At 47.2% G+C, this 141,855-nt stretch overlaps 4 protein-coding genes across 19 annotated transcripts; 3 read left to right on the top strand and 1 right to left on the bottom strand.

The window, feature by feature from the left end:
- Positions 1-12,601: 12,601 nt before the first annotated feature.
- ZNF274 (zinc finger protein 274) lies at positions 12,602-45,361 on the bottom strand. 6 transcript variants are annotated; one of them, XM_054464943.2, is made up of 8 exons: positions 42,790-45,361; positions 42,234-42,311; positions 40,422-40,548; positions 39,208-39,303; positions 18,989-19,471; positions 16,120-16,235; positions 14,477-14,603; positions 12,602-14,003 (listed from the first exon to the last, which is right to left on the bottom strand). In XM_054464943.2, exons 2-8 carry the CDS (start codon positions 42,264-42,266, stop codon positions 13,021-13,023), a joined length of 1,965 nt encoding a protein of 654 aa, XP_054320918.1. In that variant the 5' UTR covers positions 42,267-42,311; positions 42,790-45,361; the 3' UTR covers positions 12,602-13,020. The 6 variants fall into 6 exon arrangements, with proteins under 6 accessions (XP_054320918.1, XP_054320917.1, XP_054320919.1 ...); XM_054464942.2 differs by lacking the exon at positions 42,790-45,361 and adding an exon at positions 42,512-42,786; XM_054464944.2 differs by lacking the exon at positions 42,790-45,361 and adding an exon at positions 42,636-42,760.
- A 26,744-nt stretch (positions 45,362-72,105) lies between these two features.
- On the top strand, positions 72,106-98,695 carry ZNF329 (zinc finger protein 329). 9 transcript variants are annotated; one of them, XM_063658575.1, is made up of 5 exons: positions 72,106-72,753; positions 75,633-75,823; positions 81,777-81,870; positions 82,314-82,418; positions 95,504-98,695. In XM_063658575.1, exon 5 carries the CDS (start codon positions 95,512-95,514, stop codon positions 97,135-97,137), a length of 1,626 nt encoding a protein of 541 aa, XP_063514645.1. In that variant the 5' UTR covers positions 72,106-72,753; positions 75,633-75,823; positions 81,777-81,870; positions 82,314-82,418; positions 95,504-95,511; the 3' UTR covers positions 97,138-98,695. The 9 variants fall into 9 exon arrangements, with proteins under 9 accessions (XP_063514645.1, XP_063514649.1, XP_054320910.1 ...); XM_063658576.1 differs by having other exon boundaries at positions 72,717-72,809; XM_063658579.1 differs by lacking the exon at positions 81,777-81,870.
- A 6,200-nt stretch (positions 98,696-104,895) lies between these two features.
- On the top strand, positions 104,896-119,925 carry LOC129021129 (uncharacterized). Its single transcript, XM_054466172.1, has 3 exons — positions 104,896-104,965; positions 106,483-106,914; positions 118,230-119,925. Exons 1-3 carry the CDS (start codon positions 104,896-104,898, stop codon positions 118,298-118,300), a joined length of 573 nt encoding a protein of 190 aa, XP_054322147.1. The 3' UTR covers positions 118,301-119,925.
- An 8,916-nt stretch (positions 119,926-128,841) lies between these two features.
- Positions 128,842-141,538, top strand: ZSCAN18 (zinc finger and SCAN domain containing 18). Of its 3 annotated transcripts, none has more exons than XM_063658583.1 (7): positions 128,842-128,939; positions 135,319-135,840; positions 136,537-136,686; positions 137,964-138,052; positions 138,362-138,464; positions 139,106-139,198; positions 139,996-141,538. In XM_063658583.1, the coding sequence occupies exons 2-7, from the start codon at positions 135,438-135,440 to the stop codon at positions 140,685-140,687; spliced, it is 1,530 nt and encodes a 509-aa protein (XP_063514653.1). In that variant the 5' UTR covers positions 128,842-128,939; positions 135,319-135,437; the 3' UTR covers positions 140,688-141,538. The 3 variants fall into 3 exon arrangements, with proteins under 3 accessions (XP_063514653.1, XP_054320439.1, XP_054320438.1); XM_054464464.2 differs by having other exon boundaries at positions 139,993-141,538; XM_054464463.2 differs by having other exon boundaries at positions 128,850-128,998; positions 139,993-141,538.
- The last annotated feature ends 317 nt before the right edge of the window (positions 141,539-141,855 follow it).

Here is a 141,855-nt window from a genome sequence, read left to right as displayed (position 1 = left end):
AGGCCGAGGCAGGCGGATCACGAGGTCAGGAGATCGAGACCATCCCGGCTAACATGGTGAAACCCTGTCTCTACTAAAAAATACAAAAAATTAGGCCGGGCACAGTGGCTCACACCTGTAATCCTAGCACTTTGGGAGGCCGAGGTGGGCGGATCACTTGAGGTCAGGAGTTCAAAACCAGCTTGGACATCATGGTGAAACCCCGTCTCTACTAAAAATACAAAAAAAATTAGCTGGGCATGGTGGTGTGTGTCTGTAATCCCTGCTACTCGGGAGGCTGAGGCAGGAGAATAGCTTGAACCCGAGAGGTGGAGGTTGCAGTGAGCCGAGATTGTGTCACCACACTCCAGCCTGGGCAACAGGGAGGCTCCATCTCAAAAAAAAAAAAAAAAAAAAAAAAAATTAGCCCGGCATGGTGGCAGGCACCTGTAGTCCCAGCTACTCGGGAGGCTGAGGCAGAAGAATGGCGTGAACCTGGGAGGCGGAGCTTGCAGTGAGCCGAGATCACGCCACTGCACTCCAGCCTGGGCAACAGAGCAAGACTCCATCTCAAAAATAAAATAAAATAAAATAAATAAAAAGTTCATTAACAGTTTGACTCAAGAATGAGTTATCCAGTGCCTGACATGACTAGAATGCTGCCTGAAAGGCCTTTCTGCACTGATTATATGCATACACTTTCTCTCTATTATGAATTATCTGGTGTTCCATAAGGTCAGGTAGTCTCCTGAAGGCTTTTTCACATTTAGACATTCATGTTGGTTTTTGCCCATATGAATTTTTTGGTGCACACACAATAAGAATTCTGTCTGAAAGTTTTTCCACGTTGACTACATTTATAGGCTTCTCTCCAGAATGAGTTCGCTGTTCAATAAGGTGAGAATTCTTGCTGCAGGATTTTCCACACTAGTGACATTCATGAGGTTTCTCTCTAGTGTGAAATCTCTGATGCCAAATAAGTAATTAGCTCCAGCTGATTTCCTACACTCAGGACACTCGCAGTTTCTCTCCAGTATGATTTATCTGGTGAGCAACAAGTGAGAACTCTAACTGAAGCATTTCCAACACTGATTACAGTCATGAAGCTTCTTTCCAGTATGAGTTATTTTATGTGCAACAAGGCCAGAGCTGTATAGAAAGACTTCCTACCTTGACTACATTCATAAGGCTTCTCTCTATTACGCTTTCCTTGATGCAAATTAAAATCAAGGATGTCACTGAAAGATTTCTCACATTGATTACATGGAATTGTTTTTCTTCAGTGTGAGTTTTCTATTGCCCAGTTAGATGAGATCTCCTGCTGAAAGCTCTCTGACTTTCCCGATGTTCCCAGAGTCTTCAGTATGAGTTATGTAATGTCTAACAAGGTGGGAGCACCAGGCTGAAAAACTTTCCACATTGATTACATTCATAAATTTTCTATCTGGTATAAGTTGTGACGTGCAACTAGGTGAGAGCTCCATCAAAAAGATTTACCGTGTTGAATACATCCATGGGGTTTCTCTCCAGGATGTGTCCTCCCCCTTTGAGAAAGGCAAGAGCTGTAAAAGTTTTTCTCACATTTATTATAATCACATGAATTATTTTATCTTTTTTTTTTTTTTTGAGGCAGAGTCTCGCTGTGTTGCCCAGGCTGTAGTGCAGTGGCGTGATCTCTGCTCACTGCAAGCTCCGCCTCCTGGGTTCACGCCACTCTCCTGCCTCAGCCTCTGGAGTAGCTGGGATTACAGGCACCTGCCACTATGCCTGGCTAATTTTGTTTTTGTATTTTTAGTAGAGACAGAATTTCACCGTGTTAGCCAGGATGGTCTCGATCTCCTGACGTCATGATCGATCTGCCCACCTCGGCCTCCCAAAGTGCTGAGATTACAAGCGTGAGGCACTGTGCCCGGCCAAATTATTTTATCTTTTAAGATTCTCTGGTGTACATTTAGGGATATACTGGGGGTTGTTTTTTGTTTTTTCCCTTTGGCCAGTAGAGATCTAGTGTTGTTAAAGTTGTCTATATTTACTATAGTTATAAAATTTTCCTCCTGTATGACTTTTCTTCTGAATATTAAAGGATAAAACATGGCAGAAATAAAGATTATTGTTGGCATGCTTATACAGTTTATCTTTTGTTTGCTTTCTTATTAGATGATTAAGGTGAAGCTCTGACAGAAAGTTGGTGCACACTCATTTTTGCACAATTTTTCAGTTCCATAATTTTTTTTTTTGAGACAGTCTCATTCTGTCGCCCAGGCTGGAGTGCAGTGGAGCAATCTTGGCTCACTGCAACCTCTGCCTCCCAAGTTCAAGCAATTCTCCTTCCTCAGCCTCCTGAGTAGCTGGGATTACAGGCGCGCACCACCACGCCCAGCTAATTTTTGTATTTTTAGTAGAGTCGGGGTTTCACTATGTTGATCAGGCTGGTCTCGAACCCCTGACCTGGTGATCCGCCAGCCTCGGCCTCCCAAAGTGCTGGGATTACCAGCATGAGCCACCGTGCCCGACTATAATTTTTCTAATGATTATTGAAATAAACTTATTTTTCAAACTTTTATTCTGTGAGCCAGGTTTATGGAAATATTATAGTATGAATTATCTGGAGTGGAAAAAAGTTGGAACTCAGGAAATAACAGAAAATTCAAAAAGAAGATGACATAGACTCCCATCTTGAAATTAAATCTATGTTTTCATTTTTGGATGACTCTCTTTCATTTTTGCCCAAGTGCATGCTCACTTTTACATGTCTAGAAAAACTTCATACCTTGTGGCTGGGCTCGGTGGCTCACGCCTGTAATCCCAGCACTTTGGGAGGCTGAAGTGGGCAGACCACAAGGTCAGAAGTTCAAGACCAGCCTGACCAACGTGGTGAAACCCTGTCTCTACTAAAAATACAACAGTTAGCCAGGCATGGTGGCGGAAGCCTGTAATCCCAGCTCCTCAGGAGGCTGAGGCAGGAGAATTGCTTGAATCCGGGAGGCAGAGGTTGCAGTGAGCCAAGATCATGCCATTGCGCTCCAGCCTGGGCAACAGGGCAAGACTGTCTCAAAAAAAAAGAGAAAAAAAGAAAAACTTCATACATTGAATCTTACATTCATATTTTCTCTTAACTAATTATAGCACACATTGCTTTCAATTTGCTCCAGCCTACTTCCTCCCCCCTCATTTGCACCTCTTCCAGTGTAAAATCCTAACATTCACCTCCCACACTCTTCTCTATTTCCAAACACAACATAAACAATACTGTAGTAAACAACCCCGGACACCCAGAATTACTGCCTTCATTTCTATAGGTCAGAGCCCCTCCAGTGGGACTGGACAAGTTGAAGGATAAGTGTATTTTTGATTCTCTTAGGTATTACCAAATTACTTTCCAAAGTGAGAATAATAATCCCTCTTCTTTCCAGCATTGGGTATTATCCTTTGTATTTTGCCAGTATTTTGGGTAAAAGTAACATTTCGTTTAATTTGTATTCCCTAGCTACTTGTGATTTCAGGATCTTTACATATTCTTACTGGTTATTTGAGGTTTTGTTTTCTGTGTTTTGTCTAATTAATATTTTTTTCTTTTTTGGCACTTTATAGGAGCTCATGATAGTTTATAAATGTTAATCTTGTCTGTCATTTGTGTAACAAATATTTTTCTCAATACACAGTTTATTCTCTTTTTTAAATTTATGGCATCTATTTTAGCATACAAAAAATTCTTTTTAGGCCAGATGCAGTGGCTCATGCTTGTAATCTCAGCACTTTGGGAAGCTCAGGCAAGAGAATCACTTGAGGCCAGGAGTTCAAGACAGCCTGGCCAACATGGCAAAACCTGTCTCTACTAAAAATACAATAATCAGCCAGGTGTGGCGGTGCATGCCTGTAATCCCAGCGACTCAGGAGGGTGAGGCATGAGAATTGCTTGAAGTCAGGAGGCGGAGGTTGCAGTGAGCCGAGATTGCACCACTGCACTCCAGCCTGGGTGACAGAACAAGACTTTGTCTTGAAAAAAAAAATTCTTTTTATGTAAAGTATGTATGTCTACTCTTCTTTATGAATAGATCTGAGTTTTTTGTCTTGCTTAAAAAAGTATTGCAAGCCATAGATTTTATGTTTATGTAGTCTTCTAAATTTTCTTTTGCACTTTTAAAAACATGCAAATCTGGCTAGGTGCGGTGGCTCAAGCCTGTAATCCCAGCACTTTAGGAAGCCAGGGCAGGTGGATAGCTTGAGGCCAGGAGTTTGAGAACAGCCTGGCCAACATGGTGAGACCTCCGTCTCTACTAAAAATACAAAAATTAGCCAGGGCATTATGGCACGCGCCTGTAATCCTCCAGCTACTGGTGGGGCTGAGCGGGGAGAATTGCTTGAACCTGGGAGGCAGAGGTTGCAGTGAGCCAAGATCTCGGCACTGCATTCCAGCCTGGGTGACAGAGCAAGACTCCATCTCAAAATATAAAAAATTTTTAAAAAACATACAAATCATTAGTCTATTAGGAATTACTTTTGTTTGAGGTCTGATGCAGGCATCAGCTTACTGGGAAAGCTAGAATTCTCCCAAAATCACTTTTCAAATAAGCTATCATTTTTCTTCCACACATCCATTTGTCAATTCTTATAATAATACCATTCTGTAGCCGGGCATGGTGGCGGACGCCTGTAATCCCAACTACTGGGGACGCTGAGGCAGGAGAATCGCTTGAATCCGGGAGGCGGAGGTTGTAGTGAGCTGAGATCGCGCCATTGCACTCCAGCCTGGGCAACGGAGTGAGACTCCTTGTCAAAAAAATAAATCAATAGGCCGGGCGCAGTGGCTCACGCCTGTAATCCCAGCACTTTGGGACGCCGAGGCGGGTGGATCATGAGATCAGGAGATTGAGACCATCCTGGCTAACATGGTGAAATCCCGTCTCTACTAAAAATACAAAAAATTAGCCGGGCGTGGTTGCGGGCACCTGTAGACCCAGCTCCTCGGGAGGCTGAGGCAGGAGAATGGCATGAACCCGGGAGGCAAAGCTTGCAGTGAGCCGAGATCGCGCCACTGCACTCCAGCCTGGGCGACAGAGCGAGACTCAGTCTCAAAAATAAATAAATAAATAAATAAACAAATAAATAATAATAATAATACCTTTCTGTTGAGATTATAATGACATTTTAATATCAAGCAAGGCCGGTTCCTTGACTATTATTTTGATTATAATTTTCTTGACTGTCATAAGCATTTATTTTTCCTTTTGATCTTTTAAATCATTTTCTTTTCTTTTTTTTTTTTTTCTCTGAGACGGAGTCTCGCTCTGTCACCCAGGCTGGAGTGCAGTGGCGCCATCTCGGCTCACTGCAAGCTCCGCCTGCTGGGTTCACACCATTCTCCTGTCTCAGCCTCCCGAGTAGCTGGGACTACAGGGGCCCACCACCACACCCGGCTAATTTTTTTGTATTTTCAGTAGAGACGGGGTTTCACCATGTTAGCCAGGATGGTCTCAATCTCCTGACCTCGTGATCCACCCGCCTCGGCCTCCCAAAATGCTGGGATTACAGGCGTGATGTAATTGTTGATAAATTGTTGAGTTTTTTTTTTTTTTTTTTTTGAGAGGGAGTCTCACTCTTGTCGCCCAGGCTGGAGTGCAGTGGCTCCATCCCGGCTCACTGCAACCTCCACCTCCCGGGTTCAAGCAATTCTCCTGCCTTAGCCTCCTGAGTAGCTGGGATTACAGGCGCCCACCAGCACGCGTGGCTAATTTTTGTACGTTTAGTAGAGATGGGGTTTTGCCATGTTGGCCAGGCTGGGCTCGAACTCTTGATCTCAGGTGATCAGCCCGCCTTGGCCTCCCAAAGTGCTGGGGTTACAGGTGTGAGCCACCACGCCTGGCTCTTTTTTTTTTTTTTTTTTTTTTAAAGACAGAGTGTTGCTCCATCACCTAGGCTGGACTGCAGTGGCGTGATCTTGGCTCACTGCAACCTCTGCCTCCCGGGTTCAAGCAATTCTCCTGTCTCAGCCTCCCGAGTAGCTGCGATTACAGGCGCCTGCCACCACACCCGGTTAATCTTTGTATTTTTAGTAGAGACGGCGTTTCACCATGTTGGCCAGGCTTATCTCGAACTCCTGACCTCAGGTGATCCGCCTGCACTTCGGCCTCCCAAAGTGCTGGGATTACAGGCATGAGCCACTGTGCCTGGCCCTATGTTTGTTCTTTCATCCCTCTGAAATTTAACTTTCTGTATGGTATGATGGAGGTCTGACTTAATTTTCTTCCGGACAACTATATACTCTCCCAGCACATTTTCTGAACATTCCCTCTTTTCTGGATAACTTAAAAATGGCTGCTTTATCATATGCCACAAATGCCATCTCTACATAGCTTTGTTGCATTGCTCTGTCTCTGTCTGCTCCAGGGACACAGTTTTAATTACTTCAGCTTAACAATACACACTTTCATTTTGGTAAGACATTCCGTACATTGTTCTTCCTGTTCAAAATTGTCTTAACTTCTGCCATTTTCCCTTGTAGATGATGATGATGATGATTTTGAGATGGAGTCTCATTCACTCTGTTGTCCAGCCTGGAGCGCAGTGGTGTGATCTCGGATCAGTGCAACCTCTGCCTCCTGTGTTCAAGGGATTCTCCTGCCTCAGGATTCTGAGTAGCTGGGACTACAGGCGTGCCTGGCTAATGTTTGTATTTTTGGTAGAGAACAGATTTCTCCAGGTTGCCCAGGCTGGTCTCGAACTCCTGACCTCAAGTGATCCACCCACCTCAGCCTCCCAAAGTTTTAGGATTACAGGTGTGAGCCACTGCGCTGGGCCTTTAACCAACTGTATTTAACTCACGTTTATTTTGGCAAGTAAATAACCAAAAGGCCCCACCCCCACCCCTCTTTTTTTGAGACAAGGTCTCCCTCTGCTGGCTAGGCTGGAGTGCAGCGGTACAACCATAGCTTACTGCAGCAGCCAACTCCTGGGCTCAAGCGATCTTCCCAAGTAGCTAGGACTACAGGTGTGTTCCACCATGCCCAGCTTTTTTTTTTTTTTTTCCCAGATATGCAGTCTTGCTGTGTTGCCCAGGCTGATCTCGAACTCCTGGGCTCAAGCGATTCACCCGTCTGGGCCTACCAAAGTGCTGGGATTACAGGCCTGACCCACAGGTCACAACCCAAATGATCCCTTTTAAATCAGTTTATAAATTTTGAATTTTAACGCATGGATTTAAAAAAATTATTCAGCAGGCCAGGCGCGGTGGCTCACACCTGTAATCCCAGCACTTTGGGAGGCTGAGGCGGGCAGATCACGAGGTCAGGAGATCCAGACCATCCTGGCTAACACGGTGAAACCCCGTCCCTACTAAAAATACACACACACACACACACCCACACACACAAAAAATAGCAGGGCGTGGTGGTGGGCCCCTGTAGTCCCAGCTACTCGGGAGGCTGAGGCAGGAGAATGGCGTGAACCCGGGAGGCGGCGCTTGCAGTGAGCCGAGATGGTGCCACTGCACTCCAGCCTGGGCGACAGAGTGAGACTCCTTATCAAAAATAAATAAATAAATAAATAAATAAATAAATAATAAAAATTATTATTCAGCAAATAAGACTGAGGATCCTGGATATGGCAAAACACAAACTGGTGTGGTAAGCATCTCGATATTCCCCCTGCCGGGCGTGCCTGCAGATGCCTGGTCCCGGCAGAGCTATTCACATTTCTTTCAACTTTCTGCTCAGGACACAGCTGGAGTCCCCCAGCACCCCTACCATCATCACCACTACCACAGCTGAGTGATGCGCAGCTCGACCCTTCACCAAGAGTCCGTGGCCAGGCCAGGCTGGGCATCTAGGACCGGCAGGCGCTGGGCCATTCCCAAGGTGGGAACGGGATGCTTCTCACCTGTAATTGAGGGCCAGGCCAGCACAGCGCTTGTGTGCCTGAGCCTAATGAGGAGACCCGGGCGGGGCCTGGCGGTTGCACAGACCAACCGCTCCCTAGGGCCCCAATCCCCTGGGAGCCTGTGACCACCCGGCTCCAGTCTGGGCGCTCACTGTTACTGGAAAGGGAGTCCCGATCCAGACCTCAAGAGAGGGTTTGTGGATCTTATGCAAGAAAGAATTCAAGTCCAGTCCATAAAGTGAAAGCAAGTTTATTAGGAAAGTAAAGGAATAAAGAATGGCTACTCCACAGACAGAGCAGCCCCGAGGACTGCTGGTTGCCCATTTTTATGGTTATTTCTTGATGATATGCTAAACAACGGGTGGATTATTCACACCTCCCCTTTTTAGACCATATAGGGTAACTTCCTGACGTTGCCATGGCATTTGTAGCTGTCATGGCCCTGGTGGGAATGTAGCAGTGAGGCGACCAGAGGTCACTCTCATCGCTATCTTGGTTTTGGTGGGTTTTGGGCGGCTTCTTTATTGCAAGCTGTTTTATCGGCAAGGTTTTTATTACCTGTATCTTGTACCGACCTCCTATCTTATCCTGTGACTAAGAATGCCTTAACTTACTGGGAATGTAGCCCAACCGGTCTTAGCCTTAGTTTTCCAAGCCCCTATTCAAGATGGAATTGCTCTCGTTCAAACACACCTGACATTATCCCCCAGGCCGAGGACGGGGTCCCCAGGGGGCAGGCGGGCCTCCACAGATCCGGGGCCATTCATCTCCGCAGCGGCCGCAGCCAGCCGCCAGGGCGCCCTGCTCCCAGGTGTAGCCAAAATGGCCCTGAGTCTGTTTCCACCAGGCCCGGGGGCGAGAAGAGGCGCAAGCCGCTGATTGGGCCAGGCACAGGCACAGGCACACGCAAGAAGCGGTATGGAGGAGGCAAGAATCTGGTTGGGCAAGACAAGGAACTAACCGGGCAGGCGAGACGCTGATTGGATGAGGCAGGTTGCTTATTTGCCAAAGCGTGACTCTTACCCGGCGACGTGTGTCGCCGCTTGGTCGGAGCGGTGCGATGATTAGTTAGGTCAGTTCTGGCGGGCCGCGCGCGCGGGCTTTGGGGACTTGTCGTTTCCGGCCTCCAGCGTGGAGCAGTGCGGTGATTGGGTAGGTCAGTTCTGGCGGGCCGCGCGCGCGGGCTTTGGGGACACGTCGTTTCCGGCCTCCAGCGTGAAGCCGACTGTGGGCTCTGGAATAGTCGGCGGTTGTGTGTACTGGTTCTCGAAGCTTAGCAGGGCGACGCTTCGGGAGAGAGGCAGAACCAGCCTCCCAGAGCTGTGGGCTAGGCTGGGTCGCGACTCCGCCATTAACCCCTCCGCCAACGTCCCCGCTTGTCGTCCGCCCTCGGGCCCTGGTCAGCCTCCCCGGGGCCTGCAGCCTTTGACGCACTTCGAGGTGGAGACCTGGCCTTGGAAAGTACCCAGGGAGCCACTCCGTAGCCTGTGCAACGAGGATGGACCCTCCTCGCTCGGACCCATGCTGGCCATGCTGAATGACCCCGCAAATTCTCACAGCAGTGACAGGGAATCGCGAGCTGCGAGGGAAGGTAAAATCATTTCGCACAGCATCAAATACCACAACCCCGAGTGTGGTTTTACACCTTAAGAAAGAAAGATCACACTATTGGAGGATAACTTTTGCGTGGTACAAATGTCAGTGATGTTGTTTTTGGATGCACTGTAGTCCACGGAGGCAATTTTTTTTTTGGTAAGCATTACACCCCTAGAAAAAGAATCCCAGGATTTTCCCTTTTGTTTTTGTCTTGCTGCCTCGTGGTCCATGATGCCGGCTGAAGTCAGTACAATGAAACCAAACTGGCAGGATGGAAGCAGATTATTCTGCCGTTTTTCTAGAACTTTGACTACATCAAATCTGGGGCTGATCATTCCACACTTGTTTAACATGCCTGTGAGGTTCACAACAATTTCCCCAGCTCTGTGATCATCAGTGATGTCAAATTTACCAACGTAACCGTGCTTCATCATCACAATTAGAAACCAGAGAATGTCTTTGGAGCACCGCCTAATAATAATCTGTCTTTTGCCTCTCTTCAGCATTGTTGATCCTCTTGAGAACATCAGACAGGATATTCATCCGCACCATGACGACGGCACCAAAGGATGGTGGAAAGAGAGATTTTTTAAAAATCAAATCTTCTGTTACTTTGTATTCAGAAGAAAACTATGTAAAGATCAGAAACATTAAAAGTATGGAAATCCAGATTTTAGTAAAACCTATTAAAATTAATCAGAGTTTGCTCAACTGGCTGGATCCAGGATACATAGTCTCTGTAGTAAAAATCAGCCACAAAGGAACAAAGAGAACAAAATTACTTTTTAATCCTTCTTGGTAAATGATAAAGACACTCTTGTTGAACAAATAAGTGGATGTGCTGGAATTAATTGGTCCCACTCTTTGGTTCATTCTTGAGAGGTGATATTGTAGAGTTCTGAATGGCTGAAGAGGCTGTTTTTACCAACTAACATCCCTGGGCAAGTTCTTCAGCTGCATGTGTTCTCAAAGAAGCTAACATCTTTGTAACCTCTTTTTACAAATTTTAAATTTATTTTTGAGACAAAGTCTCACTCTCACACAGGCTGGAGTGCAGAGGTGCTATCATAGCTCACTGCAGCCTCAAACTCCTAGGCTCGAGCATTCCTCCTACCTCAGCCTCCTGAGTAGCTGGGACTACAGGTGCGTCACCACACCTGGCCTTTTTTTTTTTTTTTCCCCCAGACAGGATCTTGCCACGTTCCCCAGGCTGATCTCTAACTCCTGGCCTCAAATGATCCTCCCAGAGTTCTGGGATTACAGGCGTGAGCCACTGTGCCCAGCGTCATGTACCTTTTCACTGGTGTACTGGATATACGGAACGTGGACCCTCCAGGCACTAATCCTCTTTCTGACAATCACAGACCCAGTGAGGAGCAGAGCCAGGATTTAAACCACATCTAATAATTGTGTCTCGTGTGACAGCTCCCACATGTGCAGCCTCTCTCCCTGCCTTCCTCTTCCTGTCTTGCAAGCACAGGTGGGGATACACAGTATTTAAAGGTAAATGCTGGCATACTTGTAGACCTTCTTATCCGGAGTTGGCCACTACACTCTCCTGCCTTTCTTAACCTTGGTACTCTCCCTTCAAGAGATGGAGTTTAACCCCCTTCCCACTGAATCTGGCTGGCCTTAGTGACTGGCTTGTGAAGGATAGACTGTCCTGGGGTGACACCATGTGACCTAGGCTGGGTCAGAAAAAGCCATGCTGTTTCTGCCTAATTCTGTTGGAACCCTGGCTCTCTGGATGAGAGAACCCAACACAACTGAACTCAGCCTTAGAGCCACCTCAAGCCCAGGTGCCAGCCATGAGATGAGCCATTCCATACCTTGGAATGGACCCACTGGCCTAGTACTTTGTAGTCCCAATTAGCTCTCCCATACCCTAGTATGTTCTCTCCCTCTTTCCTACTCCTGGGTCCCTTATTTTCCCAGATCCAGCTCAAACCATCAGCTCAGTTCCTGACGCCATCCCTAAAGCTTTGGACTCACCCCTCAGTCTAGGATTTGGAATCTGGGAATTTTGAGTTTACCAGGTTCTAATCTCAAGGGTTCCATTCTTTGGTTCATTCTTGAGAGGTGATATTGTAGAGTTCTGAACAGCTGAGGAGGCTATTTTTACCAACTAACATCCCTGGGCAAGTTCTTCAACTGCATATGTTCTCAAAGAAGCTAACGTGCCATATTAAAGTGCTGAGATGACTAGAAGCAGCATAGCAGCCACAAGCCCTGTGCCCAATGTGTGAATGGCAATGGGCTGCTGGTGTACCACCATCATTCTCCAGGCACATGGGCTCAAGGCATCTACTCTGGTCCTGTCTCCAAGAGTTTTTCATTTCTGCAGAGAAAGGAGGTACTTTCACCCTAGATGGCATGACTGCACCTCACCCTTATTGGCAAGACCTAAGGGTTCTAAAGAGGCTATGCAGAGTAGCACTCAACCAGTGTCTTCAACCTAAGTATTTTTGGTCCAGAGTTTTATATGTTTTTAAATGTTACACAGAACTCAAGAGCAAAGGTGAAGCCTAGAACAGGGAATGGAGCGGGTCATATACTGTGGGCTATGTGACCTGGAGAAAGAATGTGAACTGTGGGCAAATACATGCTCTAGTACTGCCAGTGTCTTTTTGCTTAACTTAGTGATGGGCTCCTGGCCAGAACAGTTGCCTTCCTTGTGATAGTCTCCCAGGAAAAACGGAAACACAAACCAAATGAAGCTAGGCATGGTGGTGCACGCCTGTAGTCCCAGCTACTTGAAAGGCTGAGCCAGGAGGATCCTTTGAGCCCAGGTGTTTGAGGCTACAGTAAGCTATGATTCTACCTCTGCACTCTAGCCTGGGTGACAGGGTGATTCTCTGTGAAAAAAACAAAAGAAACATGAATATTCCCAGGAAGCCCCAGACTTGCCTGGGGTTTCCAGCCCTTTGGGTTTAAGTTTTCCTTACCTCCACCTAACCATATCATGACAGCCCCCTAAGGAGCAGAAAGATCCAGTCATCCCAACTCACATAGTATCTTGTGCTCAAGGTGCTGCAGCCTTGCACAGAATCTTCTAGAACTATCTCATAATCCTTCCTTGTGTTTTAATGTTGCTTAAATATTAATCATTACTATAGAGATATTTAAAAGCAGGCAGGAAATACACAGGTTCTACACAGAAATAGATCAATAGTTTATTTATCCACATTATCTTTTAATCCTTAATTCATACACATAAATACTATGGTACTGTGGATGTAATATCAGTGCACATTATTAATTACCTGGCTTTTTAAAGTTATTATATAACATTTTCAGATTTTATTAATCTCACTTTTAATGACTAAATGAGTGAACAAACAATATCAAGTGAATGGGAAATCTTTTTTCCAACTGATGTTAATAACTCCTCACTCATTTTCTTATTCATTCATTATGTGCTGGGCAGTCTCCTCAGTTGTCCTTTGGTTTTGGGAATGTCCTCACTCAATGCTTCCCTTTCACATTCCGTCCTCATTCACAAGCAGGCCTGTGCACGTTATATTGCAGGTTCATGCTGAAAAGGCAAGGTTTCTTCAACTGGCTTGAGAGCTATGAGGTAGGCTGTTTCTTCTTTCGCTTTGTCCTATTGTGGGTTCTCTGGTGCCCGATAAGGTGTGAGCTCTGGGTGAAGGCCTTTCCACATTTGTTGCATGCATATGGGCGCTCCCCGGTGTGAGTCCTCTGATGTCTGATGAGGTGGGAGCTCTGGCGGAAGGCTTTTCCACAGTCTTGACACTTGTAGGGCTTAGCGCCAGTGTGAGTCCTCAGGTGCTGGGAGATGGCTGAGCGATCGTTGAAGGTCCTCCCACACTCCTGACATTCAAATGGTCTCTCTCCAGAATGAACTCTCTGATGCTGTGTGAGGGAAGAGCTCTGAACAAATCCTTTCCCACAGTCTTGACACACATAGGGCCTCTCTCCGGTATGGATTTTCTTATGCACAGAAAAGTATCTTGGGTTCCGGAATATTTTACCACATTCACTGCATCGGCAAACTTGGCTCCCCTTATGAATTCTTATGAACGTAATCTGTTTAGTACTCCGACTGAAGGTTTTCCTACAACCATTGCCTTCCTTGGCCTTTTGCCTTTCACAGCTCTTCTGATGAATTTTTACACGTGAATTATGTTTCATGCTTTTAACTTGTGAGTCACGTTTGCGCAATCGTTTTCTAGGAGGAATTTTCTGGAGCAAAACTTGGTTTGTGTCAAGAGCACCACTGTTTGCCTGGGACTCAGGGTTGTCAATTTTCTGGAGCGAAACTTGGTTTGTGTCAAGAGCACCACTGTTTGCCTGGGACTCACGGTTGTCAAAGTGCTTCTTCTGAGGAAGGTCTTTTTCCTGAGCAGACTCCATCTGCTTCAACACTGTGTCTTGGACTTCCTGGACCCCACCCTGCAACGTATCTTCTAATGTAGATGACAAGGCATAATCCCCTGAGGATTCTTGCACTTTCAGGCTGGGGGCTGGTTCTTCCTCAGGAATGTCAGAATTTGGAGCTAACTCTTTATTTTCCAATGTAGTCTCCCACCCTGAAAAAAATAAACAAAAGATGTGGATACCATAGAAAGATGTGCTGGGATGGGTCTGAGAGCATGAAATGCCTAATTAAGTTCAAAAGTCAGGATTTTTTTTTTTTCCAAATAGAGTCATGCAACCTGGAGAGAGACTGAAAAGCAATGAAGCAGCAGGGAGGGGAGCACTGACCTTGGTGAACAAGGGACAGGAAGGGCAGGGAGTGTCCTCCGAGCTCTTCGAGTTCCCGTTCTCTCATACTCCCTCAGGAGATAGATAGCAAATCACTCCTTCACTGGACCTAAGGCTGCTTCTGGCCACCCAGTGCCCCCACGCCTCTAGGTCTACAGTTCCACTTACAGGCCCTGGATGGAGCAAGGGCCCCTTGAGGGAATGCCCAGTGTGGAGTCCAGAGAAGGTGAACACCCCTGACTTGGGGCTCCTGTGGCCTACCAGCCCTGAGGTGGGTGAAGAGGGGGCACAGCCTTACCCACAGAGACCAGGTGCCCAAAGGTCTCCAGCATCACATCGCGGTACTCGGTCCTCTGTGTCGGGCCCAGCAGCCCCCACTCCTCCCGGCTGAAGTCCACAGCCACATCCTGGAAGGTCACTGGCTCCTGTAACATCACATTGTGTCTATGCTCAGCAAGAGGGTCAGAGGGTTGTCAACGAGGGCAGAAGAAAGGTCAGCTGGGAGGTTCTGACAGAGCTCACGGTGCTAGGGACTCTCCTGCCTTGGGGATTTGCTCAGAGACACCAACCCCGGGCCCACAAGAGTTCTACTGGGTCCAAACCAGGGTCTGGGTCTCAGGCTGGGAGGCAGAGCCCTTGCTTCATAAAGAGCTCCAAGTGCAACAAGCAAACAACTCCATCCTAACCACGGCTCTATCCAGCTTGCCCAGTGCTGAAATCTTCCCACTGCAGAGGATTCTCCATCTATTAATACTCTCTTCCCACTTGGTGGAAATGACAACCAAGCCCCTGCCTTTGTCAACAGGGCTGACCTGGGGGAGGGCAGTCACCCTGGCACAGCCATGACTGATCCTTTCTGGGGAACTGACCAGGACTTTGAGAAGAAGAGGTTCCCCCAACGCTGCTTTGCCAGGATCTGAGGCATTTTGCTTACATGGGGCAGAATCTGCCTAAGAAGAAAGGGGAGTGGCCAGGTGCAGTGGCTCACACCTGTAATCCCAGCACTTTGGGAGGCCAAGGCGGGTGGATCACCTGAGGTCAGGAGTTCGAGACCAGCCTGGCCAACATGGTGAAACCTCGTCTCTATTAAAAATACCAAAAATTAGCTGGGTGTAGTGGTGGCTGTCTGTAATCCCAGCTACTCAGGAGGCTGAGACAGGAGAATCACTTGAACCTGGGAGGCAGACGTTGCAGTGAGCTGAGATCGCACCATTGCACTCCAGCTGGGCAACAAGAATGAAACTCCATCTCAAAAAAAAAAAAAAAAAAAAAAAAAAAGAAGAAGAAGAAGAAAGGGGAGAAAGCAGAGCCATGAAACAGGTTGGCCAGAGACTCTTCCCATCACCTGGGAGCACCTGGATGCAGCCTTGCCTGAAGCCTACCAGAGAATACATGAGAGCCAATAAATTTACTTCTATGCTTGAGCCAGTATAAGCCACTTGCAGTGCAAACAGTTCTGACCAATGACACATACATACCACTACCCCAGGACCTGAGTATACAGCGCATCAGGACCAATCTTTTTCACCCACACCCCAGCTCTGGGTTATTCTGAAGCAAATCCCAGATACCAAAGATAAATACCTAAGTATGCATTTCTGAAGGCTGAGGGCTTTCTTGTTCTGACCTGGATACCGATGTGCCTGCCTGTGGTAGTTCCACCTCTCAAGTCTCTGTAAACACTTAGTCCCTTCCCTTTTGCCTCCTCCTTTCTCAGCTCCTGGGTCACCATGCCTTGTCTCCAATGATGCCACAGCGGCTGGAGGGCAGGGCTGCTCTTCATACTCAGATTGCTTCAGCACAGACCTAAGAGCTCAGAATCTCAGAATGCCCCAGCCTGTGGGAGGTCTTAGGAAAGCCCAGGGCAGAGTGGATACCTCAGGGGTGGGCCTGCCTCACAGGAGATGCTGTGACCAAAACAGGGTGATACTCCCCGCTTACCTCAGGGAGCACTGTCACTGGGCAGATGGCTGCATCCTCCTTCTGCTTCTCCTCCTGCTGGGCAGTGACCTCGAGGCAGCAGGTGGTATCCTCGGCAGGTTGTCCTGCAGGAAGTACTGGGAGGAGACACCAGCCAGAGGAGGTCAGCAGGTGTGGGGACCCTTGGGCAGGGCAAAGGTGGCCTCTCTGCAACCCATGGGGCCGCCGCACCTCTGCATCGTACTGTAGCTCCATGACAGCCTCTGCTCCTGTCCTCCCTTCTCACCAGCTCCGCTCCCCTCACAGCACGTGCCCGAGTGCCCACACCTGGATGGGCCCAGGATGGCTCACCCTCCAAGGGTCGCAGGGCACCAGTGTCCTCACTGCTGAGACTCTGGTCCCACTTCTTCCCTTTCTGGGGGCTGCTGAGGGCCCCAGCCCCTCCTGTGAGGCAGCTGACTGACGCCTCCTCCTTAGAGTCAAAGCCCCTGTTTCCAGCCTCCAAGCCCTGCACCCTGCCTATTCGGGCACCTCTTCCTTCTTCCCTCTCTCCTCCCACCTCATGGAAGGTGAGACTTTCCCTGGACTCATAAAAGGCAGCCATCTTGAGGTGAATGTCACCAAGTCTCCTCCACCTAAGAAAACAACAGCTCCACCTGGCCCAAGGGCCCCTGTAACCACGGCTCCTTCATTGTAACCTTCCTCACATGGCCCCACATGGTCCACAGGCTTCCACAATGCTAACCCACCCCACCATCAAGGTGGGCCACAAGATGACTTAGGCTGGCCCACTGGACCATCCCTTTCTCTTGGCCACAGTGATTAGATCTGGGACGGACACAGCCTATAGCCAGATGATTGGAGCCAACAAGGCTTTAGTTGGAACATTTGGGAAAGAGAAATCCCATGCAGAGAGACAGCCTGCCCATGAGTGAAGCCAGTGGAGGGCAGAAGAGGTAAAAATGAGGGACAGGACAAGTCTGGAGGACACTATTGGAGCTCCTGGGTCCAGCCCTGCCTGATGCTCGAGCACCGTGGAACTTTTCCAATAAATTCTCCTTCTCCCTTGAGCCATTCTGTGCAAGGCTTTGCAGCAGTCACACCCAAGTGTCCCAACTAACACACTGATCACATAATGTGAGATTCTCAGGGTTCTCTGGAAAGCCTCTTCCCATTGTCTTCTGTGGCACTAATTTATTTCATTCACCCCTGAGGTTAAACACGGTGAATTCACTGACTTTCACCTCATTAACCCCACAACTGTCTCCTTGGCACCTAACTAACTAGTTTCCTATTGCTGCTATAGTGAATTGCCACAATGCCAGCAGCTTAGATTAATGCAAATGTATTACCTTATGGTTCTGGAGATGAGAAGTCTGGTTTGTGCCTCACTGGGCTAAAATGAAGGTGTCAGTATGGCTATGTTCCTTTTGGAGGCTCCAAGGGAGAATCCATTCCTTGCCTTTTCCAGCTTCTAGAGACCGCCCCAAATACTTGGCTTATGGCTTCTTCCTCTATCAGCTACTTCTATCATTACATCTCCTCTGACCCTCCAGCCTCCTTCTCCTAAGGGCCCCTGTGGTTATGTTAGATCCACTCAAATAATCCAGTGCATCTCTCCCTCTCAAGATCCTTAATTGTTTCTGCAAAGTCCCCTTTGTCATGTGAGGCAACTTATTCACAGGGTCCAGGAGTCAGGACATGGACACCTTTGGGGCAATTATTCTGCCAAGTACAGCACCCCAGACTTGGTGCATCTGACACAACTCATGCAAGTGCCTGCCCTGCTGCCTCGAATACCCGATCTCCAGGATGCCCTGGCCTCTTAGAATCCCACCATCCCCCTGCAGGATACCTTCCCCTTTCCCGCAATCACAAACATCAACCAGTCAATCATTCGTTCACATCAGAAACATCTTCTGGGCACCCGTGAATGTGGAAAATGGAGGTGAGCAATGCAGAAGCACGCACACTCTGTGAAGCTCAGCCTGATGAAGAAACCAAGTCTTGGAGTCTTACTCCCAAATACACACTCCACACGTGTAGTCTCTCCCCAGTCAGCCATCACCATCACTCCTATCCAAGACACCACCCCATCAGAGGGCATGGCAATAGCTGCGGGTAGCCTGTGTCCAGCCTCACCCCCATCCTCTGTCCACCATCCACCACACATACAGCCTGGTGAATCTCTAAAGGTCAAATCAGTGGTGCCACCAGTTTCTGGAACTCAGGGATCGAGCCCTACAGTTTTAGAAGAACATTTTGCTTTGCTTTAGGACCAAAGTCCCCACTGGCTGTGCCAGCTCCAACCTCTGCTCCCTTCCATCACAAACATACCTGATTTTTCTGAGTTTTGCATTTACTGTGATCCGTTTCATCTTGGCCCTCACAGGCAGTGCTCCCCTCTGCATGGTACATGTTTCCTGCCCCCTTTCTTTACCCTGGCCAAGTTCCACTCCACACCAGGTGTCAGCTGCAGACCTTCATGAGCCTCACCATCACCTCGAGCTACTCGTAGTCCCAGCATTTTTCTATGCATTCTCATTTGTCAAATCCCTGTCTCTCCTGCTACTGCAGGCTCTGTGAGCTCAGTATTCTCGTCTATCTTATCAAGTGCTACAGGGCTTATGGTGCAGCAGGGATGCCAGAGGGATAAAAATGAAGCACTTCATCTGTGTGCTTCCATCAGAAGCCCACGAAGGGCTAAAGAATGCAAGGGTTTCAGTGGCTCTGACTCAGGAACATGTGGGCAACATGGATGTCCTTGGTCTGTATGGAATGGACACAATCCTTCCCATGACCTTCCCAGGAAGTCTGGAGTTCTTATCTCCCTGACAGGGTCCTCCAAGACACCCTCATTAAGCGTCCCTCTGCCCACGCTTCTACTTACCTTCCTCCTCAGACATCCAGGTCACACCCTCTACCAGGGCCACCACCTCTTGGCAGTTCTCTGGGTGCTGTGATTCCACCCATGTCCGGAGCTTCACAGGCAGTGCACCTAGGAACTGCTCCAGCACCAGCAGCTCCAGGATCTGCTCCTTGGAGCGTGCCTTAGGCTGTAGCCACTGGTGACACAGCTCTCGGAGCTGGTCCAGGGCCTCCCGGGGACCTGTCATGTCCTTATAACGGAACTGCCGGAACCTCTGGCGCGCAGCCTCAGGGTCACCTGGATGCTTGCCCTGCTGTTGGACCTGCTCACTGGGGGCATCTGCGCTCAGGCTTCCATCTTCAGCATATAGGGCCTGGATCTGGGCATTCCGGGGACCGGCCACCTCCTGGTTCAGTGTGAGGACCTCAACAACCTCAATGTTCATCAGGGGACTCTCAGCAGGAAGAGAATCCAATTTAGGGTCCAGCTGGAGCTCAGGATACTCTGCAGTGAAAAGCAGAGCAAGACAAATGAGAACAAGCACGTGAAAAGATGCTCCATGTCATTATTCACTAGGGAAATGCACATCAAAACCACAGTGGAATATACTTCAAACCCACTAGGATGGCTGTTACCAAAGACAGATGGTAACAGGAGAGGATGTGGAAAAACTAGAATGCTCATACACTGTTGATGGGAATATAAAATGCTGTACCACTCTGCAAAACAGGTTGGCAAATCCTCAGAAGTTAAACAATAGTTATCCATGACCCAGAAATTCCCCCCAAGTATATAGCTAAGAAAATTGAAAGCATATGTCCCCAAAAACTTCTATAAGAATGTTCACCAAAATGTTATCCATAATAGCCAACAAGTACAAATAACCCATTGTCTATCAACTGAGGGATGTATAAGCAAATTGTGATCTAGTCATATAATGAAATACTGGCAATAAAAAGGAATGAAGTACTACTAATATATGCTACAACACAGGTGAAACTTGAAAACATCATGCTAAGTAAAAGAAGCCAGACACAATCAAGGCCACATATTATATGAAATGTCCAGAATATAAAAATCCACAGACAGACAAGTAGATTAGTAATTGTTAGGAAATGGAGAAACTGAGAGGATTGGTGGGAGACTGCTACTGGGTATGGGGTTTCTTTCTTGGGTGAAGAAAATGTTCTGGAATTAATCAGTAGTGACAGCTGTACAACCTTGTGAATGTATTTAAAAACACTGAACTGTACACTTTACAAGAGTGAACTTTACAATGCGTGAATTATATCTCCATAGAGCTGTTACAAGGAAAAGAACAAAAGGCAATGAGGGTTGAGAAGGGATCTGTGACACTGTACATGTATGCACGGTCACAGGAAAAAGAACCTTCTCCAACCTCCACTGGGGACAAGAACGAGGATATCTGGGAAAGGCAGGGGCTCTGGGTCCTGGCACAGAGTCCACAAGAGCACACTGCTAAACTGAACTCCAGGACTGTCCTGAAATGCTGAGGAGGCAGCACAAAACAAGAGGAAACAAGAAAGCTCTCTAAAACTCCCCTCCAAAATGCTAATTCTAAATAATTTGGCCAGCGGGGTGGCTCACACCTGTGATCCTCGCACTTTGGGAGGCTGAGGCAGGAGATTTGCTTCACGCCAGGAGCTTGAGACCAGCCTGGGCAACATAGTGAGACCCTGTCTCTAAAACAGTTTAAATTAGTCAGGTGTGATGGCATACACCTGTGGTCCTAGCTACTTGGAGGCAGGAGGGCTGCTTGGGCCCAAGAATTTGATTTTACAGTTATCTATGATTGCACCACTGCACTCCAGCCTTGGCTACCAAGCCTGACATTGTCCCTAACAAATAAGGCCTTAAAAACAAATATAAAAGTATAAATAACTATAGATTATGACTTACTTCTGATATTTGTAATGTTTAGTGGCAACGACAAGAGCAAACCTGCAATTTCACCCTTGCTGTTGTGAATATAAATGGTTAGCACAATTCTACCAGGAAGTAGCTCAGCATGAACTAGCAAAGCCACAGCAAGGAACCACAGATACTTTCACTGTATGAATCTACTGGAGCTATTCGGAGATGAAGATAGGTATAGAGGCACCAAGGGAATGAATAAAAACACAACAGCCAAACCAAATATAGTTAACACAGCACTGACCCACAACCTCTGGCAACAAGCACAGGTCAGGACTTAGATGACTGCCAGTATACCCTTTTATTGCTCCCCGCCAAGCCAATAGGGTTCTCCACTCAGAACCCTCCCTTATGAATGCACGTCTTCCCACTCCCTACCTGCCTTTGACTCTCTCTACAGAACACAAGGTACCGTGGCTGGCTCCCTGCTATACCCGGCTCCAAGTCAACCTCTGCGTGTCCTCATCTGGACGGCCTGGTCTTTATTTCCACAACATACCTGGAATATTCCTGCCCCGCGCGGTGTGTGTTAGGACAAAATTGGAAGAACAGGTAGTGTTGTAACACGTTTTAAGAAAATTCTTAAAAACTCCCTTGTAAGCAGTAAAACCTGCACTAGTTTTAGCATGATTATTACAACGCAGAAAAACGGTCGCAGAGCAGAAAATTACTAGTGTGCAACAGCTGCAGCTACGTTAAAAATAAAAAAGCTCGAGCGGAAGCATCTTTCAGAGCCCGGCAGCCGCCTGCACAGGCCCTTCCTCGGCCCTGGTCTCTCAAACACCCGCCAAGTCCGTCACCACGCACTCAGGAATCCGAGGCCACAACCATAGGCTAACCCTTTCGCCCAGAATAGCACCGTCCACACAAGACCCAGTCTCTCTGCCTACGAAATGGGTCGACGCCTACAACGCCTCCAGGCCACGCCTCGAACCCCGCCCCCCTGGACCCGGAAAAGCGCCCAGAACTACGTCACCCGCGGGGACTACAGCTCCCAGTAGCCTCCGAGACACGGGCTTCCGGTGCCGTTCTCCCCAGTGCCAGCTGACAGAGACACGTCCTGGGCCTACATGGGGCAACGGGGCAGCGCGGCAGGAGCTTCCACGCCTGCCCCACCTGCAAGTATTTCTCCGGACCTCGCGGGCTGGGGTAGACTTTCCGCTGAGGCCACAGCAGACGGCTCCCAACCCCTCCCCTCTCCCGCTCCTCGAGTACAAACCCTGGTCTGTTTGGGCTTCCCGTTTGCGCGCTGCACAGGTGGGCTGGGCCCACCGCTGGCACGGGCCCAGGGAGTCAGCTCCGCGTTGGGATCTGCGCAGAGCCAGTGGCCGCGCCGCCCCCTTGCAGCCCAGGCCGTCCTTCCAGCGAGGTGGCGCAGTTGTAGATCAGGACCTGAGCCACGCTTTAAATTTTCGACCATTCCCAGTCTACGGTTGAAGTGATTTTTTTTCTTGATAAGATTAATCAGACACACTTGTGCACCTAATTCCAACCTCTTCCCCCAAATAAACTTTTGAGGTATTTTCATTTTGGGGGCTTGGCCTCTCCAACTCATTTATAACTGCTCTGATCTGTATTTAATTCTCTTTCTGTTTCTTAGGACTTCTGGGGACTTATTTCGCCCCAAGTAACTTTTCTTAATTTGAAAGCATACTTCATTTATTTTCTTTCAATTACAGCGTTTTTTGTTTTTGTTTTTGTTTTGTTTAATCGCCCAGGCTAGAATGCAGTGGAGGGATCTCGGCTCACTGCAACCTCCGCCTCCCGGGTTCAAGCAATTCTCCTGCCTCAGCCTCCCAAGCAGCTGGGATTACAGGCGCCCGCCGCCATGCCCAGCTAATTTTTGTATTTTTAGTAGAGACAGGGTTTCGCCATCTTGGCCAGGCTGGTCTCGAACTCCTGACCTCAGGTGATCCGTCCGTCTCGGCCTCCCAAGTGGTGGGATTACAGGTGTGAGCCACCGTGCCCGGCCCAATTACAGCTCTTAAGGTTTGAATGTTTCCTGAGAAGCAGCTGGGGATAAGATTTACTGGAGGTCCAGCAGCACTGGACTAAGTGCCTAGGACATGGGACATGCACCAACTGAATCTGTACTTCCTGGGTGGGGGGGCTAAGTGGCAGACCAGCACTGGGCCACCAGTACTATTTTAGGTAACCATGCATGACGCTTAAAAATCTTAACATGTTACTTCATAAATTTCTAAAATTTCATTTCTGTATTCCTTAATTGAGGGATTTTCGTGCCTTAGCCCCTAGGAAAACAACTGTTGGATTCTTTTACTCCACCCCACCCCTTTCTAATGTACTTACTTCTGCTTTAATCTTTATTATTAACCCATGAGGCCCCACACTCTTTTCTGTACACAGTTATCATAAAGCACTTTTGCGTGCTATGGAACCAAGGACACCACAGTGAACGGACAGACCACAAACCCAGAAACTGGTGAGGAAGTAATGGACTCATTCTGTGCACCTCAGTTCTCCAAATCTCAACCTATAGACTATCCCAAGACCTTTAGGGCAATCCTTACCACTGTCTATTCCAGGATATTAGCTGCTCCACTTCATGGAGGAGAAAATGGAAGCTCTTAAGTTCACCAGCAGGCAGAGGTAGAACTGGATTCTCATTCCACAGACATGACTGACCCAACCCACTCATGTGGAGCTGCATAATCCCTATCAGCTGGAGCTCCAAATGGCTTTCAGCCCAGCAACTGAATGAGCCCATAGCAATGTAGTCACCTCACCTACAACTGTCTATCTAATGGGTTGTGAAACAAATTAACTGAGGCTCAGAGCAAGGGGTTTAATCAAGAGAGATTAACTTCTTGAGCCTGAGTTTCTTCACCCAAAGTGATTAGATACCAAAGTCCAGGCACAGCATGTGGTTAAGGGCTGATGGGAGCTGCTGCTTTCTCCCTCTTGACACTATTTTCTTCTCTCAGGATATTTCTACCTCTCTGCTGCTTCCCTTCCAGGGTGACAAACAGGACTTAGGCAGCTGTCTTCCTCACAGTGCTGTTTCCTAGTGAATGCTGATTAGCCAGGTATACCAGTCCAAAATATAACGAAAAGCGATGATCTTTTTAGCAGCTTGTGGGGGAAAAGTCAGAAGAGTACTTACCCTCAGCTCCCCTAATCCCTGGGCACAGTACCCCATCACTTTTCCTCCTTGTCCGGAAAGCTCTCAGCTTTCCTGTTCTCTCTCATCATTCCCTCAGTGCCCCTAAGATCCCTGTTGGATTACCTTCTGCATCTGTCTCCTCCAGTGTACCACTGAGGCTGCCAACTGGGACTTCTGGATCTCACACCCCAAAGTAGAGGATCTGCCAAAGGCTGCTTATCATCTTTACATCACTCAGTTTTTGAATCAAAGACAGTACCATCATTTCACGAAGGCTGCCCACAGTCCCAGGAAGCAAATGTACAACCATACACAAAAGAAATATGCCTGGCACGGTGGCTCACGCCTGTAATCCCAGCACTTTGGGAGGCCGAGGTGGGCAGATCACAAGGTCAGGAGTTTGAGACCAGCTTGGCCAATATGGTGAAACCCCATCTCTACTAAAAATACAAAAATTAGCCAGGCGTGGTGGCGGGCACCTGTAGTCCCAGCTACCTGGGAGGCTGAGGCAGGAGAATCACTTGAACCCAGGAGGTGGAGGTTACAGTGAGCTGAGATCACACCACTGCACTCCAGCCTGGGCGACAGTGCAAGACTCCATCTCAGAAAGAAAAAAAAAAAAAATTCATGCGGGGATAGGCTAGGAACCCTGCCCAGGGTTGCAGAGTGGATGATATGGTTTGGTTCTGTGTCCCTACCAAATCTCAGGTTGAAAAGTGATGTTGTGTTGGAGGTGGGGCCTGATGAACCTTCAAGAATGGCTTAGCACCATCCTCCTGGTGATAAGTTAATTCACACGAGATCTGGTTGTTTAAAAAAGTGTGGCCGGGCAGAGCGGCTCATGCCTGTCATCCCAGCACCTTGGGAGGCTGAGGTAGGTGGATCGCTTGAGCCCAGGAGTTCTAGACTGGCCTGGGCAACATGGCAAAACCCCATCTCTACAAGAAAAAAAAAACAAAAAACAAAAACAAAAAAAATTAGCCAGGCGTAGCGGCATGCGCCTGTAGTCCTGGCTACTCAGGAGGCTGAGGTGGGAGAATCGCTTCAGCTCGGGAAGTCGAGGCTGCAGTGAGTCATGATCGCACCACTGTACTACCGCCTAGGTGAGAGAGAGACCCTGTCTCAAAAAAAAAAAAAAGTGTGTGGCACCTTCTTCCTCTCTCTGGCTCCTGCTTTTGCCATGATGTGCCTGCTCCCTGCCTTCCACCATGAGTAAAAAGCTCCCTGAGGCCTCCCCAGAAGCCAACCAGACGCCAGTACCGCCCTTGTACAGCCTGCAGAACTGTGAGCCAATTAAACCTCTTATCTTCATAAATAACCCAGTCTCAGGTATTTGTAGCAATTTAAGAATGGCCTAACATAGTGGGCAACAAAAGAGTTGGGTTTCAAACCCTGTTATTTCATGTCCTTGACACTAAAGGGGTCTCCCACAGCCACCATCTTACTTTTCCTAGAATATGGCCTTTCATCCAGAGATCCACATGTGCACCACCCTCCTGCCTGGTATAGTCTTCCCCAACATCTTCACCTAGTTCGCCTTTCCCATTCAGCTCTGAGCTCAAATGTCACCTCCTCAGAACCATCTTCCTACTTAGTTCTGAACTACTGCTGCCCACCCATACCTTGCTTGTCCCCCACCAACATATACCATTGTTTCCTTCTCTTTCCAACACTGATTACCATCCCAAATATCTGATTCATTAATTTATCATGTCTGTCACCCTATCTAGAGCAGTGCTGTCCAATGGAACTTTCTATAAATGAGATGTTCTAGATCTGTACTGTCCAACATAGTAGCATTAGCTGCAGGGCCAATGAGCAGTTGAAAGGTGCCCAGTGCAATTAAGGTACTGAATGGGCAAGTTCATTTTTGTTGATTCAATCAGCTATGGAATGGATGTAGGCCCAATGAAAGCAGGTGTAAGACCTGCCCCACTCATCGCTGTGATCCAGCCCTGGAACAGTATCTGGTATCCTGGCAAGTGCTCAAGTAATATTTGTTGATTCAACACAGCTTTTTTGTAACATGAAAGCACACATAGTTTGCACCCCACTTGCTTCTTTTCAGCCAAGCCCATGTCAGGGACTTGTATTTCTGGTCCCATGGTAAAATGGCCCCAGCAGCATTTCTCCAGAGGTTGATGGCTAGAATGACTTCAGGACTCAGGAAAAGGACATCAGTACTTCTAGCCTTTTTAAGCCCTCAAAATAAGTTAATACTTCTATTTATCAAGTCTTCCACATTCCAGCACTTACAAACTTTCTTCAAATGGGTCCTTCTCATTCTTTAATAATTTATTCTTTGGTATAACTTTTTAAAGGTATTAATATATTTTGTATATCCATGTCAAATTTGATATTCCTGGTGTAAACCAAAGCTTTTTCTTTCTTTTTGAGACGGAATCTCGCTCTATAGCCCAGGCTGGAGTGCAGTAGTGTGATCTCTGCTCATGGCTACATCCCACTCCCGGGTTCAAGCAATTCTCATGGCTCAGCCTCCCGAATTACAGGTGCATGCCACCACGCCAGGCTAATTTTTTGTATTTTTAGTAGAGACAGAGTTGCTAGTCTTGAACTCCTGGCCTCAAGTGATCCATTCACCTTGGCCTCCCAAAGTATCAGGATTGAGCCACCCCAGTACAGGTGTGAGCCACCATACCTGGCCAAGCCAAGCTATTACTATGAATTTATTTTATAATGTCATTTTGCTGAATCTTTTTTTTTAGACAGAGTCTTGCTCTGTCGCCCTGGCTGAAGTGTAATGGCACAATCTCGGCTCACTGCAACCTCCGCCTCCCAGGTTCAAGCAATTCTCCTGCCTCAACCTCCCAAGTAGCTGGGATTACAGGCGCCCACCACCACACCTGGCTATTTTTTTGTAGTTTTAGTAGAGACAGGGTTTCGACATGTTTGCCAGGCTGGTCTCAAACTCCTGACCTCAGGTGATCCACCTGCCTTGGCCTCCCAAAGTGCTGGGATTACAGGCCTGAGCCACCGTGCCCAGCCAAATAGTATTTTAATAGTATTTCAGAAGTGTGTACCCCAGCACGCAAGGCTAATTTTTAAATTTTTTGTAGAGACCAGGAATTGCTATGCTGCCCAGGGTGGTCTCCAATTCCTGGCTCCAGCAATTCTCCCACTTCAGCCTCCCAAGGTGCTAAATTATAAGTGTGAGCCACTGCACCCATCCCTGTCTTTAATGGGAAGTTAAAAAATCTCCACTGCTCAGGGCAGTACTCAGATGCAAGTGGTCAATTTGTTCTAAAAAAAAAAAAAAAAAAAAAGTCAAAGTTAATTTTACTATTTCTCATAGGACTAATTTTGGCAACTCTACACTTTTCCAAAAATCTTTCCATGTTTTGTTTGTTCATTCCTACACTCAACAAATAATTACTGAGCACCTATACTGTGTCAGGAACTGGACCAGGAAGCAGTGACACAACAGGAAGGAGCTATCATTTCCATATGATCACAGTTATGGGCAGCACCTCCAAAAATTAATATAAAATTCCAAAGAAGTCTCCATGTCTTTCAACTGATGATCAACTGACACACAACCATGTTTGTGTGTTTGTACTTGACTATGTATTTTGTTATTTTTAAATTTTTATCCTCATCTTCTCTGTACTGTTCCAACTTTAGTATATGTGAAGCCAAAGCAAGCACACTTGAATTTTAAGAAATAGTTTATGTATATTTATATATTAAAATGTCATATACTTTAAGTACACACATGTGGTTTCAAATCAATACATAAAGAGGTTGCTTATTCTTTGTAACAGCTGTGCAAAGTACTATAACTAAAAACTACATGTAAAATATCTGTACAGGTTCTTTTCCCCTGTATAGGTTTACTGGTTGGTTATTTATTCTCTACTTACTCAAAGTCATTTTGGCATTTTGTCTACCCAGAAAATGAGCTCTTGGAATATTTTTTTCTTCTCTATTTCTGACTCATTTCTTCTTCTTCTTCTTCTTTTTTCTTAAAGCCATTGTTCCTCTTTCTATAGGACTGTTGATGGTATTTTTCTTTCCCCCCAAAAATGTCTGCTTCAAACACTTCGTTCGTTTTCCTTCTTAATTACTAGTTAAGACATTTCAGACTTTGAAGTTATCCCTGAGTACAAGCCCTAGAACACAGGGAGAGTGATCCCCAGATAAGAGGATCACGATTTACACAGGTCTTAGAAATCAGATATGTGGGAGGTGGCAGAGAATGTAAAGTGTTCTTCAACAAAAGATCACAAAGCATGAGATGACTCTGCTTCACTGAATTCCAGCCAAAACATGTTTGACAGCCACCCAACATTACAGACTCAACCTAGTTGCCAAGAATGTGGGCCCCGCAGAGTTCTTTGTAGCACTCTCTCAAGAGTTTCCTTTACCCTCTCTTACCTACCCTTTCGTTTCAAAGCCTGGCCTTGTATTCAGTCTTCTCTTTGAAGACATATTCTTGTCTCCTGCAACTTCTTCAGACATCTATTCACTCAACAGTATGTACTGAGTTCCTAATAATTCAGTCATTGTGTTAGCAAATGGGGACATACAGAAGTAAAAGAACACCTGCTCTCATCCGTATTTTAAATATTTGTTCTAGATGTTCAGGTCAGATAATAAGCAAATTAGAAGAGACAAGACTAACTACATTTATATACTTATCAGTGTTTTATGTAGGGTTTGCTTTCTCTACGACATGATATAAAAATAGGATGAGACATTTTATTTTTATTATTCAATGGGGTTCTTTCCAGTGTACATTTTTTTCATTCTGTCACATAAGGTGAGAGTTAAGGCTGGTCATTTGTCTGCACAGATTACATTCACAGGATGTTTGCCCATATGAGTCCTCTGATGCTGAAAACAATGAGGACTCCTACTGAAGGGGTTCCCAAAATGCTGTGTTCAGAGAGGGATCCTTGCTAGTGAGTTCTGGGACACCCGAAGCCTTCCCAGTCCTATGTTCTTAGGTAATCTCTAGTACAACTTCTGTGATGCTGAATAAGGGAGCTATGCATGAAACCTTTCCCACAGCAATTATATTCTCATGGTTTCAGAAGCTCTTAGATGTAATATTCAATGTAAGAACTTTTCCAGTATGAATTCTCTCAAGATAAGACTGAGTTAGGCCAGAAGTCTTTCCTCACGTGATCATATTTCTGAGGTTTCTTCCCTGTGTGAGTTCTCAGATGGTGAAAAGTTCATGAAAAGGACTTACTTCATTTGGGGTGTTTGCTGGTTAATGTCCCATGAAAGATGGCAAAGACACTAAAGAGGGCAAAAACATTAAAGAGGGCAAAGACAGGCTGAAAGTGAATTTTTTCAAACTAAACACATTTACTCCATCTTATTCTTGGATAAAAGAATCGTATGCTGTTGATCACTCTATAGCCTATGTGACCCTCTCAAGCTATACAAAGGATGGAATCTCAAGAAGAATTTGGCTTTCTTCCTCCCAATAAAACACTCGCCTCATCAGACTTATTTTTCAGACTCATGTTTGGTCTATGTTTCAAAAAAGCTGCTAAGTTCTTATTTGTAGGACTCATTTCCTACTTAACTTTGTTTTCTTTTCTGCAGTGGCAGGATCCCAGCTCACTGCAACCTCCACCTTCCAGGCTCAAGCCAACCTCCCATCTCAGCCTCCCAAGTAGCTGGAACTATAGACACACGCCACCATGCCTGGCTAATTTTTGTATTTTATGTAGCAATAGGGTTTCGTCATGTTGCCCAGGTTGGTCTCAAACCCCTGAGCTCAAATGATCTGCCCACCTTGGCCTCTCAAAGTGCTGGGATTACAGGCATGAGCCGCCATGCCTGGCCTCTACTTAACTTCTTGACAAGTAAAAAATATAAAATGCCCTGCAGGGTTTCCTAAATCATGACCTTCATAATAGTCTCTTCCCTGCATTCCTTTCCTAATGACTAAATCTGTAATAGTTTACATCTCAAGTATTCCACCCAAGAGCCACATATATGGCAATGGTTCTTGAAGGGACATTAGTGAGAGCTGAAGATTCGAGTGCCACCTATTTTCCCTACATTGCTTACTGTCACAGCATCATTCCTCATTCAGTGATTTCCTGAGGATGAATGCCATTTGTCCTAGCATTTGTTTCCCTTCTACTTAAACCAGGGGTCCCCAACTGCCAGGCCATGAACTGGTACCAGGCTGCACAGCAGGAGGTGAGCGGCAGGCAAATGAGCATTACCACCTGAGCTCCGCCTCCTGTCAGATCAGCAGTGGCACTGGACTCTCACAGGAGCATGAACCCTATTGTAAACTGTGCATGTGAGGGATCTAGGCTGCATGCTCCTTATGAGAATCTAATGCCTCATGATCTGGGGTGGAACAGTTTCATCTCAAAACCATCCCTCCCCACCCCAAGGTCCATGGAAAAACTGTCTTCCACAAAACCGGTCCCTAGTGCCAAAAAGGTTGGGGACTGCTGACTTGACTGCCATTCTTGCTATCATGGGAAGCTGGAGAAGCACACAAAGTGAGTTGTCAAAATGGCCCAAGTCTAAACTCAATACCAGTTCTGTGCATTAATGAGAGGCACAGCTATGCCACTGTTGGGAGAAACTGACCACTTTAGAAGACAGTTCTCTCATCTCACACTCACAGTAAAGCATTCCATTCTAAACACCTGACTTCCACATGGATGTTTTTATGTGCTGTGTGGATCTCCTTCTTAGGTCTAAATAGGTGTATTCGACTGGCTTTGCAAACCTTTGAGTGTCTCTATGGTGCCTTCTCATTCATCTGTCATTACAAGAATCAGTTAAGACATGGGACAGTTCAAAAACTTCAATCAATGTGAAAGCTACTGAGTTATCCATACTATTAGTGTGTATATATATACACACACATATATGTATGTATATACACACATATGTATGGATGTGTATGTATATATACACACACATACATGTATGTATGTGTGTGTGTGTGTGTGTATATATATATATAATTTTTTTTTTTTTTGAGACGGAGTCTCACTCTGTCACCAGGCTGGAGTGCAGTGGTGCCATCTCGGCTCACTGTAACCTCCGCCTCCTGGGTTCAATCGATTCTCCTCCCTCAGCCTCCCGAGTAGCTGGGACTACAGGCGTACACCACCACGCTCAGTTAATTTTTGTATTTTTATTTATTTATTTATTATTATTATTATTATTTTTTGAGATGGAGTCTCACTCTGTCGCCCAGGCTGTAGTGCAGTGGTGCTATCTCGGCTCACTGCAAGCTCCGCCTCCCGGCTTCATGCCATTCTCCTGCCTCAGCCTCCTGAGTAGCTGGGACTACTCAGCCACCATGCCCAGCTATTTTTTTGTAATTTTTAGTAGAGACGGGGTTTCACCATGTTAGCCAGGATGGTCTCGAACTTCTCAGGTGATCCACCCACCTCAGCCTCCCAAAGTGCTGGCATTATAGACATGAGCCACTGCGCCCGGCCGAAAAAAAAGATTAAAAATTATTTCAACATAAAAAGTAAAAAACAGGCCAGGTGTGGTGGCTCACACCTGTAATCCCAGCATTTTGGGAGGCCCAGGTGGGAGGATCACTTGAGGTCAGGGATTTGAGACCAGCCTGGCCAACATGGTGAAACCCTGTCTCTACTAAAAAGTCCAAAATATCAGCTAGGTGTGGTGGCAGGTGCCTGTAGTCCCAGCTACACAGAAGGCTGAGGCAGGAGAATTGCTTGAACCTGGGAGGTGGAGGTTGCAGTGACGTGAGATGGGGCCACTGCACTTTAGCCTGGGTGACAAAGTGAGAGCTTGCCTCAAAAAAAAAAACAAAGGTAAAAAACAAAACACAAAAAAACACAGAAAACAGAAACCACTTATTTCCTCCCCTCAGCAAAGTCTAGGTCTTTACCAGACATCCCCACATCCTTGGCTAATGCCAAAAACTGAGAAATAATTTTTCTCCCTACACACACACACACACACACACACACTCTTTTGAAACAAAGGCTGGAGTGCAGTGGTGCTATCACAGCTTACTGCAATCTCAACACACACACACACACACACGCACACACACACACACACACACACACTCTTTTGAAACAAAGGCTGGAGTGCAGTGGTGCTATCACAGCTTACTGCAATCTCAACCTCCCAGGCTGAAGTGATCCTCCTGCCTCCACACCCAGCTAATTTTTGTTATTTTTTTGCAGAGACTTGTATTCACCATGTTTCCCAGGCTGATCTCAAACTTCTGGCCTCAAGCAATCCTCCTGCTTTGGCGTCCCAAAGTGTTGGGATTACAGGTGTGAGCCACCACACCTGGCCCTTTTGTCTCATATGTGATATATATACATATATATATACACATACACATATATATATACACATACACATATATATATACATATATATATATATATTTTTTTTGAGATGGTTTCTTGCTGTGTTGCCCAGGCTGAAGTGCAGTGGTACAATCACAGCTCAATGCAGCCTCAAACTCCCAAGCTCAAGCAATCCTCCTGCCTCAGCCTCCCAAGTAGCTGGGACTACAGGGATGCAACATCTGGCTTATTATTTTTATTTTTAGTAGAGATGACGTTTTGCTGTGTTTGTCAGGTGGTCTTCAACTCCTTAGTTCAAGTGATCCTCCCACCTTAGCTTCCCTAAGTGCTGGGGTTCCAGTCATAAGCCATTACACCTGGTCTCTTTATCATATTTTTAAAAGAAGCGACGGACACATACAGGCACAGTCCTGTAGTCCCAGCTACTCAAGAGGCTGAGGTAGGAGAATCACTTGAACCCAGGAGGCAGAGGTTGCAATAAGCCGAGATTGCACCACTGCACTACAGAAGCCTGGGTGACAGAGCAAGACTCTCCAAAAAAAAAAGAAAAAAAAAAGGCCGGGCGTGGTGGCTCACGCCTGTAATCCCAGCACTTTGGGAGGCCAAGGCAGGCGGATCACGAGGTCAGGAGATCGAAACCATCCTGGCTAACACGGTGAAACCCTGTCTCTACTAAAAATACAAAAATTTAGCCGGGCGTGGTGGCGGGCGCCTGTAGTCCCAGCTACTCGGGAGGCTGAGGCAGGAGAATGGCGTGAACCTGGGAGGCGGAGCTTGCAGTGAGCCGAGATTGTGCCACTGCACTCCAACCTGGGCAACAGAGCAAGACTCTGTCTCAAAAAAAAAAAAAAAAGAAAGAAAACAGATATTGACAAAAAGAATGTACAGTTGGACCTGTATATTCTGTGGGTTCCACATCTGGATTCAACAAACTCTGGATTGAAAATATTTGAGGGGAAAAAAAAAAAAAACCGAATGATGCGCCAAACATGGTGGCTAAAGACGGTAATCTCAGCACTTTGGGAAACTGACGCGGGGAGGAATGCTTGAGGCAAGGAGCTTGATACCAGCCTGGGCAATATGGTGACAAAAAAAATATAAAAATTAGCCAGGTGTAATGGCGCACAGATGTAGTCCAAGCTACTCGGGAAGCTGAGGCAGGAGGATCACTTGAGCCCAGGAGTTCAAGGCTGCAGTGAGCCATGATCATGCCACTACACGTCAACCTGGGTGATACATTGAGTAAGACCTCAACTCAAAAAAATATATAAAGGATGGTTGCAAATGTACTGAACATGTGCAAACTTTTTTCCTCATCACCATTCCCTAAACAGTATAACAACTACTTACACAGCATTTACATCATATTTGGTATTATAAGTAATCTAGAGATGACTTCAACTATATGGGAGGATGTGAGTAGGTCATATGCAAACACTATACCATTTTATATTGGGGACTTGAGCATCTGTACATTTTGTTATGGGCAGGAGGTCCGACTTTACGTATGAAATATGTTAGACACAGTCACCTATGAGAAATTCTTGGTGGCTTGTTCTTTCATCCCTCTCAATTACTCACCTAGTCCCACTGAGTCCACCTATGAATCATACACACCTGATTCTCCCAAATGTGCTGTTACTCTCAGGCCACTTATTACCACGTTAGCAGGTATTACCAGGTGTAACTGGGGGCCCTGCCTGCCTCCAATCTGTGACATACCACAATTCTTTCTTCACAAGCCACCCAGAGTGAGCTGTGAAAAGCAATGTCACATCCCTTCATTTTACCTGCTCCTAGTCCACTAGGCTCGAAGTGCCCCTCGAAATGCTAAGTTCTTTCCCATCTGACAGTCACCTCAAATGGTGCCTCCATGCCTAGAAGCTGTCTTCACCACCAATCCTATATGTCCACGGACTTATTTTCCTCCAGGAATTGGCTTAAATCTCACCCCTGCAGGGTCCACTGATCAGGTCTTCTAAAGTAACTCCCCACTGCTCCTCCTCTTTATACCAGGCTCTTTTCCTTCTCAGTACATTTATCACTGTATCTGTGTAACATGTTTGTAAAAGGCCATCATTGTTTAGACTACGAAGTCTAAGATGGTAGAGATTATCTAAGTGCTTTGGTTTATCACCTAAGTTGTTAGTAAGTATATTGCATGGGACAGAAAAGGCCCTCCATTAAGTATCTGTGAGGTGGGAGAAGAAGAGGAAGGACAGCATCTAGTTAAGGACTCTTTCTGTGACAGAGCAGAGATGAGTTGGACACCCATCACCTCAGGTCTAGGCTGCAACAGTACCTCCTGATGAGCCTCCCCTCATGTGGCCTCTGACTCTGGGACACCACCCTGAATCTGTCACCTGTGGAGTCAGCTCTCCCAAGATGTGTGGCACCCACAGTGCCCCAGACACCAGCCAGATTTAGATACTACCAGATCATCCAGAAGTGTATGGCCTGGAGGTCTGCCCATTCAGGACATGGGTCCTCAGCTCCAAGAAGGATGAAACGCAGACTTGTCACAGCCTGAGTAATCCAGAGACATAAAGACCAAAAGGAAGATCAGGAGGCTGGGCCGGGGGCAGTGGCTCACACCTGTAATACTAGCACTTTGGGAGGCCGAGGCGGGCAGATCACAAGGTCAAAAGATAAAGACCATCCTGGCCAACATGGTGAAACCCAGTCTCTACTAAAAAATACAAAAAATTAGCTGGGCGTGGTGGTGCGCACCTGTAGTCCCAGCTACTCTGGAGGCTGAGGCAGGAGAATCACTTGAACCTGGGAAGCAGAGGTTGCAGTAAGCCGAGATGGCGCCACTGCACTCCAGCCTGGCGACAGAGTGAGACTCCGTCTCAAAAACCAAGGGGCACAGAAACCACTGCAGGCAGATACAAAGTACTTGCATTACTGGAGACTTTGCAGGTGAAATAGTTTAGTGACCTCTTTTGCTAACAAAGATTTTCAGTGAAGGGAATGGAAGGAAAAACTTTGAATGTGGAAACGAAAAACAAAATATTAATGCTGAGCCAGGAAGCTGAAATACGAAGAAATCAGAAACAGGGCCCCCAGAAAGGTTTGGGGTTGAGGAGAGTCACAGAGAAAGACTCTAGCCCTCTATTCTGTGGCAAACAGGTCATCACCAAGGATGGGGGTTAGGTGCAGATGTCACAGCTCAATACTGCCAGAAGTGGGTAGTTCTGATGCCACTTGCATCACAGCACAGAAAACAAAGAGAAGGGAAAGCATCCAGTGTGCTCCGCATTCAGCACACTGATAGAAAAGCTGACCAAGCAAACACACAAAGAAAACCACCTCCCAACATAATTTATGAATACTGACACAAAAACCCTTTAAAAATTCAAAACTCCAGCAGCACGTTACAAAACTTCTATATCTATTATACTCCTATGTTAACTGCTCAAAGGAGAAGAATTGTGTGACCACTTTAGTATGCTCTAGAAGGGAAATAGGAGATACTACCGATTTTTATTCATTAGAAAAGACAACACGACTATTTGTTAATTCAGATAAAACCGATTTGAATCAAAGCAGAATCTAGCATCAAGCTCATCAAAACTAGAAACTTTTCCATTTAAGTCAGAGACTAGATACCAACTCTTTAAACTCTGAGCTTCACACGATTTTGGACATACTACCCATGATGAATACAACTACGTGATGTAACACAACTGTTACAGATGATAAAAAAATTGGCCAGGCATGGTGGCACATGCCTGTAGTCCCAGCTACTCAGGAGGCTGAGGCACGAGAATCACTTGAACCCAGAGGGTGGAGGTTGCAGTGAGCTGAGATTGCACTGCCCTCCAGCCTGGGTGGCAGAGGGAGACTCCGTCTCAAAAAAAAAAAAAAAAAAAAAAAAAAGACAGAGATAAAATTTTTTTTTTTTTTTTTTTTTTGAGACGGAGTCTCGCTCTGTCGCCCAGGCTGGAGTGCAGTGGCGCAATCTGGGTTCACTGCAACCTCTGCCTCCCAGGTTCAAGTGATTCTCAAGTGATTCTCCTGCCTCAGCCTCCCAAGCAGCCGGGACTACAGGTGGGAGCCACCACACCCAGCTAATTTTCACCATGTTGGCCAGAATGGTCTCGATTTCTTGACCTCATGATCTGCCCACCTCAGCCTCCCAAAGTGCTGGGATTACAGGTTTGAGCCACCATGCCCACCCAGCCAAAAAAGATCAAAGAATTTAAGAGCATGACAAGTTCATATGGACAGCTATGCAAGACCATGAGGCAGGATTAACCTGATCAGGTAATAGTAATAATGAAAACCTAATTAAATGTAATACACATCCCAACAGGATTTTCTCAATGAACACTGACAAGCTGAGAATAAGTGTTCATTTGGAGAAATAGATGGCTAAAGCCAGCTAAGACTTTTTCTTTTTTTTAAATAACAAGGGGAACTACTATATATCAAAGTACAGTAACATGGCATTTACTCAAGAGACAGAAAAGATCAAGGGAGAGTCCATAGAGGCCTGTATATAAAGACAGCTATTTAGTCCATGACAAATATGGTATTTCCAATAAGCAGAGGATGAACCCCACCCATATATGAAAGGAAATTCCAGATAAACCGAACTAAAAAGAAAAAAATTTAAGTGCTGTGATCCCAGCACTTTGGGAGTCTGAGTCAGGAGGATTGCTTAAGCACAGCAGTTCGAGGTATATCACAAATACCACAACACACTAAAGTGTTTGGATAATCTACCTATATATGATACAGAATCTAAAACAGAAACAAAGACATATTTGAAAAGAAAAAGAAATTATAAAACTTCTGTATAGAGACTACATAAAGGTAGACACTACATGGTCTGGGATATGATATTTCAATATTAACATCCAGAACATAGAGAATTCCCACAAATAAACAAGAAAAAAATGGGAAAATACATGAACTCACAAAAGAAAAACTACAAATAGGCCATAGATTTATAAAATATCTCCAACTTGGTCCATTGTGCAGAAAATGTGAACTAAATTGAACATATTGTATTTATCCCATCAGATCTGCAAACCTTAAAAAGACCATTACAAATTGCTGTTGATAAAGAAGAAAAAGAGTTGTCATTTACTTCAGCCAACTCTATGTATGCTGAAGGATTTTTAACTTTTTTTTTTTTTAGACAGGGTCTCACTGTCAACCAGGTTAGAGTGCAGTGGCATCATAGCTTACTATAATCTCAAACTCCTAGCCTCAAGTAATCCTCCTGCCTTGGACTCCCAAATTGCTGGGATTACAGGCATGAGCCCCTGTGCCTGGCCTATTTTTAAAGATTTTTATATATATATACACATATATATTTTTTACATACATATATATATATATTTTTTGAGATGGAGTCTCTCTCTGTCACACAGTGGCATGATCTCTGCTCACTGCAACCTCCGTCTCCTGGGTTTAAGCGATTCTCCTGCCTCAGCCTCCCAAGTAGCTGAGATTACAGGCGCCCACCACGCCCAGCTAATTTTTGTATTTTTAGTAGAGATGGGGTTTTACCATTTTGGCCAGGCTGGTCTCAAACTCCCGACTTCAAATGATCTACCTGCCTTGGCCTCCCAAAGTGCTGGGATTACAGCCATGAGCCACCGTGCCCGGCCTATTTTTTTTTTTTTATAGAGACAGGGTCTCAAACATCCTCCCACCTCAGCCTCCCAAAGTGCAGGGATTACAGGTGTGAGCCACTGTGCCTGGCCTTAAAGGATTTGAGATGGCAATCTGTCACTACCAGATTTTTAGTTTACAACATTGGTTGATCTTGTAGTTCCATTTTTAGAAATCCAACCCACAGAAAAACCAATTTGTTCGTGCAAAAAAAAAGTATGCAAGGAAGTTTTCTGCAGTAAATTTAATGTCCATCAAAAGAAGAAAAATCAAATGTGGACCACACTGAAGCTGTTAAGAATAAAGCAGAGATCGGGCACAATGGCTCATGCCTGTAATCCCAGCACTTTGGGAGGCCAAGGTGGGTGAATCACTTGAAGTCAGGAGTTCAAGAACAGCATGGCCAACATGGTGAAACCGTCTTTTACTAAAAATACAAAAATTAGTCTGGAGTCATGGTGCACACCTGTAATCCCAGCTACTGCAGAGGCTGAGGCTGGAAAATCACTTGAACCCGGGAGGCGGAGGCTGCAGGGAGCTGAGATCACACCACTGCACTCCAGCCTGAGCAACAGAGTGAGACTCCATCTCAAAAAATAAATTAAATAAAGCAGACCAGACAGACACGGTGGCTCATGCCTGTAATCCCAGCACTCTGGGAGGCTGAGGTGGATGGATCACTTGAGCTCAGGAGTTCAAGACCAGCCTGGGCAACATGCCTATAGATCCAGCTACTTGGAAGGCTGAGGTAGGAGGATAGCTTGAGTCCAGGATGCAGAGGGTGCACTGAGCTGAGATCATGCCACTGCACTCCAGCCTTGGTGACAGAGACCCTGTCTCCAAAACAAAAAGAAGCTGACCTGTCTGTATTATAACACCCCCAAAATGTGTATATATATTCACATACATTCACGTAAGCCTATGTAAGAAAGTCTGGCTGGAAATACACACCAGGGTTACCAGTGATTATGAGGGGAGGGCAGTAGACAATGCGTGTAACAGACTAAGGGAGCCCCTACTGTCAACACAAGTATCACCTGCCACCAGCAACAGGTTCACTTTCAACCAAGCAGGACACTGCTGATTCTGGAGCCAGAGAAAAACTTAGAGTTTGGTTCTGCAACTGCTCATCACAGCATCCCACCTGGGGTATCCCAATGTCTACTGCTTTTCCAAGATATTGGTCCCTCACTAATCAGTTGGCCCCTTCCCTGTGGGGGCTTCCCACGTCTGGTTCTCACCTGGAATGGTGTCTTGAGGAATTCCTCTCTCCACTGGCCAGAAATCTTCTGCCTCCTCTAACTGAGATACCACATCTGGTTTGGAAAGCTGATGTTCTGCTCAAAGGAAAAGAGACAGAGCTTGTGGGGGTCTGTGTTCAGGAGAAAATGCTATCCTACTGCAGCACAAGCCGTCTCCAGCTTCTCCCCTGCTAAGGCACGACATGACTTCTGGCCTAAAGCAGTGAACACAACTCCATCCATCCCTGTTGTTGGCTTTCCTAGACTCTTTTGCCAAGCAGCTAAGGGGCCCAGTTCTGGTCAGCCAGACACAAAGGGAGATCGGTCAGCTGGGAAAGCTTTTGCTTTCTGGTTAAACATGACAGCTGTGAAAGAGTTGGCTGGGGCTACCCCTTCTCCTTGTTTCTGCCTTGAACACAGATGCAATGCTTGGAACCACAGCTATGCAATGACTAGGGGGAACATGGAAAGGTTCACAATAACCAGAGTTTGAAGGGACAGGCTTTTTTGTTTTTTTGAGACGGAGTCTTGCTCAGTTGCCCAAGTTGGAGTGCTGTGATCCGATCTCAGCTCACTGCAACCTCCTCCACCTCCCAGGTTCAAGGAGTTCTCCTGGCTCAGCCTCCTGAGTAGCTGGGGTGCTCGGCTAATTTTTGTATTTTTAGTAAAGACAGGGTTTCATCATATTGGTCAGGCTGGTCTAGAACTCCTGACCTCAACTGATCTGCCTGCCTCACCCTCCCAAAGTGCCAGGATTACAGGCGTGAGCTACCGTGCCTGGCAGGGACAGGCTCTTTGATGCTACTCCTAAGCTGATGGGACACTGGCATCACATTGTCTGGAATTTCTGCGGAGTTTGTTTGTTTTTTTTTTTTAAATAGAGACACGGTCTATGTTGCCCATGCTGGTCTCAAACTCCTGGGCTCAAGCAATCCTCCTGCTTCAGTCTCCTAAAGTGAGCCACCATGCCTGGCCGGAACTCTTGTTACAAAAACAATAAGCATCCACTACTGCAGCTGAAAACATCCCTAACAGACCCATCTCCCTGGTATTCAGGGAGGGATGGACTAGGCAATGCTTCAGAAGTTGTACTGAAAAGCTGCCCTTTTCCTACTGTTGCCCCTGCAGTCTGAGCTCAAGCAGACACATACTTCAGAGGTGCTACATTTGTGCTACAAAGCACAGATCCTTCTTGACCTGGAGGCCAGCCTTACCCACTGAGACCAGGTTCCTGTAGTTCTCCAGCATCACTTCCCTGTACAGGGACTTCTGTTTGAGGTCCAGCAGTCCCCACTCTTCCGGGGTAAAACCCAGTGTTACATCTTCAAAGGTCACTGGTTCCTAAAAATCCAGATTCTTGTTCAGCCACGGGCCATCCGCATCCACGACAAAAGAAAGACAGGGGAGGCTGACCAGGCCAGTGAAAGCACAGAATGGTCTACAAGATGACCCAAGGGCATTTTGGGAGTCTCATCCTGAGTTCCTATCTTTGTCTGAAACCCCAAGCAAACCCAAGCTTGACTCTATTCAGGTTTCAATAAGGAGAGCAACACATGAGACCTCTGTAGCATATGAAAATCTGTCCATTTATTTTATTTTATTTTTTTTTTTTTTTGAGACAGAGTCTCACTCTGTCTCCTAGGCTGGAGTGCAATGGCGCAATCTTGGCTCACTGCAGCCTCTGCCTCCCAGGTTCAAGCGATTCTCCTGCCTCAGCCTCCTGAGTAGCTGGGATTACAGGCACACACCACCACGCCCGGCTAATTTTTGTATTTTTAGTAGAGATGGGGTTTCACCATGTTGGTCAGGCTGGTCTCGAACTCCTGACCTTGTGATCTGCCTGCCTCGGCCTCCCAAAGTGCTGGAATTACAGACGTGAGCCACCGCACCCGGCCCTACTTTTCTTTTCTTTTTTTTTTTTGAGACGGAGTCTCCCTCTGTCGCCCTGGCCGGAGTGCAGTGGCACGATCTCGGCTCTCTGCAAGCTCCGCCTCCCGGGTTCACGCCATTCTCCTGCCTCAGCCTCCTGAGTAGCTGGGACTACAGGCGCCCACCACCATGCCTGGTTAATTTTTTGTATTTTTTAGTAGAGACGGGGTTTCACCGTGTTAGCCAGGATGGTCTTGACTTCCTGACCTCGTGATCCACCTGCCTCGGCCTCCCAAAGTGCTGGGATTACAGGCATGAGCCACTGCGCCCGGCCCCCTATTTCTTATTCATTTGAAAATTCTGACTTTGAGAGTGGTGCGTATGCCTCCTAGGGAATTCTCTGAGCTGCACCATCACACCCAAGCCATCAGCCCCTACCCAGGGCCCTGATGCTTCTTTCTATCTCCTTCACCTGTCAGAGATCCAGCCTTACCTGTCTTTTCTACTTGTTATTGAATTCTGCTGCTGTCACCTCTTGCTTGATGCCAATTTATCTGCTGAAATCTAAACATAAGCCTGATCCCTGCATAGACCTTTGGGAGGCCGAGATGGGCGGATCACCTTAGGTCAAGAGTTCGAGACCAGCCTGGCCAACATGGTGAAACCCCGTCTCCACAAAAAATACAAAAAAAAAAAAAAAAATTAGCTGGGCATGCTGGCACACGCCTGTAGTCCCAGCTACTCAGGGAGACTGAGGCAGGAGAATCACTTGAACCCAGGAGGCGGAGGTTGAAGTGAGCCAAGATCGCGCCACTGCACTCCAGCCTGGGCGACAGAGGGAGACTCCATCTCAAAAAACAAAAAACAAACAAAAGACCTGTCAATTACTCTTCCCAGTATAAAGGATACAAAGAAGAGCCTTAACCTGGCCTTCAGAAGCCCCTACAATCTGGTGTCTATTCTAACTACACCCTTGGAAAATCAAGCAACCTGCGGTTCCACCATCACGCAGGATCTCTCATGCCCAACCAATCTCTACCCCCTCCCCGAGGTGCTCTGGAGGATGGGGGTATCTCAGGGAAGGTGGTATCTCACCACCATCCGCATCCCCCCAGGTGCAGCAGCGGACTCAAAAGCCGAAGGAAGCCTCTACTCACACAGGACCAGGCCGTCGGAAGCCTTGAGGCCATAGTTTCCTCCTTCTCACTGTGTCTTTGGTGGAAGTGGGCAGAGTCCTGAGAAAACCGAAGTTGGGAAGGGAGGGAGAGGCGTAAGGGGTCCGCTGGGGAGCTACCGCAGCCTCCGCCCAGGAACGGCTCCCTCAGCGGGAAATGACAAGTCCACCCAAACTGGAAAACGCCCAGAGTGAGTCATAGGACTCCCACAGGACTGGATAGGACCAGTTTTCCCCTCCCCGAGAAGACACCGAGCCTACTCTGTCCCGCGCATCGGAGGGGATCGCCTCCCTGGCCCAGACCCCACGCTCCCGGAGGCGATCTGTTCTCTCCACCCCGGCGCCCCGAAAGCACTGTCTCCCTTCGGGGTTCCGGGTCACCGACCCCATCCCACAGAGCGGCGGGAGGACTGCAGGCACGGCCGGCTCAGGGTACCCGAGCCCGGCGGGAAATGCAGAGGCCGCGCTCGCCCCCAACTAACGGTTCCGGACCCGCCCAGCACAGCCCCCGACGGACGCAGGTCTCGCGCGGCACTCACCCGGCGCGCGCCACACAATGGCGCCCGTCGGCCGGCGGCGAAGTGCGTCAGCCCGCCGTCCCGGACTACAACTCCCAGACGCCCCCGCGGCGCGCCAGCTCGCTTCACCCAGCGGCGGCCATCTTAACTGGCCGGTTAGGGGCGGCAGGCGAAGCCGGGGACAGCAGGAGGAGGGTACTCGTCGATGTCCCTTGGCGGTCCAGCTGGGCAAGGGGAGGCCTCTGGTGAGGGACGCTAGGCCGCAGGGCCCCACACTAATGTGGGCGGCGACCCGAGCTGGGAGAGAGTCGTGCCCTGCCACGAAGGCTACCACTCTTGGGGCAGAGAAGAAGCTGGAGAAAGGAAAGGAGCTGGACAGGGGTCAGGCCGGAAGTGCTGGAGTGGGTGATGCTTGGTTGGGTGGCGGTGGGGGCGGGATTAATTATGACGTCCCTTGAGAAGAGGAAGAGCGGGTAGGGCCGGAAGTGCAGGGGGCGGGCCTAACTGGCCGTCCATCTGGGTGGAGGGGCGGGGACAGGGAGGGCGGGGAGCATGTAGGAGGCGGGGCTAGAGTCCACGCAACTTTTGGGGAAGCGGGGGCGACTGGAAGACGGAAGTCGCGGGGGGAGTGGGGAGAGGTACTGAAGTTCCACCAGTTTCAAAGGCGAGAAAGAAGGGGAGGACTGGGAGAGCCGGAAGTGTGTAGGAGTTGGGACTGACGGCACCTGTTTCTGGGAGATGGGTCCTGCCTGGAAGTGAGGGTGGACAGGGCCAAGTGTCCACTCAAGGTCAGGGAGGGGAGGGAAACTCGGAGGACCGGAAGTGTGATGGGAACGTGGCCAAACGTCCACCCTAGTTCTGGGGATTAGAGGAAGGGAGTAGGAAGGTCAGGGGTGTGCAAGGGGTAGGAGGGAAGACTAGGTGGACCGCAAGTGTGATGGGAATGAGGCCAAACGTCCACCTTAGTTCTGGAGAGATGATCAGGGCTAACTGTACCCCAGGCATTGGGGAGGAGGAGCAGGATCCTCTGCCTAGTGTCCCCCTGTGGTCCAGTTTGCTCCTGGAAGCTGAGGTGCTCATGTCTAGGGAGAGGAAACCTAAGTCTGTAGCTGTCCAGGACCTGGTGTGTGCCACCCATCCTTGGGCCCAGGGTGTTCTCATCTTCCTTGGGAGCTCAGGACAAGGAGGTATTCTCTTGGCTTCCTCAAGGACGGACATCTGGTGTTTTCTTATCTTCCTTAGATCCCAGGTCCTGGTATGGTCTTGTCTTCTTGGGACCTGAGGGCCCTAATGATCTCCCTCGGTGCTCAGGGCCTTGTGTACTCTTTCTTGGTACTTCCTGGCAGGTCTCAGCAGCCCTCTGCCTCCCTGTGGTGGTCGTGTACACTGCCTGCTAAACTTGTTCCACGGGTTGTTGGTTTTATTGGTCACTGTGGAGGATCCAACCTCAGGCTACACATTGTTAAATTGTTGTTGCTATTAGTGTGTTGATTTTGGCATAGGAGTATTTACTCAGAGACTGTGCAGATATCTTATAGTCTAATAATATTTCCTTGGATTTTTCTTGTCTATTATAGATACAACACTATCCCCAATTAATAAGTAATTTGATATCTTTTTTCCATATTTCAACTTTAAAAAATTAACATTGTATAGTCCTAGCTAGTATGACAGAGCTATGTTAAGTAGTCATGTTTACTAATAGTCTTGTTTTGTTCTGGATTTGAATAGGGATACGTCTAGCCCTTCATCTTCAAGTTTGATGTAGGCCCTTAATCTCAAGGAAGCAAACCCCCTTGGAAATTCTTTTTTTCTTTCTTTTTTTTTTTCTTGTGACAGGGTCTTGCTCTGTCACCCCGGCTGGAATGCATTGATGCGATCACAGCCCACTGGTGTGATCACAGCTCACTGCAGCCTCCACTTCCTGGGCCCAAGTGATCCGCCCAACTTAGCCTCTCAAATAGCTGGGACTGCAGGTGCACGCCACCATACCTGGCTTTTTTTTTTTTTTGAGACAGAGTCTTGCTCTGTCGCCCAGGCTGGAGTGAGGTGGCGCAATCTCGGCTCACTGCAACCTCTGCTTCCTGGGTTCAAGCGATTCTCCTGCCTCAGCTGCCCAAGTAGCTTGGACTACAGGCGTGTGCCACCACGCCTGGCTAATTTTTGCATTTTTAGTAGAGACGGGGTTTCACCATATTAGCCAGCCTGGTCTCGAACTCCTGACCTCAGGCAGTCCGCCCACCTCAGCCTCCCAATGTGCTGAGATTATAGGCATGAGCCACCCCGCCCGGCCTCTTTTGTACTTTTTTGTAGAGACAGAAACCTCACCATGTTGCCCAGATGGGTGGAAATTCTTCTAATGATTTCTTTCTATTTATGTGGTATAGGATAAAACCTGATTTTTTATTAAAAGGATTTGTTTTTGAGACAGGGTCTTGTTCTGTCACCCAGGCTGGAGAGCAGTGCTGCAGTCATGGCTTACTGCTGGCCCAACCTCCTGGGCTCAAGTGTTCCTCCCATCTCAGCTTTCCAAGTAGCTAGGACTGACTACTGGTGTGCATCACCACACCTGGCTAATTTTTAATAAATATTTGTGTAGAGATGAGGTCTCAGTGTGTTGTCAGTGCTGGTCTTGAACTCGTGGACTCAAGCAATCCTCCCACCTCGGCCTCCCAAAGTGCTGGCATTGCAGGCGTGAGCCACCATGCCTGGCCAAAGATTTTTTGTTGTTGTTGTTGTTTTGAGACAGAGTCTCGCTCTTTCGCTCAGGCTGGAGTGCAATGGCGCAATTTCACCTCGACTGCAACCTCTGCCTCCCGGGTTCAAGGGATTCTCCCTGCCTTAGCCTCCTGAGTAGCTGGGCGTGCCACCATGCCCAGCTAATTTTTGTATTTTTAGTAGAGATGGGGATTTGCCATGTTGGCCAGGCTGGTCTCGAACTCCTGACCTCAGGTGATCCGCCCACCTCGGCTCCCCAAAGTGCTGGAATTACAGGCGTGAGCCACTGTGCCCAACCTAAAGATGGTTTTATATAAGTATATTATTGAAGATTGATTTATGAGAGCCATTTTAATTCAACTTTTAATAATTGCATACTCTTTTTCCTGTTTAGCAAATTAAATATGCTGTTTATTGTAATTTGTAAAAAAAAATGACTTCTGAAGAAATGTTAACTATTAAACATGTAAAATGTTGAAAAAATGTTATTTATCATTGTTGGATTTAGACAGTGCCTTGATTGCTTGTTCAAAACCTTCTGGGCCAGGTGTATTTTGGAATTCACGATCATTTGGATTTTAGTAGGATGGTAATGTATTTGCACCATACAGTATGTAAACCCCTAAGAAGTCTGAGGTAGCACCTGGCCATCAAACACATGAGTATATCTGTAGCAAAATACAAGAAGATTTATACTAGGTGGAAGAGAGACAAAATATAAATAGCCTTGTTCATGTAAATTTTGCAGACCCATAACAGGGAGAAATTTTCTGTTAGAAAATATCTGGAATTTTGAATTGCATAGAAGGCATTATGGATCATAAGTGAAAATGTGTGTTTTAGAAATAGTTATTTCATTCAATTGCAAAGTTTAATTTTTACTTTTTCTCTCTTAATATAGTCCGCATAGGGTCAGGTGCGGTGGCTCACACCTGTAATCCCAGCACTTTGGGAGGCTGAGGTGGGTGGATCACCTGAGGTCAGGAGTTTGAGACCAACCTGGCCAACCTGGTGAAACCCCGTCTCTACTAAAGGGGGCTCCATCTCAAATAAATATATATATATATTCCACATAGTCAGGCATAGGTTTATTGAGATACTGAGTTATTTAAATATATTAATATTTTTCCATGTGCTTTTTTTTTTGAGATGGAGTTTCGCTCTTGTTGCTCAGGCTGGAGTGCAATGGCACTGTAACCTCCGCCTCCGCCTCCCGGGTTCTAGCGATTCTCCTGCGACATTCTCCCTAATAGCTGGGATTACAGGCAGATGCCATGACGCCCAGCTAATTTTTATATTTTTAGTAGAGACGGGGTTTCACCATGTTGATCAGGCTAGTTTCGAACTTCTGACCTCAGGTGATCTGCCAGTTTTGGCCTCCCAAAGTGCTGGGATTACAGGAGTGAGCCACTGCCCCTGGCCCCATACGCTTTTTTTAATCAATGGTCTACTGTTGGTTTAAATTAAACAACATATGGCCGGGCACAGTGGCTCACGCCTGTAATCCCAGCACTTTGGGAGGCCGAGGCGGGCAGATCATGAGGTCAGGAGATCGAGACCATCCTGGCTAACACGGTGAAACCCCGTCTCTACTAAAAATACAAAAATTAGCCAGGCATGGTGGCGGGCGCCTGTAGTCCCAGCTACTTGGGAGGCTGAGACAGGAGAATGGCATGATACCGGGAGGTGGAGCTTGCAGTGAGCCAAGTTTGTGCCACTGCATTCCAGCCTGGGCAACACAGTGAGACTCCATCTCAAAATAAATAAATGAATAAATAATAAATAAATAAACAACATATGACTAAGAACAAAATATGTAAAGCTATAAGTTGGCCCAAACCATTAAGGCAGCTGGATCATTATGGCAGCTAGTGGTGTTCAACTGAGTCCTAAGCCAGCTGTGCAACTGAATCATGGACCCAGGATTTGATCTCCACTCATCATTCTCTGGCTCTGTTGCATCACACAGAGCATCTCAAATTGTTCCATGTAAAGGGGGACACATTTTAAAATCATTTTTAAAAAGAAGAAAGATGTGTCTTTCCATTTTTGAAATGTGAGCTTTGAGGACACCTCTTTGAACTTCTGAGAGCTTGGGAACGTAAGGTTGCAGAAGTGTGGATAAATTAATGTGCATTTGAACTATAAATTATTAATGTCATAGCTTTTTTCCCAGAAAAGAGGCTCTTTGGTTACTGCTGCTCATTTGCCTGTTTTCCCCAACATCAAAGGTAAACTCACCATCAAGATAATCCACACTGGACATAACACATGGGGGAAAGGCTAAGAATTTGGGCTCTGAGCAGAGGCCAATCACAAACAACCTCCAGAAAACGGCCTGCCTCAAAGAGGAATGCAGGAAGTCCACAGAATGCCGGACAAACCAGTGAGGCAGGTTTGGAATAATCTAGTACACGCCTTTGCACCCTGTGTCCGTTAAGGCATGTTTGGTTGGAAATAAATAAAAACCCAAATAACCAACGCCATTTTCTCACAAAGAAAATCTTCAAGTATAGGTCTTTTCTGGTGCTGGTTAAGCTGCCCACTGAAGTCACGGAGGATGAGGCTCACTCTTTCCCTCTTGCTGTCCTTAGTGTGGGGCATCTTTTCTTTAGGCCAGTAGGATGTAGACAAGGAACAAGCCAGCCGCACACCTCTTGCTAGTCCTGAACACAACCCATCTCAATATTTCCTGCCTTAGGAAATCGACCTTTTCTTCTCTGATGAGAACTGACTCCCGTCTCTCTTCTTGGGTCTTTTTCTTGTTTACTCCTCTATTCAATAACCATGGAGGATACACACATCGAAAATGAAAGAAATCTGCTCTCAGCAATGTTGAACATTTTCCAGATATTCTTGTTACTACAAATAAAGTATGAGGCCAGGCTCATACCTATAATCCCAGCACTTTGGGAGGCCAAGGTGGGAGGATCACTTGAGCTCAGGAGTTCAAGACCAGCATGAGCAACATAGCAAAACCTCGTCTGTATTAAAAAAGCAAAAAACGTAGCTGGGTGTGGTGGCACACTCCTATAGTCTTGGCTACACAAGAGGCTGAAGTAGGAAGATCATGAGCTAAGGAAGTTGAAGCTGCAGTGAGCCCTGATTATGCCACTGCACTCCAGCCTGGGCGACAGAGCTTGACCTTGCCTTAATAAATAAATCAACCTGACATGAAATAGACCTAAGTGCTGTAACGACTGGGAAAGGAAACCTAGAAATGCATTTATTAATATTAACATACTTTAAAAACCCAATTGAAAACTTTAAAAATCAAGATACAATAAGCCAGGCAGAATAAAAAAGATGGACAAATCAACACCACAAAGCAATGCACAAAATCTATACCTGCAACAAGTATGTTGAAATGGAGGTTCCTTTCACAGTAGAATCATAAAAACAAAATGTCTGAAATTAGTTTGTTGGGAAATGTGAAGATAAGTTTTGGAAGAATTACAAGTAAACTTACATAAATGAAAATGCTTATCAAGTTCGAGGATGGATGGCCAATGAGTAAAGTGTCAGTTACCCAAATTCATCACTAGATACAATGAAAGAGCACATAGGATTACAACAGAGCCTTTTGGGAGGCTTGACCCTTGAACTTTCTTTAGTGCTTCCCCCTCCTCCAGTGTGAGAAAGAACTGATTGCTATTCTTCAGATAACCAATTGGCTTCAAACTCATCTTAAGGAGAAACGCCTGCAGAAATGACTAGTTCAGGCATGTTCTTTGCTTTTGCCAATAAATTTAGACTTCAGAGCCATCAATAGCATACGGTTCTTATCACGGAGTTCTTTAGGGGCCATGGTGAGGGAATCATTTTGTGGTTCAGCAAGTTGGCACAGTTTATTTTGAATGGAAGTGTGTGATTAATTCTGGGCACCTATTTTCACCCAGAGAGGACCTATGACACACTCTATGAAGAACAGAGAAAGAGAGAGAGACAGCATCCACATCTGCATGGATCACTTGAGTCCACCACATCCCAGAGTGTGCTTCCATGTCACACCCTTGGACTTGTGGAATATCTCCTTTCCGTCGTTGCAGCCCCTTGGCTGTGCCTCTGAGGCTACCAGGCCCTTCCTTCTGACTGCAGTGGCCTCTGCTCTGCATGAGATGTCTGCCTTGCAGGAAGTGTCTCTGAGTCAGGGCAGCAGGGGCCATCCTGAGCCAGCAGAACTGGTTACCTGTGATGGCTGCTCCTAGGAGTCCCCAAAAACTGGCTTAGCATGACCAAACGAGACTTGAGAGCAGAAGCTGGTGGGGAGCAAGAAAGGGTTATCGTGTAAGGTGTAGTTTTGGCAGAAGTGACAATATGCCACCATTCATGATCTTAAATTTCACTGACTGGGCACAGTGGCTCACATCTGTGATCCCAGCACTTGGGAGGCTGAGGTGGGTGGACTGCTTGAGGTCAGTAGTTCAAGACCAGCCTGGCCGATATGGCAAAAACCTTTCTCTACTAAAAATACAAAAATTAGCCAGGTGTGATGATGCATGCCTGTAATTCCAGCTTCTTGGGAGGCTGAGGCATAAGAATTAATTGAACCCAGGAGGCAGAGGTTGTAGTGAGCTGAGATTACACCACTGCACTCCAGCCTGGGTGACAGAGCAAGACTGACTAAAAAAAAAATTTTTTTTTTTTTTCATTAAGTCCAGGCTGGGCACAGTGGCTCATGCCTGTAATCCCAACACTGTGAGGCCAAGGTGGGAGGATCGCTTGAGCCCAGGAGTTCAAGACCAGCTTGGGGAACACACTTGCCCAGTTTTTTGTGTGACATTCCATCCCTACGAAAACAAACAAAACACTAGTTGCGTGTGGTGGTGTACACCTGTAATCCCAGGTACTCGGGAGGCGGAGTTGGGAGGCTCGCCTGAGCCTGGGAAGTCGAGGCTGTAGTCACACCACTACACTCCAGAGACTCTGTCTCAACACAAATAAAACTAAAAATCACAAAATAAAAAATGTAATTAAATCCAGATGTAAGGGCTTCTAGGGCTGACCCCTGGGCTCAAGTATGAGCTGTAGTCAGGCACTGTCCATCCTTTAGCTCAGCCCTCCCCAGTGTAAGGCCTCGGTTCTTTCTGAGGCACACATCTTTGCAGTCTTAAGATGGTGATTACAGTTCCACGTCTAGCATGTAGCCGTGCAACATTTGGCTGAAGAAGTTGGCATCAGGAAGTGTATTTGCTTTCTATTGCCACTGTAACAAATTACCAAAACTTTGTGTCTTAAAACAACAACAAATTTATTGTCTCACAGCTGTGGAGGTCAGAAGTCCAAAATGGGTCTTACTAGGCTAAAATAAAGATGGCAGCAGGACTGTGGTCCTTCTGGGGGGTCTAGGAGAGAATCCGTTTCTTTGCCTTTTCCAGCTTCTAGAGACTACCTGCTTTCCTTGGCTTATGGCCCCTTCCTCCATTTTTAAAGCCAGCAGTGTAGCATCTTCAAATCTCTCATTCCATCATCACATCATCTACTCTGATTCCTGCCTCAAGTTATACAAAGACATTTGATTAAATAGGGCCCACCCCAAGTAATCCAGAATAATCTCCCCATCTCAAGAATCTGGCCAGGCATGGAGGTTCATACTTGTAATCCCAACACTTTGGGAGGCTGAGGCAGGAAGATCGCTTGAGCCAAGGAGTTCGAGACTGGTCTGGGCAACAGAGCAAGACCCTGTCTTAACAACAACGAAAATAGCTAGGTGTGGTGGCATGCATCTGTGGTCCCAGCTACTCAGGAAGCTGAGGCAGGAGGATTGCTTGAGCCCAGGAGTTCCAGGCTACAGTGAGCCGTGATCACACCACTGCACTCCAGCCTGGGTGACAGAGTGAGACCCTGTCTCTAAAACAAAAACAGATCCTTAATGGCATCTTCAGTGTCCCCTTTGCCATGCGAAGGTAACATATGTATAGGTTCCAGGGTTTGGAATGAGGACATCTCTGAAGGAAAGGGGGCATTACTCTCCCTACCACAAAGAAGTAATACAACATTTTGGCCAGACACAGTGGCTCACGCCTGTAATCCCAGCACTTTGAGAGGCCGAGGTGGGCGGATCATGAGGTCGGGCATTCAAGACCAGCCTGGTCAACACGGTGAAACCCCATCTCTACTAAAAATACAAAAAATTAGCCGGGCGTGGTGGTGTGCGCCTGTAGTCCGAGCTACACAGGAGGCTAAGGCAGAATTGCTTGAACCCGGGAGGTGGAGGTTGCAGTGAGCCAAGATCATGCTGCTGCACTCCAGCCTGGGCAACAGAGTGAGACTTTGTCTCAGAAAAAAAAAAAAAAAAAGAAGTAATACAACATTTTCGGAAGACTTCTCTGTTGCTGACTTGCTCTGACCCTGTTAGCCAGGATTGACACATGCATCCATGTCCTGGCTGGAGAAAAGCTGGAAAAGAGTGTAGCTGGTTTTTTGGGCATCTGTAGAAGGCGCCGGACTGTGCTGCAATGAAGGTGGGTGGCACAGCCACAGTAGCTGGCACAAAAGTCTGCTTGGGAGGAGCCCATCTACCCCAGAGACCTCTCCTCACATTAAGTTATAAGGCCACAAACCAGATGTGGACGGAGGTTTCTGGACTTGCTGCCAGCAAAGATCTGGAACTGAGGGTCAATAGCTCATGCCTGCAATCCCAGCACTTTAGGAGGCTGAGGCTGGAGGATCACCTGAGGCCAGGAGTTAAAGACCAGCCTGGGCAACATAGTGAGACTCCATCTCTACCAAAAAAATTAAAAAATTAGCTGGGCATGGTGACATGTGCCTGTAATCCCAGCTACTCAGGAGTCTAAGGTGGGAGGATTTCTTGAGCCCGGGAGATTAAGGCTGGAGTGAGTTATGATCAGGCCACTGCACTCCAGCCTGGGCAACAGAGTGAGACCCTTGTCTCCTTAAAAAAAAAAAAAAAAGGAACAGAGTGAAGTCCCAACATCCAGGGAGCAGCTACCAGGACATGGGGACCCTGGTGGAGGATTGAATGGGGTTGAATGGGGTGCTAGAAGGGAAAGATGGCATTCCGCTGAGGTAAGGGAGAAGTGTGAGCTCTCCCTTGGGTATAGGAGGGAAGCCAGAATTTCAAAACATGACAGAGAGAGAGAGACAGAGAGACTGAGAAATTGAGAGAAAAGTCTTTTTCACGTGAGGCTGCGTGGTGGCTCACGTCTGTAATCCCAGCACTTTTGGAGGCTGAGGTGGGCAAATCACCTGAGGTCGGGAGTTTCAGACCAGCCTGACCAACATGGAGAAACCCCATCTCTACTAAAAATACAAAATTAGCCAGGCGTGGTGGCGCATGCCTGTAATCCCAGCTACTCGAGAGGCTGAGCAGAAGAATCACTTGAACCCGGGAGGCAGAGGTTGTGGTGAGCTGAGATCGCGCCATTGCACTCTAGCCTGGGCAACAAGAGTGAAACGCCATCTCAAAAAAAAAAAAAAAAAAAAAGATTCATTTGTGAGACCTTTCCACTCATCCCTTTCCTCAGATACACCCCACAACACCCTCAGAACACCCCAGATACCCTTTTGGGCAGCTATGGGTGAAGGTTCCCCTCAATCTCAGCTCCAGTGGATGGCCCACTGGCCTCATTCTGTCTCCGTTGCTGCAGTGATTAATCCAGGGGCATGCAAGCACTCTGGTCCAAGCCAGTCAATGCAAGGCACCCTCCTGTCCATGACAAGTGTCAAAGCAATGAACATGAACGGAGAGTGAAGCCCAGGACTTTGATTAAAAGTTAGGAGAGTATGTTCGACTGAAAAATGTCCCCCAAAGATGTCAGGCCTGAATTCTTGGAACCTATGAATGTTGCGTTATATAGAGACGGGCTGCATATGTATTTAAAGATCTTGAGAGGGGAGATGATCCTGGATTGTGCATGTAATCACGTGTATCTTTACAAGAGGGAGGCAGAGACAGATGTGACCACACATACGCAGAAAAGGAGAAGGTGATGTGACTGTGGAGGCAGAGACTGGAGCTGTGCAGCCACAAGTCAAAACATGCCAGCAGGCCGGGTGCAGTGGCTCATGCTTGTAATCCCAGAACTTTGGGAGGCCGAGGCAGGCAGATCACCTGAAGTCAGGAGTTTGAGACCAGCCTGGCCAACATGATGAAACCCCGTCTGTACTAAAAATACAAAAGTTGGCTGGGCACAGTGGCTCATGTCTGTAATCCCAGCACTTTGGGAGGCTGAGGCGGGTGGATCACGAGGTCAGAAGTTCAAGACTAGCCTGGCCAAGATGGTGAAAACCCGTCTCTACTAAAAATACAAAAATTAGCCAGGCATGATGGCAGGCGCCTGTAATCCCAGCTACTCGGGAGGCTGAGGCAGGGAATTGCTTGAACCTGGGAGGTGGAGGTTGCAGTGAGCCAAAATCACACCACTGCACTCCAGCCTGGGTGACAGAGTAAGACTTCCTCTCAAAAAAATAAAAAAATAAAAAAAAAATAGGCCGGGCGGGGTACATCACGCTTGTAATCCCAACACTTTGGGAGGTCAAGGCGGGTGGATCACGAGGTCAGGAGTTTGAGACCAGCCTGGCCAATACGGTGAAACCCTGTCTGTACTAAAAATTTAAAAATTAGCTGGGCGTGGTGTTGCACGCCTGTAACCCCAGTTACTGGGGAGGCTGAGGCAGGAGACTGGCTTGAACTCAGGAGGCAGAGGTTGTAGTGAGCGGAGATCATGCTACTGCACTCCAGCCTGGGTGATAGAGCAAGACTCTGTCTCAATAAATAAATAAATAAATAAATAAATAATAAAATTAAATTAAAAATAAAAATACAAAAATTACTTGGATGTGGTGAGATGCGCATGTCATGCCAGCTACTCGGGAGGCTAAGGCAGGAGACTAGCTTGAACCTGGGAGGCGGAGATTACAGTGAGCCAAGATCACACCACTGCACTCCAGCCTGGGCAACAGAGTAAGACTCTGTCTCAAAAAAAAAAAAAAAGCCAGCAGCCACCATAAGCTGGAAGAGTCAAGGAATGAATTCTCTCCTGGAGCCTCCAAGGCTTGAATTTGGCCCAGGTATGGATTTCATGCTTTCGGCCTCCAGAAATGAGAGGATCTATTTGTCTTATTTTAATATTTCTCTTATCTCTTGTTTTAAGACACTGAGTTTGTAGTAATTTGTTACAGTGGTGATAGGAAACTAATACAGAAAAAAAAAGCCCAGTCTCTTGAAAGAAGTTGAGCCATGTTGGCCAGGCATGATGGCTCATGCCTGTAATCCCACCACTTTGGGAGGCCAAGGTGGATGGATCACCTGAGGTCAGAAGTTCAAGACCAGCCTAGTCAACATGGTGAAACCCCGTCTCTACTAAATACACAAAAATTAGCCGGGCGTGGTGGTGGGCGCCTGTAATCCCAGCTACTCAGGAGGCTGAGACAGGAGAATCGCTTGAACCCGGGAGGCAGAGGTTGCAGTGAGCCGAGATTGCGACATTGCACTCCAGCCAGGGCAACAAGAGTGAAACTTCGTTCCAAGAAAAAAAAAAAAAAAAAAAAAAAAAAAGAAGCTGAGCCATAAGGCTGTCAATGGGAGCCAATTTAAGAATAATCAATATTGCAGACCACTGAGGGAAAAGGTGGAAGGAAATTGAGTATTTGGAGACATTGTTGAACTGCTGGCTCATACTGATCCTGAAGCTATTCTGGCTAACTCTCCAGGCATGTGAATAAAAATTATCTGATGAGGTGGGTTAGCTGCTACCAGCCCAGCAAGCATCCTGACTCATAGCACAGCAGTGGCAGAGGCATTCGTTTTGTCTTTGAGACTGTTTAAAATGGCAGCATAAGTCCTTTGGATCCTATCATCCCATCAGCTTGCATATAGGTCTTCTTTCCTTCTTTCTTTCCTTCTTTCTCTCTTTCCTTCTTTCTCTCCTTCCTTCTCTCTTCCCTCCTCTCTTCCCTCTATTCTTCCCTTCTTCCTTTCCTTTCCCTTCCCTCCCCTCCCCTCCCCTCCCGTCCCCTCCACTCCCCTCCTCTCCCCTCCCCTCCCCTCTCCTCTCCTCTCCTCTCCTTTCCTTCCTTAGATGGACTCTCACTCTGTCGCCAGGCTGGAGTGCAGTGGCGCAATATCGGTTCACTGCAACCTCTGCCTCCTGGGTTCAAGTGATTCTTCTGCCTTAGCCTCCCAAGTACCTGGGACTTCAGGCGCTCGCCTCCATGCCCAGCTGATTTTTGTATTTTTAGTAGAGACGAGGTTTCACCATGTTGGTCAGGATGGTCTCCATCTCTTGATCTCATGATCTGCCCATCTTGGACTCCCAAAGTGCTGGGATTACAGGCATGAGCCACTGTGCCCGGCCAGCTTGCATATAGTTCTAAAACATTTGTTTGTTTGTTTGTTTATTTATTTATTTATTTTTGAGACAGAGTCTCGCTCTGTCGCCCAAGCTGGAGTGCAGTGGCGTGATCTCAACTCACTGCAGCCTCCACCTCCTGGATTCAAGCAATTCTCCTGCCTCAGCCTCCCAAGTAGCTGGGACTACAGGCGTGCGCCGTCTCACCCGGCTAATTTTTGTATTTTTTTGGTAGAGACAGGGTTTCACCATGTTGGCCAGGATGGTTTTGATCTCCTGACCTCGTGATCTGCCCACCTCGGCCTCCCAAAGTGCTGAGATTACAGGCACGAGTCACCATGCCCGGCCGTTTTAAAACTTTTAAAATTAAAGTTTAGTCCAGGCACGGTGGCTCACACCTGTAATCCCAGTACTTTGGGAGGTCAAGGCATTAGGATCACTTGAGGTCAGGAGTTCAAGACTAGCCTGGCCAACATGGTGAAACTCTGTCTCTACTAAAAATACAAAAACTAGCCAGGTGTGGTGGTGCTTGCCTGTAATCCCAGCTCCTCAGGTGGTTGAGGCAGGAGAATCACTTAAGCCCAGGAGGCAGAGGCTGGAGTGAGCAGAGATCACACGACTGCACTCCAGCCTGGGCAACAGAGTGAGACTGTTGTCTCAAAAAATTAATTACTTAATTAATTTAATTAAAGTTTATATATAACCTTTATATATGTAAACTATATAAGCTTTAAACATATATATACATAAACATATATATATAGGCATAAAGTCCTCAACTTCACAGCTTGATGAGTTTTTTTATATATGTCTAAATATATAAATATATAATGTCCATATATAAAAATCCATCACACAGGTCAACAGAAAATATATTTCCAAAACCCTGTACCACTTCCTGGTTAATATCTCCCAGAGTTAACCACTATCCTGATTATCATCATAAGTTTTTTTTCTGTCCTCAAACTTCATATAAATGGAATCATATAGTCTATGGTTTTCTGTGTCTCGCTCCTTTCAGTCAACATAATGTGTTTGAGATTCATCCAAGTTGCTGCATGTATCAATAGTTCATGTTTGGTAAATTGCTGAGTAGTATTCCACTATGGATGTACCACATTTGGTTTGTACATTTTATTATTGATGGACTGCTGGGCTGTATCCAGTTTTGGCCCATTATGACTAATGCTTCTATGAGTGTCCTTTTAGATGTCTTTTGGGGACATGGCTCATACATGCACTGTGAGAAATTACTATTATGTTCTCTTGGGCAGTTTTTCCAGAAAGAATACAAATTCTGAATGCTAACAGGTCTGAAAATGCTTACTCTCTCCTCATATGTGTGAATGATATATTTGCTGAGCATCAAATCCTGAAATCAGAGTCTTTTTGTTTCTGGAATCTTCACTTATCTTCTAGTGTCCAGGGTTTCAGAAGAGAAACCAATGCTGCTTATGCATACCCTGTGCTCTTTGTAAGGGATTTGCAATGAAACTTGTGAAGTTTGCACTAGTTTTGGAGTCTGGGTACTTCACCAGACTATGATGTCTTTTTAACCCTGCCAAGACATTGGACATACCCTTAGAAATGTGAAGATACGTACAACTCATTTTTTTTATTTTTTTGAGATGGAGTTTTGCTCTTGTCACCCAGGCTGGAGTGCAATGGCACAATCTCGGCTCACTGCAACCTCTACCTCCCGGGATCAACTGATTCTCCTGCCTCAGCCTCCCAAGTAGCTGGGATTACAGGCATGTGCCACCACACCCAGCTAATTTTTGTACTTTTAGTAGAGACAGGGTTTCACCATGTTGGCCAGGCTTGTCTCAAACTCCTGACCTCAGGTGATCCTCCTGCCTCGGCCTCCCAAAGTGTTGGGATTACAGGTGTGAGCCACCATGCCCAGCCAACATACAACTCTTTATGATGCCTCTATTTAAGTAAATAGAAGAATGCCATTGGCAAAGTATTAGCAAGTTAGTATAAAGCTCTCTGATTTGTTTGGAGTGATAATATTTGGATTACACAGAAAAAAAATTGATAGCATATCCTTCAGCCCTCATCTAGGACTATCATAAAATTATACACATAATGATCCCCATGATGCTAAAAGGTGTATGATTTCTGCACCATTCTTCAAGATTGGTGGTTCTTTTATTCATATGTGATGTAGAAAAATAGATATGCTGTTGCCATTGATAACATTTACGGGCAACCAGCTTGGGTCCCCTTCCACACTGTGGAAGCTTTGTTCTTTTGCTCTTTGCAATAAATCTTGCTGTTGCTCACTCTTTAAAAAAAAAAAAATTACATGTGATTACCTATGAAAACCATTTCTCTTCTTTTCTTTTCTTTTCATTTTTGAGACAGGGTCTCATTTAGTCACCCAGGCTGGAGTGCAGTGGTACCATCTCAGCTCACTGTAGCCTTGACCCCCTCAAGCAATCCTCACTTCCCAAGTAGCTGGGACTACAGGAATGCACCACCACACACAGCTAATTTTTGTATTTTTATTAGAGATGGGGTTTCTCCATGTTGCACAGGCTGGTCTTGGACTCCTGAGCTCAAGTGATCCACCTGCCTTGCCCTCCAAAAGTGCTGGGATTACAGGTGTGAGCCTCTGTGCCCAGCCATGATTATCTATGGCAACCATTTTTTTTTTGAGATGGAGTTTTGCTCTGTTGCCCAGGCTGGAGTGCAGTGGTGTGATCTTGGTTCACTGCAACCTCCACCTCCTGGGTTCAGCTATTCTCCTGCCTCAGCCTCCTGAGTAGCTGGGATTACAGGCATATGGCAGACATTTCTTTTTCTTTTTCTTTTCTTTTTTTTTTTTTTGAGACGGAGTCTTGCTCTGTCGCCCAGGCTGGAGTGCAGTGGCACGATCTCGGCTCACTGCAAGCTCTGCCTCCCAGGTTCACACCATTCTCCTGCCTCAGCCTCCTGAGTAGCTGGGACTCCAGGTGCCCACCACCACACCCAGCTAATTTTTTTTTGTATTTTTAGTAGAGACGGGGTTTCACGGTGTTAGCCAGGATGGTCTTGATCTGCTGACCTCGTGATCCACCCGCCTCGGCCTCCCAAAGTGCTGGGATTACAGGCGTGAGCCACTGTGCCCAGCCGCATATGGCCAGACATTTCTATGAGACATTGTTCATCAGGCCTAGACCCTGAGTCCCCATTAAATGGTGTTTCTATGGCAAATTAGGGACATATGTAGAGTAGAACTGCTTATCCCTGCTGATCTGTGGCTGCAGGGAGTCACAAGTTTGCAGTCTTGTTACATTCAGGTACTTAAGAGTTAAAAAATAACTGGTGGCTTTTGCCTCCTTTATCCCTGATGTCAAATAAAATGGAATTCCAACCAATAGCTTTTCCACATTGATTTTTTTTCAATGAGTTTTTCTAATTTGTATGAATTTCCTGGTGTCAAATAAGGTAAAAGCCATGGTTGAAAGCTTGCCAACATTGACTACATTCATAGTGTTCTCCAGTATGAGTCCTCTTACGTTCAATAATATGAGAACAACTCCTGAATGCTCTTCCACGCAAATTACATGTATGGGGTTTTCCTCAGTATGAGTCCTCTGATGTCACATCATAAGGGCTAGGCTACGTCTGATGCCTTTCCCACGATGACTATATCCATCGCTTTGCTCTCCAGTGTGTCTTCTGTGATTTTTGAGTAGTGGAGGAGCAAAGTGTAAAACCTTTCCCTGCATGATTCCCTTCATAAGGTGTCTCTATAGATTCTTAGCTATAGGGTAAAAGTGTTCACTTCTTTAGAAGAATTTCCTAAATTCACTGCAAATATATAATTTCCCACAAGTATAAATTGTCTTATATTGAATAAGGTATAATTTGTGTCTACAGCCTTTGCTACAGCAATTACATTTATAGTATTGTTCTCCTGTATAAGTTCTGAAACATACTGAAAGAAATATTTCTCAATAAAGACTCTCCAACACTCAACACATTTGTAAGGTCTATTTCCTGAGAGAGTTTGCTCATACATCAGTGGGGTTGAGCTCTGTTTAAACACTTCTTTACACATCTTACATTTATATGGTCTCTCTCCAGTATGACTTCTCTGATGTCAGAAAGTATTTACCATAAACAGGGATTTCTCACATTCAGAACATCTGGAGGGTTTGTCACCTGGGTGAGTGATCTCAAACCAAAGATGAGAGGAGCTCTGAATACACTTTCCCACATTCCTTACATTCAACTGAACTCTCTCTAACATGAATTCTCTTACATTGACTGAGACTTGTGCTACACTTAAAAAATTTACTACGTATATTTCATATATAAGGCTTTTCTACACTGAACTATTTGCAAGTCTAAGAAGTTGAGTGTTTTGACCAAACACATTCCCAAAATCATGATTTTCAGGGGTTTTTCCCTGTGCATTTATGGTTTATTAAATCTGAACATTGTTTTACAATGAGTCACGTATGTAGTGGTATTCACTGATAAGAATATTGTTTAGTGGGCCAGGCATGGTGGCTCACGCCTGTAGTCCCAACACTTTGGGAGGCCAAGGTGGGTGAATCACGAGGTCAGGAGTTCAAGACCAGCCTGGCCAAGATGGCGACACCCCTGTCTTTACTAAAAATACAAAAATTAGCCAGGTGTGGTGGCGGGTGTCTGAATCCCGGCTACTTGAGAGGCTGAAGCAGAGAATTGCTTGAACCCAGGAGGTGAAGGTCGCAGTAAGCCAAGATCATGCCATTGCACTCCAGCCTGGGTGACAGAGCGAGACTCTGTCTCAAAAAACAAAAACAAGCCCAGGCGCAGTGGCTTATGCTTGTAATCCCAGCACTTTGGGAGGCCAAGGTGGGTGGATCATGAGGTCAGGAGATCAAGACCATCCTGGCTAACACGGTGAAACCCCATCTCTACTAAAAATACAAAAAATTAGCTGGGTGTGGTGGCGCGCGCTTGTAGTCCCAGCTACTCGGAAGGCTGAGGCAGGAGAATGGCGTGAACCCGGGAGGCAGAGCTTGCAGTGACCTGAGATCCTGCCACTGCACTCCAGCCTGGGTGACAGAGTGAGACTCTGTCTCAAAAACAAAACAAAACAAACAAACAAAAAATATTGTTTAGTGGAAGAAGGCTTGAATTCTACTTAACATTGGCTGTGCATTTCTTATTCTTGCAGCCTCATTCCTGAATCAGTGTTCCTCAAGCATCATTTGTTTGACTCATCTCTCCGGGTCCTCCTGCTTCTCTAAGTGGACCTTACAGTCCTGCTTTCTTCCAAGTGTGAAGAAGTGAAGCTCATTCTTTGTAAATCTTTCCATTTTCAGGATGGCATTTTTGTTGTTTTTGTTTTTGTTTTGTTTTGTTTCGAGACGGAGTCTTGCTCTGTCACCCAGGCTGGAGGGCAGTGGCACAATCTCGGCTCACTGCAACCTCTGCCTCCTGGGTTCAAACAATTCTCCTGCCTCAGCCTCCCAAGTAGCTGGGATTACAGGTACACGCCACCATGCCCGGCTAATTTTTGTATTTTTTTTTTTTAGTAGAGACGGGGTTTCACCATGTTGGCCAAGCTGGTCTCAAACTCCTGACCTTGTGATCCGCCCACCTCAGTCTCCCAAAGTGCTCTGATTTGAGGCATGAGCCACCCGCCTGGCCTGGCATATGGTTTTCAGACAAATGTCTTCCTTCCTGATTATCTCTTTGCTTTTGATGATAGTTTCACAATCCAAAAAAAAAATCAGATACATTTGTACATCCCCTACAATTGTTCACTGAATAAATTATGGCTTGTTCAATCAATTAAAAAACCATAATTTTAAGAGCTGGAGAGAAAATGCTGGGATTAAGCACATCCAAAGTATGTGGATTTGTTTCCAAATCTGTCTTGCCAGGAGCGACTGAGCGAATAAGAATAATCCCAGTCTCTCCAGGTGGCTGATGGGAAAATAGATCAATCTCTGCTACTAGTTATTTCTCACTCTCTTTTCTTTTTCTTTCTTTCTTTTTTCTTTTTTTGTTGAGACAGAGTCTCGCTCTGTCGCCCAGTCTGGAGTGCAGTGGCACGATCTTGGCTCACTGCAAGCTCTGCCTCCTGGGTTCACGCCATTCTCCTGCCTCAGCCTCCCAAGTAGCTGGGACTACAGGCGCCCGCCACCACGCCCAGCTAATTTTTTGTATTTTTAGTAGAGACGGGGTTTCACCGTGTTAGCCAGGATGGTCTCGATCTCCCGACCTCGTGATCCACCAGCCTCAGCCTCCCAAAGTGCTGGGATTACAGGCGTGAGCCACTGCGCCCGGCCTCCTCATTCTCTTTTCAAGATGCTCTTCTGGACCCCAGTGCTTTGGGGGCTTGTCCTGAGCCCTCTTCTCTCATCCACCAGTATGGTCTGTTTTATTCTGCTGGCTTCAAACACCATCTGAACATTGATGAATCACAATTTGTAGCTTCATTCCAGATTCTTTTCTGAGCATGGACATATTTCATCATATTCATACTGCCTGCTGAGAGTGTCTATTCATTTTACAACCATACCTTGTCAGTACTGAGTTCTATTCTCATGCTCTAGTTCCTCTTCTCCCAGGTTTCTCCTGTCCATGGATGGCATCACAGTTGCTCATGCCAGTAGCCATGGACCCTTCCACTTCCATTTTGAATCAATCGCCAAATTCTGAGCCCACCTTAAACATACATTGAAATGATCCCCTTTTTACTTCCATTGACTCATCCAGTTCCAAGTCACGACACTTCCTGACTGAACTACACAGTAGTGCTTTCATCATCATCTCCTCTTCTGTTCATGACACCATTCCAACACTCAACCAGCGCAACCATTCAAACATGGAAACCAGGCCAGGTGTGGTGGCTCACCCTTGTAATACCAGCAGTTTGGGAGGCCAAGGCAGGAGGATCACTTGAGTTCAGAAGTTCGAGATCAGCCTGGACAACACAGTGAGACCCCCGTCTCTACAAAAAAAATATTTTTTAATTAGCCAGGTGTGGTGGTGTGCATGTATGATTTCGGCTACTTGGAAGGCTGAGGTGGGGGGATTTCTTGAGCCCAGGATTCCAAGGTTGCAGCGAGCTATGATTGCACCACTGCACTCCAGCCTGGGTGACACACCAAGACCCTGTCTCTTTTATTTATTTATTTATTTTTATTATTATTTTTATTATACTTTAAGTTTTAGGGTACATGTGCACAATGTGCAGGTTAGTTACATATGTATACATGTGCCATGTTGGTGTGCTGCACCCATTAACTCGTCATTTAACATTAGGTATATCTCCTAATGCTATCCCTCCCCCCGCCCCCGACCCTGTCTCTTTTAAAATGTAAACCAGATCATTTAATTCTCTTGCTTAAATTCAGCGAGTGACTTCTCATTGCTCTCAAATATTTATGCTTTTTTGTAGAACATCCACATTCACTATGCTGATTGCTACATAAAGGCAGATTCCAAATCTGTTTGCTAATTTCCTTGGCAACAGTACCCAGCATGGCATCACCGTGACTGTTTCTTGGCCAATTGTTTGACGTCACTTGTATGCCTCACCATTTGATTGTTATGTTGATGACTTCCAAGTCGCGATCACTAACCCTCAGCTTCTGAATTTCCAAAGCCTGTGACTAAATGCCTGCTGGAGATCTTCCCCCACACATCAGGCAGTGCCCTTCTAATGGTGCAAATTAGATCATGTCACTCCCCAGGTTAACTCCACCCCTTCTGGTTTCCTGTCTCCTTCAGGGTGAAGCCCAAACTCCTAATCAGGGCGCACAAGGCCCGGCACATGTCAGCCACATTTCCCCTGACTCTTCTGCTCTCTCCCCTTGCCCATCCATTCTGTCTTCACTGCCTGCTATTTTTTTTTTTCCTTGGGGACCGAGTCTCGCTGTCACCCAGGCTGGAGTGCAATGGCGTGATCTTGGCTCACTGCAACCTCCACCTCCTGGGCTCAAGCAATTCTCAGGTGGCTGGGATTAAAGGCATGCGCCACCACACCCAGCTAATTTTTGTATTTTTAGTAGAGATGGGTTTCACCATGCTGGCCAGGCTGGTCTCAAACTCCTGACCGTAAGCGATCCGTCCGCCTCAACCTCCCAAAGTGCTGGGATTACAGGCATGAGCCACTGTGCCTGGCTGGTTTCTTGATTGCACCAAATTCTCTCCACCTCAGAGCCTTTGCTAGTGCTCTCCTTCTACCAAAATGCTCTTCCTCAGTATGTTGGCTCCTTCTTTTACTTGAGAAGTCAGATTAACATTGACCTCCTCAGAGAGGCCTTTTTGGACTGTGTAGTGAGCTCAGTAATGGCTTCCAAAAGATGTCCACATCCTCATCCCTAGAACCTTGTGAATGTTACCTCACATGGCAAAATAATTTTTACAGATGTGAATAAAGTAGGAATCTTGAGATACAGAGATTATCCTGGATTATCTGAGTGGGCCCAGTGTATTCACAAGGATACTTAAATGTGGAAGAGGAAGACAGAAGAGTCAGAATCAGAAAACGAGTTTTGATGATGGAAGCAGAGGTTGGAGTGAGTCAGGGCCATAGACCTAGCAATGTAAGTGTCCTTTAGAAGCTGGAAAATGGAAGGCATGTATTCTCCACTCATGCCTCCCAAAGAAAAGCCAACTCATTTTGGATTTCTGACCTCCAGAACTATAAGATAATAACTTTGTTTTAAGCCACTAAATCTGTGGTAATTTGTTACAGCTAGGAGTCAGCAAACTATAGTTTCCAGGTCTGGTCCCGTCTGTTGCCTTTTTGGGGAGGGGATGGCTTATGAACTAAGAGTAGTTTTTATATTTTTTAAAATTCTTTTTTTAATTTTTGGCTGGTCAAATGAAGCAGTGGGAGTGGAGAAGAACAAAGAAATCTGTAACTGGTTGTGATCAATTAATTGTAGTTTTTACATCTTTTAATAATTGAAAATAAAGGAATAATTATATTTTGTGATGTGAAAATTATATGAAATTCAAATTTCAGTGTCCATAAAGGTTTTTTTTTTTTTTTTTTGAGACAGAGTCTCACTCTGTTACCCAGGCTGGAGTGCAGTGGCACGATCTCGGCTCACTGCAACCTCCATCTCCCGGGTTCACTTCATTCTCCTGCCTCAGCTTCCCAAGTAGCTGGGACTACAGGCGCCCGCCACCATGCCCGGCTAATTTTTTGTATTTTTAGTAGAGACGGGGTTTCACCATATTAGCCAGGATGGTCTCGATCTCCTGACCTCGTGATCTGCCCGCCTCGGCCTTCCAAAGTGCTAGGATTACAGGTGTGAGCCACCGTGCCTGGCCCATAAAGTTTTTTTATTTTTATTTTTATTTTTGTAGGGATGGGGTCTCACTCTGTTGCTCAGGCTGGTCTTGAACTCCTGGGTTTAAGTGATCCTCCCACCTTGGCCTCCAAAAGTGTTGGGATTATAGGTGTGAGCCACCACACTCAACTGTCCATAGGTTTTACTGAAATATAGCTCTGCCCATGTATTATATAGTCAATAGCTGCTGTTGTACTACAACAAGGTTGATAGTTGCAACAGAGACCATATAGTCCACCAAACCTGAAATATTTACTGTCTGGTCCTTTACAGAAAAAGTTGTCTTCCCTTGTTGTAAGCTGCTGTGTTTTTGTTTTTGGTTTTTTTTTTTTTTGAGACGGAGTCTCGCTCTGTCGCCCAGGCTGGAGTGCAGTGGCGCGATCTCGGCTCACTGCAAGCTCCGCCTCCTGGGTTCACGCCATTCGCCTGCCTCAGCCTCCGAGTAGCTGGGACCACAGGCGCCTGTCACCACGCCCGGCTAATTTTTTGTATTTTTAGTAGAGACGGGGTTTCACTATGTTGGCCAGGATGATCTCAATCTCCTGACCTCGTGATCTGCCCGCCTCGGCCTCCGAAAGTGCTGGGATTACAGGTGTGAGCCACAGCGCCCGGCCCCTGTTTTTGTTTTTGTGACAGAGTCTCACTCTGTTGCCCAGGCTGGAGTGCAATGGTGCAATCTTGGCTCACTGCAACCGCTGCTTCTGGGGTTCAAATGATTCTCCTGCCCCGGCCTCCCGAGTAGCTGGAATTACAGGTGTGCAACACCATGCTTTGCTAATTTATTTTAGTAGAGACAGGGTTTCACCATGTTGGCCAGGCTGGTCTTGAGCCACCGTGCCAGACCTAAGCAGCTATGTTTTGGGGTAATTTCTTACAAAGCAGTGGATAATTAACACAGAACCTCTTCCTGTTCCTTGACTTGGGACTAAAACACATGAGACTAGCAGCTTTAGCAAACAGGATGTTAGCTCATGTGTTGTGAATAGAGGTGTGAGGTATGCCCCCCCAATAAACCTTTTGCAGTTCCAACTCTATCTCAGTATCTACTGATCTTTAACTGTGAGGCCTGGAGAAACCAGACAGAAAAAACCAGAGGAAAAGGAAGCCGGGGAGCTTTACATAAAACTTAATGCACAGCTGTGAGACAGACTCCAGCACAGACATGGGTGAACTATATGAAGTGGCCAGTCTCCTCAACAATTGGGTAGCTAATGAACAGACTTACAGGACACGTGCAAATTTGCTGGTCATTAAGAACATGCAAGTTAGGCCAGGCGTGGCAGCTCATGCCTGTAATCCCAGCACTTTGTGAGGCCGAAGCAGACAGATTACCTGAGGTCAGGAGTTTGAGATCAGCCTGGCCAGCATGGAGAAGCCCTGTCTCTACTAAAAAAAAAAAAAGTTAGCCAGGCATGGTGGCATGCACCTGTAATCCCAACTACTTGGGAGGCTGAGGCAGGAGAATCGCTTGAACCTGGGAGGCGGAGGTTGCAGTGAGCCAAGATTGTGCCACTGCACTCCAGCCTGGGCGACAGAGCAAGACTCCATCTCAAAAAAACAAACAAATAAAAACATGCAATTTAAAGGAATAATAATACATTTCAATTTCTAGGTTGTATACTGTGACAGAAAGAATTCTATGATGGTACCTGTGGCACTTCCTGTTGTGACACTATGATTAGTTTATCAGGCAAAGCTGAGGGATTTTGCAGATGTTCCAAAACAGTTGAAAGTCTTTGAAACAGGGCTTGGCCAATGGTAGTGGCTCACATCTGTAATCCCAATACTTTGGGAAGCTGAGGCCAGTGGATCACTTAAGGCCACAAGTTTGAGACCAGCCTGGGCAACATAGTGAGGACTGGTCTCCACTAGTTTTTTTTTTTTTTTTTTAGACAGAATATCACTGTCACCCAGGCTGGAGTGCAATGGTGCAATCTCAGCTCACTGCAACTTCCATCTCCTGGGTTCAAGTGATTCTCCTGCCTCAGCCTCCCAAGTAACTGGGACTATAGGTGCACACCACCACGCCTGGCTAAACAAAAAAAATTTTTAAAAATTAGCCAGGCATGGCCAGGCACAGTGGCTCACACCTGTAATCCCAGCACTTTGGGAGGCCGAAGCAGTCAGATCATTTGAGGTCAGGAGTTCGAGACCAGCTTGACCTACATAGTGAAACCCTGTCTCTACTAAAATACAAAAATTAGCCGGGCGCGGTGGTGGGCACCTGTAATGGCAGCTACTCATGAGGCTGAGGCAGGAGAATCGCTTGAACCCAGGAGGCAGAGGTTGCAGTGAGCCGAGATCATGCCACTGCACTCCAGCCTGGGCGACAGAGTAAGACTCCCTCTCAAAAAAAAAAAAAAAAAAAATTAGCCAGGCATGGTGGTGCGTATGCCTGTAATCCCAGCTATTTGAGATGCTGAGGCAGGAGGAATGCTTGAGCCCAGGAAGTTGAGGCTGTAGTAAAGTATGATTGTGCCACTGCACTACCGCCTGGATGACAAAGCGAGGTGAGGTTCTGTCTAAATAAATAAATAAGAAGGCTTAGTTACAGACTCTTGCTGGTGGCCTGAAAAAAGGAAGCTACTGTGAGCTCTACAGCTGCTAAGAAATGGATTCAGGCTGGGCGCGGTGGCTCACACTTGTAATCCCAACACTTTTGGAGGCTAAGGTGGGTGGATCACCTGACATCAGGAGTTCGAGACCACCCTCAACACGGAGAAACCCTGTCTCTACTAAAAATACAAAACTAGCCGGGCATGGTGGTGCATGCCTATAATCCCAGCTACTCGGGAGGCTGAGGCAGGAGAATTGCTTGAACCTGGGAGGCGGAGGTTGCAGTGAGCCGAGATCGCGCCATTGCACTTCAGTCTGGGCAACAAGAGCTAAACTCCGTCTCAAAAAAAAAAAAAAAAAAAAAAAATTGATTCAGCCAACTGAATGAACATGAAAGTAGATACTTCTATAATCAAGTCTACAGATGCAAATGAAGCCAGCTGACAGCTTGATTGCTACCTCTGGAGATCCTAAACAGAGGGCCTAGTTAAGCTATGCCCAGACTCTTGACTCACAAGAACATTGAGATAACAAATACATGTGGCTTTCCCCAGGAGGCAGAGCCTGCAGTGAGCCGAGATCGAGCCACTGCACTCCAGCCTGGGTGACACAGCAAGACTCCGTCTCCAAAAAAAAAGAAAAAAAAATGTGGTTTTTAAGCTGGTAATTTTGTGGTAAGTTGTTACACAAAAACAGAGAACAGGCCAGGCGCAGTGGCTCACACCTGTAATTCTAGCACTTTGGGAGGCCGAGGCAGGCAGATCACCAGGTCAGGAGTTTGAGACCAACCTGGCCAATATGGTGAAACTCCGTCTCTACTAAAAATACAAAAAATAGCAGGGTGTAGTGGTGTGCCCCTACAGTCCCAGCTACTGGGGAGGCTGAGGCAAAAAAATTGCTTGAACCCAGAAGGCGGAGGTTGCAGTGAACCGAGATTGTGCTGTGTCTGGAATTGGTGGGTTCTTGGTCTCACTGACTTCAAGAATGAACCCACAGACCCTTGCGGTGAGTGTTACAGTTCTTAAAAGCAGCGTGTCTGGAATTTGTTTCTTCTGATGTTTGGATGTGTTCAGAGTTTCTTCCTTCTGGTGGCTTCATGGTCTCGCTGGCTTAGGAGTGAAGCTGCAGACCTTTGCAGTGACTGTTACAGCTCATAAATGCAGTGTGGACCCAAACAGTGAGCAGCAGCAAGATATATTGCAAACAGCAAAACAACAAAGCTTCCGCTATGTGGAAGCGGACCCCAACACATTAACCACTGTGGGTTCGGGCAGCCTGCTTTTATTCCCTTATCTGGCCCCACCCACATCCTGCTGATTGGTCCATTTTAAAGAGAGCTGATTGGTCTGTTTTACAGAGCGCTGATTGGTCCATTTTGACAGGGTGCTGATTGGTGCATTTACAATCCCTGAGCTAGACACAAAAATTCTCCAAGTCCCCACTAGATTAGCTAGACACAGAGCACTGATTGGTGCATTCACAAACCTTGAGCTAGACACAGGGTGCTGATTGGTTCATTTACAAACCTTGAGCTAGACACAGAGTGCTGATTAGTGTATTCACAATCCCTTAGCTAGACATAAAGGTTCTCCAAGTCCCCACCAGATTAGCTAGATACAGAGTGCCGATTGGTGCATCCACAAACTCCTGAGCTAGACACAGGGTGCTGATTGGTGTGTTTACAAACCTTGAGCTAGATACAGAGTGCTGACTGGTGTATTTACAATCCCTTAGCTAGACATAAAGGTTCTCCAAGTCCCCACTACACTCAGGAGCCCAGCTAGCTTCACCCGGTGGATCCCACATGGGGCCGCAGGTGGAGCTGCCTGCCAGTCCTGTGCCTTGCGCCCGCATTCTGCAGCTCTTGGGCAGTTGATGGGACCTGGCGCTGTGGAGCAGGGGGCTGCGCTCGTCCGGGAGGCTCGGGCAGCGCAGGAGCCCAGGGCTGGGGTTGGGGGGAGGCTCAGGCATGGCGGGCTGCAGGTCCTGAGCCCTGCCCCGCCGGGAGGCAGCTAAGGCCCAGCGAGAAATCGAGCGCAGCGCCGGTGGGCCAGCACTGCTGGGGGACCCAGCGCACCCTCTGCAGCTGCTGGCCCGGATGCTAAGCCCCTCACTGCCCGGGGCTGGCGGGGCCAGCTGGCTGCTCAGAGTGCAGGCCCACCAAGCCCACGCCCATCTGGAACTCTAGCTGGCCCGCAAGCGCCGCGCGCAGCCCAGGTTCCCACCCACGCCTCCTCCCTTCACACCTCCTGGCAAGCTGAGAGAGCCGGCTCTGGCCTCAACCATCCCAGACAGGGGCCATCACAGCACAGTGGCAGGCTGAAGGGCTACCTGAGCATGGCCAGAGCGGACCCTGAGGCCAAGGAGGCACCAAGAGCGAGCGAGGGCTGCCAGCACGCTGTCACCTCTCAGTGCCACTGCACTCCAACCTGGGCAGCAGAGCAAGACTCCGTCTTAAACAAACAAACAACAACAACAGAAAACAACAGAGACATGCAAAGCTTAGAGAACATGAGTCTCTGCTGGGTGAACGTGGGTGGCAGTGACCTTCTCACACTGATGGTAGAAGACGTATGAAAGGAAATTTCATAATATATAACTAAAACTATTTTAAATATTTATGCCATTCTCGCTAGCATCCAGGAATTGTACTTGTAGCAGTTCTTCCGAAATGTGCTTCAGTAATTAAACAGCAGATTTGCATTGAAGGTTTACCATGCAGAGCACACAGGTATTAGCTAAGGCAGTCCTCATACATCCCTGTATGTTATACTCTACTCTGATGGTTAAATGACAAAGTTTTAGAGAAATGAAATTTTTTGACTCAGTTTATGTAACTAGGAAGCATATGTGCTAATAAGCAGATGCTAATTGGCTTGAATCCATTAGTCACTCTTATTTATTTATTTTTTTTCTTGTGAGACAGGGTCTCACTCTGTCACCTGGGCTGAAGTGCAGTCACAGCTCACTGCAGGCTTGATCTCCTGTGTTCCAGTGATTCTCCTGTCTCAGCCTCTCAAAGTGTGGGATTACAAGCATGAACCTCCACGGCTGGCCCATAGTCACTCAATCCCTTGTTTAATTACTATCGAAATAAATGCAATAATAGATACTTGGATCAAGCACATATTGTCAAATATTAATTATCTAACCCAGGGGCTGGGCACGTGGGTGTTCACACAATTTTTTTTTTCTTGTGGGACAGGGTCTCGCTCTGTCGTCCAGGCTGGAGTGCAGTGGTACAATCATTCCTCAACATCCCCGGGCTCAAGGGATCCTCCCGCCTCAGACCCCTGAGGAGCTGGGACTACAGGTGCGCGCCACGAAGCCCGGTTAATTTTTAAAATTTTTTTGTAGAGACGAGGTCTCACTATGTTGCCCAGACTGGTCTCAAACTGCTGAGCTCAAGCGACGCTCCCTTCCCAGCCTCCCAAAGTGCAGAAAGTACAGGCGTGAGCCACTGCGCCAGGCCCACACAATCGTTTCAAATTTTCTGCCTGTTTGAAAATGTTCTTAATAAAATGTGGGGGTAAGGTAAATGAAATATTTATCAATTTTGCAGTTCTTACCTCTTTGGCTGAGGGAATTGCTTGCTCCTCAGAGACTCTTTCTCTTTTCTTTCTTCCTTCCTTCCTCCCTTCCTTCCTCCCCTCCTCCCTTCCTCTCTCTCTTTCTCCCTTTCTTTTGAGACTGAATTTCGCTCTTGTTGCCCAGGCTGGAGTGCAATGGCACGATCTAGGCTCACCGCAACCTCCGCCTCCCGGATTCAAGCGATTCTCTTGCCTCAGCCTTCCTGAGTAGCTGGGATTACAGGTGCCCACCACCACGCCCAGCTAATTTTTTGTATTTTTAGTAGACACGGGGTTTCACCATGTTGGCCAGGCTAGTCTTGAACTCCTGACCTCAGGAGATCCGCCCACCTCGGCCTCCCAAAGTGCTAGGATTACAGGCGTGAGCCACCGCGCCCGGCCCTCCTCAGGGAGTTTCAAAACTAACTGTCACTAAGCCACTGGTTTTCTCTGTATTAATAAAAAAACCTGGCAAGAACTCCCAGGATCCGAAAGTGAGCTTCAGTCTCAAGATAGCGACCGCCCTCCGGACCAGCGTCGGGGCACTGAGGGGCCTCTGGAAAGTGAATCACAGGGAGCACAGCGGGGTTTCAGGATTTTGGCTGTCCGCTGCCGAAGCCTTGGCATCACGGGCGTTTTTCCCTCTCACGTTCGGGTCCCTTCAAGGTCGGCGCCAGGCATCCTCCCAGAACACCTGCACACCGCAACGCCCAGGACCCCCACAGCCTCCCTGCTGCCGCTGGGGGGCGCCATCGTCGCGGCTAACGCAACCTGAGGGAGGAAGCGGTGGAGCGCCGCGCCGCGGGGTTTTCTGGGAGATGTAGGCGGTGGAAGCACACGCATGCGCAGCGACGGCACCGCAGCGGGCGCTCATGCGCAGCCGAGGGTCCGGCGTCCGCCTTGGCGGGTGGGCGTGATGACCCGCACTCCCCAAGCCACTGCGGGATAGAGAGGGGCCGGGGCCTCTCAGGGGTGGCCGCGACCGGGGCGGCCCAGGACACGGCTGCGGGTTCCGGCCAACAGGCCCGGAGTCGCGGCCTCGGCTCCGCCGTGGATGCACGGGGTAGGGCTGCGGGGACTCCTGTGGGCTCCGCGTCTGCGGCTGGCAGGAATGGGGATCGTCCCCAGATCCCGCCTTCCTGGCAGGGCCTCCGCTCCCTGCGATCCTGCCCACAGTCCAAGGATCCTCCTCGCCTCTCGCGGACTGCGGCGTCAGCCGCCCGAGCCGTTCCCCGGACACCTGGCCAGGTGACGGCCCCCCACCTCCGCCTGGGGAGGGGGTGGTCTGCGAGTCCCCCTCACCCCCAGCAGACGTTCCCGAGCTCAGGAGGAAAAAAAGGACGAGGAGGGGGCTGCTTATGAGTCTGTCGGTGTTGATTTAGTAGTTGTGGAATGTGAGCCCTGGGGAAATAAGTGGAAGAGGCATGTACCGTGTGGCTCCACTGGGGCGTTCGCGAATGCCTCCTGGAGGAGGAGACCAACCAGAAAGAAGAGGCAGCGTCCAGCAACTGGACAAAGAGGACTGGGGTGAGCAGAAGCTGATCCGGCTCTTTATCCCTGGGCGCAAGTGCTGTGTGGCATAGGTCAGTGAAGGCCTGAAAGGGATGTTGAGCCAGCAGCAAAAGGCCTTGAGTGCCCCATTAAATAAGCTACAGCTGTGGCTGACGCCTGTCATCCCAGCACTTTGGGTGGCCCAAGTGGGCGGATTGCCTGAGCTCAGGGGTTGTAGACCAGCCTGGCCAACATGGTGAAACCCCGTCTCTACTAAAAATACAAAAATTAGCCGCGCGTGGTGGCACGTGCTTGTAATCCCTGCTACTTGGGAGGCTGAGACAGGAGAATCGCTTGAATCGGGGATGCAGAGGTTGGAGGCTGCGGTGAGCTGAGATCACGCCACTGCACCCCAGCCTGGGCGATAGAGCAAGACTGTCTCAAAAAAAAAAAAAAAAAAAAAAAAAAAAAACACCACATATGTTGGCCAGGCAGGGTGGATCACGCCTGTAACGCCAGCACTTTGGGAGGCTGAGGATTACTTGAGCCCTGGAGTTTGAGAGCAGCCTGGGTAAAATAGTGAGACCCCATCTGTACTAAAAAAAATTAGCCAGGCATGGTGGTGTACACCTGTAGTCCCAGCAACTGGGGAGGTCGAGATGGGAGGATTGCTTGAGCCCAGGAGGTCAAGGCTGCAGTGGGCTATGATCGTGCCACTGGACTACGTCCTCGACAGCAAAGCAAGACCCCATTTCTAAGAAAAAAAAGTGCCATTTTGTAAATGACTTCTGGGATGCTTATCTTGATGTAGAAAGTCTCCTACCCCAAGAACAAACAGATAATTCCTGAACAGGGATTGGCAAACAATGGCCTCAGTGGGCCTTCTGTTTCTGTAAAGTTTTATTGGAATGCAGTCACATTTGTTTGTTTAGTATTATCTATGCTGCTATCTGGAAGAGTTGGGTAGTCATGGCAGAGACCTTATGGTCTGCAAAGCTGAAAATATTTATTATTGGGCTTTTCACAGAAAAAAGATTCCCTACATGTGACCTACAAGAATATACACTTGCGGCCAGGCGCAGTGGCTCACGCCTGTCATCCCAGCACTTTGGGAGGCTGAGGTGGATGGATTACCTGAGGTCAGGAGTTTGAGACCAGCCTGCCCAACAAGGTGAAACTCCGTCTCTACTAAAAATACAAAAATTAGCCGGGTGTGGTGGTGTGCGCCTGTAATCCCAGCTACTCTGGAGGCTGAGGCAGGAGAATCACTTGAACCTGGGAGGTGGAGGTTGCAGTGAGCTAAGATCTTGTCCCTGCACTCCAGCCTGGGGGACAGAGTGAGACTCAGTCTCAAAAAATACAAAAAAGAATATACACTTGTGCCAGCACAGTACTTAGCACTAAGGATTTCTCTTTGCCACTGAATGGAAAAAACACCCTTGTTATTATTAATGGTGTTATGCTTTATTGTTAACTTTATTACTAGATTATTACTTTTACTCATCTCTTCTTGCATACTCTTCTATTCTTCTGACATTTGTGTCTGTTTTAGTGCCTATTTGAGCCCATCTGCTTAATATGGTATATTTTAGTATCTAATAAAGGGTGCCTGACTTTTTTTTGAGACAAGAGTCTCAAAAAAAGCTCTGTCGCCCAGACTGGAGTGCAGTGGCACGATCTCAGCTCACTGCCACCTCTGCCTCCGGGATTCAGGCAATTCTCCTGCCTCAGCCTCCTGAGTAGCTAGGATTATAAGCGCCCGCCACCACCCCCGGCTAATTTTTGTATTTTTAGTAGAGACGGGTTTCACAATGTTCGCCAGGCTGGTCTTGAATTCCTGACCTCAAGTGATCCACCCGCCTTGGCCTCCCAAAGTGCTGGGATTACAGTTGTGAGCCACCACATCCGGCCTCCGACTATTCTTTTAACAAGATACTGTTGGACTTTTCTCCATATGATCTTTAAGTTGTTTTATTCTGTGAGCTGGGGGCGGGGGGAGTCTTTGAATTGGAATTGCTATAATTTTGTTTAGTAGTTTTGTGAAGATCTTTTTTTTTTTTTCTGAGACTGAGTGCTAGGATTGCAGGCATGAGCCACCGTGCCCAGCCAATTTTTATATTTGTAGAGATGGGGTTTCACCATGTTGGCCAGGCTCATCTTGAACTCCTGACCTCAGGTGATCCCCCCAGCCCGGCCTCCCAAAGAGTTGGGATTACAGGCGTGAGCCACTGTGCCTGGTCTCATATTTTAATACTTTAAAAAAATATATAGGCCTTCATGGAGAAATTAAAAAAAATACTTTCCATTCAGGAATAATATGTCAGTGTGTTCTGAACTTAACTTTAGGTCTGTTAATGAGGTTTTTGTATTTTCTTCATGAAGATCCTTTATTGCTTTTGCTAATTGATTTCCAAGTTGCTCCTAGCATCAGTATTGTGAGTGACAATTTAATCACTGTTATGGATTAGAATTTTTTTTCTAATTTTCATTTAAAAATTGTGAAGTATTTCAACCTGCGGAGAGGTTCGGAGAGTAATAGAATAATCTATAAATAATAAAGATGATACCCATGTATCATCGAGATTTTACCTGTGTTAACATGTAGTCAGATTTTCAGATTTTGATTTGTTTTTTTCATATCAAGCATCACAGGTGTAACTGAGGTCTCCTTTGTCTCTTCCCCAACTCTTTCCCCTCGGTTGCCACAATCTATCTGGTCCATGTTATTGTTACTTTACTACTTATGTATCAATCTCTGTATAACGTATAGATTTTGTGTTTTTTATTTCCAGGTAAGTTGTATCATGTGGATAAGTGCACAGTTTACTTTTTGAACTCTGTTTTTGGAGAACTGTCTATCTTGTATATAAGTTAGTCCTTTTTTTTGAGACGAAGTCTCGTTCTTGTCCCCCCAGGCTGGAGTGTGATGGTACGGTCTCAGCTCACTGCAACCTCCGCCTCCCAGGTTCAAGTGATTCTCTTGCCTCAGCCTCCCGAGGAGCTGGGATTACAGGCGCCTGCTACCACGCCTGGCTACTTTTTGTATTTTTAGTGGAGACGGGGTTTTACCCTGTTGGCCAGGCTGGTCTTGAACTCCTGACCTTAGGTGAGCCCAGTCCGTTTGTTTTAACCACCCCCTATTGCTCCGTTGCACATACCACAGTTTCTCTCTTCCCTGTCAGTAAATATTTAGGCTTCCAATTTTCCCATGCTAAAGTTTAAGAGAACCACTGAAAGAATGAAAACAATGTGTAGTTTTCATTTTCAACCGGCTATTGTTACTACAGAGGAAAGTTACTGGCTTTGTTTACATTTCTTAGATCTAGTCATTTTAACAAATTAGGCCTCCCAAAATGCTGGGATTACAGGCGTGAGCCACGCACCCAGTAAATAATTATATTGCCAATGAATAATGAGTGTACTTATTCTGAATTTTAACATTATTGTCTCAAAAAAACAAGATTATAGATAAAGAAATATTTTAGGAAATTATGCAGTAAATAAAAGGAAGGCTCTATAACAAAATAATGATAGCATCGGGTTAAAAATCAGAGGAGGCCATAGGAGAAAGTAAACGCCTGCGCGTCCGCCCCGAGGCGAGTCCACGCCAGGGTAATGAATAACCGGGTACCCGCGGCCGCCCCAGCGTTGGGCGGGGGAAGGTCGGGGGACTCCGCGCACGCGCACATCCTTGTCCCGGCAGTCGCGCAAGCGCAGTCGCCCGGAACATGGCTGCCGCCGGCCGCCAACCGTAAGTGCCGACGCATCCTTGAGCCCTGCGCTGCCTCCGTTTCCTGCGGAGGGAAGGCTTGGCGGGTGGAGGCCCGCCGGGTCCTTGTGGGGAGGCGATGGGCGCGTCCGCGGGTGGGTTTCACGCGGGTAGTGGGTATGTCGGGCCCGCTAGGGCGAGGGTCTGGCCAGGGGCGTAGTTGTCCTGGCGGGTGGGGACGCTCCGTGGCGATTGGGGGTCACTCCTCTGAGGGCGAGGTCGCTCCGGGGCCGGTCTGGACGCCCCCGCTGTTTCCTTAGCGTCACCCGTGAGTTCCGCCCTCGCATCTCTAGCCCGCCCTCCTATAGACACCGTTTTGCCGCGCCTGCTGGGTGTCCTGGTCCGTCTCCGGGGGTAACCCCCGAGTCTACCGCTTTTCTGGCAGGTGGGAGGGGCAGTGTAGGCTTGGGTCGGCCTCCGGCTGAATTGGCGGCCGTCAGCCAGTGGGCCGAGGCGCTTCCCCTTGAGTCTCGAAGGTGTTAGATCACCTGTGTGTTTTTCCATTTGATATTTGCGAAATCATGTTTTACTGCAATTCTCAGTGAGGGCCGCATTTTTGCACCTGTTTACTGACCATTTCGCTGTCTTTTTCCTTGGTTTAGTGGCATATTTCCTTTGTGCAGTCTTCCAGTTTCAATATTTTATGACATAAAATGTTGTTTTAGATAGAGAAGCTGAAAGACTTGTGCAGTGAACGACCCGGTTTAACGTCTGCTGAACTTACTGTATCCCTTATCTTTCCTTCTGTCCATCCTTTCAGCCATCCATTAATCCACCTATTTTTGGAAACATTTCAAAGTAAGTTGCAGATATCACAACACTTCTCCCTCAGACACCTCACTATGCTTACCATGAATTAGAGTTCAATAGTGCTTTTTTAAATTTTTTGAGCCAAAATTGACTTTCAGTGAAATGCACAGATATTCCCTGTACCATTGATGAGTTTTGACAAATGCAACCTAAACCTTTATTAAAATTACCATCAGCCTGAAAAGGTCCTTTATTTTTTGCCAAGTAAAAGTAGGAACTTGGGCTTGTTAAAGTACGTTTTGAATACCCAGTTTTTGTCTGTTTTTTCTTTTTTCCCACAGCAAGTGACTTTCCTCCATTCTACTGCTTGTTTACCTCTCTCTTCACCCAACTTTTCATTTTGAAAAGTTCCACATTTGCATAAAAGTTGCAGGGGAAAGAAAATTCAGGGCGAGTCCATAGAGTAAAGTGAAAGCAAGTTTATTAAGAAAGTAAAGGAATAAAAGAATGGCTACTCCATAGATAGAGCAGGCCCAAGAACTGCTGATTGCCCATTTTTATGGTTATTTCTTGATTCTATGCTAAACAAGGGGTGGATTATTCATGCCTACTATTTTTAGGCCATATAGGGTAACTTCCTGATGTTACCATGACATTTGTAAACTGTCATGGTGCTAGTGGGAGCAGGAGCAGAGGTCACTCTCGTTGCCATCTTGGTTTTGGTGGGTTTTAGCCACCTTCTTTACTGCAAGCTGTTTTATCAACAAGGTCTTTATGACCTGTATCTTGTGCCAATCTCCTGTCTTACCTGTGACCTAGAATGCCTTAACTGTCTGGAAATGCAGCCCAGTAGGTCTCAGCCTTATTTTACCCAGTCCCCATTTAAGATGGAGGTTTGCTTTGGTTCAAACGCCTCTGACATAGGGTTTTCTCTTTATATTTTACACACACACTTGGACACACAGCAGGTGTTGCAGAGGCAGGTGTGGTACAGACATATACTTACATACACTTAGTTTTTTTGGCTGAGTTACTGGAAGTATGTTGTAGATATACCTCACTCTGAAATACTTCAGCCAGGATCTCATAAGAAAAGTAACGTTCTTATTTTTTAATTTTGTATTTTTTATAGAGATGAGGTCTCACTATGTTGCCCAGACTGTTCTTGAACTCCTGGTCTTAAGCAGTCCTGCCTTGGCCTCCCAAAGTGGTGGGATTACAGGTGTAAGCCACCACACCCAGCCAAAAAGAACATTTGAACAAAACTAGTGTTATTATCACACCCAAGTATACTTTTTTTTTTTTTTAAGATGGAATCTTACTCCGTCACCCAGGGTAGAGTGCAGTGGAGTGATCTCGGCTCACTGCAACCTCTACTTCCCAGGCCCAAGTGGTTTTCCTGCCTCAGCCTCCCAAGTAGCTGGAATTACAGGCGTGTGCCACTATGCCCAGCTAATATTTGTATTTTTAGTAGAGACGGGGTTCCGCCATGTTGGCCAGGCTGGTCTTGAACTCCTGACCTCAAGTGATCTGCCTACCTTGGCCTCCCACAGTGCTGGGATTACAGACGTGAGCTACTGCGCCTGGCCCCAGGTACTTTGTTATTGATACAGAATTCTTGTCTGATATAGTTTGTATGTAGCTGATACAGTTTGTATGGTTTTTGAGTATTTGTTTTGATCCAGGATCCAATCCAGGATCCTGTGTTACATTGACTTGTCATGTTATTTTAGTCTCCCTCAACCTTGAATGGCACTCTCCTTTTTTCTTTTTTTTTTTTCATGAAATTGATATATTTTTAAAAGACCCAGCTGGTGGTTGTGTAGATCGTCACTTGATGTTCAGTTGACATTCCCAATATTAAATTCAGACTCTCATCTTTGGCAGGGCATTGTCTAAGTGACATCATGTTCTTCTTGGTGTGGTGTGTCAGGAAGCATGTGAGGCTGGTGGTGATCAGATTTTTGTCATGTAGTTAAAGTGCTCTCTGCCAGGATCCTCCACTTTTTCCCCTCTGTAATTGATAAGCCATTCTAGAGATGGTACTTTGAATGTTCTTTTAATCTTATGTTCATGGTGTATTACTCATTTTGATATAGTAAGATGTTTCAAATCTTTTTGTTATGTTTTGTGCCTTTTGTGAGTTAAGACATTCTTTGGCTTGGCGCAGTAGCTCACGCCTATAATCCCAGCACCTTGGGAAGCTGAGGCGGGTGGATCACTTGAGGTCAGGAGTTCAACACCAGCCTGGCCAGCATGGTGAAACCCCGTCTCTACTAAAAATATAAAAATTAGCTGGGTGTGGTGGTAGGCACATGTAATCGAAGCTACTCGGGCAGCTGAGGCAGGAGAATCACTTAAACCCAGGAGGCAGAGGTTGCAATGAGCTAAGATCATGCCACTACACTCCAGCCTGGGTGACAGAGTGAGGCACTGTCTCCAAAAAAAGAAAAAAGAAATTTTTTTCGCTTGATGCAGTGGCTCACGCCTTAATCCCAGCACTTTGGGAGTCTGAGGCTGGAGGATCACTTGAGCTCAGGAGTTTGAAACCAGCCTGGGCAATGTAGTGAGACCCAATCTCCACAAAACATTAAAAAAAAAAAAATGGCTGGGCGCAGTGGCTCACACCTGTAATTCCAGCACTTTGGGAGGCCGAGGCGGGCGGATCACGAGGTCAGGAGATCGAGACCATCTTGGCTAACACTGTGAAATCCCGTCTCTACTAAAAATACAAAAAATTAGCCGGGCATGGTGGCGGGCACCTGAAGTCCCAGCTACTCGGGAGGCTGAGGCAGGAGAATGGCGTGAACCCGGGAGGCGGAGCTTGTAGTGAGCAGAGATCGCACCACTGCACTCCAGCCTGGGTGACAGAGCAAGACTCTGTATCCAAAAAAAAAAAAAAAAGAAAAAAAATTAGCCAGGTGTGATGGCATACTCCTATGGTCACAGCTCCTGAGCCCAGGCGTTCAAGATTGGAGTGAGCCGTGTTCATACTACTGCATTCAAGTCTGAGCATCAGAGCAAGACTCTGTCTCTTTAAAAAAAAAAAAAAGAAGAAATTCTTGGCTGGGCGCCATGGCTCATGCCTGTAATCCTAGCATTTTGGGAGGTCGAGGCAGGCAGATCACCTGAGGTCAGGAGTTCAAGGTCAGCCTGGCCAACTTGGTGAAACCCCATCTCTATTTAAAATATAAACAATTAGCCAAGTGTGGTGACGCATGCTTGTAATCCCAACTACTCAGGAGGCTGAGGCACGAGAGTCGCTTGAACCCAGGAAGCGGAGGTTGCAGTGAGCCGAGATCGCGCCACTGCGCTCCAGCCCAGCTAGAGAGCGAGACTCCGTCTCAAAAAAAATATATAGATAGATAGATAGATAGATAGATAGATAGAGATATAAAATTAGCTGCATGTGGTGGCAGGTGCCTGTAGTCCTGGCTACTCAGGAGGCTAAGGCAAGAGAATTGCTTGAACCCAGGAGGCGGAGGTTGCAGTGAGTCAAGATCGCGCCATTGCACTCCAGCCTGGGCGACAGAGCAAGACTCCATCTGAAAAAAATAAATAAATTAAAAAAAACAACAAAAAAAACCCACAATTTTTTTCTACTCTGATAACTCAAAGATATTCTTGTAGTTCTATATTTATTTATTTATTTATTTTTTGAGACTGAGTCTCGCTGTTGTTGCCTGGGCTGGAGTGCAATGGCGCAATCTCGGCTCACTGCAACCTCCGCCTCCCGGGTTCCAGCAATTCTCCTCCCTCAGCCTGCCGAGTAGCTGGGATTACGGGCGCCTGCCACCACGCCTGGCTAATTTTTGTATTTTTAGTAGAGACGGTTTCACTATGTTGGCCAGGCCGGTCTCGAACTCCTGACCTCGGGTGATCCACCTGCCTCAGCCTCCCAAAGTCCTGGGATTATAAGCATGAGCCACCGCGCCCCGCCTAGTTCTATTATTTCTAATCATTCAAAAATTTTTTTTCTCACATACTATGTAGGTCTTATAAGCCTGTGTGTGAGCGTGAGTGAATTTGGAATTGTAATTATTTTTCCATCTGAAAAGACAGCACGAGATATACTTCCTCTTGCTAATGTGTGAGGCCACCTTTACCACCTTTTAAATTATTAAATGCCTCCGAGTCTGTTTGGGGCTCTGTCCTTCCTGTACCTTCACTGGGTTGCTTGCTTACTGGAACTTTAAGGAGAAGCCTTGACTTTGGCAAAACAACTACTCCCAGCTCTTTTTCCTCTCTTCTTTTTGTTTTTTAAGGAGTTGTCATGGATACTTCAGGAAGCTGTCTTCTTCAGTGTGAATTTTGTCATGCGTCAGTAAAATTATTCCAGAGATTTGCTTGGAAGGCATTGCTTTTACAGGTGTAGTGAGAGTTGTCCTGGTTTCAGTACCCAGCCCTTTCATCTGTGTACCTGGTCTAGCTTCTCACTTACTCAAGTGCCCTTTCAGGTCTTGAGTAAACTTTTTCAAATTTTCACCACAAAGATACTATATAATTTTTGTTAATTTTTGTTTTCTTTTTTTTGAGACAGGGTCTTGCTGTCTCACCCAGGCTGGAGTGCAGTGGCACGATCACAGTTCACTGAAGCCTTGAGCTCCTGGGCTCCCAAGTAGCTGGTACTTCAGGTATGCACCATCATGCCTGGCTAAAGGTGTTTCACTACATTGTCCAAGCTGGCCTTGAACTCCTAGGCTCAAGTGATCCTCCTGCCTCGACCTCCCAAAGTGCTGGTATTACAGGTGTAAGCCAGTGCACCCGGCCGTGGCTGGGCTTTCATTGTGATTAGATAGTGGGGTTGGGGTTGGGGCTTGCATAGTTTGAACTTCCTGCTGGCACCAAGTAGGAAATTCCCAGACTTTCTTGTTAGCTTGCCCAGATGAGAGGGAGAAGGAGAAAGGGGTGGGGGCTTGAAAGCTGTCAGCAACCATCTGAAATGGAGTCAGACTCTTTATCACACTTGTAATCACGTGGCTGACTTTATCAGGATGGGATTAAAGTTGGTAAATGATTTATTTTTGTTAATGAGTTGTGAATAAGTAAAGTAAACGTTATTATGGGTGTCCCACAGAGATGGCTGGAGCTATGTGGATGGGCATAAATGGCTAATGTCCAGCAACCATCGATGTCAAGTATCCACACACCTGGCCTGAGTGGATCCCTCTGCCTTTCAGAGGTGAGTACCAGGGAATGGAAGTCTACCTGAGCTCAGCACATCCCTGCAAGGACTGTTATTTCCTTTATAAAGTCCTAAAATACCAGAAATGTGGCAGATGGGATCTAGACCAGTGGTTCTGACCCTTACAGACTCGACACATACTTACTCTTTTAAACAGCTTTATTGAGATATAATTCACATAGCATACAATTTACCCTTTTAAGTGTACAATTCATTGTTTTTTATTATATTAACTAGCTTGTATATCCATTGCCACAGTCAATCTTCGAATGTTTTCATCACCCCTGAAAAAGAAAACCCATACCGTTAGCAGTCACTCCCCCATCTTTCCCAGCCGTAGGTAATCTCTAATCTACTTTCTGTCTTATAGATTTGCCTGTTACGGACATTTCATATAAATAGCCTGCAATATGTGGTCTTTTGTGTGTGGCTTGTTAGACTTAGGAAAATGTTTCATGTTATAGCATGGGTCTTTTTTTATTTTATTTTATTTTATTTTTGAGATGTAGTCTTGCTCTGTCACCCGAGCTGGAGTACAGTGGCACGATCTGGGCTCACTGCAAACTGCTTCCCAGTTTCAAGCAATTCTCCTGCCTCAGCCTCCCCAGTAGCTGGGATTACAGGCGAGGGCCACCACACCCGGCTAATTTGTTTTTTTTTTTTGAGACGGAGGTTTGCTCTTGTTGCCCAGGCTGGAGTGCAATGGCACGATCTCAGCTCACTGCAACCTCCGCCTCTCGGGTTCAAGTGATTCTTCTGCCTCAGTCTTCCGAGTAGCTGGGACTACAGGTGCATGCCACCATGCCTGGCTAATTTTTTGTATTTTTAGTAGAGATGGGATTTCACCGTGTTACCCAGGCTGGTCTTGAATTCCTAAGCTCAAATGGTCCACCTGCCTCAGCCACCCAAAGTGCTGGGATTACAGGCATGAACCACTGCACCTGGCCAAGAACATTAGGCCAGGCTGGGCACAGTGGCTCATGCCTGTAATCGCAGCACTTTGGGAAGCCAAGGCAGGCTGATCACCTTAGGTCAGGAGTTCAAGACTAGCCTCACCAGCATGGAGAAACCCCGTCTCTACTGAAAATACAAAAATTAGCCAGGCATGGTGGCACATGCCTGTAATCCCAGCTACTCGGGAGGCTGAGTCAGGAGAATCACTTGAACCCGGGAGAGGGAGGTTGCAGTGAGCTGAGATCGCTCCACTGCACTTCAGTCTGGGCAACACAGCGAGACTCTGTCTCAGGAAAAAAAAAAAAAAAGAGTGTTAAGCCAGGCATGGTGGCTCACAACTGTAATCCCAGCACTTTGGAAGGCTGAGGTGGGAGGATTGCTTGAGCCCAGGAGTTCAAGACCAGCCTGGCCCATATAGTGAGACCTCATCTCTACCAAAAAAAAAAAAAAAAAAAGAAAACTTTAGGCTGGGTGTGGTGGCTCATGTCTGTAATCCCAGCACTTTGGGAGGCTGAGGCATGCAGATCCCTTGAGGTTAGGAGTTTAGGACCAGCCTGGCCAACGTGGTGAAACCCTGTCTACTAAAAATACAGAAATTAGCCAGGCATGGGGGCGTGTGCCACTTAGGAGGCCGAGGCAAGAGAATCGCTTGAGCGCACGAGGTGGAGGTTGCAGTGAGCTGAGATCATGCCACTGTACCCCAGCCTGAGACAGAGTGAGATTCTATCTCAAAAAAAAAAAATTATGTGTGATGGTGTGCAACTGTGGTCCCAGCTACTCAGGAAGCTGAGGTGGGAGGATCACTTGAGCCCAGGAGATTGAGGCTGTGTTGAGCCTTGATTGCACCTTGCAGTCTAGGCTGGACAAGAGAGTGAGATCCTGTCTCTTAAGAAAGAAAAAAAGGGCCGGGCGCGGTGGCTCACTCCGGTAATCCCAGCACTTTGGGAGGCCGGGGTGGGCGGATCACGAGGTCAGGAGATTGAGACCATCCTGGACAGCATGGTGAAACCCTGTCTCTGCTAAAAAATGTACAAAAAATCAGCCGGGTGTCAGGGCGGGCGCCTGTAGTCCCAGCTACTTGGGAGGCTGAGGCAGGAGAATGGCGTGAACCCAGGAGGCAGAGCTTGCAGAGAACTGAGCACTGCACTCCAGCCTCGGCAACAGAGCAAGACTCTGTCTCAAAAAAAAAAAAAAAAAAGAGTTTTATAGTTGTAGCTTTTATGTTTAGGCTGATCCATTTTGAGTAAATTTTTATGTAATATGCACGGTTTATAATCTGTTTTGCAGTGCACTCTAAATTTACTGGTAATATTAAATATCCATATAATTCTTTAAATTCTAAAGCCCTAAGTCTATGTAAAGAATCAATACAATTCTGGGGGCACTAATTCATTTCCCCCAGAACCGATCCAGTCTCATGAGAGCAAGAACTCACTACCGTGAGAACAGCACCAAGCCATTCATGCGGGTTCCACCTCCATGACCCAAACCCCTCCTGGTAGGCTGCATGCCCCAGCACCACCACAGTAGGGATTAAATTTCAGCATGAGATTTGGTGTGGACAGACAAACCGTATCCAAACCATAGCAGTGGAATAGCTGGATCATATGACAACTCCATATTTTCCTTTTTGAGAATCATCAGACTGGTTTCCAAAGTAGCTAACTGTTTTACATTTGCACCGGCAGTGAAAAGTTCCCAGTTCTTCCATATCCGTGCCAATACTTGTTATTGTTTTTGTTTGTTTTTAAATGTTGAACATACTAGTGAGTGTAAAGTGGTATCTCACTGTGGTTTTGATCAGCATTTCCCTGATACCTAATGATATTGATCATCATTTCATGTGCTCATTGGCCATTTGTATGACTTCTTTGGGGAAATATCTATTCAGAACTCCTACGGGGTGAATGTAGTGTCCCCTCAAAATTCGTATGTTGATGCCTTATCCCCACTGTGATGGTATTTGAAGATGAGGCCTCTGGGAGGTAATTAGGTCACGAGGGTAGAACCTTTTTGAATGAAGTCAGTGCTCTTATAAGAGGAGACAGGAGAGCTCTCAGGAACTCCTGCTTCCTGCTGTGCCCTGTGAAAGCACGCTGAGAAGGTGGCCATCTGCAAACCAGGAAGAGGACCCTCACCAGAACTAATTATGCTGACACACTGATTTTGGATTTCCTAGCCTCCAGAACTGTGAGAAATAGATTTCTGTTGTTTAAGCCACCCAGTCTATTTGTTGTAGCAGCCCAGACTAAGACAAGATCCTTTGCCCATTTCTAAAAATTGGGTTTTTATCTTTTTATTATTGAATTGTAAGAGTTTTCTATATTCTAGATACACGTAATATAAATATTTTCTCCCATTTGGTGGGTTGTGTTTTCACTTTCTTGGTGGTGTTCAAGTTTTATTTCAACAAAGGAAGTATCTGTTATAGATGAAATGGACATTCCTTTTGTTCCTCAAGGCGAGTTAGCCTCCCTACCCCCAAGAGAGATGTAATCACAGCCTTGGTTAGTGTCTTGCCAAGGCATCGTTACATTTTTATTTCTAAGAGAATATTTTGTGTGTCTGAAAAAATTCCATAGATGATATCACCCTGTATATGTCTGATTTATCTCATCTTTTATTTTCTTTATTTCTTTTTTCTTTTTTTTAAATTTTGAGACAGTCTTGCTCTGTCTCCTCCGCTTCCTAGGTTTAAGCAATTCTTGTGCCTCAGCCTCCCGAGTAGCTGGGATTACAGACGTGCACCACCATGCCCAGCTAATTTTTGTATATTTACTGGAGATGGGGTTTTGCCATGTCTGCCAGGCTGTTCTCAAACTCCTGGCCTCATGTGATCAGCCTGCCTCAGCCTCCCAAAGTGCTGGGATTACAGGCGTGAGCCACCGCACCCGGCCTATTTTATTTATTTTAACTGTACATGTGCATCCTCCCTTCACAAACCTGCAGGGAGGTGCTTTCAAGTCCCTTGTTTTCACAGGATGGCCACAGACCATGCCAGGCCCCAGTCTATCCAGAAGGTTCAGAACAGGAAACATGTCATGGGGCAGGGCAGCTTCAGGAGCCCTTTCCACAGGAGAGGTCCCTGCAGCATCCAGGGGTGACAGCTGGGAGCATGGTCCTCCTGACAGGCTGGCCCCTCCACATCACTGCTGAATGCTGTTTACATAGCAAGTGTCTAAGGCCTTGGCCTGGACTTGAAAGTAAATGATGCTGATGTTTCCTTTTTTCTGATGTTTAAGGTGTGATGTTCACATTAATTCCCTATGACCCTAATTATTAAGAATTTTCCTTAGGAGTCTGACGTTTCCTTAAAGTACTTTTTGAATTTATTGAGATAAATGATCTATTACTTGAATCTGAGAGTATTTTGATCGTGAGTCTTGGTGAGATTTTCTCATATTACTTTCTGAATGTATTGGGATAAGGTGTAAGGGAGCTGTCTTCTACTTTAATCTGATAATATGGGGAATTGTATTAATAGATGTTCCAATGTTTCCTAGTCCTTACATTCCTAGGATAAATCCAGCTTTGCCATTTTGTTAACCTTACACAGTTAAACCCCTGTCTGACAATGAATATCACTTATGTGTTCATTTTTGCTTTTTAAAAAATTTTATTTATTTATTTATTGAGACAGGGTCTTGCTCTGTCAGCTAGGCTGGAGTGAAGTGGCGCTCTCTCCGTTCACTGCAACCTCTGACCCCTAGGCTCAAGCGATCGTCCCACCTCAGCTTCCCAAGTAGCTGGGACCACAGGTGCATAGCAGCATGCCTGGCTTTTTTTTTTTTTAATATTTTTTGTAGAGATGGGGTCTCACTATGTTGCCCAGGGTGGTCTCAAACTCCTGACCTCAAGCAGTCCACCTGCCTTAGCCTCCCAAAGTGTTGGGATTACAGGTATGAGCCACCATGTCTGGCCTTTTTCTTGCTGTTTTTTAATGGTCTCTTTCATTTGTCTTTTCAAATGACAGACTTGGTGTTCTTCATTTTCTCAACTGGTTTCTTGTTTTTAATTTCCATAATTTCTGCTGTGATTTTTTTTTCCCCCGAGACAGTCTTGCTCTGTCACCCAGGCTAGAGTGCAGTGGCGCGATCTCGGCTCACTGCAACCTCCGCCTCCTGGGTTCAAGTGATTCTCCTGTCTCAACCTCCTGAGTAGCTAGGACTACAGGCACCTGCCACCATGCTAATTTTTATATTTTTAGTAGAGACGAGGTGTCACCTTGTTGATCAGGCTGGTCTCGAATGCCTGACCTCAGGTGATCCACCCGCCTTGGCCTTCCAAAGTGCTGGGATTATAGGCGTGAGCCGCCGTGCCCAGCCTCTGCTGTAATTTTTATTAACACTTTCCTTCTACCTCCCATTGGTTTAGTCCATAGTTCTTTCCCATAAGTTGTAAATTGAACAGTGAGATCACTAGTCTTCAGTCTTCTTTTCTTTTAGTCAATTATAATCAAGTTAATGGTGAGCCCTAAAAGTACAACTACATAAAAAGTCCCATTTTTTACATGTTTAAACTGTTTTTTATTATCTGTACTTACAAGGTGTTGAAGGTGGGACTTACTCCTGAATCTTCTTTGTAGTGGTGGAATAAGGTACATATTGTTCTGGAGTGTCTTTCACTTTGAGTTTATGGCTTGTCCAATGAGTTTACAAGCAGTAGGTTGTTTATTGCTGGAGGATCATCAGTCATACAGTGAAGCCAACAAGACCATTCTGAGGGCACCAAGCGTTACCCACATCCCAGAATGTGTTATTGCCATTCATTTCAATGATACATAGAACCCATCAGCGATGGCCTAAAGAAAATCTGTGGGCAGCCTCGGAGACCACCATGGCTGTTGACTTGCTGCCATCTGCAGCTTCAGGACCCACAGTAACTTCATCTTTAATCATCTTTTTTTTTTTTTTTTTTTTTTTGTTGGAGACAGTCTTACTCTGTCACCCAGGCTGGAGTGCAGTGATGCGATCATGACTCACTGCAGCCTTGAACTCCCGAATTTCTGGGCTCAAGTGATATTCCTGTCTCAGCTTCCCAACTACCTGGGACTAAAGGCGAATGACACCACCACACCCAGCTAACTTTTTTTTTCTTTGGTAGAGACACAGTCTTACTATGATAATCAGGCTGGTTTCAAACTCCTGGCTTCAAGTGATATCCCTGCCTCAGCCTCTACAAGTTCTGAGATTACAGGTGTGAGCCACCATGCTTGACCTAGCCTTCTTTTTAAAATACAGGCATTAAAGACCAGCATTTTCAGTCTAGGAACTGTTAGCTGCATTGTGCATTCTCATTTGCCACATGTTTTGAGATGTGCTGTTTTCATCATTGTGTAGTTGTAGGTGTTTTCCTTTTCTTTTTTTTTCTTTTTTTTTTTTTTTGAGACGGAGTCTCGCTCTGTCACCCAGACTGGAGTCAGTGGCATGACCTCGGCTGACTGCAACCTCTGCCTCCCAGGTTCAAGCGATTCTCCTGCCTCAGCCTCCCGAGTAGCTGGGACTACAGGCATGCGCCACCATGCCTGGCTAATTTTTGTATTTTTAGTAGAGATGGGGTTTCACTATATTGGCCAGGCTGGTCTTGAACTCCTGACCTCGTGATCCACCTGCCTCTGCCCCGCAAAGTGCTGGGATTACAAGGCATGAGCCACCGCGCCTGGCCTGTTCTAGGTGTTTTGTAATTTCTGTCAAGTTTTCTCTTTGATCTGTCAATTATTGAGAAACAAGTTTTTATTTTTCCAAATAAATAGGGGTTTGCTTTACTCGCTGTTTTATTGTATTTGGTTTTCTTTCTGTTACTGGCTTTTAACTTGCTGCCTTGAAGTCAAGAGGCTGTAGTCTGGGCTTTGTTGAACTTTTTCTTTGACCTGGTCAGTGTTAGCAAATGTTCCACTTGTGCTTAGAAAGAAAGCATTTTATTCTAATTTGTACGTAGATTTTCATCCAGCTGTGTGATCAGATTGGCTAACTACATTCTGTCCTGCATAACTCTTTTCCATTCTTCTGCATTTTCATTTCTAAAAGAGGTTCATTAAAACCTCCCACCTGCCGGGTGCAGTGGCTCATGCCTATAATCCCAGCACTTTGGGGGGCCGAGGCAGGCGGATCACCTGAGGCCAGGAGTTCAAGACCAGCCTGGTCAACGTGGTGAAACCTGTCTCTACTAAAAATATAAAAATTAGCCGGGCGTAGTGGTGGGCACCTGTAATCCCATCTCCTTGGGAGGCTGAGGCAGGAGAATTGCTTGAACCCGAGAGGTAGAGATTGCAATGAGCCGAGATCGTGCCACTGCACTCTAGCCTCGGCGACAAGAGTGAGACTCCGTCTCAAAAAAAAAAAAAAAAAAAATTAAATAAATAAAATAAAACCTCCCACTATGGCTGGTTGCAGTGGCATGTGCCTATAGTCCCAGCTACTCATGAAGCTGAGGCAGGAGGATTGCTTGTGCTCTGGAGTTTGAGGCCAGCCTGGGCAACATACTGAGACCCCCATTATAAAAATTAAACAATTACATTAAAACGTTTTTTAAAATTTAAATATAATCTGAGCTATTTGATCAGGAAAAAAACCTCAAAAAACATAAATAAAATTTCCCACTATGCTTAGATTTGCTGTTTTCTTCCTACAAACCTAGCTGGCTTTGCTCTGTGTTTTTTTGTTGTTGTTTGATTGTTTATTTGTTTGTTTTTTGAGATGGAGTCTCGCTCTGTTGCCCAGGCTGGAGTTCAGTGGCTCGATCTTAGCTCACTACAACCTCTGTCTCCCAGGTTCAAGTAATTCTCCTGCTTCAGCCTCCTGAGTAGCTGGGATTACAGGCGTGTGCCACCATGCCTGGCTAATTTTTGTGTTTTTGTAGAGACATGGTTTCACCATGTTGGCCAGGCTGGTCTTGAACTCCTGACCTCAAGTGATCCGCCCGCCTCAGCCTACCAAAGTGCTGGGATTACAGGCGTGAGCCATCACACCCGGCCTACTCTGTTTTGAGGCATGTTGTTACTGTTACATTGCCCTGTGATCCTTACTTGAAATTTTTCTTTGGCTTGTAAAGGGCCACAAAACCCTTCTTTGGTTGGCATTCACCTGTCCCATCCTTTCACTTTTGGCTTTTATGTCCTTTTGCTTTAGGGATACCTGTTACAAACATGTTTTTTAATACAGTCTAATGCAGTCTTTATCTGACCCATCAAGGCCATTTATATTTATTTTAATTGCTGATACCTTACTTTACACTTTCTATTTAGCCTGTCCTTTTTGTGCTGTTTTTTACCCCTTACCAGCTTTCTGGATTGATCGGGTTTTTTGTTTGTTTGTTTGTTTGTTTTTGTTTTTAATTCTGACCTCCCTCTACAATGTTTTTCAACTTCAGGACTATGGAGATTTGGGGCTGGATTATTTTGTGTTGTGGAAGGCCATCCTGTGCATTATAGGATATTTAGCAGCATCCCTGGCTCCTAGGAACATCTGCCCCTTATTCAGAGTGACAACCAAAATCATCTCCAAACATTGCCAAGTATCTTCTGGAAGTAGAAACATCCCTGGTTAAAAACTACTGCTCTGTGGGCTTAGATGTTTTATACTACATTTATTCTTTTAATTCTGACTTGAGCAGGTCTAACAGGAATCATGAAAAACTTGAGGACTTCAGAACACTTGATTCTGTTGACCCATTCCCACCTCATTGGCCACTGTTGTCTAGTATATTAGTCTATCCCATTAATTCCAAGTCGTTGTGATTTCTGCATTTCATGTGGTCAACATTGGATTTGATTTAAATATACATTCATCAGTTTTTTTTTTTTAAGAGATGACATCTCACTGTGTTGCCCAGACTAGTCATAAATGCCTGGGCTCAAGTGATCCCCCAACCTCGACCTCCCAAAGTGCTGGGATTACAGGTATGAGTCACCACACCTAGCCCACATTCATCATATTCATCAATTCCTTTGTTTTTCCTTCCTTCGTTCTTGGGTTTTTTTTTTGAAGAACAACATTTTCTAATTCCTCTGGCTAGTATCCTTGGAAATGAACTCTGCTTTTGCTTTTCTGAATTTTTTTTTTTTTTTGAGACAGAGTCTCACTGTTGTCCAGGCTGGAGTGAATCATAGCTCACTGCAGCCTCAACCCCCAGAGCTCAAGCAGTTCTCCTACCTCAGCTTCCCAAGTAGCTGGGACTAACAGGCGCATGCCACCACACCCTGCTAATTTTTGTATCTTTTGTAGGGATGGGGTTTCACCATGTTGCCCAGGCTGGTCTCAGACTCTTGGGCTCAAGTGACCCATCCACCTTGGCCTACCAAAGTGTTGAGATTACAGGCATGAGCCACCACACCCAGCCTCTGAAACAGTCTTTATCTCACCCTTGCTGTTGAACAATAGTGTGACTGATAGATTTTTCCTTCAGTGCTTTGAAAGTAGCCTTCCATTACCTTTGGGTTTCCAGTTTTTCTATTAAGTGATCTGTTGTAATAATTTTCGTCATTCACTGGTGGTTTCTCTTCTCCCTGCTGGCCTTTAAGACCATCTATTGGCCAGGCGCGGTGGCTCACGCCTGTAATCCCAGCACTTTGGGAGCTGAGGCGGGCGGATCACGAGGTCAGGAGCTCGAGACCATCCTGGCTAACATAGTGAAACCCCGTCTCTACTAAAAGTACAAAAAATTAGCCAGGCGTGGTGGCAGACACCTGTAGTCCCAGCTACTGGGGAGGCTGAGGCAGGAGAATGGCGTGAACCCGGGAGGCGGAGCTTGCTGTGAGCTGAGATCACACCACTGCACTCCAGCCTGGGTGACAGTGCAAGACTCTGTCTCAAAAAAAGAAAAAAAGACCATCTATTTACGTAGGTATGGATTGATGTTCGTTTATCCAGCTTTCTGATTCTGAGATACATACCAGTGGAACTGCTGGGTGGTAGAATATACCTAATTTATGTTTTCTTTTCTTTTTTTTTTTTTTTTCAGACGGAATCTCGCTCTGTTGCCCAGGCTGGAATGCAATGGTATAATCTTGTCTCACTGCAACCTCCGCCTCCTGGGCTCAAGCGATTCTCCTACCTCAGCCTCCTGAGTAGTTGGGATTACATGCATGCGCCACTGCGTCCAGCTAATTTTTGTATTTTTAGTAGAGACATAGTTGCCCAGGCTGGTCTTGAACTCCTGACCTCAGGTGATCCACCCGCCTCAGCCTCCCAAAGTGCTGGGATTACAGGCGTGAGCCACTGTGCCTGGCCCAATTTTTGTATTTTTAGTGGAGATGGGGTTTCACCATGTTAGCCAGGCTGGTCTCGAACTCCTGAGCTCAGGTGATCCACCCACCTCAGCCTCCCAAAGTGCTGGAATTATAGGCATGAGCCACCGCGCCTGCCCCCAGTTTATGTTTTCACAGCTGCCACTAAGGTACCCTGCCAAGCACACTGACCACTTTCCAAGTCCTCTTCCCATGTGACCTACCAAAGCTTTATATTATCGTACTTCATTTTATTTTTACTCACATGAAATGTGTATGTTTTGTGTTCTTAAAGTCGCAGTTTGGAATTGCCTGAATGATAGAATGAGAAAATAAATATTGATGTTTTCAGGACATTTCTTCTTTTTTTTTTTTTTTTTGAGACAGAGTCTCGCCCTTTCGCCCAGGCTGGAGTGCAGTGGCACGATCTCCGCTCACTGTAAGCTCTGCCTCCCGGATTCACGCCATTCTCCTGCCTTAGCCTCCCAAGTAGCTGGGACTACAGGCACCTGCCACCACGCCTGGCTAATTTTTTGTATTTTTAATAGAGATGGGGTTTTACCGTGTCAGCCAGGATGGTCTCGATCTCCTGACCTTGTGGTCCACCCGCCTCAGCCTCCCAAAGTGCTGGGATTACAGGCGTGACCCACCGCCCCCAGCCGATGTTTTCAGGACATTTCTATTTTCCCTTCACGAAGTGCATCTTTGATTACTTTGCCCATTTTTTTTCTTTTTATGTGCTGTTCTGTAGTAATCATCTATAGCTCTTGGGCAGTAATTTTTTGTGCTTTTAAACCTTATTTTCTCTCTGTAAGAATCCTCTATAGCTCTTGGGCAGTAATTCTTTTTGCTTTTAAGTCTTATTTTCTGTCTATCTGCAACTTGCATTTTGTCTCTTATTGTGTCTTTTATTGGATGGAAAATTTGAATGCTGATATCAGACTTCTTAATCCTTGTCTGTTTTTTATTTTTTTGTTTTTGTTTTTGTTTTTTGTTTTTAAGACATGGTCTCTTTTGCCCAATCTGGAATGCAGTAGCACAATTACAGCTCATCACAGTCTCAGCGTTCTGTGTGGGCTCAAGTGATAACTCCCACTTCAGCCTCCCAGAGTGCTGGGATTACAGGCATGACCCCCAATACTTGGCCATATGGTTTTTTTGGTTAAGTTTTGTTGATCAAAGTCTGCCACACTTATGAAGGCATACTACATTATTTAAACTTTGACTTTTTGTTGCAGCCTGTATCCTTCTGAAATTTAAATACACGCGTGCACACACACACAGGTATATATACACATATACATGTATATATATCTAAATTGCCTTGAATGTAGACATATATGTATGTATGTATGTATGTATGTATTCTGAGGCAAGGGTCTATTTTCATTTTACCTTAAAAAATAGAAAGAAGGCTGGGCACAGTGGCTCATTCCTGTATTTGCAGCGTTTTGGGAGGCCGAGGTGGGATAATTGCTTGAAGTTTTTGAGATTGAGGCTTCAGTGAACCAAGATCACACCACTGCACTTCAGCCTGAATGACAGAGCGAGACCAGATCCCACCGAATGAATGAACCAATGAATGGACAACCGTTGTCTTAATATTGTGAAGTCTGAGTGGACAAGGATGGTGACAGGAAGATTGATATGCATGAAGACACATGCAACCATTTACAGAATGCCCTTCATCCCCTAGCCTTGGAGACTGCTTCGTACATGATCCAGTTTTTGTTTATTTTTTTGAGACGGAGTCTTGCTCTGTTGCCCAGGCTGGAGTGCAGTGGCACGATCTCGGCTCACTGCAAGCTCCGCCTCACGGGTTTGCACCATTCTCCTGCCTCAGCCTCCCGAGTAGCTGGGACTACAGGCGCCCGCCACCACGCCCGGCTAATTGTTTGTATTTTTTTAGTAGAGACGGGGTTTCACCGTGTTAGCCAGGATGGTCTCGATCTCCTGACCTTGTGATCTGCCCACTTCGGCCTCCCAAAGTGCTGGGATTACAGGCATGACCACCACGCCTGGCCAACATGATCCAGTTTTTATAACAACCATGCAGGGCAGTCTTTGACAGTTTTTGTTTTGTTTTGTGTTTTGAGATGGAGTCTCACTCTGCCGCCCAGGCTGGAGTGCAGTGGTGCGATCTCAGCTCATTGCAACCTCTGCCTACTGGGTTGAAGTGATTCTCCTGCCTCAGCCTCCAGAGTAGCTGGGACTACAGGCCATATGCCACCACGCCCGGCTGATTTTTTTTGTATTTTTAGTAGAGATGGTGTTTCACCATGTTGGTCAGGCTGGTCTTAAACTCCTGACTTCAAATGATCCACCTGCCTCCACTTCCTAAAGTGCTGGGATTACAGGTGTGAAGCACTGTGCCCCACCAGGTCAGTGACAGTTCTAAGACTTAGACCCAGAACTTTGAGGTCACCAAGCCTGTGCTTTGTCCTATCCATGAGTGCAGAACTTTGATGACAGAGCTGGGGTGAGAACTGCTCCTTCAGTGCTGTTGTAAGCTCGTTGTGAAGTCAGAGCTTTGGAAATGTGTACTGATGAGCAGTGCGTGACAGGGACAAGAATGCAGTGGCTGGGATGGAATTCTAGGGGGAGCAGGGATGCTTGGCCTCTGGTCTCTCACATCTCGAACTAATCCTTTTGGTGATGATTTATCCTGAGGTCCATTCCTCCTGCCTGCTCTCTAGGAAGATGAAAATGCTACATGGCTCTTTTTGAATCTATTTTTGGTTCCATTCCTTGGCTATGATTTTACCTCTTCCTTGTATAAATTTGAATTTAAAAGAGAAAACAAGTAAAAAAATACACATCTTCACACCTAGCCCATCATCATTGTCTGTTTCTCTTACAGATAAAGCTTCATATACCTAAGTCTGCATTTTTCTTCTTTTTGCAGTTTGGGATATGAGATTGAAAATGACAACTTGGAATTTTCCTGAGAGAGAAGTACCCTGTGATGTAGAAGTGGAAAGATTCACAAGGGAAATTCCCTGCTTGTCCAGTTTAGGTGATGGTTGGGACTGTGAGAACCAGGAGGGACACTTGAGACAATCAGCTTTAACTCTGGAGAAACCAGGGACTCAGGAAGCAATTTGTGAATATCCTGGTTTTGGGGAGCATTTGATTGCAAGCTCAGACCTTCCACCGTCTCAGAGAGTTCTGGCAACAAATGGTTTCCATGCGCCTGACTCAAATGTTAGTGGTCTGGATTATGACCCTGCCTTACCCAGCTATCCTAAAAGTTATGCAGGTAAGAGAACTGGTGACAGTGATGCCTGTGGAAAAGGCTTCAACCATTCCATGGAAGTTATTCATGGAAGAAATCCAGTGAGAGAAAAGCCCTACAAATACCCTGAAAGTGTTAAGTCTTTTAATCATTTTACCTCTCTTGGTCATCAGAAAATAATGAAAAGAGGCAAGAAATCATATGAAGGTAAGGATTTTGAGGACATCTTTACTCTGAGCTCATCGCTTAATGAAAACCAGAGAAATCTCCCTGGGGAGAAACAATATAGATGTACTGAATGTGGCAAATGCTTCAAACGGAACTCTTCTCTTGTTTTGCATCACCGAACTCACACTGGAGAGAAGCCTTATACTTGTAATGAGTGTGGAAAGTCCTTCTCCAAGAACTACAACCTGATTGTGCATCAAAGGATCCACACAGGAGAGAAGCCCTATGAATGCAGTAAATGTGGGAAAGCTTTCAGTGATGGGTCAGCTCTGACGCAGCATCAGAGAATTCACACAGGCGAGAAACCTTATGAATGCCTAGAGTGTGGAAAAACCTTCAACCGAAATTCATCCTTAATTTTGCACCAAAGAACTCATACAGGGGAAAAACCATATAGATGTAATGAGTGCGGGAAACCCTTCACTGACATCTCCCACCTTACAGTGCATCTCAGAATCCACACCGGTGAGAAGCCCTATGAGTGTAGCAAATGTGGAAAGGCTTTCCGGGACGGCTCGTACCTCACCCAGCATGAGAGGACTCACACTGGAGAAAAGCCCTTTGAGTGTGCAGAGTGCGGGAAATCCTTCAACAGAAACTCTCACCTCATTGTGCATCAAAAGATCCATTCTGGGGAGAAACCCTATGAATGTAAAGAATGTGGCAAGACTTTCATCGAGAGTGCATACCTCATCAGGCACCAGAGGATTCATACTGGCGAGAAGCCCTATGGCTGCAACCAGTGTCAGAAACTTTTCAGGAATATCGCTGGCCTCATTAGGCACCAGAGGACTCATACTGGTGAGAAGCCCTATGAGTGTAATCAGTGTGGCAAAGCCTTCAGGGACAGCTCCTGTCTGACCAAGCACCAGAGAATTCACACTAAGGAGACCCCATATCAGTGTCCAGAATGTGGGAAGTCCTTCAAGCAGAACTCTCATCTGGCAGTACATCAGAGACTCCATAGCAGGGAGGGTCCCAGCCAGTGTCCTCAGTGTGGAAAAACGTTCCAAAAGAACTCATCCCTTGTTCGACATCAAAGAGCACACCTGGGAGAGCAACCCATGGAAACATAATGGTTGGGGGCCACATGAGTCTTCCAGTTCACTCTCACTCCTGTGTTTAGGAGGCGTGTCTTAGATCTGACTCCTCTCTGGTCAGTAGAAAAGAATCCTTTAAGCTATTCAGTAAATTGATGAATGTGAGACATTGCTGAGCCACACTGTTAAGTCTGCTCATTGGGGAACTCGGGAGACAACTTAGGATGAGGGTATAAAAGTCTTTGGGGATGATTCAGTCTGTACCAGACATGACAGCACACACACTGGAATGAAATGTGCAAACATGGGGGTGACACTTCTGACAGAGCCTGTGAATGCATTCAGAACATGATTGGAATGAAGAGCCCTGTAGTTGGGAGTTTCCACCTTGTACATAAGCAAACACTGAATCAACTTTTTTTTTTTTTTTTTTCCAGACAGTCTCACTGTGCAGTGGCACGATCTCCACTCACAGCAACCTCTGACTCCCAGGTTCAAGCAGTTCTCCCGCCTCAGCCTCCCAAGAAGCTAGGATTACAGGTGCCTGCCACCACGCCTGGCTAATTTTTTGTATTTTTAGTAGAGACAGGGTTTCACTATGTTGGCCAGGCTGGTCTTGAACTCCTGACCTCATGATCTGCCCACCTCGGCCTCCCAAAGTGTTGGGATTACAGGCATGAGACACTGCCTGGCCTGAATCAACCTTTTTAAGTGTAATCAGAAAGAGAGGCTTTGACAGGGGCTCTTACTGTGTTTTCTGTAACAACAAAGGTATACAATGAGAGAGTCCACACAGTGCTGTACTGCACACACCACAGAATGTGTGAGATTTTCCTCTTTGAACGTATGTCTGCATTATACTCCTGTAATAATGCTGAGGACTCATTGCAGGAGGGCAAACTAGGTGAATAAATTACCTATGAATGAACAATGAAGTCGTTCCTCTTAAGACTGAAACAAGCAGGCCAGACGTGGTGGCTCACGCCTGTAATCCCAGCACTTTGGGAGGCCGAGGCAGCCAGATAATGAGGTTAGGAGTTCAAGACCAGCCTGGCCAGCATGGTGAAACCCCATCTTTACCAAAAATACAGAAAATTAGCTGGGCATAGTAGTGTGTGCCTGTAATCCCAGCTACTTGGGAAGCTGAGGCAGGAGAATTGCTTGAACCTGGGAGGTGGAGGTTGCAGTGAGCTAAGATTGCACTACTGCACTCCAGCCTGGGTGACAGAGCGAGACTCCATCTCAAAAAAAAAAAAAAAGACTGAAACAAGCTTGTGCTAAGATGGAAAGGGCTGCTTCTAACAGATGTGGTTTGTTGCTTTAGCTGTTGAAGCAAAAATACTGAGTTGTTATGTTTATGTTATCACCCCACCACTACCTCCATGGTTGTTCATCTAGGATGCTTCTAATTCAGCCACTGTGAACCATTATAAAGGTTTTATTGCCATGTTAAAAATGTTTATAATATGGCAAAAAGGGGCATCAAATAGAAGATTTACTATTATTCCAGCCATGTAAAAATATGTGCACATATGGATGTGTGTTGAAAGTGGATGATGGAGAAATAAAATGTGGTTTTCTTTGGGGACTGGAATTTTGTATAATATTTTTTCTGTTACAGATACTTGTTGGCATAATAATTTGGTAATAAATTAAAAAGTGAAGCCAAAAGGAGGTTAATTTGGGGTTTCTCTGGACCTTTAGTAGTAGGGACTGGATCAGGGCAACAGGGAAGCTGTAAGTGTGGATGGAGGGGCATTGGGCAGTAGCGTCTCTGGAATCAGCATCCCAAAGCCCAGGGCATGAAAATAACTTCCTTCTTTGGGACTTGGGTTATAAGGGGGTGTCAGTGTAGAAGAGAGAGTGAGTCCCAGAGAATGGAGAACAGGAAGCCTGTAGAAAATTTGGGATGACTTTGGAGTGGCCCTTCCGAGGCAGTGCACTGCTGGCCGAGTGAAAGCCAGTCAAGGTGGATGACGCAGCCTTGAAGCCCCATGAGTGGATCCCCTTGGGATTTTGCCTCTAGACAATTTCCTCTCCTGGGAGAAGGGACAGGTGTGATGATAGTGAAGATTAGTGATGAGTTAGTCCAGGACTGGGGTCAGCCAGGCCCATTGTATTAGCTGGATCAAGGTTCATGTGTGTGTGACCTGGTGTCTCCATGGTGCTGGTATTCTGAGGTCTGGACCCTCAGGCCAGCTCATGGGGAGCTTCAAGCAGCCATGCCTCCTTCCATGTGTGTCTTCTCTTTTGTCTGGCATCAGCTGTAGCCTCCATGGCACTTGCTGTCTCCCATAAGGCAGCCAACCTTGGTATGCCTCTGTTAGCTGTGTCATGGGGAAGGGTGGGCAGCCAGTCCTGAGAGAGGAATGAGTAGGTAGGTAATGGAGGCATGGAGTGAAGAAGGGAAGAGTGGCCGTGAAAGAGCATTTAGAGGAATAAAGCATCCCCACACACATTCGGATATGGCGATCTCATGGTGAGAGGTGCATGGGCATGGAGGACCAGCAGGGACACTTGTTGAACCCTTTGGAGTCAGGATGGGATGGTGCTGTGTCACAGGGTGTGATGATGGATGAAAGGGGACCAGGCTGACTTGTCTTCTCCAGAGAGTTGCGTTTGAGTATAGTCCATATACAGAAAAGTGCACTGCAGACTCTCCTTGACCCAACTTAAATCAGGATCCCCTAAGCCCTCTGACCTTGGGCTTCTCCCTTTCCCTGTGGGATCCAGTTTGAGCAAGATGTTTGGATGTGCATAGTAGCTCATACCTGTAATTTCACCACTTCAGGAGGCTGAGGCAGGAGGATTGCTTGAGCCTAGGAGTTCAAGACCAGCCTGGGCAACATAGCAAGACCCCCATCTCTGCAAATAGTAATGTAAAAATTAGCCAGGTGTGATGGCATGTGCCTTTAGTTTCAGCTTCTCAGGAGGGAGAGTCAGGAATAAGGCAGAAGAATCTCTTAAGCCTGGGAGTTTGAGGCTACAGTGAGCCATGATCACACCACTGCACTGTGGGCTGGATAATGGGGCAAGACCCTGTCTCAAAACAGAATCTGATATGGCTTGGCTCTGTGTCCCCACCCAAATCTCATGTCAAATTGTAATTCCTACTGTTAGGGGAGGGACCTGGTGGGAGATGAATGGATCATGGGGGCAGATTTCCTCCTTGCTGTTCTCATGATAGTGAGTTAACGTGAGACCTGCTTGTTTAAAAGTGTGTAGCACTTGCTTTTTCATTCACCCTCTTTCCTGCTCTGCCATGGTAAGACATGCTTACTTCTTCACCTTCTGCCATGACTGTAAGTTTCCTGAGGCCTCCCAGCCATGCTTCATGTACAGCCTGTGGAATCGTGAGTCAATTAAACCTCTTTTCTTCATAAATTACCAAATCTTAGGTAGTTCCTCATAGCAGTGTGAGAATGGACTAATAAAGAAAGTTGGTAACAGGAGTGGGGCACTGCTATAAAGATTCCTGAAGCTACTTTGGAACTGGGTAATGTGCAGATGTTGGAACAGTTTGAAGGGATCAGAAGAAGACAGGAAGTTGAGGGAAAGTGTGGAACTTCCTAGAGACTTAAATGGTTGTGACCAAAATGCTAATAATATGGACAGTGAAGTCTGGGCTGTGGTGGTCTCAGATGGAGATGAGGAACTCACTGGTAACTAGAATAAAGGTCACTCTCGCTGTGCTTTAGCAAAAAGACTGGCAGCATTGTGCTCCTGCTCTAGAGATCTGTGAGAGACACAACTTGAGCTTGAGAAAGATTGTTTAGAGTGTCTGGCAGAATAAATTTCTAAGCAGCAGTGTTGGAGAGGTCACCTGGCTGCTTCTAAAAGTCTGCACTCAATTGCATAATCAAAAAAATGACCTAAAACTATAACGTATATTTAAACTGGAAGCAAAGCATGAAAGTTTTGAAAATTTGCTGCCCATTTTCTGGCACAAATCGAAGGCTGCAGAAATGTACATAAGTAAAGAAGAGCTGAATGTTAATAGCCAAGATAATGAGCAAAATGCCTGCAGGGCATTTCAGAGACCTTCACAGCAGCCCCTCCCATCACAAGCCTGGAGGCCTAGGAGAGAAAAATGGTTTTGTGGGCCAGGGTCCAGGGCCCCAGTGCTCTGTGCACCCTCAAGACTTGGCATCCTGCATCCCAGCTGCTTCAGTTCTAACTGTGGCTAAAAGGGGCCAATGTACAGCTTGGTCCATTGCTTCAGAGGGTGCAAGTCCCAAGCCTTGGCAGCTTCCACGTGGTATTGGACCTGTGGGTGCACAGAAGGCAAGAGTTGAAGTTTGGGAGCCTCTGCCTAGATTTCAGAGGATGTATGGGAACACCTGGACGTCCAGGCAGAAGTCTGCTGCATGGGTAGAGCCCTCGTGGAGAACCTCTACTAAGGCAGGGGGATGGGGGAAATGTGGGGTTGGAACCCCCACACAGAGTCCCCACTCAGGCACTGCCTAGTGGAGCTGTGAGAAGAGGGTCATCATCTTCCAGACTCCAGAATGGTAGGTCCACCGTTAGCTTGCACCGTGTGCCTGGAAAAGCCACAAGCACTCAATACCAGCCTGTGAAAGCAGCCACAGGGGCTGTACCCTGCATTGCCACAGAAGTGGAGTGCCCAAGGCCTTGGGAGCCCAGCCCTTGCATCAGTGTGACCTGGATGTGAGACATGGAGTCAAAGAAGATTATTTTGGAGCTTAAACATTTAATGACTGCCCTGCTGGTATTCAGACTTGCATGGGACCTGTAGCCCCTTTGTTTTGACCAATTTCTCCCTTTTGGAATAGGGGAATTTACCCAATGCCTGTACCCTCCATTGTACCTTGGAAGTAACTCACTTGCTTTTGATTTTACAGGCTCATGAGTGAAAGGGACTTGCCTTGTCTCAGATGAGTCTTTGGACTTGCACTTTTGAGTAATGCTGGAATGAGTTAAGACTTTGGGGGACTGTTGGGAAGGCATGATTGCATTTTGCAATATGAGAAGAATATGAGATTTAGGGGTGGGACAGGGATAGAATGATATGGGTTAGCTCTGTGTTTCTGCCAAAATCTCATGTCGAATTGTAATTCCCAGTGTTGGGGGACAGACCTGGCGGGAGGTGATTTTATCATGGTGGTGGATTTCCCCTTTTGCTGTTTTCATGATAGTGAGTGAGTTTTCATGAGACCTGGTTGTTTAAAAGTGTGTAGCACTCCCCACTCCACTCGCTCTGCCACAGTAAGGTGTGCTTGCTTCTCCACCCTCTGTCATGATTGTAAGTTTCTTGAGGCCTTCCAGCCATGCTTCCTGTACAGCCTGTGGAACTGTGAGTCAATGAAACCTCTTTTCTTCATAAATTACCCAGTCTCAGGTAGTCCTTTATAGCAGTGTGAGAATGGACTAATACATAATCCTACTAAGTCATGTTAGCAAAAAATCTTCCCCTTCCTCTTGATATCTGATCAAATTCCTTGTCCCCCACCTTCAATGTCGTCTTCCCTTATCCTGCCTTTAGGAAAACTTCTCTTGAGTTGGTCTGGCAAGAATTCACCCCTTATCCCTGAGATTTGCACTTAGTAATTTTTCATCCTCCAGATACCCTACTGCTTCTTGGCTTTAAGCCCTCACTTGTTCTTGTCCAAGCTGGAGTTGAGTCTGGCCTCCCAAGCCCCTCTGTAGTAGCTTCTGGAATAAAGCCCGCCTCACCATGTGTTTGTATGAATGGAATTAGATGCCTGCCTGTTGCACAACATTGTGTAGGTTAGACCCATCCATGTTGCTGCAGGCAGCTGTGGTTTCTCCTCAGTGCTGTGTAATATTCCATGGTGTGGGCGCACTTGAACATGTGGATCTATTCACTGTGAGCAGTGGTTCTCATCCAGGGGCAATTTTGCCCCCAGGGGACATATGGAGATATCTGGGTGGTCATGATGAAGGGTGGCATCTGTCAGGTGGAGGCTGGGGCTGCTACTAAACATCCTACAAGGCTCATGATGGCCCCCACAGCAGAGTTATCCAGCCCAGGTGTGAGCTGTGCCAAGGCTTAAGTGTATACATTTCTTGTTCATACTTTCAAAAGAATGAACCCCATTATTGGGGGGGGAAAGTCTTACATTCCCAGGATGTGTACAGTTATAAGTTACAGATTTGTGTCTCTGTAGAAATGTGTGTATCATAAGACACAAGTCCCTAGTGGACTGTCAGGAACGCCCAGGCTGGGCACTTCACTTTGGTGTCTGCAGCTCTCAAGTAAAATGTGCAGGTGTTGCAGTGTTAGTGCCAGCAGCATCTCCACCTCTTGGTTCCACCTTTCAGATTCTGGGATGGACTCATCCCCTGACCAGTTGTGGCCAGAGAGTAAGCATTCTGAAGAAGTGGTGTCAACTATGATATTGGTATGAGCCCCATGGTTTTGTGTGAATTGTATTCCTCTTAATCTTTATTGAAAAAATTTTCCTAGGCTGGGCACTATGGCTCACACTTGTAATTCCAGGACTTTGGGAGGCTGAGGTGAGAGGATCACTTGAGTCCAGGGGTTTGGGACCAGCCTGGGCAACAGACAGAGACCCTATCTCTACAAAATGAAATGAAATAATAAAAAATAAACTTTTCTCAAATTAGCAGAAATCACTGCTGTAATGAACATGTAGTAGTCCTCCCCACCAAATCCAAGGGGGATATATTCCAGTACCATGGTGGATGCCTAAAACCTCTTATGACACCAAACCGTATATACAGTTGTCCCTCCATATCTGCGGGAGATTGATTCCAAAACTGCCCTCAGACACCAAATCGGATGATGCTGAAGTCCCTCATATAAGATGGTGTGTATTTTCATATAATCTACACACATCTTCCAGTGTACTTTAATGTCTAGGCTGGGCGCAATGGCTCAAGCCTGTAATCCCAGCACTTCGGGAGGCCAAGGTGGGCAGATCACCTAAGGTCAGGAATTCAAGACCAGCCTGGCCAACATGGCAAAACCCCGTCTCTTCTAAAAATACAAAAATTAGCTGGGTGTGGTAGCGTGCACCCGTAATCCCAGCTACTAGAGAGGCTGAGGCAGGAAAATCACTTGAACCTGGGAAGTGGAGGCTGCAGTGAGCCAAGATCATGCCACTGCACTCCAGCCTGGGAGACAGAGTGAGACTCCATCACCAAAAAAAAAAAAAAAAATAGTAATGTTTAGATTACTTATGTTCCCTAATACAATGTAAATACTTTGTAGTTTTTATACTGTATTGTTTAGGAGGTAATGATGAGGAAAAAAGTCTGCACACGCTCACTACAGATACAGTGTTTTTTCAAATACTTTCAATCCAAAGTTGGTTGAATCTACAAATGTGGAACCCATGCATATGGAGGGCTAACTGTATACTATGTTTTTTCTTATACTCAACCTGTGATAAGGTTTAATTTATAAAATAATTTTTAAGGTAAAGGTTACTTGAACACAAGTACTGTGATACCATGATGGTTGATTTAATAACCAAGGTGGCTTCTAAAAGTGACTAATAGTGGGTATACAGTGTGGACACACTGGACAAATGCCTGGTTCCCATCCTGGGCGGGATGGTGTGGTACAGCATGGGATTTAATCATGCTACTCAGAACAGTGTGCAATGTGAAACTTATGAATTGTTTATTTCTGGATTTTCCATTTAATATTTTCAGACCACAGTTGACCTCGGGTAACAAAGGTGGAGAAGTGAAACTGCCAATCAGGAGAGGCTACTGTAATTCAGTCACAGAGGATGGAAACTCCTGACCAAAGAGAATATGAGATGTGGACTAGGGGAGTTCCAGATGGATTCTGGGGTAGCCTGGGCCATTGCAAGTGTGGCTGAAATGAGTGGGACACGAGATAGAGAAGAAGGTATCCTGGATTATCTGGATGGGCCCAATCTAGCACACATGCCCTTAAAAGCAGAGATTGCGGGCTGGAGTCAGATGCTGAGGAAGGAGCGAGTAGAGAGCTAAAGAGTGAGAAATCTACTCCCTGTTCCTGGCTTTAAAACTGGAAAGGGGCTGGGCACAGTGGCTCACACATGTAATCCTAGCACTTTGGGAGGCCGAGGTGGATGGATCATTTGAGGTGAGGAGTTCGAGACCAGCCGGGCCAACATGGCAAAACCCATCTCTACTAAAAATATAAAAATTAACTGGGCATGATGTCATGCACCTGTAATCCCAATTGCTTGGGGGTCTGAGGCAGGAGGATTGCTTGAACCTGGAAGGCAGAGGTTGCAGTGAGCCAAGATCATACCACTGCACTCCAGCCTGGGCAACAGAACAAGACTCCATCTCAAAAAAAAAAAAAAAAAAAAAAACAAAAACCAACTTATGTTCATCAGAAAGCAATATTATGCAAGTGAAAGGGCAAGTGACAGAGTGGGAGAAGACCACTGTAGAGCCAACAAAGGACTGGCCTCCAAATATATAAAGAACTCAGCATCTCAATAAGAATGCAACTTAATAGAAAAGTTGGCAAATGACTTGAACCAGCCCCCTCATAAACAAGGAAAAGTCCAAATGGCCAATAAGTGCATGAAAGTGTGCCCAACTTTACTACTAATCAGAGAAATCACAAGATGCTACTTCACACCACACTAATGGCAAAAATGAAAACAACAGATAGTACCAAGTGTTGGCAAGAATGGGGAGCAACTGGGAATCTTATACACCACTGCAGGGGGCACTGTAAACTAGTGTTACCTCCTAACCTGAACATGTGCACCCATGAAGAGACAGCTGCAGTCCTAGGCATTCACCCAACAGAAATACAAACCTGCTTATCAAAAGATACACACACAATGTTCACAGCAGGTTCCTTTGTAGTAACTCCCAACTGGAAACAGCCCAAATATCCATTGACAGGAAGGAAAATGAGCAAATGGTGTATTCACAGTGGAGCATTTTATACGATCACATAAAATGATTATTGTGCCCTGCAGGATTACACAACCAAGTGAAGTGGTTATTGCACCATGGAAGATTACACAACCACATGAAAGGGTTATTGTGCCGTAGAGTATTACACAGCCTTGTAAAGTGGTTATTGTGCCATAGAATGTTATGCAATGCCGTAAAGTGGTTATTTTGGCACGGAACCTTATGCACGGCAATGGGTTTTTGTACCATGGAGAGTTACACAACCGCATGAAGGGGTTATTGTGCCATGGAGTCTTACATAACTGCGTAGAGGGGTTATCGTGTCGTGGGGTCTTATACAACCGTGTAAATGGGTTATTTTCGATGGCGCATCACACAACCGAGTAAAATGGTTATTGTGCACGGAGCGTTAAACGACCGCATGAAGGTGTCAGCGTCCATTGGAGCGTTCCACACCCCTGCAGAGGAGTGACTCCAGGCCCCAGTCCCCGACGCCGTGAGAGGAAGGAGACACGGCAGCCTACGAGTGGGACCCGTGTGAACAAGATTCTGCCGAGACCACGCGCGTCCAGGGTGGGTGGTGCAGGCTGGCAAGGGGATGTACGGCTGGTCAACCTGAGAGACAAGGTGCTCGTCCGCGGGGCTCAAGGCAGCCCACGTGCGCTCCCGGCGTTTTTCCGTCTGTTAAACGTCACCTACCAGCAGAAGCGAAGGACAAAGAACCCCGAAAGGCAACACTGCGAGCGCCGGCAGGTTCTGGCTGCCATGCAGCTGCGGCCACGGCCGCGCCCCTTGCCGGCCCCGGCCCCGCCCTCGACACAGTAGGCCCCGCCCCCAGCGTCCGGTGTCGCCGGAAATATCGCATCCGGGAACTCTGCGCGCCCTTCCGGAGAGACCGAGGGCGCGCTGACGGGGACGCTACGGCGGCGGGAAGTGAGTTTCCCGCTCTCGCGGCCTCTCGGGTCTGTTTCCTCCATTCCCGCCCACCGGTCGCGGAGCCAAGGGCTAGTGAATGTGGCGTCAAGGACTGCAGAGTGGCTGGGGCTGGGCGGTGGCTGCGTGGCCGCTCTTTCTGTCTGTGAGGGTACGCGGCAGCCCTGCTCTGGGCAGGGGCTTGTTAAGGGCGCTGGCTTGTGGTTCCCGGTGGGGCGGGCGTGAGGAACTCTCTCCGCCTGGCTCGGACCCTCCCGCGTGTCTTCTCCCCTTGGGGTGCGGGCCTTGTACGCGCATCTCCTCGCCGGGCGCGGACCCCCTAACGCCTCTCCCCGCAGGGCGCGAACCCTCTACTCTTCTTTAGTGGTGGGGCGCGGACCCCTACTCCCTCCTCTTCGTGGGGCGTGGGCCCCCTATCCCCTTCTCCCCAGTGCGATGTCAACTCCGAATTTCCTCTCCCTTCTCCCTGTGGAGCACGGACCCTCTAATTCTCTCTCCTAGTGGGCGCAGGCCCCCTTTGGGGCGGGGGCTCATTTCTCTTCCTCTCCTCTCCTACTGGGTCGGATCCCTTTTTTTTCGCCCTTCCCTTAACCTCAGCCTCCCCAATATTCTCTTTTTTTTTTTTTCCTGCGGGCACAGGTGGCCTTTTCTCACCTTCCCAGGGTGTGGACCCCTCCTCTCTTCCTGCACAGGTGCGGACGCCCCTCCCTTCTCCCTCTCCTCACAAGATTTGGGCTTGAACAACCTATTCTGCTTCCCGTGTCTTACTCCCAAGGACTCTTTCCCCACTTTTCATCCTACTCCTCCTAACAACCCTGTTCTTCTTCCTCTTCCTTATCCCAAGAGATGGCTTCCTCCTCTGCCCCTTTAGGATTGTGTGTTCCTTCCCCTTCCTACCCACTGTGAACATTCCCAGCCAGGCTTCCTCCCATCCCTGCTGGGTTCTGACTCCACTGACTTGCCCTTCCTCCCTTCCGTGCGGTTGTATACTGGGCTGCCCTCCCTACAAACCTCTGATGCCCGAATGCTGACCCCCAGGGACAGGCCTCTCAGACTTTGGGATCCTCAGCTGAGCATCTACTTTCCCCCAAACTCAGTCTCTCTAAGTGGTGACTCCTTCCACCCACAACCACAATCCTCTTTGTCCACCTGGATATTTCTCTTTTCCCCAATCCCCACATCGTCTCTGTCCAGAATCCCATGCCTTAACCTTTGAGATATTTCCAGAATTCAGTTAGCTGGGCGTTTTACAATGACATAAATTAAAATTCAAAAGTAGTATCAGAGGATCTCACATGTCCCCTAAAGCAAGCGCTTTTAATCCCAGCTGCTTGGGAGGCTGAGGCAGGAGGATCGCTTGAACCTGGGAGGCTGAAGTTGCAGTGAGCCAAGATCATGCCACTGCACTCCAGCACTGACAGAGCGAGACTCTATCTCAAAAAAATAAAAATAAAAAAGATATTTCCAGAATTTAGCCACATCACCACACCTGTACTCTCTGGTACGGGCATCTCTTTGCTCCCGTGCTTCTGGCCTCCTCACGATTCAGTGGAAGCCTGTCAGGTCATATCTGTCCTCTAAACACTCTCCTTACTCAGTAACAGGCAGAATCCTCGCATGCCCTAGGACTGGGGCTGCTGGGCTAAGGACTGTTCGCTGCTGGGTTGCAGGTGATGATGATAGAGCTTGCATCAGGTGAAATTCCGTGCCCTAGCTTCTTCCTTCGGCAGTTCATTCTCTGAGGTTGCTTGGCTTTTGAGTTGTGGGCAGTGGATAGAGATTGGGACGGTTTGGGAAAGGAGCTCTAACTCAGAAACTGGATTGCAGGTATGTGCTTCCTCAGTTTGCAGAGCATTTGATAGTGACAGATTGTGCAGTTCTTTCCTATTCCCCTACCAGAATGCCTACTCTGTGAGGTGGAGGTCTTCATCTGTCTGATCCACTGCTGGATTACTGATGCCTAGAACAGGGCCTGGCATACAGTACGTGTTCAATAAATGTTTGCAGAATGAAAGAAAAAGGGCCATCCCTGTGACCACAGGAAGCTGACCCTTTTCCTACAGACTTAAGATCACAGAGAGGGTGTGTGATGCATCCACTGCACATTTATCTAGTGTGCCCAGGCCGTTTTTTTTTTTTTTTTTTTTTTTTTTTAAGAGTTTTTTCCTTTGTAATATCCAGTGCCTCGGGCAGTATGGAGTATGGGGTGTTTGTGTGTGCATGCGTGCGTGTGTTTGAAATTGGCATGCTTTATGTGCTACGAAACTTTGCAACCTTCTTCTCTCCCCAACCTTGTACTAGGTGAAGCTTTCAGCACACCGGCTTTCACTGCTCTGTAGTATTCTACCTTGTGAAAATGCCACAGTTTTTTTTGTCTTGCCTTTCCTGTTGATGAACATCTTGGAAGTTTCCAGGTTTTCAGCTTGTCCACCAGTGCTTTAGGGGGGCATGTTGAATGTGTATCCTTGTAAGGGTTTTTCTAGCCTGTAGGTTTTCAAAATTTTCACACAAGCATTGAGAGAAACACATGTACATGATGACTTGCATGCATATCTAACTGGAACAAAAGTTTGATGAAACCGTGCTTACTAAATGTGAGATCCTCTGATACTACTTTTGAATTTTAATTTGTCATTGTAAAAAGGATGCCAGTGTTGATCCACCACATCTCTTGGCATTTAGAATTTTTTATTTCAACCTAGTTCTTCTGAATTGTTCTTCAGAGTGGCTGTGGCATTTCTTATACTAACAAAGACATGTTAATGTTGTGGGAACTGCCCATAATATAATGTTAACTAGGAAAAACAAAAAAGGACCCAAGTTATATATACACATTGACTCCACCTGTTTCAAAATGATTCTCTGTGAAGAAAACAGGAAGTAAATGCACCCAAGGCTCAACAGTGAGATTATAGATTATTTTTTATTATCTTTGTACTTATTTATGTTTTCCAGATTTTCTGCAATGAACATGCATTAATTTTGCAGTGATATCTTTAATATAAAATATTTAAATGGAATTTGAAGTTTTATTTAAATAGTAAGCTCCCTGTTGAATCCAGAATAGAATTATATTTGCCCTATTTTCACTTACTTATCTTCTCAGAAACAATATTTAGCTCACAAAGAGATTAAATAGGATTGAACTAGGATCAGCTGCCAACCACTGGGAGCAGCTAGAGGGCCAGTTGATTCCAGGGTTTGCCCCAGGAACCTGTGAGTGCTTTGGACAGCTCTGCCTTGCCCTGACTCCAGTTCTTAGCGGCTGACACTTCTGGCCTTCCTTTACTGTCCTGCAACAAAACCTATTGCCTGGAAAGGGCCTTACAAACTAGCATTTTCCCGGTTGGTAACTCCATAGTTGTTTTTTAACAGCTTCTAGCTAGCATCATATTTTTCCCCCTTGAACACTTACAACCATCTCTTGAATGCCTTTTGAGAAACCTGTTATAAGTTCACCTCACCAAGGTGTTAATGAATGATGATCCTGGAATATCTCTCCAGGAGGCTTTTATATTTCCCCTGCCTACTTTATATTTTGACAAGTTTCTAAAATACTCTAACAGAAAAGTTGAGAAAAAAGAGTATCTTGAATGCCCATCACCCACTCCAAGATTCACCAGTTAATATTTTGCCATATTTGTTTTATGTGCCTGTAATATATAACACAATTATATATTTATTAATGTATATTGGTGCATACGTGTATATATACATATTTGTTTTTGTATATATTTGGGGGCATATGTGTGTATATATGTATTTTTGTATGTATATATGTATGTGTATTGTGTATATATTTATATTATGTATGTTTGTATATTTATCTGCATATATGTATTTTTATGTGTGCATGTGTTTATGTATATGTATGTCTACATGTATATATATTTATTACAGGTATGACACTTTACTCATAAATATGTTGGCACATATATTCTAAGAATAAAGACATTCTTTTGCATAACCATAATACCATATCACACCTAAGAAAATGAGCAATAATTTCCTGTTATCATGTGATAACCCATCCTTTTCAAAATTTCCCAATTCCTAATTATATTATGGCATTATTATTATCATCTTTTTTTTGAGGCAGAGTCTCGGCCTGTTGCCCAGGCTGGAGTGCAATGGCATGATCTTGGCTTACCACAACGTCTGCCTACCAGGTTCAAGCTATTCTCCTGCCTCAGCCTCCCAAGTAGCTGGGACTACAGGCACGCGCCACCATGCCCTGCTAATTTTTGTATTTTTGATACAGATGGGGTTTCACTATGTTGGCCAGGCTGGTCTTGAACTCTTGACCTTGTGATCCACTCCACCTTGGCCTCCCTTAGTGTTGGGATTACAGGCGTGAGCCACCGCACCCAGCCTTATTATTTTTTGAGCTGGAGTCTTTCTGTTGCCCAGGCTGGACTACAGTGGCACGATCTTGGCTTATGGCAACCTCTGCCTCCCGAGTTCAAGTGATTCTCCTGCCTCAGCCTCCCGAGTAGCTGGGATTAGAGGCGCATGCCACCATGCCTGGCTAATTTTGTATTTTTAGTAGAGACGGGGTTTCACCATGTTCCCTAGGCTGGTCTCGAACTCCTGACCTCAAGTGATCCACCCACCTCGGCCTTCCAAAGTCCTGGGATTATAGTCGTGAGCCACTGCACCCAGCCATTATGGTATTATTTTTGAGCCAAGTCTTACCACGGTTGTGAAAAGAAATTGAATTTTGGGACTCCAAACTCATTTAGCCAAAGAGAAAAGTCAAGCTGGAAGCTGAGTCAAGCAAACCTGCCTCCCCGTTCCTAAATAAGATGGCTACAAGATGAAATGCTACATGCCTCCCCCATATTTTGCCCACAAGGAAATTCCTGGTGAGCTGTTGTTAAAACTTCACCATGGCAATGCAAATTGATAGCTTATTTTTACAAGTGCAGTCACCCCGACGTCCCAGACACAAATGCGTATCTGATTGTTCCCCTGCCCCATTTTGTCTGTGTTATCCTAATGCAGATTCCCCACATTTTTCCTCTGCCCCCCTTTTTTTTTTTTGGAGAGAGTCTTGCTTTGTCACCCAGGCTGGAGTGCAGTGGCGTGATCTCGGCTCACTGTAAGCCCCGCCTCCCGGGTTCATGCCATTCTCCTGCCTCAGCCTCCCGAGTAGCTGGGACTACAGGTGCCCGCCACCATGCCTGGCTAATTTTTTTGTATTTTGAGTAGAGATGGGGTTTCACCGTGTTAGCCAGGATGGTCTCGATCTCCTGACCTCATGATCTGCCTGCCTCGGCCTCCCAAAGTGTTGGGATTACAGGCATGAGCCACCGCGCCTGGCCCCTGACCCTTTTGTTTATGTGAAAATTGTGTTTCTCAATATCCTGACCTGTCCCTTTTAAATTCTTTTTTTTTTTTTTTTTTTGAGACGGAGCCTGGCTTTATCGCCCAGGCTAGAGTGCAGTGGTGTGATCTTGGCTCACTGCAACTTCTGCCTCCCGAGTTCAAGTGATTCCTCTACTTCAGCCTCCGGAGTAGCTACGATTACAGTTGCCCGCCACCATGCCTGGCTAATTTTTGTGTTTTTAGTAGAGAAGGGGTTTCACCATGTTGGCCAGGCTGGTCTCAAACTCCAGACCTCAGGTGATCTGCCCCCCTCGGCCTCCTCAAGTGCTGGGATTATAGGCGTCAGCTACTGCGCTTGGCCTAAACTTTTTTTTGAGACGGAGTCTTGCTCTGTTGCCCAGGCTGGAGTACAGTGGCGTGATCTTGGCTCACTGCAAGCTCTGCCTCCCGGGTTCACGCCATTCTCCTGCCTCAGCCTCCCGAGTAGCTGGGACTACAGGCGCCTGCCAGCACGCCCAGCTAATTTTTTTGTATTTTTGGTAGAGACAGGGTTTCACCGTGTTAGCCAGGATGGTCTCGATCTGACCTCGTGATCCTCCCACCTCGGCCTCCCAAAGTGCTGAGATTACAAGTGTGAGCCACCACGCCCAGCCTTGAGTATGTTTTTTAAACATGCCAGGGTGTTGGGGCTAGACGCAATGGCTCACACCTGTAATCGGAGCATTTTGGGAGGCCGAAATGGGCGTATCGCTTGAGCACAGAAATTTGAGACCAGACTAGGCAAAGTGGCAAAAACCCCATCTCTGCAAAAAATATAAAAATTACCAGGAGTCTTGCCTTGTGCATGTAGTCCCAGCTATGGGGAGACTGAGGTGGGAAGATCACCTTACCCCAGGGCAGTCGAGGCTTCAGGGAGCCATGATTGCACCACTGCACTGCAGCCTGGGTCACAGAGTAAGACCTGGTCTCAAAAAAAAAAAAAAAAGTAAAATAAAAAGTAAAGAAAGGTAGGGGTTGGGTTTGGAATTTTGTCTAGTGCTTTTAATGCATCATTTGAGATGGTCGTGTTTTTTTCTTTATCCTGTTACTGTGATGTATTACGTTAACTAATTTTCGTATGTTGAAATATACTTGCATTCCATGAATAGTCCTACTTGGTCATGGTGTGTAATCCTTGTAATACACTGATGAATTCGGTTACCTAGTATTTTGTTGAAGATTTTCCATCAACATTTAAGGGATATGGTTTCTAGGTTTCTTGTAGTGTGCTTGCCTGGCTTTGGTATCAAGGTAATGCTAGCCTCATAGGATGAGTTAGGAAGTGTTCCCTCCTCCTGTTTTGGAAGAGTCTGAGAGGAATTGGTATTAATTCTTCTTTAATTGTTTGGTACATGCTGGGCATAGTGGCTCATGCCAGTAATCCCAGGACTTTGGGAGGCCAGGGTGGGAGGATTGCTTGAGGCCAGGAGTTGAGGACCAGCCTGGACAACATAGTGAGACCATATCTCTATTAAAAAAAGAAAAAAAAAAAAACTTTGTAAGTAGCTGCACATGGTGTTGCATACCTGTAGTCCTAGCTACTTTGGAGACTGAGGCAGAGGATTGATTGAGCCCAGGAGTTGGAGGCCACTGTGAGCTGTGATCATACCACTGCATTCCTCCCAGGGTAGCAGAATGAGACCCTGTCTTAAAAAAATTTTTTTTTTCGGGGGGTTCAGTTTTAACCATGCAAACAACCGTGAGAGCTACTGTTGAATGACAAGTCCAAGACAAGGGCATGTAGATGGTGCAATCGTGCTCACGTGGAGTTCAGGGCCAATCAAAGCAGTCTGTAGTAATGGAGGTCAGAGCAGTGATTACCTCCAGAAAATGGGAATTTTTTTTTTTTGAGACAGAGTCTTGCTCTGTCGCCCAGGCTGGAGTGCAGTGGCGCGATCTCGGCTCACTGCAAGCTCCGCCTCCTGGGTTCAGGCCATTCTCCTGCCTCAGCCTCCTGAGTGGCTGGGACTACAGGTGCCCGCCACCACGCCTGGCTCATATTTTGTATTTGGAGTAGAGATGGGGTTTCACCGTGTTAGCCAGGATGGTCTCGATCTCCTGACCTCATGATCTGCCTGCCTCGGCCTCCCAAAGTGTTGGGATTACAGGCATGAGCCACCGCGCCTGGCCCCTGACCCTTTTGTTTATGTGAAAATTGTGTTTCTCAATATCCTGACCTGTCCCCTTTAAATTCTTTTTTTTTTTTTTGAGACGGAGCCTGGCTTTATCGCCCAGGCTAGAGTGCAGTGGTGTGATCTTGGCTCACTGCAACTTCTGCCTCCCGAGTTCAAGTGATTCGTCTACTTCAGCCTCCCGAGTAGCTACGATTACAGTTGCCCGCCACCATGCCTGGCTAATTTTTGTGTTTTTAGTAGAGAAGGGGTTTCACCATGTTGGCCAGGCTGGTCTCAAACTCCAGACCTCAGGTGATCTGCCCCCCTCGGCCTCCTCAAGTGCTGGGATTACAGGCGTCAGCTACTGCGCTTGGCCTAAACTTTTTTTTTTTTTTTTTTTTTGAGACGGAGTCTTGCTCTGTTGCCCAGGCTGGAGTGCAGTGGCGTGATCTTGGCTCACTGCAAGCTCTGCCTCCCGGGTTCACGCCATTCTCCTGCCTCAGCCTCCCGAGTAGCTGGGACTACAGGCGCCTGCCAGCACGCCCAGCTAATTTTTTTGTATTTTTGGTAGAGACGGGGTTTCACCGTGTTAGCCAGGATGGTCTCGATCTCCTGACCTCGTGATCCTCCCACCTCGGCCTCCCAAAGTGCTGAGATTACAAGTATGAGCCACCACGCCCAGCCTTGAGTATGTTTTTTAATCATGCCAGGGTGTTGGGGCTAGACGCAATGGCTCACACCTGTAATCAGGGCATTTTGGGAGGCCGAAATGGGCGTATCGCTTGAGCACAGAAATTTGAGACCAGACTAGGCAAAGTGGCAAAAACCCCATCTCTGCAAAAAATATAAAAATTACCAGGAGTCTTGCCTTGTGCATGTAGTCCCAGCTATGGGGAGACTGAGGTGGGAGGATCACCTTACCCCAGGGCAGTCGAGGCTTCAGGGAGCCATGATTGCACCACTGCACTGCAGCCTGGGTCACAGAGTAAGACCTGGTCTCAAAAAAAAAAAAAAGTAAAATAAAAAGTAAAGAAAGGCAGGGGTTGGGTTTGGAATTTTGTCCAGTGCTTTTAATGCATCATTTGAGATGGTCGTGTTTTTTTCTTTATCCTGTTACTGTGATGTATTACATTAACTAATTTTTGTATGTTGAAATATACTTGCATTCCATGAATAGTCCTACTTGGTCATGGTGTGTAATCCTTGTAATACACTGATGAATTCGGTTACCTAGTATTTTGTTGAAGATTTTCCATCAACATTTAAGGGATATGGTTTCTAGGTTTCTTGTAGTGTGCTTGCCTGGCTTTGGTATCAAGGTAATGCTAGCCTCATAGGATGAGTTAGGAAGTGTTCCCTCCTCCTGTTTTGGAAGAGTCTGAGAGGAATTGGTATTAATTCTTCTTTAATTGTTTGGTACATGCTGGGCATAGTGGCTCATGCCAGTAATCCCAGGACTTTGGGAGGCCAGGGTGGGAGGATTGCTTGAGGCCAGGAGTTGAGGACCAGCCTGGACAACATAGTGAGACCATATCTCTATTAAAAAAAGAAAAAAAAAAAAACTTTGTAAGTAGCTGCACATGGTGTTGCATACCTGTAGTCCTAGCTACTTTGGAGACTGAGGCAGAGGATTGATTGAGCCCAGGAGTTGGAGGCCACTGTGAGCTGTGATCATACCACTGCATTCCTCCCAGGGTAGCAGAATGAGACCCTGTCTTAAAAAAATTTTTTTTTTCGGGGGGTTCAGTTTTAACCATGCAAACAACCGTGAGAGCTACTGTTGAATGACAAGTCCAAGACAAGGGCATGTAGATGGTGCAATCGTGCTCACGTGGAGTTCAGGGCCAATCAAAGCAGTCTGTAGTAATGGAGGTCAGAGCAGTGATTACCTCCAGAAAATGGGAATTTTTTTTTTTGAGACAGAGTCTTGCTCTGTCGCCCAGGCTGGAGTGCAGTGGCGCGATCTCGGCTCAGTGCAAGCTCCGCCTCCTGGATTCAGGCCATTCTCCTGCCTCAGCCTCCTGAGTGGCTGGGATTACAGGTGCCCGCTACCACGCCTGGCTCATATTTTGTATTTGGAGTAGAGATGGGGTTTCACCGTGTTAGCCAGGATGGTCTCGATCTCCTGATCTCGTGATCCACCCGCCTCAGCCTCCCAAAGTGCTGGGGTTACAGGTGTGAGCCACTGCACCTGGCCTAAAAATGGGAATGTTTTATATCATTGCTTGTCCTGGTTGCCCAGCTGCATACACATATGAAAACTCATGAAAATACATCTAAAGACTCAGTGAGTCATCCACTTTGAAATTATTCTGTTTAAATTATGCTTCAATTTATAATAAAAAGGTAGTTATAGCTTGGACCACAGTGGTGGAGGAAGTGTAAATTGGTAGGATACTATGTGTATTTGAAAGTCAAAGCTGATAGCTTAGGTGTGACTTTTGAGAAAAGGGAGATTGGAGAATGGAGGATGTTCCATCCCAGTGGAGCAGGTTTCTGGCCTCTTCCGCTGAGAAAATGGGATGGCTGTTTACTGGGATTGGGAAGACTCAGGGAGAAGCAGCATGGGCCATGCCACAGCTTTTGGTCTCTTCAGGGTGTAATGATGGGCAGATCTCTAAGGGTTGGGAGGCCTAGACAGTCCAGTATGCATGTCTGGATTCAGAGGAGCCGAGTGGGTTGGGAGGCCTGGACAGTCCAGTGTGCATGTCTGGAGTCAGAGGGGCCGAGTGGGTTGGGAGGCCTGGACAGTCCAGTGTGCATGTCTGGAGTCAGAGGGGCCGAGCGGGTGGGACAGGTGAAGGAAGAATGGTAATGGGAGTGGAGAGGAGAGTGGAAGATGATTTCTGTTTGGATAGAGAGAAAAGCAAAGCATCAGGAGACACTGAAGAAGCATCTTGGGGACAGTTGGAGATCAAGTTCTCCTCAGTGAAGGGACTTCAGAAATACAGCTAGAGGATGGGCATGGTGGCTCACGCCTGTAATCGCGGAACTTTGGAAGGCTGAAGCCAGAGGATTACTTGAGGCAAGGAGTTTGAGACCAGCCTGGGCAACATAGTGAGACCTGTCTCTACAAAAAATAATTTTTCAAAAATTTTCTGGGAATGGTAACATGCACCTGTGGTCTCAGCTACTCAGGAAGCTGAGGTGGGAGGAGCCTAGGAGATTGAGTTCAGGCTGGGCAACATAACCAGACCCTGTCCCTTTTTAAAAATCATAATATCTAAAGTGATATTTATTCACTATCCTTCATCCATCTTTATATTCTCTTCTAACCATGCAGGTGTATAACTGAAAAAAAAAATCTATGTTAATTTTTTAAAAATCTGGCTAATTTATTTTGGTAGGATGTGTGTGTGTGCACATATGATTTTGTAAAAGCTTTCCCTGGAAATATACATGCTAAAAAAATACATAAATATAAAACTAAAAGTTTTCACAAAGTAAATATACTGTGCACTTTCAGTAAATATACTTCCTCTTTCAAATAATATGCCTGAGAAATGTACCCGTATTTTTGTGTACTCTTAGTTTATTCACTTTTGTTAATGTGTGGTATTTCGTCATGTAAGTAAACCACAAGTTTTCCATTCCCCAGTTGGTGACATTTGGATAGTGTCTAGTCTCGGGCTGTTACGAAGAGTGTTTCTATGAACATACATACACATTTCTTTTGGTTGTACCCTTGCAAGTGGAATTGCTGTGTCACAGAATGGGCACAGCGTCAGATATAATAGATACTGGCCTGGCTGATTTTAATGTTTGCACACTACCATTCTAACTCTAGCAATTTTTTCTCTAAGGATTCAAAAACGTCCCCCTTTTCCTTTCCAGCCTGGGAAACAAAAGTCAAATGGAAGCATCAACTCGGGATGGTGTTGGGAAAGAACTATCCAATTTGGTGAAAATAAAAAGGTTCATCGGGGATGATTCCTGTTTATCTGCATTAGGAGAAGTCTGGGAATGTGAGGACCAGGTAGAAATGCTCCATAGAAATCCAGAGGTGCATTTGAGGCAAACAGCATCCACACACAAGGACCCAGAGCATCTATGAGGGGCTGTGGTCACCATGACCATTGTGGCCACCTGCTTAGTCTTAGCTTCATGTCAAAGAGGTCCTCAAACAACAGGTTTCTGTGAACATGACTCAAAGGTTAAACATTTTAGTTACATACATAATTGTGAGAAAGGCTCTAATGGTCAAATTCTTGAGGAAAATGATGACTGTAGAGCAGCCATCAGCCAGGGTGGACAACCTAGCCACCTTGATGAAGATCTAACAAGGAGATGAGCCTTCAAAATGTAACGAAGGTGATAACTCCTTCAGCCTTTCTGCACACCTTAGTGAACAACATGTAATTGCCAGAGAAAGGAACGACACAAAGGAGAAGGACATGAGGTGGTGTTTGATAAGGACACATGTCCTTATGAACACAATGGAAGTATCTCTGGAAATGAATATAGTGACCGTGAATGTGGACTGTCCGTTAGACAGAAATCTCATTTCATCAGTCACCAGAGGACTCATACTGGAGAGAGCCCTTATACTTGTAATGACTGTGGAAAATCCCTCTCTAAGAATTACAGCCTGATTGTACATCAAAAAATCCACACAGGAGAGAAATCCTGTACATGCAGTAAGTGGGAAAGCCTTCAATGCTGGCTCCACCTTTACCAAGCATGAGAAGACCCACATAGGAAAGAAGCCCTGTGAAAGGAATTGGTATGGGAAGGCCTTCAGCTGCCACTCTTCCCTTGTTTTGCATTTCAGAAGTCATACTGGGGAAAAACTATTCGAATGTAATGAATGTGAAAAATCCTTTTCTGATGTCTCCCACCTTATTGTCCATCTTAGAATTCATACGTGAGGGGAGCCCTATGTATGTACTGAGTGTAGAAAGGCCTTCATTGATCACACATAACTTACTAAACATGGGAGAATTCACATTGGAAAGAGACCCTGTATGTGTATGGAGTGTGAAAAATTCTCCAACCACAACAGTCATGTCTTTTGCATCAAAAAAATCATTCTGGAAAGAAATCTCATGAGTTAAACAATGTGAAAAAAACTTTCACTGAGATTATGTACCTCATCAGGCACAAGAGGATTCATACTGGTGAGAAGGTCTGTGGCTGTAACCAGTGTCAAACTTTTCAGGAACGTTGCGGGCCTCATCTGGCACCAGAGGACTCATACTGGTGAGAAGCCCTACGAGTGTAATCGGTGTGGCAAAGCCTTCAGGGATAGCTCCTGTCTGACCAAGCACAAGAAGGTACATGCTCAGGCGACCTTGTGCCAGTGTATCTAGTGTGGGAAAGTTTTCCCAAGTATCTGCTCTCGCTAGACAGCAGAGTTGACAGATTGGACTGACACCTATGGGGATTCAGTAGGCATCTGTGGCAGTGACTGATCTGATTCTCTTTGCTTATGCATTGTCAGAGACTTCATGTTGAAGAGTTTATGTTGTTTGAAAGTAACGAATCTGTTTTTCCATCTATAAATGGAAGAACAAATCCTGGATGACAGCACATGTGTTTACCACATGGTGCACTCAATATTTTATTTTATTTTTGAGACGGAGTTTCACTTTTGTCACCCAGGCTGCAGTGCAATGGTGTGATCTCAGCTCCCTGCAGCCTCTGCCTCTTGGGTTCAAGTGATTCTCCCGCCTCAAACTCCTGAGCGAGTAGCTGGGATTACAGGTACCCACCATCACACTAATTTTTTTTATTTTTATTTTTAGTAGAGATGGGGTTTCACCATATTGGTCAGGCTGGTCTTGAACTCCTGACCTGAAGTGATCTGCCCACCTTGGCCTCCCAAAAGTTATGGGATTACAGGCATGAGCCACCATGCCCAGCCTGTACTGAATATTTTAAACTCACTGTTGAGACTTCCTGAGAATAAAGATTCCTTTCAAAATATGGCTGCTTATTGACAAGAGCTGTGATGAAGATGTACAAGGAGATGAATGTTGTTCTCACACCTGCTAACACAACATGTATTTTGCAGCCCATCATAGATCAGGAGTAATTTTGACTTTCCAGTCTCATTATTCAAGAACAGATGTCTTGGCCAGGCACGGTGGCTCACACCTGTAATCCCAGCACTTTGGGAGGCCAAGGTGGGCAGATCACTAGGTCAGGATTTCAAGACCAGCCTGACCAACATGCTGAAACCTCATCTCTACTAAAAATACAAAAAAAATTAGCTAGGTGTGATGGTGCACACCTGTAATCCCAGCTACTCAGGAGACTGAGGCAGGAGAACTGCCTGAACCTGGGAGGCAGAGGTTGCAGTGAGCAGAGATCAAGTCACTGCACTCCAGCCTGGGAAACAGAGGGAGACTCCATTTCAAAAAAAAAAAAAAAAAAGATGTCTTTTTTTTTTTTTTTCTTTTGAGACATGGTCTCATTCTGTTGCCCAGGTTGGAGTGCAGTGCTGCAACCATGGCTCACTGCAGCCTCGGCCTCTAGGCTCAGGTTGTCCTCTCACCTTAGCCTCCTACATAGCTGGAACTACCAGCATGCACCACCACGCCTGGCTAATTTTTTTTATGTTTTGTAGAGACGGCATCTCACCATGTTGCTCAAGCTGATCTTGAACTGTGCCGAAGTGATCCTCTTGCCTCATCCTCATAAAGTGCTAGTATTACAGGTGTGAGCCATTGTGCCTGGCCTAGAATGTTCTTAATGGCATCTAGCACAGTGAATCATTTCCAGAAGGTTTTTAATTTACTTTCCCTGGATCCATCCAAGGAATCATTACTATCTATGGCAGCTATAGCCTTACAAAATACATACTTTTTTTTTTTTCTTATTTGATAAGGATTCTCACTCTGTTGCCTCGGCTAGAGTGCAGTGGCGTGATCTCAGCTCACTGCAGCCTCTGCCACCTGGGTTCAGGCGATCCTAATGCCTCAGCCTCTTGAGTAGCTGGGACTATAGGCATGTGCCACTATGGCCGGCTAATTTTTTATTTTTAGTAGAGAGAGGGTTTCACCATGTTGGCCAGGCTAGTCTCAAACTCCTAAGCTCAAGTAATCCACCTGCTTCAGCCTCCCAAAGTGCTGGGATTACAGGCATGAGCCACCACGCCTAGCCGCAAACTGCATTCTTCTTTTTTTTTTTTTTTTTTTGAGACGGAGTCTCACTCTGTTGCCCAGGCTGGAGTGCAGTGGTGCGATCTCAGCTCACTGCAAGCTCTGCCTTCCAGTTTCATGCCATTCTCCTGCCTCAGCCTCCCGAGTAGCTGGGACTACAGGCACCCGCCACCACACCTGGCTAATTTTTTGTATTTTTAGTAGAGACTGGGTTTCACTGTGTGAGCCAGGATGGTCTCGATCTCCTGACCTCGTGATCCACCTGCCTCAGCTTCCCAAAGTGCTGGGATTACAGGCCACTGCGCTTTGGCCAGCCAAACTGCATTCCTAACTAAGAAGACTGGAAAGGCAAAATTATTACTCCTTGGTCCGTGGGCTGCAGAATACATGTTGTGTTGGCAGGTGCGAGAACAACATTAATTTCCTTCTATGTCTTCATCAGAGCTCTTGTCAGGGAGCAGCCATAATTTGAATCTTTTTTTCTCAGGAGGAAGTCTCTCAACAGTGGGTTTAAAATATTCAGTACACCATACTGTAAACACGTGTTGTCATCCAGGGTTTGTTTACATTTATAGACAGCACTCAGAGTAGATTTAACTTAAATCTTAAGGCTCTAGGGTTTTCAGAATGGTAAATGAGCTTTGGTTTCAACTTAAAGTCACCAGTTGCATTAGCCCTTAACAAGAGTCGGCCTGTTCTTTAAAGCTTTGAAGCTAGGCACTGACTTCTTTCTAGCTGTGAAAACACAACCTGGCATTTCTTCCAACAGAAGGCTGTTTTCTCTACATTTAAACTGTTGTCTAATGTAGCCACCTTCGTCAGTGATCTTAGCTAAATCTGGAGAACTTGCTGCAGCTTCTGCATTAGCACTTGCTGCTTCACCTTGCACTTTTATGTTATGGAGATGACTTAAACTTCATGAACCAACCTCTGCTAGCTTCAGACTTTATTTTATTTAGATGGAGTCTCACTCTTTTGCTAGCATGCAGTGGTGTGATCGCGGCTCACTGCCAACTTCTGCCACCTGGGTTCAAGCAATTCTCATGCCTCAGCCTCTTGAGTAGCAGGGATTACAGGCACTTGCCACCATGCCTGGCTAATTTTTTTTTGTATTTTTAGTAGAGATGGGGTTTCGCCACATTGACCAAGCTGTTCTCGAACTCCTGACCTCAGGTGATCTGCCCATCTCTGCCTCCCGAAGTGCTGGTATTACAGGCATGAGCCACCACACCTGGCCCAGACTTTTTTTTTTTTTTCTTTGAGACAGCCTCACTCTGTTGCCCAGGCTGGAGTGCAGTGGCATGATCTCAGCTCACTGCAACCTTCACCTCCCAGGTTCAAGCAATTCTTCTGTCTCAGACTCCTGAGTAGCTGGGACTACAGGCGCACGCCACCATGCCCAGCTAATTTTTGTATTTTTAGTAGAGGCAAGGTTTCATCGTGTTGGCTAGGCTGGTCTTGAACTCCTAACCTCAGGTGATCCATCCTGCTTGGCCTCCCAAAGTGTTGGGATTACAGGCATGAGCGACTGCACCTGGCCGGCCCAGAATTTTCTTCTGCATCTTCCTCGCCTCTCTCAGCCTTCATAGAAATGAAGAGAGTCAGGACCTTGCTCTGGATTAGGTTTTGGCTTAAGAGAATGTTAGTTCTCTTTGGGTAGTTTGATCTCCTATCCAGACCATTAAAGCTTTCTCCCTATTGGCAACAAGGCTGTTTCAGTTTCTTGTCATTCATATATTCACTGGAGTCACACTTTTCATTTCCCTCAAGTTTTTCTCTTGGCCATCACAATTTGGCTGTTTGGCACAAGAGGGCTAAGTTTTGGCCTGTCTTTCATTTGACACGCCTTCCTCACTAAGCTTAATCATTTCTAGCTTTTGATTTGAAGTTAGAGGTTTGGCTCTTCCTTTCACTTGAACACTTAGTGGCCATTGTAGGGTTATTTACTGGCCTAATTTTAATATTGTTTTGTCTCAGGGAATAGGGAGGCCTGAGGAAAGAGATTGAGAGAGAGTGTGTACCAGTGAGCAATGGCAGGTTGGTGGAGGAATCAGGACACACAACATTTATCTGCTAAGTTCATTGTCTTATATAGGTGCGGTTCCTTTCACTCCAGAACAATTACAATAGTTACAACAAAAATTACTGACCACAGATCACCATAACAGATAATAATGCAGTAGTTTGAAGTATTGTGAGAATTACCAAAATGTGACACAGAGACACAAAGAGAGCATATGCTGTTTGATAAATGATTACAATAGACTTAATTGACACAGGTTGCCACAAACCTTCAACTTGTAAAAAATGCAATATCTGCATAGGATAATTAAGCAAAGTGCAAGAAAAAAAGGTAATACCTATATCTGGAAGTTAGTCGTGACACAGAACCTAAAGACTTACTGTATTTCCTTTATTCTGTGATACATATCTTGCCATATTTTAACATCTGAAAACAAATCAGGTATATCAGTGATATGGTTTAATTGGCAGCCTTTTTTTTTTTTTTTTAGAGAGAGTCTCGCTGTGTCACCCAGGCTGGAGTACAGTGGTGCTATCTTGGCTTACTGTAGCCTCTGCCTGCCAGGTTCAAGTGATTCTGCTGCCTCAGCCTCCCAAGTAGCTGAGATTAGAGGTGCACGCCACCACACCCAGCTAATTGTTGTATTTTAGTAGAGACGAGGTTTTGCCAGGCTGGTCTTAAACTCCTGACCTCAGGTGGGCCACCCACCTCGGCCTCCCAAAGTGCTGAGATTACAGGTGTGAGGCACTGTGCTAGGCCTCAGGCAGCCTTTTATTAGCACATAAAATGTACATGTTACCATCTGTTGTCTTGGAATCAGTGAAATAACAGTAATATCAGAAGGAGGAATTGAATGAGTAGTGAGATTAGTCCATTTGAGAAATAGAACTCTCAAGGAAAAAATCGCTTGCTGAGATGACAATTAACATTGACATATCTGATGCAGTACAAAATGGCAAGTCTGTGTGCCATTGTAGTCCTTCCTACCTTGCTGAATAATCATTGTTATCTGCCTTCTTTCTTACAGTCTGTGTCAGCCATAATTGTTATTTTATTGCAAGACTTAAAGTTCATAATGTGGGGGGAAGCCAAACAGTACAGAAAAGTTTTTTTTTTTTTTTTTTTGAGATGGAGTCTTGCTCTGTTGCCCAGGCTGGAGTGCAGTTGCGTGATCTCGGCTCTCTGCAAGCTCTGCCTCCTGGGTTCACACCATTCTCCTGCCTCAGCCTCCCGAGTAGCTGGGACTACAGGCACCTGCTACCATGCCCGGCTAATTTTTCTGTATTTTCTTGGTAGAGACGAGGTTTCACCGTATTAGCCAGGATGGTCTCAAATCTCCTGACCTCGTGAGCAGCCCACCTTGGCCTCCCAAATTGCTGGGATTACAGGCATGAACCACTGCGCCCGGCCAAGTATATAGGGTTTTTTAGTAAGCTGCCTAAACAGGGAAAAGTCACCGTCCTTATGGAGCTTCTACTCTAGCTTTTATCCTGCAGTACCTTTTGGTCAGTATCGTGTGTGTGTATGCATGTGTGCATTTTGAGCCTTTTATTTATAAAAGAAAACATAGTATGCCTGGAAGCTAATAGGTGCTCATTTAAGTGTGTGATCTCTGGCTGCTCAGAAGGCCTATATATAGGAAACTCAACCCTAATTAAAGAAAAAAGTATATGAAATTACATGAACACATTGGTGCAGGACCATGTAAATATTAGCAGCATGGTTAGGAGTGAGATTCCGTCTCAAAAAACAAAGAAAAAAAAAGGCCGAGTGCGGTGGCTCACGCCTGTAATCCTAGCACTTTGGGAGGCCAAGGTGGGCGAATCACCTGAGGTCAGGAGTTTGAGACCAGCCTGGTCAACATGGTGAAACCCTGTCTCTACTAAAAATACAAAAATTAGCCGGGCGTGGCAGCACATGCCTGTAATCCCAGCTACTCGGGAGGCTGAGGCAGAAGAACCACTTGAACCCAGGAGGCAGAGTTTACAGTGAGCTGAAATTGCATCACTGCACTCCAACCTGGGTGACAGAGCAAGACTCTGTCTCAAAAAAAAAAAAAAAAAGAGAAGAAGACAAAGAAAGTATATGGGAAAGCACAAGACTTGAAATAGCTAAAATAACTTTCAAAAAGAAAAAAAGTGGCCGGGCACAGTGGCTCACGCCTGTAATCCCAGTACTTTGGGAGGCCGAGGCGGGTGGATCACAAGGTCAGGAGATCGAGACCATCCTGGTTAACATGGTGAAACCCCGTCTCTACTAAAAATACAAAAAAAAAAAAAAAAAAAAAATAGCTGGGCGTGGTGGCGGGCGCCTGTAGTCCCAGCTATTCGGGAGGCTGAGGCAGGAGAATGGCGTGAACCCGGGAGGCGGAGCTTGTGGTGAGCCGAGATTGCACCACTGTACTCCAGCCTGGGCAACTGAGCAAGACTGTGTCTCAAAAAAAAAAGAGAAAAAAAAAGTGGGAGGAATAACTGCACCTGATGTTGTTACTCTGTAGCCGTGGTAACCCAATGTGGTATTGGCAGACACATAGATGAGTGGAACAGAATCGAGAACCCAGAAATAGACCCGCAAAGATATTCCTGACTGATTTTTTTAAGGAGCAAAATGCAGGAAAGATAGCCTTTTCCAGATGGTGCAAGAGCAATTGGCCATCTGTGGTATAATAAAACCTACATTTGATCTTTTCTTCTTTTTTCTTTTTTTTTTAGATGGAGTTTTGTTCTTTTGCCCAGGCTGGAGTGCAGTGGTGTGATCTCAGGTCACTGCAACCCCAGCCTTCCAGTTTCAAGCTGCCTCAGCCTCTCGAGTAGCTGCAATTACAGGCGCCTGCCACCATGCCTGGCTAATTTTTGTATTTTTAGTAGAGACAGGGTTTCACCATGTTGGCCAGGCTGGTCTTGAACTCCTGACCTCGTGATCCGCCTGCTGGCCTCCCAGAGTGTTGGGATGACAGGTGTGAGCCACCGTGCCTGGCCCTTACATTTGATCTTTATCCCTGGTTCCTGGCACAGAGCTAAAAGCCTTGAAATTTTGTGAATAATAGGAATAGGGTTTGCAATTCATAAGGAGCCCCTTTCGACCACACCTGAGTTTATGCTAATGAGGTGACTCCAGTGGGACCCATAGATATCTTCAGGATGAGGATAGTCACCTTAAAGAAGGTATGGACCCTCTGCCCCACGATTGAGAGAGCTGGGTTGGTGAACAAATCTGAGTGCTGGGAGGATGGCTCACCCAGAGGGCACATGGACGCACTGCACCTTCAGTGCCCCTGACCAGAACTTAGCTGTGCATCTCTTCCATTTGGCAGTTCGTGAGTTATATCCATTAAAATAAACTGGTAAGACTGGGCATGGTGGCTCATGCCTGTAATCCCAGCACTTTGGGAGGCCACGGTGGGAGGATTGCTTGAGCCCAGGAGTCTGAGACCAGCCTTAGCAATATAGTGAGACCCCATCTCTTAAAAAAAAAAAAAAAATTAGCTGGGCATGGTAGGGCGCACCTGTAGTTCCAGCTACTTGGGAGGCTGAGGTGAGGATCACTTGAGCCTGGAAGGTCAAGGCTGCAGTGATTCATGATGGCACCACTGCACTCTAGCCTCAGTGACAGAGTGAGACCTTGTCTCAAAAAAAACATAGCTTTCAAAACTGAACAATTTTTTTAAAAATTAGAAAACGGGCAAAAGATATGAACAGATGCTTTAATGAAGAGGGTATACAAATGCCAAAAAAATCATGAAAGTGTGCTCAACCTTGTTAGCAATTAAGGGAAATGCAAATTGAAACCATAATGATACATCAGTACATACCTATCAGAATGGCCAAAATAAAAAATAGCAAAACACAAATGCTGATTAAAATGTGAAGTGGATTCACACATTCATTGGTGGTGGGAATGTAAAATGGTCCAGCTACTCTGGACAAGAGTATGGCAGCTTCTTACAACACTAATAAGCACGTGTTCATTGTGTGACCTAGCAACTGCACTCTTGGGCTTTTATCCCAGAAAAGTGAAAACTTACCTTCACAGAAAAATCTGTACACAAATGTTCATAGCAGCTTTATTTTTAATAGCAAAATACTTAAAACGATCCTAATATCTCTCAGTGGGAGAATGTTTAAACTGCTGTATACCATAGAATATGACTTATCAAGAAAATGGAATGAACTGTTGATATATACTACTTCAATGCATCTCAAAGGAATTATGTTCAGTGAAAAAGCCAATCTGAAGCCACATACTGTATGATCCCACTTATATAACACTGAAGGCAAAATTACAGCAGTGGACTACTTAGATTAGCTGTTCCCTGGGGTTATGGGTGGGGAGGGAGTGACTACCAAGAGGCAGCAGGAGGATTTTTGGGCAGTAGAGCTATTCTTTGTCCCGAGTTTGTTGGTGGATATAAGTTAAAATTCATAAAACTGAATACCAAAATGTGTGGTGTATGTAAATTTAAAATAAAATATATAAACTGTTCAGATATACATTTAAAAAGTCAGTTGACAGGAAAACGACCAAAATGGCATCCTCTTAAGCGCCTCTATCTGGAAAACTGAAATGGGAAGCAGCTCCTGGCCGTGTCTTGCCTTCCAGGGGGGCTACATTTATACGGGGCTTTGCCAAAGCCCTCACCCCGGCTGCCACTCACGTTTCCCTCATTTCAGCAGCTCCTGAATCCCTGGGGTGGGTAATCTTTGAGTTCTATCCACTCCTTGAAACTGTAGAACCCATTTTAGCGCATCAGTGTCTCTGGGTCTCCACCTCTTGTCTTCCCAGTACTGGGTCTGCTGGTCCCTGTCTCTGTATCTCTGTCCAGATCTGTCTCAGCCTCGAGTGCTCCTTTTCTCTGGGTCTCTCTCTTTTCCTGAGCCTGAGCTGCTCTCTTTCTTTTCTTGAGCCCATGCTGGTCTTTCCCTTTCTTGATCCTGGGCTGGTCTCCCTCCTTTCTTAAGCGTGAGCTGGTCTCTCCCTTTCCGTGTCCGACTCTCTACATCTCTGTTTTGGGGACCCCAGGGCGTCTTGGTGTGCCCCCGAGCGTCTGTGGGCCTTCATGCTTCTCTCCCTCCCGGTCTGCGCGTCCTTTTGTCTTTGTTTCTCTGTTTCTCACCGTCTTTGTTTCTGGCTGTCAGGGGTCTATTATTTACCCGCTTGTTTACTTCGTTGCCATGGTGCCCAAAATGACGCCGGCGCCGGAGTGGGAGGGACGCCGGGAGGCCACGCTCGCGTCTGATTGGCCATGCGCCCTGTCACCTGTCACGGCTCTCTTGCTCTCCCCCTTGTGTGGCACAGCCTCGCGGCATTGTGGGAATCGTAGTCCGCGGTGAGGACCAGTGCGCAGGCGCAGTTTGCCGGCCGCCATCGCGCACTGGGGCTCCGGGCGGCTGGGACCGGCCTGCGGTAGCTGCGCAGCAGGTGGGTCTGTCCCGGGGCCGCAGCGCGGGGGTCAGGGAGCGACCCCGACAGGGCAGACGGTGAGGACGCCTCAGTGGGCAGCGTTAGGGGAAGGGGCCAGGGTGTTCCCGGGGTTGGGGTGCGAGTCCCCGCTGTGCGTCCAGGAGGCCGAGGGTCTGGCATCCATTCGCGTGGAGTGCGGGGCAGGGGCCGGGTCCCCCCGGGGGTGTCTGAGATCCGGATCGGTGAGGGGCCCTGCAGGCAGGTAGGGAACTAGTGCAACCCCCACCCCGTGTAGGCTCGTGGAGGGGAGGCGCTTAGGGCACCCTGTGGGTGGGAGACCAGGAAGGGGCGGCTCCTGATGGGGGAGAAAGGGGGGAGGGGGAGGCTCCTGAGGGGGAAGAAAGTGGGGAGGGGGACACTCCTGAGGGGGGAGAAAAGGGGGAGGAGGAGGCTCCTGAGTGGGGAAGAGGAGGGAGGGGGAGGCTCCTGAAGGGAAGAGGAGGGGAGGAAGTGGGGGCTGAGGGTGTGAGGGTGTCCCTGGTCGGGGGAAGCTGGGCAGGCTGTGGCCCCAGGGGCTGGAGCAGGGAAGGGGTAGAGGGTGCGGGGACCAAAGGGGTGCCTAGGATGGGCATTGTCTCTGCTGCCCCCACCCTTGGGATATCTCGCGTCTCCCCAGTCACCTGGGGGTGGGTTCTGTTTTAGTTAAGTGCCTGCGCCCACCCCGGAGACCTCTCTCGTGGAAGAGGCAAGAGTGGGTGTATTGGCTTCGGGCCTGACCCGGGGGGTTGGGGTGGGGGCCTGACTCGCCCTCCCATCACTCCTTCCCCATCTCCTTTCTCTCACCCTCCCGGGCTCCTTCCTTTTCCCAATCTCCCCCTACCCCCGTCCATACTATCTGGCTTTCCCTGCTCCTGCTCCTTTCTCTCCTGTCTCCCCTCTCCCTGCTTCCTTCCCTCCCCGCTTCCCTCATTTTTGTCTGCTCTCCTTCCACTTTCCCATATATTCGCCTGTGTCCTTGCTGACTCCTGGGCGAGGCTGAGTGGCACAGTCACTTGGTTCCATGTCACCTCCTCAGTTCCATATCACCTCCCCCATCCCATCGTGTCCTGCGGATAGTTTCCTGCCCTGGAGTCAGAGCGGGGCCACGGGTCGCATCCAGTTGCTGTTTTCTGTGCATGATGCTTGAATCTGTGACTTCCTGGGTATTTCTGGCCTTGGGTTTTCGGGGAGCCTAGGCCAGTTGCGCAGGACATCTCTCTGGTTCTGTCTGTCCTGGTGAGTGGATCAGGGACCACAAAAGGCAGCTGAGATGTGAACGACGACCCTCACTCCATGTTTTTTCATTCTTTTAAAAGCACTTTTGCCCCCTTTTATAATGAGTAAGTGATCTGTGTGGATGAAGCCAGGGCAGACCCTGGGAATATCCGGCGACCCATCAACAACCATGCCCCATGCATTGAGCTTCGCTGGCTGATCCTCAGGCCCGTGGCTGTGGGGTGGTTTGTTAGACCCTGCCGATGAGTGTGGTGGGATGGAGAGCTGCGATGAATATTCCTCATGTGGCCAGGGCTGGGCCCACGGAGGGCCAGACCAGGCTGAGCTCTGCTCAGCCCAGGATGAAGGGGATTTGCTGCAGGACTCTGGAGACCCACCAGGCTTGGGACCCCTCAGCTCAGCCACCCCTCACTCACCGTGGCTCTCTGTACCTCAGCTTCTGTATTCCAGGCCTCTGGGTGCGGCAAAGCCTACAGGACTGGCTCAAGACTTGTGCAGACTGCTTCATTTGCTGAGGCTGGGGGGCTGGGCTCCAGGAAAATCCCATCTGAGGCAAATCCTGGACAGTCCCAAGATTAGGGGGACAGAGGTTTGCCCAGTGACCAAGCCAGACTCCAACAAGGTGTGGCCTCATTCAAGCAGGCTGTGGCAGGAAAGGGTCCCAGTGGTATCTCTTTTTTGTTTGTTTTTGAGACACGGGCTCATTCTGTTGCCCAGGCTGGAGTGCAGTGGCCAATCATAGCTCACTACAGCCTCCAACTCCTGGGATCAAGCAGTCCTCCTGCCTAAGACTCCCCAGGCTCTGAGATTATAGATGTATGCTGCTGCACCTCCCCCGGTGAGATCTCTAAGAGGAGAGTCCTCCTGACAGTGTGGCCAGGTATTAGGCAGGATGGTATTAGCCAGGATGGTCTCGATCTCCTGACCTCGTGATCTGCCTGCCTTGGCCTCCCAAAGGAGAGGATGTATTTCTAATCCCAAGGGAAAGAAACCCTTTTTAAGTGGGTTTCTGAACTCAGAAGTCCAATTTAAAAAATGTTTGAAGGCTGGCTGCAGTGGCTCACTCTTGTAATCCTGGCACTTTGGGAGGCCGAGGCAGGTGGATCACTTGAGGTCAGCAGTTCGAGACCAGCCTGGCCAACATGGTGAAACCCCGTCTGTACTAAAAATACAAAAATTAGCTGGGCATGCGGGCGAGTGCCTCTAACCCCAGTGACTCGGGAGGCTGAGGGAGGAGAACTGCTTGAACCCAGGAGGTGGAGGTTGTGGTGAGCTGACATTGTGCCACAGCAGTCCAGCGTGGGTGACAGGGCGAGACTCCGTCTCCAAAAAAAGAGATTGCATTACATAGTAAGAAACATTAGAACATTACCTGTGACCAAAAGACAGCGTGGAGTGAAAAGACAAGCCACAGATGGGGACAGTAGCAAGATGGAGCCAGACAGGGAACTCGTTAACTAGTTCACAGAAAGAGCTGTAAAGAAAAAGTCACGGGAAAGTGGGCAGTTTACCCGCCCTCAGAGATTAAATCATGAGAAAGCGCTCAGTCACAGAGCAGGCAGATGCTCGGGTCTGAGGGTCCTCTGGCAGCAGGTGGAGTGTGTGAGGAGAGAGGGCACCCCGGTGGGAGCTGCCATAAGTAGGTGATGGTCGTGAGGTTGTCCCCTGTGCCCTAGCTATCCTGCTTCTCCATATGTCCTTTAAATAGATCAGAAAGGACCCCAGAGATGGACATGAGGGTCCACAATGGCCAAAAACAAATGAGGCACAGCCAGCATACCCCTCAGCAGAACTGCACTGTGCAGTCCACACACACTGAGCCAGCTCTGCCCAGGCCAAGGGACCTGCCTGTGAAGAACCCTTACTCTCCTGGGTATTCATTCCAGTGGCGGAGGCGGTCAGTAGGGAGGTAAAAGGCAGGGGCAGTCAGTGGGTATCAGGTGGGGGCGTGCAAGGAGTGCAGAGGAAAGGTCTCCCGGAGGGGCCAGTTGAGAGCTCAGACCTATGAGGTAACAAAAGGGTGGGGGTGGGTGCAGTGGCTCACGCCTGTAATCCCAGCACTTTGGGAGGCCCAGGCAGGCGTATCCCTTGAGTCCAGAAGTTACAGACCAGCCTGGGCAACATAGTAAGATCCCTGTCTCTACAAAAAAAAAAATTAAAAATTAGCCAGGTGTGGGTGATGTGCACCTTTAGTCCTAGCTACTTGGGAGGCTGGGGTGGGAGGATCACTTGAGCTCAGGAGGTTGAGGCTGCAGTAAGCTATGATCATGTTACTGCACTCCAGCCTGGGTGACAGAGTAAGACCGTGTGTTTAAAAAAAAAAAAAAAAAGGTAGAGGTATCGTGGTGGTGGTGATGATAGCACGGCATGGGTCTGTTTTGCTTGAGGTAAGTGGAAGCCCGTGTAGAATGTCTTCCAACAGCACTTAAGAGTTCCACAGTTCCCTTTAAACTCTGATAGCCACAGAGAGAGAGGTTGATAGTTGATTCTCTGCAAACTTCTGGTTCTTTTTTTTTTTTTTTTTGAGACAGAGTCTCGCTCTGTCACCCAGGCTGGAGTGTAGTGGCATGATCTCAGCTCACTACAGCCTCCACCTCCCAGGTTCAAGCGATCCTCCTGCCTCAGCCTCCTGAGTAGCTGGAATTACAGATACCCACCACCACACCCAGCTAATTTTTGTATTTTTAGTAGAGAGGGAGTTTCACCATGTTGACCAGGCTGGTCTCGAACTCCTGACCTCAGGTGATCTGCCTGCCTCGGCCTCCCAAAGTGCCAGAATTACAGGCGTCAGCCACTGTGCCCAGCCCTGTTTTTTTGTTTTGTTTTTTAAACAGCTTATTGAGTGTAATTTATATACTATGAGGTTTACCTATTTAAAGTGGACAGTTCATTGGTTTTTAATATGCAGTACTCACCGTTGAGCATTTTCACCACCCAAAGAAGAAATCCTGTACCCATTAGCAGTCCCTCCTCATTCCCCCAAACCCCAGCCCCTGGCAACAGCTGATATACATTTTGTCTCTATAGATTTGCCTGTTCTAGATGTTTCATTTCTGTGGAATCACCCACCCCACCCCACAGCGGTGAGGTCTTTGCGCCCCATATTCTGGTGGAGCACTGTCACAGCAGAGCCTGACGACCTGAGAAGGGCTCACAGCACCTGGCCTGGTGTGGTTTACTCTATGGTTTTCCCTATAAAACTGGGCTTGCTGCAGCTGTGGGAAATCCCCTTCCAGCTGTCTCTGTGGACCTTCAGACCCAGGCGGTTCCTGGGAGAAGGTGGACAGCTGCAGTTCACACCCTTGTGTGTCCGTAGCCAGTGACATGAGAGTCCGAGGCCGACTGGAGGCCTGGACAGCTGTGACCCGCTGGGTTCTGTTTAGTGAGCTCATTGTTGGTGCACAGTTAGAATCAAGAGAGTTCATCCTGAATACTGGCTCCACTTAATGATAGGGCTGCCCTGTATGTGGGGATTCAGCTGAGGGTGGGGCACGGGTTGGCAGGACCTGAACTCTCTCAGTCATTGTGGTCTCCCTCACCCCCCACCCCCCGCCCCCTGTTGTCCCTGCTCCTGGGTACTTCCTGCCCCTCCCGCCTGGTTCTGTGGATGCTTTGGTCGAGGCCTACATCTTGCACCATTTCCAGAAAGGAGGGGGTTGTTCAGTGGCCTCCATAGGGAGCCCCCCACTCCCTACGCTTTTTTCTAAATAATTTTATTTCAGATTTGTGGTGGTTTTAACTGGAGGAACAGTCTTGACACCTAGCTCCTTCATGTTATTAGGAATTGACATCCCTATAATCTGTCTTTTTTTTTTTTTTTTTTTGAGACAGAGTCTCACCGTTGCCCAGGCTGGAGTGCAGTGATGCAATCTCGGCTCACTGCAACCTCTGCCTCAGGGTTCAAGCAGTCCTCCTGCCTCAGCCTCCCAAGTAGCTGGGAATACAGGCACCCACCACCACACCCAGCTAATTTTTGTATTTTTAGTAGAGACGGGGTTTCACCAGGTTGGTCAGGCTGGTCTCAAACTCCTGACCTCAAGTGATCCGCCCGCCTTGGCCTCCCAAAGTGCTGGGATTACAGGCATGAGCCACTGCACCTGGCCCTCATAATATATCTTTTAAATGTAAACAGATCTTGCATTTCTGGTATAAACACAAATCTAGAATGATGCATAAATCATGCATGGTTAGGATTGGTTTACTAATTTTTTAAGGTTTTTTTGTTTTGTTTTTGTTTTTTGAGACGGAGTTTTGCTCTTGTTGCCCAGGCTGGAGTGGAATGGCACGATCTCGGCTCACTGCAACCTCGGCCTCCCGGATTCAAAGCAATTCTGCCTCAGCCTCCCAAGTACCTGGGATTAGAGGCATGCTCCACCACACCCAGCTAATTTTGTATTTTTAGTAGAGATGGGGTTTTTCCGTGTTGGTCAGGCTGGTCTCAAACTCCTGACCTCAGGTTATCCACCCGTCTCAGCCTTCCAAAGTGCTGGGATTATGGGCGTGAGCCACCGCGCCTGGCCTATTTCAAGGTTTTTACATCTAGGTTTACATAGAGATTGTCAAGTAATTTTTCATTTTCATCGTATTCATGACTGATTTTTAAAAATTCTGGTAATGATGCTGGGTGCAGTGGCTCACACCTGTAATCCCAGCACTTTGGGAGGCTGAGGCAGGTGGACCATTTGAGGTCAGGAGTTTGAGACCAGCCTGGCCAACATGGTGAAACCCCATCTCTACTAAAAACACAAAAAGTAGCTGGGTGTGGTGGTGCATGCTTGTAATTCCAGCTACTGGGAAGACTGAGGCAGGAGAATCGCTTGAACCCGGGAGGTAGAGGTTGCATTGAGCCGAGATTGCGCCACTGCACTCCAGCTTGGGTGACAGGGGGAGACTCGGTCTCAAAGAAAAAAAAAATTCTGGTAATGCACAGAATGAGTTACCCTCCACTTAGATGCTACTTTTTATCTACACGAGTGCAACGCTGAAATTCTGCTGATGCCTAACAAGCGGGTTTCTTGGAAATCTGCGTGAACTCTGGGTGTGGTGTCTTTGTTCTCTGACAGCCGGGGTGCCTGCGCCCTGGCCTTATGGAAGGCCATTGTCTTGTCCGTGTCCTCTGCAGGTCTGTGGGTTCTGGCACCACCTGAGCCCACTGGGCATCTGGTCATCCCTGGCACCTCTCCTTTGGAGCCACCTTGTCCCCGGCTAGACAGTCACATTTTCCAGTGCCGTTTTGCAAAGATGTTGCCTTTGGAGAAGGCGTTTTCCTCCCCCAGGAGCTCCCCAGCACCCCCGGATCTGCCCACGCCAGGTTCAGCAGCCGGAGTCCAGCAGGAAGAACCCGAGACCATCCCTGAGAGGACCCCTGCTGACCTGGAGTTCTCCCGCCTGCGTTTCCGGGAATTTGTCTACCAGGAGGCTGCCGGGCCCCACCAGACCCTGGCCCGGCTGCATGAGCTGTGCCGCCAGTGGCTGATGCCTGAGGCGCGCTCCAAGGAGCAGATGCTGGAGCTGCTGGTGCTGGAGCAGTTCCTGGGCATCCTGCCTGATAAGGTCCGGCCCTGGGTGGTGGCACAGTACCCTGAGAGCTGCAAGAAGGCAGCCTCCCTGGTGGAGGGCCTCGCTGATGTCCTGGAAGAGCCAGGTGGGCTGTCGCAGAGGAGAAGCATGGCTCAGAGGAGATGGGGAGGGGGTCCTGGAAGGCCCCAGTGCCAGGCATGGCTTCCCTGAGATAGTTAAGTTCTCCATGCTGCTGAGGCAGCTCCTTGGTCCTCAGGGGCCAGGACAGATGCTTGGGCTCCTGCCTTCTAGATGTAAGGAAGGCAGAAGAATGAGGGAAAGGGAACAGCCTCTTTTATTTATTTATTTATTTTTTTTTGAGACGGAGTCTCACTCTGTCGCCAGGCTGGAGTGCAGTGGCGCAATCTCAGCTCACTGCAACCTCCCCCTCCTGGGTTCAAGCAATTCTCCTGCTTCAGCCTCCCAAGTAGCTGGGATTACAGGCACCTGCCACGATGCCCAGCTAATGTTTGTATTTTTAGTAAAGACGGGGTTTCACCATGTTGGCCTGGATGGTATCAATCTCCTGACCTCGTGATCTGCCCGCCTCGGCCTCCCAAAGTGCTGGGATTACAGTTGTGAGCCACCACACCCAGCCCAGCCTCTTAACAGTAAATATTCTGGGTACTTTGCAGGCTGGAGGTCTTCTGGTCCAAGGATGAGGTGCAGGATGGGTAGTGATGTGGCCCTGGAGCCTACAGGTCCCTGTGGTTTAACTGTGTGATTGTTGTTGGCACGTGTCCTGACCTCTTGGGGTCACAGGTCCCTCCACTGTTGACAGGGATGCTGCTGGGCTCCCCTGCGGGCTCATCCTCAATTCTTAGTGATGGAGTGTACGAGAGGCACATGGACCCTCTGCTGCTACCAGGCGAGCTCGCGAGCCCCAGCCAGGCCCCTGGAGCTGGGGAGATCCCGGCACCTTCTGAGACACGTGAGTGCCCAGCCAGCCTGGCAGTCTCTGCTGGGCCTTAGGTGGGGTGGTGGGCAGAGGCCTGTGGTTGGGAGAGGGCAGGAGGGCAGCCAGGGAGTCAGGGGCCCCATGGTCCATACTATCATTGGGACTTCCTCTTGTAGTTCCTCTGAATGTTAGACATTGTTTATTAAATTGGTCTTCAGAGATTATGCAGATCATCCATACTTACCACAAATAGTGAAAACACGTCAATACATAAAGAAAAGAATCTCCCAACCCCTCATCATGCACCCTCTGAAAATAAAGGGTCTCGAGTGTCCTGATGCATGTCCCCTCATGTCTCCCTGCACATCACACATGCACAATCAGGGCCTGGGGTCGGGCTCTGTGTGTGTGTTGTGCTGTGTCTGAGTGCTTGCTGTTCGAGGGGTGGATCCCCCAGGCTGTGGTTGGGTCTGGTTCTTTAGTTGCCCAGCATCGCATGCTCAGCCCATCCCCATCCTAGAGGTGGGCTCTCTGCCCCTTGGAGTGAAGATGCCGCGACACCTCCTGACTTGTGTGCCCATATGTGAGGCTCTGGGCACTGTGGGTGGGCTCCTCAGGACTGCTGGGTAAATGGCGTGTGAGTTCGACATTTCACATAAAATAGAAACTTCCATGTGGTTTTCCAGAAGTTTTGTGGCTGTTCATTACCAGCGTGGAAGGTGCCCACTGGCCCGGATACAGCCCAGCACTATGTGGTGTTGCTTTTTAGGATTTCCACGAAGGCCAGGCACAGTGCCTCATGCCTGTAATTGCAGCACTTTGGGAAGCCAAGGCGGGCAGATCACTTGAGCCCAGGCATTTGAGACCAGCCTGGGCAACACAGGGAGACCCCATCTCTACAAAAAATACAAAAATTAGCCGGGTGCGCACTTTTAGTCCCAGCTACTTGGGAGGCTAAGGTGGGAGGATTGCTTGAGTCCAGGGGGTGGAGGTTGCAGTGAGCCAAGATCGTGCCACTGCACTCCAGCCTGGGTGACAGAGCAAGACCCTGTCTTTAAAAAACAAACCAAAAAAAAAAGATTTCCATGAATCCAGTGGACTTGAATGGGCATCTCTGGGGCCACCCAAGCCCTGGGGCCACCGCGCTGCTTTGTAAATCAGGGACAGGTGTAGTGTCCATTGAGCCTTGGGTGCTGCTGTCACAGAAGCACACTGGAGTCTGTGTGGGAGGCAGCGGGGGCTCCTTGACCCTTGGGGGCACCTGGACACAGGGAGCTCGTTGCCTCAGCTCTGCCTCCCCTTCTCCCCAGCCTGGCTTTCTCCGGACCCCCTGTTTCTGGAACAGAGGAGGGTCAGAGAAGCAAAGACCGACGAGGCCAGCCCTGCCAACACTGAGCAGGTGGGTGGGCACGAGTCCCAGGGTGAGGGGCCTTGGCCTCAGCTTAGAGGCATCCCCCTCCCCATCACCAGTGCTCAGCAGAGGACTGTGGCCCCAAATGTCCACAGCGCTGAGGCCCAGAACCCACCCGGGTGGGAACGTGAGGGTGGATTCTTTGTGGTGTGAAGGGGGCTGCCTCCTGCAGTGCATCTGGGTTAGAGTCCCTGGCCAGGGCTGGCTCCTAGCCTGCTCCTGTGGCTGTGGGGCTGCGGCGGGTCCTCCCTTCTCTAGGGCAGGTGGAAGGTCTCAGCCACGGCTGCACTATTTCAGAAGCTGAAGTCCTTTCCAGAGGACCCTCAGCACCTGGGGGAGTGGGGCCACCTGGACCCTGCCGAGGAGAACCTGAAGAGCTACCGGAAGCTGCTCCTGTGGGGTGAGACTTGCCTGCCTCGGGCTCACGCCCCACTCCCCATCCCCTTCTGCAGGGGTTGGTGCAGGAGACTGTGACCCCAGGGACTTTGGCTGGGACACTGTGATGTCTTACATGGATTTGAACTTGCACGTGTTGGAGCTTGAATTTATTCGCTGAAGCCCCCACCCTTTCTGATCTAAACATCTGAGTTCTGCCCAGGCCCTGCCTGTAGGACTGAAGCCTTGGAATTTGGAAAGGCCTCCTGGCCCCAAGGCGCCCACATTGCCACCCTCCTTGCCAGAGACAGGGCCTCACCTGCATGGCCTGATCAAGGGTCTCCTCTTTTGTAGACGTTCTTGCCCCAGAAACCCTCCTTTTACGGAGGCCCCCCCACTCAGACTCCTGAGCAATTTTTGTCTTAATGTCTTTCTTTAGCTTTGCTTTCCCTGAGTCCTGCCTCTGCCTGCCCCGTCGCCCTTCCACCCTCACCTTCTTTGCTCCACTGTCCAGGGGCCTAACAGGAAGGTGGCCTTGGTGGGGGTCCCAGTACAGAGAAGAGGAGGTGGGCTGCAGCCTGCCCTGGCTGGCCCACGACACACAACACCCATCAGCTACTCTGTGTTGATGCCTCTTTTATTTCTTTGGTTTTTAACCCCACTCAGGGTATCAGCTTTCCCAGCCTGACGCTGCCTCCAGGCTGGACACTGAGGAACTCCGCTTGGTGGAAAGAGATCCACAAGGAAGCGGCCTCCCAGGTGAGGTTGGGTTGAATTGGTGTTAGGGCCAGGTGGGGTTTGCTTTTTCTTCAGAGGCTGAGGGGGCCCCTCCCAGCGCCATCAGCCCCAGCAAAGACCTCAGCATCGACTGCTTCACCATTCTCCCACCACCGTGTCTGAGTGAGGCAGGAATCCAGTTACGTCCATAGTCTCTTGCTGCATGACAGACCACCCCAAGACTTGGTCAGTGGAAATGGCAGTGGTGTTAGTTGCCAGGATCTGTGTATGACTGTTCCCGGGGGTGGCCGTTCTGCCCCATTGGAGGCTCTGTGCCATCACACCAACAAGAACACCTAGAGGCAGACTTGGGCTGGAGGGCCCTGGGTGCCTGTAGCCAGGGGGCTTGTCGCTGGGGGGTTTGGCCTTAGCTATTGACCCCACTCTCTTCGCTGGCAGCCGGGCCCCTCCCTCCAGGAGGGTGCGCTCTGAGCAGGCTCTCCTTGCATCGTGCGTCTCGTGGCCAAGCTAGTGGCCGGGTGGAGACCTCCAAAGGCGCGGTTTCCAGAGCCCGGGCTCAGTGGGGCTGTCCTTCCTGTCCTGTCGGTGGCCTCCGTTGTTGGAGGCCTCCAGGTCCCACATCTGCAGCAGCAGGCGTGGGGCGTGCGCTGCAGGGCTGCCTGGGAGGGACAGCGCTGCTTCCAAACAGCCGTGAGCCCCGCGGGGATCCAGAGTCCGGAGCCCTGTGCGCTGTTCCGGCAGCTGAGGCTCAGCTGGGTCCTCCTCTCCCTGGCCCTGGGCGGGGCGCTCATGCTAGGGCTCTGACCTTGTTCCAGAAGGCGGGAGGCAGCAGGAGAGCGCTGGGTGCGCCTGCGAGGAGGCCGCCCCCGCGGGGGTGCTGCCTGAGCTGCCTACGGAGGCGCCCCCTGGGGACGCCCTTGCCGATCCCCCGTCGGGCACCACTGAGGAGGAGGAAGAGCAGCCTGGGAAGGCCCCGGACCCGCAGGACCCCCAAGACGCGGAGTCCGACTCTGCCACCGGATCGCAGAGGCAGTCCGTCATCCAGCAGCCTGCCCCGGACAGGAGCCCGGCGAGGCTGGGAACCAAGAGGCCGCACCCCGAGGATGGGGACGGGCAGAGCCTCGAGGGCGTCTCCAGCGCCGGCGACAGCGCAGGGCTGGAGGCCGGGCAGGGCCCCGGGGCTGACGAGCCGGGCTTGTCCCGCGGGAAGCCCTATGCCTGCGGCGAGTGCGGGGAGGCCTTCGCGTGGCTCTCGCATCTCATGGAGCACCACAGCAGCCATGGCGGCCGGAAGCGCTACGCCTGTCAGGGCTGCTGGAAGACCTTCCACTTCAGCCTGGCCCTAGCCGAGCACCAGAAGACCCACGAGAAGGAGAAAGGCTACGCGCTGGGGGGCGCCCGGGGCCCCCAGCCGTCCACCCGCGAAGCCCAGGCGGGGGCTAGGGCGGGCGGGCCCCCAGAGAGCGTGGAGGGCGAGGCTCTCCCCGCACCCCCAGAGGCGCAGAGGTGAGCGGCTGTGCTGTCCCGTCCCGGAGGGGCCTTCCTGCAGGCCATGAATCCCAGACGAGGCATTGGGCCTTTCCACGCCCCTGGGTGGCGGCTTCCTGTGGTGTTTGTGGACGTCCTCTGCCTGTGCCCTGAATCCGCTACTGAGGCTAAGCGCTCCCAACGAGAAGGGTCCACGGGAAGCCCTCACCTCTGTAAACACACCCTGGGCCAGCGGTCGCATCCGAGGGGAGCCGCTGAATGTGGAAGAAGACTCTGCTTTCTTGCAGCCATTTAGTGCCGCCCCATGCTAGGTTATTTGACATTGTGCAGTGTAGAGTTGCCTTAAAGTGCGTGATCTGCCAGTGCTTTCTTCAAGTCACCCTTGCCCCGATTCCTCCTGTTTGCGCTCCCCAGGGTTGCTCAAGTGGAAATTTTGTCAGCTGTTTAGCCTTTTCGTACTTGCGTGATGTCAACTTCACTTCTAATTTGCAAAAGCAGAAGCTGTTTCCTAGTTTACCTCACGTGTCTTTACCTGTATGGAGTAGCTCGCAGAGATCACAGAAATGCTTGCAGCCTAAAGCAGGGTTTTCAGACCGTGGGTCCCAGCCCATTAGTAAAATGGGAAATCAATTAGCAAGTGGCCAGCAGCATTACACAGCAATGAAGCAGAATAAAGTAGGCCAGAATGCATCATGTAGTAAAGGCAAATACTGTTTTGTGAAACTTTTCACCCATACATCTAAATGTGAGAACTGGTTGCAATGTAAGACGTATTTCTTGCTGGGAAGTTGTGATCAAAATAAGTTGAAAACACTAATAAAGATCTGTCTGTCTGAGCAAAGGAGACTAAACTCCTTGGGCTACATAAGGTGATTATTTTCATTGATTGCATTTATTCTCAAGATTACAGTATCATTCCCATTGCCTGCGCATAAACTTAATTGCTCCCTGTGCATAAACTTAACTGCTCCCTGTAGATACAGAAACTGGTGCCTCTTTTTCTGTCACTGTGTTTGAGCAGGCAGTCTGTTGTAATGACCCCCAAATCACAGAGACTTAATAAATACTTATTCATGGGCCGGGCGTGGTGGCTCACACCTGTAATCCCAACACTTTGCGAGGCTGAGGCAGGCAGATCATGGAGTTTGAGACCAGCCTGGCCAACATGGTGAAACCCTGTCTCTACTAAA

This window comes from Pongo pygmaeus, chromosome 20, assembly GCF_028885625.2.
Source record: "Pongo pygmaeus isolate AG05252 chromosome 20, NHGRI_mPonPyg2-v2.0_pri, whole genome shotgun sequence".
Taxonomy (NCBI): Eukaryota; Metazoa; Chordata; class Mammalia; order Primates; family Hominidae; genus Pongo; species Pongo pygmaeus.
The sequence above is the reverse complement of the archived record's forward strand: the minus strand, read 5'-3'. Positions and strand labels throughout refer to the sequence as shown.

Bases quoted from the DNA above. Each gene is read 5' to 3' on its own strand.
- ZNF274 (XM_054464942.2), bottom strand. From the start codon at position 42,640: ATGGGGTCGGTGACCCGGAACCCCGAAGGGAGACAGTGCTTTCGGGGC. The intron at 16,236-18,988 runs GTAAGTAGAAGC...GTCTCCTCCCAG, and splicing joins CTGGATGTCTGAGGAGGAAG to TACTTCCTGCAGGACAACCT. The intron at 14,004-14,476 runs GTAAGGCTGTGC...TATTTTTTTCAG, and splicing joins TGGGCACCTGGTCTCTGTGG to GGTGGGAGACTACATTGGAA.
- LOC129021129 (XM_054466172.1), top strand. From the start codon at position 104,896: ATGGATTCTGGGGTAGCCTGGGCCATTGCAAGTGTGGCTGAAATGAGT. The intron at 104,966-106,482 runs GTATCCTGGATT...CGACGCCGTGAG, and splicing joins GACACGAGATAGAGAAGAAG to AGGAAGGAGACACGGCAGCC. The intron at 106,915-118,229 runs GTGAGTTTCCCG...TTTCCTTTCCAG, and splicing joins GGACGCTACGGCGGCGGGAA to CCTGGGAAACAAAAGTCAAA.
- ZSCAN18 (XM_054464464.2), top strand. From the start codon at position 135,438: ATGTTGCCTTTGGAGAAGGCGTTTTCCTCCCCCAGGAGCTCCCCAGCA. The intron at 135,841-136,536 runs GTGGGCTGTCGC...CACTGTTGACAG, and splicing joins TGATGTCCTGGAAGAGCCAG to GGATGCTGCTGGGCTCCCCT. The intron at 136,687-137,963 runs GTGAGTGCCCAG...CCTTCTCCCCAG, and splicing joins CCCGGCACCTTCTGAGACAC to CCTGGCTTTCTCCGGACCCC.
- ZNF329 (XM_054464935.2), top strand. From the start codon at position 72,651: ATGTACCGTGTGGCTCCACTGGGGCGTTCGCGAATGCCTCCTGGAGGA. The intron at 72,754-95,503 runs GTGAGCAGAAGC...TTCTTTTTGCAG, and splicing joins ACTGGACAAAGAGGACTGGG to TTTGGGATATGAGATTGAAA.